Genomic DNA, 144,179 nt, shown 5'->3' on the forward strand with positions numbered 1-144,179 from the left:
GGAATATAAGTATTTGGTATGAATTGCTACCCTTGCTCACAGGATCCAGTTATTGTGGCATTACACTTTTTTTTTTTTTTGGCACCAATGTAATGAAAATGGTACTGATAATAGTGACAAATCCTTCCTTATTTCAGAAAATTTTTGTGCTGGTATTAAAAAAAAAACTAGTTTGTATAAATCTCTTCAAAAAAATATGGCAAACTTTTTGCAGAAAGAAAAGTATGTATCTATAAAATCTCAGAGAGACATTTCTAATGTAAGCATACATTAAAATGTTTGCTTAAACAAGGTCTATCAAAATGAGCTACAAAGCAAAACTTAACTTTGCAAGTAGTTTGATGTAATGTGCTTCTCTCTTTCTGGTCAGGTAGAGACTTAAGCAAGCTAATACATATAGCCTGAAAGTGAACATCACCTGGGTGATGAATTTTTTTTTTTCCTGAAATTTTCTTTGTCTTTTTGGTCAGAGAGAGAGGGAGAGAGAGAATATACCAAGCAGACTCCACCCTAGCAGTGCAGAGCCAGATGAGGGGCCTACCTCATGAACCATAAGGTCATAACCTGAGCTGAAACCAAGAGTCAGATGCTTAACTGACTGAGACACCCAAGGTGTCCTTGGTTATCATTTTTTATGTCAAGAAATTTTACTCTACCCCAAGGTCAATGTGTTAGTTTTCTATTTGCTGCCATAAAGTAAATCACCACAAACTAGTGGCTTAAAACAATAGGAATTATTACCTTAAAGATCTATAGGTCAGAAGTCTGACCAGGTCTCACTGGTCTAAAGTCAAGATGTTGGTAGGCTTCCATTGCTTTCTGGAGACTAGAAGTGAAAAGCCTTTCTATGTCTTTTCCAGCTACAGGAGGCTTCCCCCATTCCTTGACTTGTGGCCCCATTCTTCTGTCTTCAAAGACAACAATGGTAGGTTGAGTCCTTTTCACATCCCATCACTGTGATCTGCTGCCCTCTTCCACTTTTAAGGACTTCTGTTACTATAGTGAACTCACCTAGATATTCCAGAACAATAATCTCCTTATTTAAGGTCAGCTGGTTAGCAATTTGTTTACCTTTGCCAGGTAACCTATTAATAGGTTCCAGGGTTCTTCTGAAGGCCACTATTCTGCTTGTAAATGTATTTTAAAAATATTATCTTCTAACATGTCTTTCTTGCGATACCCATTTTTCATCCATCGGCATGTATTTACTGAGTATCTACCATATATATGGGGCAAAATATCAGGTTATGGGGACAGCTGGGAATAAATAACACATTACACACTCCAATTCTAGTGAGGAGAAACAGGCAAAATGGCAGTTGGTTTATTGCATAATAAACACTTGATAGGTGTTTCATCCACTCTTGTTGGTCATGGAAGATTTGGTGGAGGAGAAGGATGTGTCTAATCTAATATTTGAAAGGCAAAGGGTTTTAATGAATTTAATGAGTGAAGGAAGGAAAGGGGGTTTGAAACAGAAGGAACAGCACATGTACATGCTTAGAGGTGGGAGAGAGTAGGAGATGTTGGCCGCATTATAGGTGATTTGCTATGGCTGGAAGGAAAACTAAGGTAGGATAGTGTTGGAGATGCTTGATATGCACCTGGATAGTTAGGTAGGGGCCAGATGTTAGAGACTCTTGAAAAGGTGGTTGGCGAAATTTAAAGTACAATATATAAAGACACCTGAGAATTTTAAAAGGAGTGTTAGCAAGAACATTTTCTGCAAAAAGGGACTCATTAAGATATGAGAAATTCAAAGATTCTGCCTTAGCAATCAAAAGCATCTTATTGTGTTATGAGTGTTTAGGGGTGCAGTCTGAATGATAGGAACAGAGTGATGCCAGACTATTTGAGAGCTGAAAGCAAATCACTTACACTTAAGCCAAATACAGTTATTGTGCTTAATGACCTGCTAGAGCTCCAAGTTCTAGTAGTAATAAAGGAGTCATAAGTGGCCTTTTCCCATTGCTTATTTACACAGAAGTAACACTTTAGAGATTCATAAAGTCCATTTTAGAAAAGAAGAAATTGTTTTCTGGCTATATTTTCCTTCAAGTTTATCAAGTCAAATTCTTTTCTAAGGGGAACTTGAATATAATAAGCAAAACCTGAGATTGATATGATGCTTTAACAAAAAAAAAGCTATTAGTTGGGGGGCACCTGGGTGGCTCAGTTGGTTAAGCGTCCTACCTCAGCTCAAGTCATGATCTCGCAGTCTGTGAGTTTGAGCCCCGCATCAGGCTCTCTGCTGGCAGTTCAGAGCCTACTTTGGATCCTTTGTCTCTCTCTCTGTCTCTCTACCCCTACCCCACTGGCACACAAGCAGTCTCTTTCTCTCTCTCTCTCTCTCTCTCTCTCTCAAAAAAAAAAAAAGCTATTAGCTGGAAAAACAAATAATTTATGGGTCTACTTCCATCCTACTAAATTTAATCAATTCTTGAATAACTTTCTACTGTTTCTTTAAGTTGCTCTAGTGACTTTTCATACAATGAACTGATCTGCTGTTTGGTCATGGAAGAGATTATTTTGCAGAGTATCCGGGAACTTTGTTTCTCTAGCTTCATAAATTCATTTTAGTCAACAGGTATTTATTGAGCATTTAAATTTTTATTGTTTCTGCTGATTATTTTTCATTTACATAATAAAACACGAACTATGGGCCTGGCTCTCACAGCTCAATTAAGGAATCAGGTATAAACTAGAGGAACGGATAGGGGTCAGAAGGGCATCGGGAATCATCAATACATTCACTTAAGACGCAGACAGCAAGAGAGGAACTACCACAAGCAAGCATTCATTACCAGTCATCTACCATCCATGCTTTGTGATTTACCTATTATATTCATTTATCTCCACTCTTCCTGCCTCTTATTAGGTAATAAGATAATTTCAAGTTTTGCTTTTTTAATCTTTTTTAATCTGCCAAGTTGCTTTCCATTTGTACTTGCGTACTTAGGAAAAACTTTTTTAATGTTTATTTATTTTCGACAGAGAGACAGAGGGAGACAGAGCATGAGTGGGGGAGGGGCAGAGAGAGAGGGAGACAGAATCTGAAGCAGGCTCCAGGCTCTGAGCTGTCAGCACAGAACCCTACGTGGGGCTTGAACTCACAGACCATGAGATCATGACCTGAGCCGAAGTCAGATGCTCAACTGACTGTTGGTGCCCCTTTAAAAAAATTTTTTTTAATGTTTATTTATTTTTGACAGAGAGAGAGAGACAGAGAGGAAAAACCTTTTAAATGATTTTTAAATCAAATCGTGTTCAAAAGTTAATCTTATTGTTTTCTTTATACGTGAAAAACTCCAAATCTGTATATATTTCAAGTTTCAAAATAAAGAGTTCTGTGTTATTACATCTTATGTAACTTATATAGAATACATAAGACTAGCTCAAAGCAGTTTTTCTTATATAAAGTGAATATTTAAATTACTGTGTCATTTTCAGACAGCTTAATTCCACTAATCACAGTCATAGACTAATTTAATCCATTTGCTCAGTTACAGAAGAATGTATGCACATGTAAAATGATGTCACAATTTGCTTTAAATTGCATCATTTATTATTCTACACAATTACATTATTTAGAAACCTGTGAGCCCTAAAACTACCATTTAAAAATATAGTTTTTAAAAGTTTCAGCGTTTAACAATGTTTTAAGTTACATTTTTTCTTTATGATATTGAACAAAGCCTTTCTAAAGTAGGATAGTCAGGAGACCTTTATGTTTACTGAATTTCTTTTCCTTGATATCTCAATACATGAAATTTATAGACCTTTCAAAACAGAAAATAATTGGAAGTATAGTTAAAATTCATGGCTTTTACTTAGCAGGATAATTAATGTTACATCCTCTGTCATGGAATTTATGTGATAACATTGGTAGCACTAAGCTATACTTCTGCAATAAGAATTTTTGTTATGTTATCAAATGACAGTTTGCTTATTGAAGAAAGAGGAAAACCAAGAAACCTGACCCCTAGTATTTGTTCCTTCCTGGGATATTGTGGTGGTCAGCTGAACCTTGAGGAAAAAAAAAAGAATTCTTTGCGACTGCTCTGTCCCATTTACTTCGAGTATAGAGTGTGGGAAGAGGGAGTCTGTCTAGATGTTATCTGTGTATGCAGAAAATACAAAAATGTAAAACATTTTAATCACTATATCTAATTGTAATAGAAAATAAATCACTGAAAGCAACGTGAGAAGTATTTCAAAGCCAATCTAAACTAAAGAATGGTAACAAGAAAACAGGAAACTGGCTGGAACAGGATTTAGTAATAATTCAAGATGTGATTTAGGACCTGTAGGTGCCAGCACTTTCCCTGCATGCGATTTCAGACCATTTAGTGAGGGTTTCTGGGCTCTAGTATTATATACAGAATGTTAATAGTATAGGCTAGTTTCTCTGAGCTCAGTGGAGGCTCTGTACCTCCTCACAGCTGATTCATAAGCAGTATGTTTTAGTGGAGACAAGTTGATTCTACTTGTCATACTTACTCACCTGGCTAGGAAGCACTACAATCAGAACACATACTTCTTTGACCATATAGGAAAAATGGAACTTTTACAGTTCTAAGAGCCTCTTCATATTTTCATGCTCTGAGAGATTTTCTTTATATCCTTAAAACTTTAATTATTAATTGAATAATTCTTCATCCAGAGTGTTTCTTTCCCGAGTCATTATTCAAATAAATATGATATTTAAATTTGCTTATAATTATAAATAGCCATGCTTACTCTGATAGCAGCCATGATTGTAACTGCTATAATGTAGAAAGTCTGGATGGCTAAGAACCAACTCTCCAGAAAGATGGGAATTAGCCATGAAAAGAGCATGATTTCAAGATAAGACCCAATGTCCTTTTTCATGATGGCTTTGCAAATCAGTTCTTACTTTATTTGGTCATGTAAAAAGAAATGAAATTTAAAAATTCTAGGACAACACACAGTAAGAGTCCTTGAATAAGACCTTAGCCACATATCCACTGCGAACTGGTCCATCACATTTGCCTGGTAAAATTTATAAAGAATTGTCTGTAAGGTATGTAGATTATGAGAAGCCTGGTTGGCTCAGTCAGTTAAATGACTGACTCTTGACTTTGGCTCAGGTCATGATCTCACACTTTCGTGAGATGGAGCCCAGCCTTGGGCTTTGTGCTGACAGGGCAGACCCTGCTTGGGATTCTCCCTCCCTCTGTCTCTGCCCCTCGTGTGCTTGTGCCTGCATGTGTGCACTCCTTCCCTCTCTCTCAAAAAAGAATGAACATTAAAAAAAAATGTATGTAGATTATAACATTAGTATCCACTGGTTTTAGTTATAAAAGCATATCAGTATACTAAGATAACTTGAATCTTATGTTTTCAACCTGTTTAATGTACCTGGCAATTAATTTAAAATCTTTTTTTTTGAAGAACATTTTATTATTTTTTTAATGTTTATATACATATATATATATATTTTTTTTTTTTTTGAGAGAGAGAGAGAGAGAGAGAACAAGCAGGTGGGGCAGAGAGAGAGATGGAGACAGAATCTGAAGCAGGCTCCAGGCTCCAAGCTGTCAGCACAGAGCAGGGCTTGAACTCCTGACCTGATATCATGACCTGAGCTGAGGTCGGACCGGTTAACTGAGTCACCCAGGTGCCCCTAATTTCAAATCTTTGTTGGGTACTTACTACAATTCTTACCATATAGCCTTGAACTGTATAAAGCATAATCTCCTTCCTTAGTAAGTTTAGAACACTTTTGGAGAGAGAAAAAATTAAATAACATTGCAAAACATTGTGAAAATAGAAAAGCATTTTGTTTAGTAGGTATCTTCTGTCTTTCCTTATTTATTAAGAATGTTCTTCAGTTTCAGGCCTTCATCCCTGAGAATGGCACAGGGGTTCCCTGGGCATATTTTTAAGTGTATGATTCTTGATGGTTGTTATTCCTTATGACAATTGATATCGTTTTGCCTTTCTTTGGAATATGAGATTTATTACCGTAAAAGTCATATCAAATATTTGAGCTCAATTCTGTTTTGTATTCAACTCATGGAGTAGCAAGATTTAGAAAGTATTATGTGTCAGATCTCCCTAAGAAGATTTGAAATCAAATTCATAGGCATCAGTATAATAGAACAACTAATATTATCCATATTTTAACAACAGCTTAATTTAAAAAATCATATATTATGATACTGTTTGGGGAAGCTTAATAGGCTGTCTTCCCTTAGGTTATTCATAACCAAATTATAAATGAAAAATTTGAAACCTCTTTGATCTTCTATTTACTAACCAGAATAGATTCTTCTAGAATCTAAGTATTTTATAGATAATTATATATAACTTTTCTCATAGTGGTGTGGATTTTAAAATTGTGTCCTTGGAACAACCTCAGGGAATAATGACAAGGAAATTCACTTTCACCAATAAGTTGTTATACACTCTACATTGTAAAATCATCAATGGCATCATTTAATCACTCTCTTCGTAGCAGATTGGCTTTTTCACTTGAGTCAGAGGACTGTCAGATCGGTTTTGCAGTGGTCCTTTGAAACCAGCAAACTGGTAACCAGAACTAGTATGTTTTTCCAGTTCTGTTGGCAACTGTCAGAAGTCCTCTCAAATGTCTCTAATGGCTGCAAGTCTAAAACATTAAAAGGTTTCACTTATTCTTACATAAATATCTGAGGATATTTTTCCTCCCCAGAATATAGAGGAAGTTACAATTTGGTTTAATTTTCAAATAGAATTTCAGGTGATTTATCCATACTTCTAATTAAAAAAAAAAAAAGCAAGAACAGTCTTCCCTTATTTCCAGATTTCTGTGTCAAGGTATATCATACTAGGTTGACCTCATGTGAAGGCATAATTATGTAAGCTTTTCTTTTAGTGTGAAAAAATTCTGTTTAGGAGACCTGCCATAATATTTGTGTTGACATTATTACTTTTAGCAAGTAGAGATTAACAAAGAAATCATACAATTTCTAGGAACAGAGTTTGAGTCTGACAATTATGAGCACTTTTTTTTTTAACTACTGTGAGTTCCAATTGCAGAGACATTCCCTAGATGGTAATGTCCCGTGCTTTCACAGTAACACTATTGAGTTCTCTGTGATAATGTGATGGTGATATAAAGTCACAAAAAAAGGAATTCCTTTAAGGTACCTCTTTTTTATGGTGAATAAATAAAGATGGTACAATTAAAATGTTAACTGGAGTTCTGAGAAAGATTGTTGTAGAATATATAGGCTTTTGTGCTTTCCTCTTCTTAATTACATTTGACTCCCCCATATAACAAATCCAGAGGAAATACAGAGAAGATAGGGATCTGTAAGAAAAAAAAAAATCTCAAAATGTAATCATGTTCTTACTTCCCAGAGCACCAACAAATGGCAACAAGACTTAAAGAGGTTGCATATTCATTGTAAATTAGAGGTTACTTTTGCATGTAGTTCAGGGGAAAAAAAATGTGTGAGAGAAAATGAGACTGTCTTCCTAGTTCCCATTAAAGTCAGAGCACTGAATCTAAACAAACCAAAGTAAAAATTTAAAAATTTTTACCCAGGAGGCACCTGGGTGACTCAGTTGGTTAAGTGTCAGACTTGGTTTCAGCTCAGGTCATGATCTCACAGTTCCCTGTTCTGGCAGTGCAGAGCCTGCTTGGGATTCTCTCACCTTCTCTCGCTGCCCCTCCCCCACTTGCTCTGTCACTCTCAAAATAAAATGAAAATAAACTTAAAAAAAAATAAAAATATGTTCAGAACCTATTTGGCTTCGGTCTTCAAAATCTTTCCCCTCTTCCTCCCTCTCTTCTTTCCTTCCTACCCCCATCCTTCTTTTCCTCCTTCCTCTCCTTTCATGAAACATTCTTCAGGGGCCCATCAAATGCCGGAGAGCAGTATACAAGGACACGAGGACCCAGTCCCTGTCCTCAAGGAGCTTATGTTGGAACTGAACTACGAATACATAAGATGACAATACACAGTGTTGAAAGCTCACATGGGATTGGAGAGACAGAAAGGTGTGGAGAGGATTGGGCAGGAGAGAGTGAGACTGTAGTCTAGACAGTAGGAATAAATTTACACTTAACTTTTAAGCAGATGAGTTTTCAGAAAGCCCTTGTCTACACTAGTTTTCTCATTTTTGAAAAGTAACTGTTTACTCCAAAGAATTTTAGGTATGCCAGAAATCACACGTAATTCTGTGTTTTCAAGATCAAACTAAACTGCCTGCTTGGTTGCAATTATTTTATGCACTTGTGTTAAAATAAATGTCAGGAGGCACTCATTCCCAGCTGGCATTTCACAAGACTGCAAAAGCTCCTTTTCCAGGGACAAACTATCTTGGTCAGGAAAACTTACAGCTATTGGTTCTGTTCCCTGGGTGAATTGATTAGCACCCTGTTGCTTTTATATAACTTGAAAGATGGATCCAATTTCAGCCGCTTAAAACTATAATTACATTGTCATGACTTGCATGTTATATTATCTCAAATAGTGAAGGCCTGGGGAAGAAAAAACCTAGTTCCATTCAGTGTTCTACAGAAAATGCCAGCTTAATATCAGTGTGACTGCAGAATATATAAGATTCTGGAACGGGCTGGCTAAGATTAAGCAGAGATTTCTGTACTTTGATTAGACACAATGAAGGGTGACAAATTTAATAAAAATGTTAACTCTATGGACATGGGCATAGTGATGTGAAAAAAATTAAAAACAAAAGCCCAATATGTCCAGGGTCCTTAGGATTTAAAAAGTTGCTGAAACTTGTTGCATAATTATCTAATCTCCTGACTCTATCCCACCAGGTTACTCCAGTGGTGGTAGTTTTGGAGATTGGACAGTAGGCAAGGAGGTTGAGGAAATAAGGGAATGTAAGTTCTGTCACTGAATCATCCTGTGTTACTTTCTTGTTAGTTATTTAAATTGCCTAAGTTTTCCTCTGATATCTATCTTCTTTCGTCATCTTCTATTTCCTTTCTAGAAACTAACATGTTGTTTATTGTTTATTGTAAATGCCTAAAACCCACAAATCATTCCATGGCTATTCAGACATCTGGGTAGTCTGAACAGAGACTAAGCTGTGCTCCTACAACACTGAATTTCCCCTTCTGTCTCATTTATGTGATTCCGTTATAATTATTCTTTCTGCTAAGGCTAGGTGACATGTGTCTTTCCTTGCTCACTCATGCATCCCAGAGTCTAAAAGAACACTTGGCAATAATGAATTTCTGTTTAGTGAACAAATAATGAGTGAGTGATTAAATATGTTACCAATACACACACACAAAGTCCTAAGAATAAATACAACTTTTAAATGCCTGTTAATTCATTATAATGTTGTCGGAGAAATTGTTTAATATCATTTTTTTAAAATCTAGTGGCTTATACATATAATCTCATAGTTTCTCTTTTATAAAATTTACATTGAATAGATTATACTTTTTCCCTCCAGGGAACATTGTGATTAAAGAGTGTAGCAGATTTGATTTTTTAAAATATCCTATCCCTGTGTTTTGCTTAACAGCATGACATTAACATTTCTCCAATGAGAGGTGAGTTCTGTATTCCCACCACTGAATATGGATTGGCTAGCCTCAGTGACTCACTTCTAAGGGATAGCAGCACTAAAAGTAACTGAGTGTCTTCTGCAAGACTAGGTCATTAAAGGTGAAACCACTTCCACCTGGCTGTCTCTTCTCTATAAGATACTTGATCTTGGAACTTGGCCACCATGCTGTGAGAAAGCCCAGACTATGTGGCCAGGCCATGAGAAAGTGTTCTGGTCAAGACTTTCAGCAAAGGTCTCAGCTCACAGCCAAATATCCACTACCAGACATGTGACCAAAGGTGTCCACAGATGATTTTAGCCCCTTGGAGCCTTCCAACTGAGATTTCAGATGTCACAGAGCAGAGAAAAGCCATCTTGCCCTAGCCTGTTTGAATTCCATGACCGTATTAAATTATTGTTTTTTACCACCACGTTTTGGGGTAATTTCTTTTCTTTTTAAGTTTATTATTTATTTATTTATTTATTTGAGAGAGCAGGAGCAGGGGAGGGGTATAGAGAGAGAATCCCAAGCAGACTCCATGCTCAGCGCAGAGCCTGACCCCGACGTGAGGCTTGATCCCAAGACTGAGATCATGACCTGAGCCAAAATCAAGAGTCAGAAGCCTAACTGACTGAGCCACCCAGGTGCCCCTGAAGTAATTTCTTCATGCAGTCGTAGTAATGGAATGAAGACTTAGCTTTTATTTATTTTTTTACTTGTTGAGATGATTTATTGAGATACAATTCACATATTCTAAAACTCACCATCTTAAAATGTACATTTCAGTGATTTTAGTATATTCAAAAAGTTGTACAACCATCACCAATATCTAATTCCTGAACATTTCCATCACTGTAGAAGAAACTCCATACTTGTTAGCAGCAGTTTTTCCCTTTTCTCCTTCCACACTAGCCTGTGGCAACCATTCATCTACTTTATATCTCTATGGATTTGCCTATTCTGGAAATTTCACATAAATGGAGTCATACAATATGTGGCCTTTTGTGTCTGGTTTCTTTCACTTTGCATAATGTTTTCAAAGTTCATCCATGTCATATGTATCAGCACTTCATTCCTTTGAATAATATTCTGTTATATGAATATACCACATTTGTTTATCCATTCATCAGTTAATGGACATTTGGGTTGTTTCTATTTTTTGGCTGTTGGGAATAATGCTGCCATGAATATACATGTACAGGAAGTTTTTCTTTGAAAATATGTTTTCAGTTCTCTTGGGTATATAGTAGGAATGGTAACTTTCTGTTTAAATTTTTGAGGAGCTGTCAAGTTTTTTCCACAATGGTTATACTAATTTATGTTCCCATCAGCAATGTATACATTTCTCCACATCTTCACCAATACTTATTATTTTCTAATACTGTTATTATTATTTGTTGTTGTTGTTGTTGTTATTCAAGTGTGTGTGACATGGTATCTCATTGTGATTTGTGTTTGCATTTCTCTAATTACTTAATGATCTTCAGCATCTTTTCTTGTACTTCTTAGTTATTTGTCCATCTTCATAGGAGAAATGTCTTTTTATTTTTTATTTGTATATTATATTATATTATATTATATTATATTATATTATATTATTATTTTATTATTTATTTATTTTTTAATCTTTTATTTATTTTTAAGACAGAGAGACAGAGCATGAGTGGGAAGGGGCAGAGAGGGAGATACAGAATCTGAAGCAGGCTCCAGGCTCTGAGCTCTCAGCACAGAGCCTGATGAAGGGCTCGAACTCATGAACTGTGAGATTATGACCTGAGCTGAAGTTGGACGCTTAACCAACTGAGCCACCCAGGTGCCCCTTTTTTATTTATTTTATTTTATTTTATTTTATTTTATTTTATTTTATTTTATTTTATTTTATGTTATGTTAGAGAGAGATAGCACATGCAAGTGGGGAAGAGGGGCAGAGAGGGAGGGAGACAGAATCTAAAACAGGCTCCATGTTCAGCTCAGAGTCTGACATGGGGCTTGATCCCATGACCTTGGAATCATGACCTGAGCCAAAATCAAGAATCAGATGCCCAACTGACTAAGCCATGCAGATGCCCTGAGAAATGTCTTTTTAAATCCTTTGCCCATTTTTAAATTGGGTTGTCTTTTTATTGTTGAGTTGTATAAGTATTTATATATTCTGGATATTAAATCCTTATTCAGATTTGCAATAATTTCTTATTGGATTATCTTTTCACCTTTTGATAGTGTCCTTTTATGTACAAAACTTATTAATTTTTGTAAAGTCTGATGTATCTGTTTTTTCTTTGTTGTTTGGATGTCATATCTAAGAAACCATTCTCTAATCCAGTATCATAAAGCATTTCTGCAATGCTTTTTTCTTTTTTTTTTTAATTTTTTTTTTCAACGTTTATTTATTCTTGGGACAGAGAGAGACAGAGCATGAACGGGGGAGGGGCAGAGAGAGAGGGAGACACAGAATCGGAAACAGGCTCCAGGCTCTGAGCCATCAGCCCAGAGCCCGACGCGGGGCTCGAACTCACAGACCGCAAGATCGTGACCTGGCTGAAGTCGGATGCTTAACCGACTGTGCCACCCAGGCGCCCCTGCAATGCTTTTTTCTAAAAGTTTTATTTCTTACATTTACATCTTTAATTCATTTTGAGTCAATTTTTGTATATAGTGTGAGTTTAGGGTGTCAAAATTCATTCTTTTGCCTGTGGCTATCCAGTGGTCTCAACAACATATGTTGAAAATACTATACTTTCTCCCATTAAATTATCTTGGCATCCTTATTGAAAATCTATCGACTATAGATACTAAGGGTTTATTTCTGGACTCTTTCTATTTTATTGATCTATAGTCTATCTTTATGCCAGTACCTCACTGTATTGATTACTGTAGCTTTATAGTAAGTTTTGATATTGTAAAGTATGAATTCTCCAGTTTTGTTCTTTCTTAAGATTGTTTTGACTATATTGAGACCCTTGTATTTCCTTATAAATTTTAGGATCAGCTTGGCAATTTGTGCAAAAACAGAATTTTTATAAGAATTGCCTTGAATCTGTAGGTCAATTTAGAAAGTATTTCTATCATAACAACATCATCTTCCAATCTATATGCATGGAGTATATTTCTATTTATTCAGGTCTTCTGAAATTTTTTCAACAATATTTTATAGCTCTTAGTGTACAAATCTTGCACTTTATTGGTTAATTTATTCCTAGGTATTTTATTATTTTTGAGGCTTGCAATTGAAATGGATTTATTAATTTCATTTTTGGATAATTTCTATCAGTATATAGAAATGCAACAAATGTTTCTATATTGATATATAACCTACAAACTTGGTGAACCTGATGATTAACTCCAACATTTTCTTTTGTAAATTCCTTAGAATTTTCTATATATAAGACGATGTCATCTGCAAATAGAACTTTTACTTCTTTCATTTTAATCTGGATGCATTTTATTTTATTTTCTTGTCTAATTGCCCTACCTAGAACTTCCAGCATGATGTTGAATAAAAATGATGAAAACAGACATCTCATCTTGTGTTGGATTTTAGGGAGGGAAGGCCTTCAGTTTTTCATCATTAAATGTAATATTAGATGTGGATTTTTCACATATGGCCTTTGTCAAATTGAGGTTCCTTTCTATTCCTAGTTTATTGAGGGCTTATATCATGAGAGAGTGTGGGATTTTGTCTAATACTTTTTCTGTGTCTATTGAGATGATGTGGGGTTTTTTTTCTTTCATTCTATTAATATGGTATATTACAGTAACTGATTTTCCTATGTTGAACCAACCTTGTATTCCTGGAATAAATCCCACTGGGTCATGTGTTTTGTTGAGGCTTTTGTATTTACATTCATAACTTATATCGGTCTCTAGTTTTCTTATAATGTCTTTGTGTGGTTTTGTATTGGGATGATAATGGCCTCACAGCATGACTTGGGAACTGTTTCCTCCTATTTGGGGGAATGTTTGAGAAAGGTTAGAAAATAACATTTGACTCTAGCTGCCTTAAAGCGTTATTAGAAAAAACAAAAACAAAGTGATAACAAATGGCCACCAACTGGGTGGCTTAAAACAACAAAAATGTATTGTCTCACATTTCTGGAGATGAGAAGCCTTAAATCGAGCTGTTGGTGGGGCTGCACTCCCTCTGGAGGACTCTAGGGGAGAATCCATTCCTTGTCTGTTCTAGTGTCTGAGGCCTGTTGGCATTCCTGATTTGGGGCTGTATCACTCCACTCTTTACCTCTGTGGTCACATTGTGTCCTCTTCTGTTTGTCTCAAATCTCCTTCTGCCTTTCTCTTATAAGGACATTTGTCATTGGATTTTGCAATCACCTGAATATTCCAGGATGATATCCTCAAGAACCTTAATTTAATTACATCTACAAAGACTCTTTTTACATAACATTAACAGGTTCCAAGAACTAGGACATGGACATATATTTTGGGAGGACCATTCAGTTCACTACACTATGTGAGAGTATTTTGTGAACTGTAAAATGGTATCTATCTATATTATACATATATATTGTTATAACATATGCGAAGGTTCAAATATGTGAACTTTCTGTTAAAGGAAGATTTCAAAGTAATTAGTATGGATAGTATTGTAAATGTTTCTAAAATGATTCTATTTCATTTTTAATTTTTGTGCCCCTTTCTACTTCCCCTCTCATGTGTTTAGTCCCTCATGATATAGTTGGGAACTCAATCTAATGTTTCACTCCTTATTTTCTTCTTATTCAAATCTATTTTTTAATATTTATTTATTTATTTTTGTAATTCAAGAGCAATACAGTCTAGGTATTAAAAAAAAAAGTGAAGCATTACAGAAGTGTATACAGTAAAAAGCAAAAGTACATCCTTTGACCAGAATGCACATTCCCTTACCCCACTCTGCCCATGATGCCAACTTAGATCTAATGTGTTTAGATTAGATCTTAGATCTAGTGTGTTTCTGGAGGAAACCAGTCTGGTGGATATTCTTCCAAACCTTCACAACTTTGATGACTCTCTATGCCCTTCATTTAAAGGATTATACAGTGTTCCAGAGCATGGATAAACCTATGTTTAAATATTTTATTATAGTAGGCACTTAAATCATATACAATTTAATAAGATCAATCATCCTCAATATAGATTTGGTCAATGTTTTTATTTTTTCTTCTGTGATTGACAGAAGATTGTATGCTTTGTCCAATGTTCTACAGATTTGTTACGTTTTTCTTATTGATGTCTAGGGATACTTTAAATTAGGGATATAACTTTCTCTATAAAGAAATACAGTCTAAGTTTAAATTCTAATTCCATTACTATTTCTGCATGCTGCTTTCCAATTAAATTTGAAAATAAAATAAAAATATATAAGGGCTTTCAACTTACTGTAATTATGACCCCTTTAATTAACTACATGCGACTATGTATGTATATCATTTGTCACCATGATAGATGAAATAACTGAAGAGCCAAGTATTTAAAAATATCTGGATACCTTGATAATTTACATCATCTAGAAAAAATATAGAGGTAGTTCCATGAAGTAATTAATAGCACAGTCTTTGGTAGCAGATGAACTTGAGTATTCTCCTGAGCCCTGTAGTCTTGAGCAAGTTATTGTATCTCTTTAAAATTTTTTATTTTATTGCCTATAAAACGGGTGTAATTACCTATTTCAAGAGGTGGTTATGAAGATTATATGAGATGAACCGTGAATAGAATTTTGCACAGTACACAGCACACAGAATGCATGTAATAAATGGTAGCTACCATAACGTTATTATTGATAAATGATTTAAACATAGTAAAATCTGCATACTTGGCTATAATTTTCAGTTTTCAAAGAGCACAGTTCACAGTTGTCTTTCTCTTCATCTAATCTCAGTAGAAGAGATTGACATGTCTGGAAATTAAAACTTCAAGTTCAGATCAGCTCTATCTTGTGACTGTGGCTTCCTTAAGTTGTATTTGCACCTGAACTGATGAGCCCCTGAAAGAAATACTCTTGTTACTAAGAGTACCAAATTACTAAATTGGTACCAAATCCCACCCTGGTCTTCTGGTTGTGGTGGTCAGACCAAAGCTGTGATCTAGTACCCAACTGGCTAGATAACAATCCCCTGAGCACTACCACAGATAGTCTAGAAGATTTCACTTCCGTACATCAAAGGAAGGGCTTGGGAATCTGTTTTTTTAAAAAGCTCCCTGATTCTGATAGGTAGTTGCTTTTGATAACCACTGTGGTAGAGCAGGCCAAAACTCTCTCCTCCTAGTCTATACTCTTTTCACCTTCCTATTGCAGTACCTGACTGCTAAACTTTATAAAGATTAGTGGAGGTGACCCCAGGAGAGAAAAAAATACTGCCATGGGAGAGAAAAAATAATGCCTGAAGGGAGACCAAGAGAGCACTTGTCCCTATGTGTTGCAGGATTTTTTTTTTTTACTTCAATACCTGGGATTCATTGTCTCACCACTTCAAAGAATGAGACACAAAATGAGCAGCAGGCAAAAGTTTATTAGAATATAAGATTAGAAAGGAAGAGTAGTAGGAAGTCTCTCTTTACAGAGAGGAGACATTCAAAAGTGAATGCCAGACAACTATAGGCAGGGGTCCTTGTTTTATAAGGTTCTGGTCACGCCCACACCTTCCTCACTTCCCCCTTGTTCCTTCTCAGGTTCTACCCTTATGGGCTGGATAACTCTGGGTGTTGGGTTGTCCATTTCTGGTTGTTTCATTTCCATGGTATGAGGGATGGTCTATGGCCACATTTAGGTCTTTCTTCAAATTCCTGAGGGAAATCTGAGGGGGAGTAAGTGGCCTCTGTCACATTCTTAAGAGGAACCTTAAGCCTGAGGGGGTTTGCTGTGGTCAGACACTCCCAGCATTGTTCCAAAATATGTGTTTTTCTCCACCCAGGGACCTCAGTCCTAATCCTTCCCTCTCTGCCTATTTTATCCTATCTGCCTAATTTCCTATTATATATGTACTTTTTATTCTCTTCTCATTAGGATTTGATCCCCTAACAAACTGTGTCCATTAAGTCCTTTCTCATCTCCAAAAATGAAATAACTGTTTTTTTTCTTTGGCACTGGTATGTGTTCAGAATACAAAAGGGAGAAGTGCTTCAAACTCCTTATGGGTTTTGATGAGAAAATTAGGGACTACCTGGTTTAGCAATCTATATAGCCTGGGATCCAATTTCAGCAAAATGAAACAAAAATTAAAGTAGATGAATAAAGTCTTCCTAATTCATCCCTCCCCGTGCACAGAGAAAACAGCCCCCACTCTGCATAGTCCCATCTCTCTGGGCCTGTGAAATCTTAGAAGCTTATCTAAGGCTGACTGATTCTTAGGCTGCTGCCAGGGACTTAGCATTTGGAACCATGATAGGAACCACACCTATGACCACTGTGGGACAAATTGTTGGCAGGAGAATGACACTGGAATTTGTGGCTGATTAATCAGATAAAGCGTTTGAGATAATATAGAGCTTCCTCTGGAGTGCGCACTGATGTAAGGACTTTACATATATTAACTCTTTTAATGCTCAGGATAGCATAGAAAGTAGATAACTGCTTGTCAGGAAATCTGTGAAAGCCATTGGAACTAAGAGAAGAGAGGTATACGAAAAGAATACACAAGTTCATTAAGATCAAATATTTTTAAAACATAATGCATATAATGAAACACATTTGAAAGTTTTCTCATTAGCTTTACAAAATGTACTTAAGTACCTGAGGAGGTTCATCAGTCAGATAAATGAAGCACTTAAAAGAAGAAGTAGAATGCAATTAATTGATAGATACAGATGTGAGGGAGGAAAAATAATTTTCCTTCTACCCTCCTAGGTTCTTGGCAGAGACCCTTTAATAAAAAGACAGATTAACAGGAGAAACACAAGGAAAAATGTTATAGTATGTATGTCTCCTGTTTACATGGGAGATACACCAGAAAAGTAATTAACTACTTGAAATGACCCAAGCTCCAACCTTAGATATAATCTTCAGTTGAAGACCAAAGATGTTGGAGGTGGGTGGGTGGAGGAGGCCAGTTATGGGAGGTTAATCAGAAAAACACAATAAACAACCATAAGGTTGTTATGCAGATTTAAGCCTTAATGCCTTCTACATTGGTAAGAGTTTTTGGAGAATCATTCTTCTTTTGAGGTATGAAGAGGAAGATGCCATTACAAATGGAGATTTCCCTTTTAAATGTAAATGTCTCTTATCAACACTGTGTAATGTAATGTTGTTTCCAAAAAACAACCAGCTTAAAATAATCGTTATGCCAAAGAGGCATACTTTAGGGTGCTGGATTCTGCTCCTCTTCACAGACTTGAAGATGTTTAGTTAATTATGTTTTAATGGAACATAAGCATTGTTTAGAGGCCCCTTAAAATTGTTAAAATTTGCTAAACTGCGAATCGAATGTTTTGTGTAAAAATGTAGTCAGAGCTTTAATTAATTAAGCGACTGCATTTAAAACCAAAGGGAAACCTCTGAATAAATTTGACATCTTATAAGCTACATTCTTGGGCATCCAAAAACTCACATTTAACAAAAACAAAAGTGAGAAAGACATAAAACTGTGATGAAGGATTAAAGCTCCTACCCTCTTTCCCTTAAGGAAATGTTGTAGGAAGAATATGTGTTATGCAATCAGTGAGGAAAAGCAAATAGATGTCACTTACTCATGTGGTGTGTTACAACAGCCCCCCTGCCTTCCACTGAGGTCCTTCCAGACCCAGCTTGAAATGACAGAGTCCCTACTGTTGCTTCTCCAGAACCTAGAGACCTTCTTACCTGGCTGTGTTTTTTGTTATTGGTCTATGGTGGGACTCAAGTCCATCCATTTTTCTCTCCAGCCTAAAAATACTCCTTAGTATTTGGTACTCCAAATCTTACACCAAATGTGCTTAAAACTCACAAATGTGTAATCAAATGTTGTGGTGAAGGTGGCTTATGCAGTTTTTGAAATTTTAGTGCAAAGTTATAAAACGCTTAAGTAACAGAAGTAGGTGTGGTCACAAAGATCTCATTTCCCTTATTTAAAAAAAATGCATGCACATAAGACTAATTTTTAAAACATAAACTGAATATTTTCATTTTTTTATTCATTTGGTCCTCGTGGAGGAAATGATGCTTGTGACTACTAACATAGAAGCTACGGTGTTTGCAAAACATCTTTCACATTTTATATAGGCCAGGTTATGTATTAAATTACAATTTTTTGTAGGAAACATGGTTAAATATAGGCAATTTAAAATGGTTCAATCTACTAATTAAGTAACCTCATGCTTACCAGTGTCTCTAAACAGAAATGTAGTCAAAATTGTTATAATTAGTTTTTAAACGGGATTGGCAGCTCCAGATTACCTTTAGAGAACATTTTGAGATGCCCAAGGTTTATTGTTACACTTGGCAGATTAAAATGGCAAGATGACATCTTTTGGAAGCTTAAATGGCCCAGGAAATTAAATTTAAAGAATTACTCTTCCATTTATTCATTGTAAACTTGTAAGTCTGTCTCTGTATTAATTAGGGCTACATTTAACTGTGAGTGTCAGAAAATCCAAATTAACAGTGGCTTAAACAAAATAGAACTTTATCTCATTCACATAAAATGAGGTACAGGGATAACAGTGTGGGGCTTGTAGAATGGCTCCACCATCATCAGGAACTATGGCTTCTTTTACATCATTGATCTGCCACCCTCTATAGATGGCTACCAACTCATGGGCACAGGAGGCTCCTTGAACTCCAGTCATCAGACTTTTATTACAGACAGCAGAATGGAAGAGGAGGGAAGAAAGGCGTGCCCACTCACTTTACAGAAGATGGCCATCATATTTGTTTACATCCCACTGGCCAGCATTAAGTCATATGCTACACTGTGCTTTAAGCTGGGAAATGTAGTCTCATTCTGGGCAGTCATATAGTCATAGAGGTAAAATGAAAAGTTTCATTAAGGGTGAACATACTATATTGGGGGGATAACAGGCTTTTACTCTGGGTTCATAGATACACTTCATGGAAATTGTCAGTCTCCTACAGTTGGTCAAATTTTGTAGAGAAAAAGATATACAGCTTTTGCCAGATTCCTAAAGTTCTCTGTCATGCAAAAATGTTTAAGAATCAGTGTCTCATATATAAATTTAAATCTCTATTCAGTTTTAAATAAATAACATACAAGTAATGTCTATTTCTCATTATACCTAATGAATTTTGTTACTGTCAATAATATACCTAAGCTCCTATTAGGTACATAAGTATCCTATGAAAGATATAAAACAGAATTAAAAAAAAAATTAAGCCTGGGAAGTGAACAAATATATTTAAACCCCAGAAGAATATGTAAAGATAAGTGAATCACTTGTTTCTTGCTTATCAACTATTGTAAGAGAGTATGTCTGCGTTTTGTCTCTTACAATTTATAACCTAAGTTGGATTTTAACTCAATGTATTTAGCAATCAAAGAAAAGCAAATTAAAAGGGCAAAGCAGTATTTATTTAAGTCAAGAAAATAAATTAAAACAATAACAACTCTAATATTTCATGGCAGAATATAATTGATGTCATTTTGGAAGACAGTTTGAGAATATGGATAACATAGACAAATACTTTGATTAAGATCCTTTGTCCCATGGAATTAAAACAACAACAACAAAAAAAACTAAAAATATATAGATAAATATTTATTGCATTTTTGGCAGCATTTTTAAAAGTTTTATTTATATATTTTGAGAGACAGAGAGACAGAGAGAGAGGGAGAGAGAGAGAGAATAAGTTGGGCAGGGGCAGAGAGTAGAGCCTGAATCCCAAGCAGATTCTGCACCATCAATGCAGAGCCCAACGTAGGGCTCAAACTCGCAAACTTGGTGTCAGGACCTGAGCTGAGATCAAAAGTCAGATGCTTACTGACTACGCTATGCCTTGCAGCATTTTTTAATTAGCAGTTTCAGATGGGAAAGTATGCAAATATCCAACTATAGGAGAATAGTTATGCAAATCATAATCTATCAGCAAAGGAAACACATGAAACTCTTCAAAGTGATAATTATGACACGTCTGTAAATAGCATTGAAAATTATCATGTTATACTAAATTAAAAAGACACAGTAGAGAATTGTATACAGATACCTAAGAGTTGACCTTCGAACAACATGAGAGTTAGGGGCGCTGACACCCCGTGCAGTCACAAATCCATGTATGACTTTTGACTTTCCAAAAACTTAACTACTAAGAGCCTACTGTTGACTGGAAGCCCTACAGATAACATAAACTGTTGATTAACATGTATTTTGTATATTATATGTATTATATACTATATTCTTACAGTAAAGTAAGCTAGAGAAAAGAAAATTTTATAAAAAAACCACAAGGAAGAGAAAATACATTTATAATACTGTTCTGTAAAAAATCTGCCTGGAAATAGAGCTGAAGAGTTCAAGCCCATGTTGTGCCAGGGTCAACTGTATAAACAGTAGCTGTGTCATAATATACAAAACCAAAGGTTGCACTGATTTTTTTTTTTTCCTACATTTTAATTTACTGCAGTGGCTTATCTTTAAAACTGATTGGATTGGATACATATATACTTCCAAATCACTAATGGAGGATCACTAAAGTATGAGATATACTTTCAAGGAATCTTACATAGTTTCATGTAATATCTGTACAACTGCTAAAAAATACATAAAAGGGAGTGTTGGGGCATTCAGAAGACTAGTTGAGCCAGGTTGAAATAATGCCATTAGGCAAATGAACTTCAGCGTTCTACTCTGTTGCAGAAGTTTTAATCCTGTGATATTTTAGGCTGGTGCTCTGGAATTCATCCATGCATAGAATTATCTGTACTCTGACCCTCTCTACCCTTCCCATAATGATATTACTCAAATCAAAAAGTCCATAATGAGTACTTTTAGTCTTATGATTTTTTTAAGGCTTTCAATTTAAATTTCTTAAACAAGAGAAAAAAAAACACAAGAAAAAAAATTTTTTTTTCCCGGGTGTATAGTAACAGTAGCCCTTCCTATGCTTGCCTATCATTCCTACACTCACTTTTCCCCCCATTTTTTTAATCAGGGTAAAATACATATAAACAGACAATCTGTCATCTTAACCATTTTTAAGTGTACAGACCAGTGGTGCCAAGTACCTTCATTTGTATGTACACTTCAAAAAATTGTACTAGAAAGATTTTCTATGACCTTAATGCTTTGATAATTTACTCAGCAACTAGTTTAAATTACAGAAGGGTGTCAAAGAGTTTGGAACTATAAGTTCCCAAATATTAAAATGGTATTTATCTCCTCTTATGTTGAAAATTCGCAAACTTTTTGGAGAGGTTTCTCTGATTCCTTATTGAAACTACTAGGCCAGTCCTCGAAAGGCAGTCATTCTGCTTTTACTGACTCTAGAAGAGCAAAGGTAGAAGTGTATCTTTTTCAGTCATGTCATTTAATAGCATGCCTACAATGTGCCAAACATTGTGTTAAGAACTTTTATACACATAACAAGGGTCCTCTGATGTAGATGGCATCGTTTACATCTTACGGATGAGGAAACCGAATCTCTGAGATTTGAAGAGCCTTGGTAAGGCATGGCGGAACTAGATTACAATCCAAATCTTTGGTCTCCACGTCCAGTGCTGGTCAGCCCAGTACAGCTGTCATCCCACATGCTCGCAGCATCTCTAACAAATCCACACAGGCTGACTCCCAAAATGGCACACAAAGGAGAATGTTCCAGATACAACTATTTATCTTTTCTTCACCACTTTTAATTTGTTGGCATTTGTCACTTAAAAGACATCAACTCTAAGGTTCAAGGTGGTTATATCTTAATTATTATATTTTAGACATAATTCCTTTCCAGATCACACTGTTGGCTATAGTAGGTTTTTTCCCTTGTTTGATTGTGTGTCTGCTCAACCGAAGAGTAAGTATATAGTAAATAGGTATAAGTGTAGCACAGAGAGAATAGGTATCTATATCCATATTTATATATCCATACTGATACAGTCTAGATACAGATATATAGAGTGAGAGTATGTAGAGTATATAGAGGTATATAGTGCTGATACAAGGCCTGGGTGTCCACAATTAGACTGTAGTTCCTCAGGTTCTAAAAAGACCAGTCTCATAGGGCTATAAGGATTCTTTAGGATCTTACATTAGTTGAAGAAAGACTGGCCTTCTCTTTCTTTTTTTATTTTTAATGTTTATTTATTTTTGAGAGACAGAGAGAGACAGAGAGAGAGAGAGAGAGAGAGAGAGAGAGAGAGCGAGCATGAGTGGGGGAAGGGCAGAGAGAGAGGGAGACACAGAATCTGAAGCAGGCTCCAGGCTCTGAGCTGTCAGCACAGAGCCCAACACAGGGCTTGAACTCTCGAATCGTGAGATCATGACCTGAGCCAAAGTTGGACACTTAACTAACTGAGCCACCAGACACTCTGAAAGATTGGAGTTTTCAATAGTTCTCTATATGTGTATACAAACACACACACACACACACACACACACACACACACAGAGAGAGAGAGAGAGAGAGAGAGAGAGAGCGAGCTTTGCTATCAGGGACTCTTAGCATATAGATCATTCAGAATAAAAATCTAGTTAGCTAAAGGTTGGGTCTTTTTTTTTTTAATTTTTTTTTTCAACGTTTATTTATTTTTGGGACAGAGAGAGACAGAGCATGAACGGGCGAGGGGCAGAGAGAGAGGGAGACACAGAATCGGAAACAGGCTCCAGGCTCTGAGCCATCAGCCCAGAGCCCGACGCGGGGCTCGAACTCACGGACCGTGAGATTGTGACCTGGCTGAAGCGACTGCGCCACCCAGGCGCCCCACGGTTGGGTCTTTCTAAAAACAGCCTTTCTTTCTTCCTTTTCCTTTCCTTTCCTTTCCTTTCCTTTCCTTTCCTTTCCTTTCCTTTCCTTTCCTTTCCTTTCCTTTCCTTTCCTGTTTTTTTCTTTTGTTTCTTTTCTTTCTTCCTTCCTCCCTTCCTCCCTCCTTCCCTTCCTTTCTTTCTCTCTCCTTCCTTCCCTTCCTCCCTCCTTCTTTTTTTCTTTTCTTTTCTTTTCTTTTCTTTTCTTTTCTTTTCTTTTCTTCTCTTCTGTTTTGAACAAAGCTTAAAATATGCCACATATTTCCTTGTGTTTTTTTTTAACGTTTATTTATTTTTGAGACAGAGACAGAGCTTGAATGGGGGAGGGGCAGAAAGAAAGGAAGACACAGAATCTGAAGCAGGCTCCAGGCTCTGGGCCATCAGCCCAGAGCCCGATGCGGGGCTCCAACTCACAGACCGCAAGATCATGACCTGAGTCAAAGTCGGACGCTTAACCGACTGAGCCACCCAGGAGCCCCCCTCATGTTTTTTTTAAGCTAACATTTTTCAGAGATTATTATATGTCTGCCACTGAGCTGAACACACCTCCTGCTCTCTCATTTAATTCTCACTCACAACCCATGAGGTAGGTACTATCACCATCATTTTACAAAAGAACCTGAGGCCTAAAGAAGTCAAAAAACTTGGTCAGGTTCTCAGAACTAGTAGGGAGTAGTGAAGCCAGGATTGAAATCCAGGTCCTCTGACCACCTTACCCCAAACTTTTTCAATCTCCTCACTGTACTGTCCCTCAGAATAATTTAAATTTTTGTGATGACTCTGCCTTCTAAAATTAAACATTGAATTCACCTGCATCATGCCAGAGTAAGACCATCTGGACCCAAGAATACAGTCCTACAATAACATAGATAACATATGCATTGTAGTATTGTAGTGTTGAGCCACTGAATAAAGTTACAAAGGGTCATCATGTACATCTATATTCAGTGGTCCAAGACTACAGTGTTTTGGGGGTTCATGACACTTAATTTTCTTCTCTTTTCTGTCCTCTTTCACTGAGTAGGTAGCCTTTTGTGGTCAAAAGCATGTGGTTTACAGAGGTAGGTATATTGAGTTCCAGCTCTGCTCTGACAGACACTAGCAGTGTGATCTCCTTTTCATCTGTAAAACGGGTGTGGCATTGTCTACTCTGGAGAAGATAAAAGGAGACAAAGTAGCTAAGGGTCTAACATGGTGACTGGCGGGCAGTAAGTTCTCAACCAATGGCACACTATTATTACAGCATATCACTGCTGTCAGGTGGCTAACCATAATTTCTCACTGCTATCAGTGTTCCTGTTATATCTGGCTCTTTCACTAATTTGTAGGGTCTAATCTGTTTGGGCTTTGAAAGCAGTTCCTGTATTGGTAACATAGCAAAATGGACTTGTGCAAGATATTGGCACTGACATGAGGGTTCAGAGTCAAGCCAGGAACAAAGCCGGGGTGGAAATGCTGAGAAAACATGGACAACATTCCAAAGCACAGTCCATGTAGTTGAAACAGAATCAGAGACGTGACTGGGGCCAGATACTAGGGTAGCCCAAGAGATACCAATGGGAGAGCCAAAGTCCATGGCTCAGTCTGGGGTCACAAGCTGACAGGAGCTGAGCAGAAGATAAAGCACAGGGGCTCAGAGAAGACAGGCCTGGCGTGGAATGTGTTCATGCTCCTTTAGAAGGCCTGGGGCTTTTCCCCATGGATCCTTGGATCTTTTTATAGGCGCACCTCCCCAAGACGAGCATCTCTTAATTAGATTATAAGCTTTTTTGTTTTAAAGTTAAGGGGCATAGACTCTGAATAAGGATTTAGGGAATATTTCTTTAAATAACAAGCAGGAATTTCAACATGCACATTTTGTTTGACTGACTCAGATCTCTTTTATTTACCAGTAGGCTTTGACTAAGTAATCGATTAATGAATTTTCTTGACCGCATAGGGTTGCCAGGTCAAGTATAGGATACCCAGATACATTTTAATTTCAGATACACAATGAATAGTTTTTTAGAATAAGTATGTCCCAAATATTGCATGGAATATACTTATGCTAAGAAATTATTCACTATTCATGTAGAATTAAAATTGAATTGGGATCTTGTTTGTTTTTGCTCATTCTGGAAACCATGGGTACAACTGACTATAGTACCATGAATGGTAATTAATAATTATTTAGAAGTTCCAGAATCAGTGATATTTTTACTGTACACTATTTGACCTCTTACAACAACTGATAAATTTGATGCAACTGTTGTTCTCCAAACTGTTGATCATCAGAGGAGAAGTGGGTGGGGGGACGGGTGAAATAGGTGATGGGGATTAAGGGATGCACTTGTTGTGATGAGCACCGGGGGTTGTATAGAAGTGTTGAATCACTATATTGTACACCTGAAACTAATATTGCACAGTATGTTAACTGGAATTTAAATAAAACTTAAAAAAATCTATTGTTCTCGTATTTATCAGTCTTGAAAGATTAATTTCTAACAGTTTGCAAATGGCAGAGATAGAAATCAAACTTATATCTATGACCTGAGCCTTAAATAACACATATACCTTTTTATTAATTTAAATCCACACACATAGTCTGAGTCTGTGGCTGAGAAGGCAAATACATGTATACTGGCTTTCCGTGATGTTTAGATATTTGGATTCTGGCTACCATCATTGTTAGTTAGCCCTATGATATATTCATAAAACGCAGCCATTTCCTCTCTGTGTTTTCTTCGATCAAAAAGGAAAACTCATTTCTGACTTTTCAAGCTCAGACACGTATGTTACGGGCTTTCTCAGCAGGTGCTAGTTTTCCTGCACAGTTTGAGATTGCGTTCAGGTGACTCAAGTCTTCTGACCACTCTGTGCTGATGGTCCTGTAATACCTTGTAACAGCAATTTCACTTTCTTAATCCTTTTTGTTACTTCCCTGGCCTTCAAAACACTGCTGGCCAAATATAAATTTAATGTGGGCAGATTGGTCACTTTCCAGGAACTAATTGTTGGCGATGCTCCGTTGCCATTAAATATTAAGTATTACAAGTAGGTAAAGCTAATAAAACAACTTAAGAAAATGGATGTCATGTTATCACACCCACTGATAGATGTCTAAAGCTATGTTGGTGCCCCAAATTTCCATGTGTTTTTGGATTTGGGGATTTTTACCTAATTACCACAAGTAACCTTATTTAAATAGTTACTTAATCACTGGAAACTGAACTGCTACAATCTTCATTGATTTTTGGAGAGTGTATTATCAAGGACCAGAATTAAAAACTATAATTTATATACCCCTGTCACTTCTCCTGTTGTTATTGACTTCTATTGGCAAAACAGTCTGGAGGCATTTGCTATTAACATGACTAAAGCAATTACATAAAAGGCTTTCAAATAATGTCCAGCAAATATACGGTTTATTGCATTTGACATTAAGGATTTATGGCAATTCCAGAGCTCATTTTCATTAAATGAGATATCATTATCCCAGGAGATATCATTGAGAAACATTAATTTTGAAATACTTTTTAAAATGTGTTGTTATCTAATTCCTCTAAAAACAAAAACAATGGAAAAACTTACTTGACTAAAAAAAGTCTATGCTTTTTGTCTGTATGATACATTTATACTCATTCAAGCCCATTCATACTAAAGTCAATCAGTATTCCAGTTATCATTGTATTGCTATTTGCCTATCTTTAAATAGACCACAAAAGAAAAATCAGGGCTCTAGTGTCATATTTAAAAATATATACAACTAAAACATGTTATTTTCAACTAATTAAGTCTTATATAGAAACATTCAAATGATTCACTGGGTTATTCACTTTTTTATCTGGAGGTTTGGGTTTTATGACTGTACAGGCAAGCTTGAATTTACTGAGATAAACTTTGGCAAGATGCACCTGTCTCTCATATGACATCAAAGTGGTCAAAGGGAAATGAGTGTACTGGTTCCTTTGAGGCAAACATTGGACTGGATCTGAAACAGTGATTGTGAAATCTTCAAAATGAGCCACCAAAGTATAGAATCTGGGGTTTCATGATAAAAGAAAAATAATTTCTCAAATTCTTCAAGTAAACAAAAGTATCTGGAAACTTGTAGTCATGTTTATCAGGAGGTTGGAAGTACATGTAGGCTTATTATGATTACCTCAAACACTGTAGAACACTTTACAGGCTTCTCAGAGGGCATCACTTACATTCTTTTTAAGGTGCATATTTAAACTCACAAGACAATGGTGTTTGTACACTGAAGCACATAACATTTAGTTTCATCAGGTTAACTTGACACAATCCACTACAAAGCAACACTTTTTAATGATCAGTGTTTAAAGAGTTTAAAGAAAAACATTTACTAACTGGTGACAGCATCAGGAAATTGAGGGTTTCAATTTCTTCAACAAAAAGGAACACTAGTTAGAAGTCAGTGATAGAATCAGAGTCTTATTAGTGTATTCTGAGAGCTTACTACCTTTTCTAACTTCCCTGCTTTCTATTTTAAACAGTATCATTCTAAAATTTCACATTGAGGTAATGTATCTCCTGCCATGATCTTATTTTTTTTCAATGCAATATTTTTTTCAAGTTTTTATTTAAATTCCAGTTAGCATACAGTGTAACATTAGTTTCAGGGAATGCAATTTTTTTAAAAAAATTTTAAAATATTTATTTATTTTTGAGAGAGAGAGATAAAGTGCAAGCAGGGGAGGGGCAGAGAGAGAGGGAGACACAGATTCTGAAGCAGGCTCCAGGCTCTGAGCTGTCAGCACAGAGCCTGATATGGGACTGGAACTCATAAACTGTGAGATCATGACTTGAGCTGAAGTTGGAAGTCTAACCTACTGAGACACCCAGGCACCCCAGGGAATACAATTTTTGTTTTTAATGACGAGGTTTTAACATACAAAGCATGTTTTATTTCACACTTAATGAATCAACACTCAAGAACTGGGAAGAGGGTAAATATACATACTTAATCCTAAATATCTTTATTGTCTGCTTTCATGCAGTTAGAGTAAATTTTCTCTAAACCAGCCATTAGAAAATCTTAAAAAAAAATCTCTTATTAGGGAAAATTTTAAATATACATAAAAGGAGAGAATTGTATAATGAACCCAATATACTCTTTGTCTAGCTTGACCACGTGGCAATATGTTACTGATCATTTCTTCTGTCAACTATTCATCTTCTCTCCATGTCCATTATGTTGGATCCCTGATATTATATTGTTTCTTCTGTAAATATTTAATTTCTTTAATAATTCTATTATCACTCTATAAAAATAGTATTAATTTGCTGGGATTGTCAAATGTCTAGTTCACATTTATTTTTCCTTTTTCCCCCTAATTTATTTGAAATAGGGCCAATAAAACCTATATACTGTGGTGTGTTAATATGTCTATGTGTTAATATTAAGTTTTCTTAGTGTAATTTCTAGCATAATGATCGTCATGGATGTATTTTCTTATATAGTGATCTTTGCCTTACTCTTACGGTAATTAAAGTAAAATACAATTTTTAATTGATATTTTATCCCTGTAATACCAAGTAAAACAATAAGTAGAACAATCAGTTTTGTGATATCTGAGCCTAAGGATCATTTGCTTAAAAAATTCTGGTTTATTTATTTATTTATTTCATTTTCATTCAAATATTTTCTTATGGTGTATATGTAGGAAAAAACAGTAAATAGAAATTTAAATATTCACATATTTAGAGTTTTGACATTGGTAGATATCTTTAAAAATATAACTTACAGGTTAAAATACTCAAAACCATAATCTATTGCTGTTGATACTTTATATGCCATAATAATTACACATTTTCTCCTACTTTTATCAGGATATTTAATTTGGTTCATAGCTTATCTTGATTATGAATTAAGATTCTTTCTCTGAACCATGGAGACTGAAAATAAAGCTGTCAGAAGATATTCATGTACATCATTTAGGCATAATTTATATAATTAATTGTAATTGGTACTGCAGTTGTTAGAATCAGTTAAAACAAAATAACCCACACTAATTGTTTTATTTACTTTTATTTAAAAAATCATCATTTATCCTTGGTTTTGTTCTAGATATGCATTTGATTTTAAAATGTCTTTTGATTGAGTAGTTTCTACTCACAAGGAATGAGTTGGAATCTTTTTTTGTCCTTGAATTACTTATACCATGGATACAAGTATAAATTTGAAGATGGGATTTAAAAGGTGAATGATTTATATGATCTGAAGAGAAACGAGAGCATTGAAGATGGGATTTAAGAGTACCCTTTACTGTTTTTAATTAAAACAAAAATTTTTTAATGTTCCTTTATCTTTGAGAGAGAGAGAGAATCAGAATCGGAAGCAGGCTCTGAGCTGTCAGCACAGAGCCCAACCCAGGGCTCCAACTCATGAACTGTGAGATCATGACCTGAGCTAAAGTCGGAGGCTTAACTAACTGAGTCACCTAGGTGCCCCAAGAGTACCCTTTGTTAATGATGCCTTCTTATTTGCTAATGAGCATGAAAAGTGTGAATTTCAAGTAGATAATATTACTGCCATTATTGCTGAAAGGGGAACCTAATTTATTTAAACCAATAGAGATTTTGTTTGTTATGTAAAGTGTTAAAGGATGCAAACTATTTTTCTCTTTTCTGAACAAACATAGTCTCTTAAATAATCCTGATTCTCCAAATAAATACATATATTTGCCTTTGTAAAGGAAATGGAATCGCAACATAATATCTTCTGTTGAATTTTCTAATATGCTTGGCAATTGAAGTTGCTTTCCTAAATGTATTTTCTGTTAAAATTCTGAATAGGAAATAATAGAGAAAATAGTGATTCATGCCATCATTATGTCTTCTTTGTCTCTAAACAAAATTCCTGTGGGCAGTGGTAGGTCTTTAGGAACTCAGCTAATACTTATAAGGCATGTAATATGTTCTAGAAATATTTATAAGTACCTAATATACATTAATCTTATCCTTATAATGACAGGAAGTTACGATACTTATAATCTCCATTTTACCAATGAGGAAACTGAGAGATACAAAGTTTGAGTGATTTACAGAGAGTCACAAAACTAGTTCGCACCAAGGCATTCTGGCTCCAGAGATTTACTTTTATACATGACACCATACTGGATAACAAACAGAAAGCCTATCAGTGGTTGCCTGCGATTGGGAAGAGGAATGAGTGCTATACGGAAGGAAGGAGTCAGTTATTTGTATAGTGGAAATATCGCGGACCTTAATTTGTGGTGGTAGCAACATGAGTGTATAGATCAAAACCCATCACACTGTCCATGTAAAATGGATACATTTTACCATATGTAAATTATACCTCAATAAAGTTAGTTTGTAAAAAATCATCAAGACTCACTCTATGGTCCACTATATAGTAAATATTGGCAATTTTTGAGTGTGTTGTTTTCTATATGACCTAATTGATATGTAGAGAAAATACTCCCCTTAAAAGTTACAAGCATATACATCCCTTCGAAATGCAAGAGAATAGGTTAGCACAATTTACCATGCAGTGGATCATAAAGTGGGTCTGTCACTAAACATTAGTTTCAGGTCTTCTATATCCATACTGATTTTCTCTGCTTGTTTTATGACAACAAGGAGAGCTATACCAAACAGATCATGATTTTGTTTGCCATTTTCATTCTGTTTCTTTTGTCCATATATTTTTGCCATTTCTCATTCCATCCATATAGATGTTTTAGCATTATTATATTTGCCACTGGAGTGATCTCTTTATCATTAATAGTCCCTCATGGTTTCTAGTCACGCTTTTTGACTTAAGTCTAAAAATTTATATGCCCACACCATCTTTTCCTAGTTGGTATTTGCATGACATATCTTTTTCTGGCCTTTTGCTTCAACCTTTCAGGGTCCTATATATATATTTTTAAAGTTTTTATTTATTTTGAGAGAGAGAGAGAGAGAGAACATGTGCACACGAGTGGTGGAGGGGTAGAGAGAGAGGAAGAGAGAGAATCTGTGCTGACAGCACAGACCCCAATGCGGGGCTCTATCTCACAACCCTGAAATCATGAGCTGAGCTGAAATCAAGAGTCAAATGCTTAGCCACCCAGGCCCCTCAGTTTCCTATTGTGTGTTCTTATCACGTCGGGGCCACAAATTGTGGGTTCGGCTTTTGGCTTTATCCAGCAAAACCGAGGACAGCAGAAAGGATAACTCAAGACTCAACAAGTCAAGAGAGGTAAGGAGGCTAAGGGAAGTCTACCCAAGGTGATCTCAAGCTCCCACATTTAGTAAGCATACATTATAGGGAAAACATTGTGCAATATGTCCCTTGGTAAATGCCAGTAAGGGCTATAGAAAGCCTTGCAAAAACAAACAAACAAACAAACAAACAAACAAACAAACAACAAAAAAAACAAGGCGTTCCCAAGAATACAAAAGAGCAGATGCTGAAAGCTGGGTGGAGAACAAGATAAGATATTCCTTTGATAACATGATCTAAGGAATTCTTGAGCACACACCAGACCCAACCCCTATATACACATTAACTAGATACTGGTTTACTATGTTTAGCAGGGCCAGAAAGCAGTGTAATGGGTTCCCTAATATCTTCTAACCCAGGACATAGCTATTTGATTTCCCACATCCTATATTTTGTAAGAACATGCACTTATATTTGTTTTTGCTTTTGTTTTATTTTTCATATTCTGGGAATATTCATTAATTTTTATTTAATCACTGATATATTTGAGTTTACATTTACCATCTTCCTATTATTTTTTTTAAATTAGTTCCATCAGTCTTAAGTTCTTTTTTTCCTTTCTTTTATTTTCTTCTTTTTCATTGATCAGTTTCTTTATTATTCCATCTCTACCTCATGTTAGTTTTATACTACATTACTATCATTTTACTGTTTACTTTGGGATTACAATATGCATACTTCAATACAGTCCATTTATAAAATATAACTTTTACCATTCCCCAGTCACACTAGGAATTTAAACCATTTAAATTCCATTTTACCTTTTCTATTTTTTATATGTTATTGTTGTAATTTTAATTCTACATATACATTTGAATCTAAAATAAATTACTATTTTGCTCAGTCAGTATTAATTTATATTTACTTCTTTCCATTGTTCTTTATTCTTCACTCTGAGGTCATTTTGACTCCTCTGGGGTCATTTTTCTTTTGCTAAGGAAATCCCTTCAGTATTTCTATTAGTGAAGGTCTCTGGCAATACATTTTCTAACATTTTGCTTTTCTGCAAAGGTCTTTATTTTGCCTTCATTTTCAATTGATTTGCCCCCAACTGTTGATAGTATTCTAGGTGGGCAGGGTATTTACTCTGGATACTTTAAAGATGTCATACTGTTGCTTTCTGGCTTTCATCATTTCTGTTAAAAATTCACTTGTTGGTCTCATTGTTTGTCTTTTTAATGATGCACTTCCCCCATGCTTCCCCACTCCCCTACATCTCTGGGTACTTTTAAAACTTCCCTTTGTTTTGGGTTTTCAGCAATTTGATTATGATGTGTCTAGGTTTCATCCTGCTCGTATTTATCATAGAAGTGAGCAGAGGTCTTCAGAGATCTGTGGCTTGATGACTTTCATCAACCATGTTCTCTTAAAAAACTGTTTTTCCTTGGTTCTTTCTTCTCTTTTCTTCCAGAACTCCAATAGCATGTCTGACATGTAAACTATTTTTCTTATATACACTTGTGGACTTTTAGTGTTTTTACCCTCTGTGCTTTGGTATGAAAATTTTTGTTGATCTGTATTTCAGTTGACCAATTCACTATTTTTCTCTAATCAGCCACATATCTCATTTATAATTTTAATTGTTGTATTTTACATTTCTAGAAATTTCGTTTGACTTTCTTTTCAAGATTTAGACTCTGGTGAAATTTTTCGCATTTTCATCTATTTTCTTCATCTTTCTTTCTTCTTGAACATGTTAGTCATCTTCTTCTATTTTCTTCATCTTTCTACTTTCTTGAACATGTTAGTCATGATATTGTAATGTCCTTATTTGATAATTCCAATATCTGGATAACCTGTGGATCTCTTTTTATTGATTTTTTTTTCTTGTGGTGTTAAGTTATGTAATCCTGTTTTTTGGTATGCTTGGTATTTTTAAATTTAATGTCTGACATTATATATGAAAAACTGAAGAGCTTTCTTCATATCATCTTCCTCAAAGAGTAAGAGGAGTGGGGGCTGATCCCTTTAGTCCACTCAGAAATTAAATTCCAGGCTGGATTGCACCTTTTCTAAGGCTTCTTTCTGGAGTCTCTCTCACTCTTGTTCCAAGAGTGTAGTTTCCAAGGAATTCCTATTGAGGACTCAGGATGCTCACCTGTGCCCCTATCTTCTGGTCTGCCCAGAACTTGAATGCCTGTCTTCTAGTACAACTGTTAGACAGCCAAATCTTCTCTCTGCTTTTCAAAGACATTCTTCTTGGCTTCTTGGATTCCCGCCCCCCCCCCCCCCCCTCAGCTGCAGAAATCAATGTCATGAGGGGAAATCCAGCAGGAGTGTGGATGTTGTTCTCTGTCCCTACTTTCTGGATGGAATCCTAGCTCCTCAAGTCTCTAATTTGTGCTTCTCCAGCTTCATGGGATGGTCAAAAGTTCTGGTGGGGTTTCTACCTCTTAGCAAGGACATCTACTTGGCCTTTTTCCTGACCCCAGCCACTTGCTACATGCTCAGAACTGGCAAATGCACCAAGAAAGAAACAAAGCAAACAGACAGACAAAAAAAACCCACTGCATCATATCCATTTTCCTCCAGAACTATTTCTGTCCTCTTAGCACCCTGTGCTTTCATGCCCTGGTTACCTACGGCAGCAATCTGATGCCCAGTCTTATTCTTTTGTTCAGCTTTCTATATGTCTTCAGCAGAGGCTTTGTCTCTTTCAAGATGCTCCATAATGCCCCATTATGAATCTTCATATCCCAGGTAAAACAACAGCAAAACCACAAATAACAATTCAACCCTTTTAAGGAGTGATATATGAGAATAGTAATAGTAGGAGGTTTATAACTCACTTCACACAAGAGGCAAATGGGAGAAATAAATGAGATAATGGTGAATCTAAATAACAGAATTAATTAAATAGAACTAATAGATGTACATTTGACTCTATTTAGTAATTACAGAAAATGTTACTCTCTTCAAGTCTCTATGGGTTGTTTCCCAAAATTGTCTAGAAGAGAACAAGGAGAATATCAGTAAATCTTAAAAAGGAGTAACATTATAGACAATATTCTCAGATTATATTGCTGTAAATGTAGAAATTTATAACAGAGATTGAAATAAGAAAATCACAATCTGAAGTTCTAAATTTTTGTTTAACTCTAAGAGGAAATCTAGGCCTAAATTTCATAGCTGGAAAGTAAAAGTAAGACTTTAGATCCAAAAACCTATGGTATGTGAAAAGCTGTGGCTAGAAAAAAAATATGATAGCCAAAATCTTTAATTTTCTTTGAAAGAAGAAAAATTGTTAGCTATTCATATTAATATTTTTAAAAATAGCAAAAATTTAACTTAAGGAAGACGTATTTTTTTCCCCTTCCCTTCCCTCATGGTCTTCTGTTAAGTTTCTCAAATTCCACATATGAGTGAAAACATATGATATCTGTCTTTCTCTGACTGACTTATTTTGCTTAGCATAATACCCTTCACTTCTATCCATGTTGTTGCGAATGGCAAGATTTCATTCTTTCTCATTGCTGAGTAGTGTTCCATTGTGTGTGTGTATGTGTGTATATATATCTATATCTGTATATCTATATCTATATCTATCTATCTATCTATCTATCTATCTACACACCACATCTTCTTTATCCATTCATCAGTTGATGGACATTTGGACTCTTTCCATAATTTGGCTATTGTTGATTGTGTGAAGATCATGGGGGAAGGGAAGGAAAAAAAATAATTACAGAGAGGGACACAAACCAAAAGAGACTCTTGAATACAGAGAACAAACTAAGGGTTGATGGGAGTGTGGGGGTGTGGGGGAGGGGAAAATGGGTGATGGGCACTGAGAAAGGCACTTATTGGGATGAGCACTGGGTGTTGTTATGTAAGTGATGAATCATGGGACTCTATTTCCGAAACCAAGAGCACACTGTATACACTGTATGTTAGCTAATTGAAAATTATATTTAAAAAAATAAATAAAACATCCTCCTGCTAAATAAATAAATAAATAAATAAATAAATAAATAAAGGGAGAAATAAGAAAGGTCAAAAATTAAATGTAATAAAAGAGAAAAACATTAGAAAGAAAAATACATTTTATAACTGATTCTTTGAGAAACAATAACAATAAAATAGAAAACCTATTAGGCTAACTCTCAAAGAGAGCTGGACAAGGCACAAAAACACAAAATTAGAAATGAAGAGGACATAAGAATAATGTAAATTATAAGAACGGCCAGTATTTTGCTGGAAAAAACTATATTCTCATATTTCTGTATTTCTCATACTATTTTCCACATACTATTTTCTGATGCATCAGTAAATCTACCTGTCCAACCTTCTAAATACAACCCAAATCTGACCACTTTTCCTCACCTTTCCCGGTACCTCTTTTCAGCCTCCACCATCTCACCTCTACCATTTTCCTACACAGTCTGCATTTAACACCTTGCTTATTAATTCTTTCTCCACAGAGAGAGAGAGAGATCTTTTTAAATAATAGTTAAATCATGCCATTTTCACTCACAGATTTCAACTTTGGGTTCTCATGTCTCCCAGAATAAAATGCAAAACCCATAAAATGCTATATGGTCCTTCTTGCTATGGCTCTTACCTACTTACTGCCTTCAGCCCCTGGTCTCTTGAGCATAATTCTCACTCAGGTCCTTTCCATTTACTATTCCTTTTTCCCTCCTCACACCAGATATTGAAATAACTCACTCTCCTTTCATTCAGGCCAGAATTTACTGACTGCCCAATTTAAAATAACTACTTTATACCCCTATAATTTTCTATTCTCTTATATAATTTATTTCCTCTTAGTATTTATAATCACCTAACATATTGTATATTAAATTATTATCCTGTTCTTCTTCTTAGAACATAAGTTCCAGAAGAGTAAGGTATTTGTCTGTTTTGATCACTGCTTTTTGTTTAGTGTTCTCATTAATACTTGGCACATATTAGTGCTTGATAACTATTTATTGAATACGTTGATGAATGGTCTGATTAATTACTAGAAAGCTTCTGGAAGATCCACTGAAAAGCTTTTGCAAACAGTAAGAGAATTTGGCAAGGCAAATGGTTCAAAGTTAATATAACAATAAGAAAAAAGACAAAATAGCTAAAAATAAGTTTAACTATTAATGTGTAGGATTCTACTGATGGACATAAAGAGTTAAAAGAGTAGAGAAAAATACCTTACTCTGTGATAAAAAGCATCAATATTGTGAAAAGGTTCACTTCCCTTGATACGTGGAATTAAAATACCAGTAGGTATATTTTGGGGTAAATGGACAAAGGTTTTTTTTCTTTCTTTTTTTTTTTTTTTTTTTTTTCTGACGAGCAATCAGTTGACAATAATTAGAAACATTCTGGAAAGAAAAAGAGTAGTGAGCTAGACCATGTTTTATCAGATATTAAACTTGAAGTTCAGTTATCATAACCTAAAGGATATGAGACTGGTGAAATGGAGAATTGTGGATTAGCTTTAAGAAGCAAGGTATGGATCTAGATTCATGTAGAGATTTAGTAGATGATGATGGTAGCATTTCGGATCAGTGAGGAAAAGTCAATAAAGGAGGAAACACTTGCCTAACAATTTAAAGTTTAAAAGGACAGTAAGTTTGTGACCTGCCTCATTCTTGTATCAAATAAATTTCAGATGGGTCCAAGATTTAAATGAAATTCAGAAATCAGCAAATACACAGTCATCTCTGTGTATCATGAAATAACCAGGGAAGGAAAAGATGGAAGATACATTGACTATTTACAAATTTTAAACTTTTGTATTTCAAAAATCACAATAAACAAAGTCAAAGAAAAATGAAAAAAAAATGGGAAAATTATGTGCAACACATATAGCAAACAAAAAGCTAATTTTTCTTACTTTTACACAGAAATGGAAAAAAATTAATAATCTCACATAAAATGGGCAAAGTGACTCAATGGATATTTCATCCAAAAAGAAAAGAGAGAAAAAAGTACTAACATCCAGCAAACACATGAAAAGACCCTTTCATTCTTGATTTTAAAATGCTAATTAAGAAGATAGTGTGATGTACATTTGCATGTTACATAAAATGACCTAACTTTTTAGAGACTAGCTTAGAAAAATCACTCAAAATTAAAGACACATATTATTTGACCCAGGGAATTCCGTTCTAAGAGTTTCATAAATACTCCTATAAGTTTGCGAAGATAAATGTACCAAGATTTAGATTGCAGGGCCATATGCAAGAACAAACAAAGAGAAGCAATTTAAATATCTACCAATACAAGCCTGATTAATAAATACTAGTATATTTGACACATGCTACAACATGGCTGAAACTTGAAAACATAAAGCTAAGTGAAAGGTTGCATATTGTATGATTCCATTTATAGGAGATATCCAGAACAGGCAAGTCTTTAGAGACAGAAAGTAGATTAGTGATTGACAAAAGCTGATGTAGGAAAGAGGAACTGAGAGATGATGGCTAAGAGTATGAGGTTTCTTTTGGGGGTAGGAAAAATGTTCTAAAATTGTGATGATGGATGCCCAACTCTATAAACATACTAAAAAACCACCAAGTTTTCTACTTTAAATGAATGAATTATATGAGCTGTGAATTCTATCTTAATAAAACTTGGTAAAAATCATACCACCAAAAATTTTTTTTTTTAAAAAAGTAAGTAACAGTATATTGATGCAATGGAATATCATGCCGTCAATAAAAGGCATGGGAAATGCATTGTTGAGGGAAAATGACAAAGATAGATTGTTAATAAAAAAAAAAAAGCATCTGTTAGCTTTCTTTCCAGCGGGCTGTGAGTGATGGGCATCCCTTGGGACAACTGGGCAAGACCAGGGGCAAAAGAAAGCCTTTCCACAAGGAGCAGAAGTTTGAGCTGGGACACACTCTGCTGCACTAAGATTGGCCTCTGCTGTATACACACAGTCTGACTTTGGGGAGGCAACAGTAATTACCGTGCCTGGAGGCTGGATCTGGGGAATCTCTCCTGGACCTCCAAGTGTTCTATGTACAAAGCAAGGATCATCGATGTTGTCTGCAAATGCATCTATCAATGAACTGCTTCACCAAGATTCTGTGAAGAACTATATGATGATGACAGCACACCTCCCAACCATGGATGAATCCCACTATGTACTGTCCCTGGATCGGGAGGAGGCCCAGCTGACTCCTGAGGAGGAAGAGATTAAAAAAAAAAAAAAAGATCAAAGAAAATGAAGAAGAAATATGAGGAAAGGTCAAAGAATCCCCAAATCAGCTTCTGGAGGAGGGTTCCAGCAGGGCAAGTTTCTTGTGTGTATCACAAGAAAAGCAGGCCAGTGTGACAGGGCAGATGGCCTTGTGCTAGAGGACAGGGAACTGGAGTTCTGTCTATCTGAGGAAAATCAAGGCCTGGAAAGGCAAACGAATCCTCTGTCCTCCCATCTTCATTCATGTAATAAAGGTGCTTATTTTTAGAAAAAAAAAAAGGGAGTGTATATAGGAGTGTATTTTTTTCTTTTTCTTGGTAACAAGAATAAGCAAACCTAAGCTTATTCATTCATAGATAATTTCTGGAAACAAACACAAGAAGTTATTAGCAATGTTTGCTTCTGGAGACAGGACTGACATTCAATGATGGAGGAATATATTCTTTTTACTTTGTATTCCTCTATACCTTTTGTGTTTTTTTTTTTTATGAACACTTTGATTAAATTTTTCAAATTATCTTAAAATTATGTGACAATGCTAAAGTTCAAGTTCGCTCTAATATTAATTGATCATTTGTTTCCTTCATCATTATTCATTCTTTAGGAAGAAATTTCACCTAATTAGAAAATTTCACCTTTTAGGAAGAAAGTGCACCTCCTGTGTGTGAAAGAAGCCTGATTTAAAGATTAAAAGTTAGATGATGTAAATGGAGAGATATATTTCAAATTGTAGACTAAAGACTTTAACGTAAGACCTGACACTGTGTGAAACTCCTAGAAGAAAACAGGAGAAAAAGCTCCGTGACATAGGTCTTGACAATGATTTTTTTGGATGTGATACCTAAAGCACAAGCAACAAAATGAAAAATAAACAAGTAGGACTACATGAAATTAAAAAGCACCTGCCCTGCAAAAGAAATCATCAACAAAGTACAAAGACAGCCTAAGGAATGGGACAAATATTTGTAAACTGTACATCTGAGAAGGGGTTAATATCCAAAATATATAAAGAACTCATACAGCTCAATGGAAAAAATCAAATAACCAATTCAAAAATGGGCAAAAGGTCTGGATAGACATTTCTCCAAAGAAAATATATGAAAGGCTAACAGGTCCCAGGACAGAGGTTCAACATCACTGGTCATTAGGGAAATGCAAATCAAAACCACAATGAGATATCACCTCAAGTCTGTTAGATTGGTCATTATGAAAAAGAAAAGAAATAAACTCTGGCAAAGATGTGGAGAAAAGGAAAACCTTTGCACTGTTGATGGGATTGTAAACTGGCACAGCCACTATGAAAAACAGAATGCAAGATCCTCAAAAAATTAAATATAGGATGATCATATGATCTGGTTATTCCGCTTCTGGGTATATATGTCCAGAGGAATGAAACACTAACTTGAAAAGATATCTGTACCTCTGTGTTTATAGCAGCATTATTTACAATAACTAAGACATGGAAACAACCTAAGTGTCCACTAATGGATGAATGGATAAAAAAGCTGTGGTATGTGTATACACCCACCCACCCCACACACACAAAATTAAATATTATTCAGCCATAAAAAATGACAAAAACATCTGCCATTTGCAGCAACATGGATAGACATTGAGGACATTACGCTAAATGAAATAGGTCAGAAAGAGAAAGGCAAATATCGTATCATTTCATTTACCTGTGAAATCTAAAAATAAACAAACAAAAACAAAAAGCCAAAGTCATAGAAAAAAGATCAGATTTGTGTTTCTCAGAGGCAGGGAGTAAGGGGAAGGAGAATCGGAGGAAGGTGGTCAAAAGATGTAAACTTCTAGTTATCAGGTAAGTAAGTACTAGGGATGGAATGTATAGCATGATGACTATGGTTAACATCTATATGATATATGTATATGAAGGTTATAAAGAGTAAATTCTGAGTTATCACAAGGAAAATTTTTTGCCTTTTTTTTTTGCTTTCTCTCTTTTCTTATTTTTTAATTTATTACATTTTTAAGTAAACTCTATACCAATTGTGGGGCTTGAACCCAAGATACTGAGATCAAGAGTCGCATGCTCCACCAACTGAGCCAGCCAGGTGCCCCCCTTTTAATTTATATTATTTTTAAATAAATGCTTTCTCTTTTTATAAACGCTAACTAAATTATTGTAGTAATCATTTCACAATGTGTATGAATCAAACCATCAGGCTATACACCTTAAACGTACACAGTGATGTATGTTAATTATATCTCAATACAACTGGAACAAATTAAAATTAAAACATTGCGATGGGGAGAGAATGAGATCTGTTGCTCTTGTTCAAGTTTACACACATTGCTAGATGGTTTCAAAAGACTGGGTGTTCCCTAGGGCTTGTCCATTATTGTTATGCATGAAAGCAAGTTCTGAATGCTGAGCATTAGCAAACTAAGATCTTTCATGGACTCAAGGTCCAGTAAAGATAGCTATTGTTTTTATTGGAGTCAATAGCTGTGAGAGAAAGTTTTCCCCTTAATCGTTTGTTCTTTCATTCAACCAATATATATTGAGTGCTTGCTTTTACAATGTACTGGACCAGGCACTGGGTATATAGTGGTGACTAATAATAATCATACTTAAATTTATTGAGCCATTAACCAGAGCATGGTTCTGAGCATGTTACAGAGATGATCTCATTTTCCTCACAAGAATGCTGGGATATGGATACTACTATTACACTTTTGAACAGAAGAGGAAATTAGAGTTTAGAGAGGTTGAGTAGGTTACTCAAGATTACATAGCTAATAATAAGCAATGACCTTAGGGTTTGAACCTACGGAATCTGATTACAGAACATTTACTTCTTTTTTTCTTTTTTAATGTTTTTATTTATTTATTTTGAGAGAGAGAGAGAGAGAGGGAGAGAGAGCGAGCAGAGAGCATGGAAGAGCAGGGGGAGCTGCAGAGAGAGAGGGATAGACAGAATCCCAAACGGGCTCTGTGCTGTCAGTGTGGAGCCCTACATGGGGCTGGATCTCATGACCATGAGATCATGACCTCAGTCGAAGTCAAGAGTTGGACGCTTAAGTGATTGAGCCACCTAGGCACTCCAGAACATTTACTTCTAAACATTATATACTGCCTTTAAAAGCACCATTAATTTCATCGTGGGAGAAGGGAATCTTGCCATTCTATCACTCCTGCATGATAGAAAGGAATAGTTATCAATATTACTAGCAAGGAAGAACAAGACAGACATTTTTCCTGCACTCACTCAATTATTCAACAGAATTTTTTTTTTTTTTTAATTAAGTACTGGGGCACCTGGGTGGCTCAGTCAGATAAGCATCAGACTTCGGCTCAGGTCATGATCTTACAGTTCAGAGGTTTGAGCCACATGTCGGGCTCTGTGCTGACAGCTCAGAGCCTGGAGCCAGCTTCAGATTCTGTGTCTCCCTCTCTCACTGCCTCTCCCCTGCTCCTACTCTGTCTCTCTTTCAAAAAGAAATAAAACATTAAAAAAAAAAATCTACCCTATGCTTAGTACTGCTCTAAGTCCTGTGGCTATAACGGTGAAAAGACTGGTAAGATCTCTGCCCACAAGGTATTTACATTCTAGTAGATGAGAAAGTCTAAACAAGTAAAATACAAAAAATAACCACAAATTGAGGTGAGAGAGAAATTGATTACAAGAGTAGAGTAAAATAGAAGTGAGCTATTTGCGATTAAGGGTCAGAGAGAAACTCTCTGAGTAAGGCGACAGTGGCCAAGATGGTAACATGTACTCAAAACCATTTACTTTGCCTTCTGGGCACAGAGCTAAACAGCATTTCCCAGGCTCTTTCACAAATTGATGGAGCCAGTGGAATCTGGGCAAAATTGGCAGACTCCTCTTTGAGGCCTGGTGCTAAACCTCTGCTGTGATGCTCCACACATTCTTCCTTTGTCTTCTTGCTGGGCACAGACAGTCCAGTGAAGGACTCTGAGGCCTTAGAAAGTGATAAAGCCACCTACTGAGGAGGGACCCTGAATCCTCATTAGGAAAGCTGGCTGTAGGAACCTGACATGAGCTGATTAGACTGTGTCATGACTGAGGGATAAACCTTTTTTTTTTTTTTTAACAAGCCACTGAGATTTGGGGGTTGTTATGGCAATTAGCACATCCTGATACATTAAGCGCTATTGAAGCTAAATCTTGAGAGATGAGAATGATGTAGTGTGGGAAAGAGTGTTGCAGAGAAAGGAAATAGCATGTGCAAAGGGTCTGAGGCATGTGCAAAGGGAAGGAACTGCTGTGGACAACAATCTGAAAGGTGCCAGTATGCCTGCAGCCTCAGTGAGTGAGGGTGTTGAAGTGGGGAAGCGACACCTGCAGCCCAAGAAGGCAGGTCTTTGCAGACCTTGATGTGAGGGCTTGATTCTCAATGCAATGAAAAGCCATAAATGTGTGTCAACCAAGGGGGTGGCATGATTCATGTGATAAAAATAACGTGAGTTGTTAGTGTAGAGCAAATTAGAACACGCAAGACTACATTTAGGACCAGGACAAGGTTACATAATTTGTGGGGCCCAGTGCAGAATGAAAATGTGAGGCCCCTGATAAAAAATTATTTAAAATTTTGGGGCGCCTGGGTGGCGCAGTCAGTTAAGCGTCCGACTTCAGCCAGGTCACGATCTCCCGGTCCGGGAGTTCGAGCCCCGCGTCAGGCTCTGGGCTGATGGCTCAGAGCCTGGAGCCATTTTCCGATTCTGTGTCTCCCTCTCTCTCTGACCCTCCCCCGTTCATGCTCTGTCTCTCTCTGTCCCAAAAATAAATAAAAACGTTGAAAAAAATTAAAAAAAAAATTATTTAAAATTTCAACACTGCAACAGCAGAGCATTAAACAAAATACAGGGATGACTCCCAGGTCATCGCAGCGGGAACGGGGGGCATTGGGTGTTTTCTCCAAGTGACGGGAAACCGGAAGAAGCATGGGTTATCCCCATGAAGTGATCATGTGGAAATGGCAACGGTGGATGGTAACTACCTACACCACTTAGGAGAAAAGAACAACCTTCACCTGAAAGGGCTGCAGGGGGAGCTGAGCCTGTGATGAGATGCAGATTTTAATTAAAGCAAGGTAAAGATTTGTTTATTAATCAAAGTATGGGAACTTTAGAGGGCACAGTGTGGTGGCAGAGAGTGTGGCTGACCAAAGTGGCTAATGAAGGATGATATTCAGTTCCAGTCCTTCCTTCCTTCACTATCAGTGATGTGCATGGTGATGAGAATAGCAAAGAACATGTCCTATCAGATTACTCTCAGTTCTGTTCCTAATTAGAGCCCAATAAAGTGGCTTATAATAACTAAAACAGAGGAAACACTTTATTTAGGGGGTCAGATTATTGCCAGAATCCTAGATGATGAGCTTACTTAAGGCAACATGGGATCTCCCATAGTGTCTGAGTCTTTCATATTATCAGCCTTTCTCAGTGCTTTGGTGGTAAGTGTCTCCTAGACCTCCAAGGAGTCTGTGGTTTATCCAAAATCTACTTTCAAATCTATTCTTAAAATGATTCCAAGCAGCCCAAGTTATTAATTTATAATCTAAAAGAAACAAAACAAAATAAACTAGATTATTTTTTTGAGCTAGCATACACCTTTGCTAATAAACTAACTCACAGTAAGGAGACAAACACATACCAACCCAAAGCAAAATTAAATATACAGATAAAATGCTGGTAAAATGCTGTTTTGCATAGATTTAAATATTGTAATTTGCTGGGTTTGTGAGGCAGGCGGATGCAGTTCATTCTGAAGTAGCTTTTGGGTCTTTTCACATGATTTGGCTATTCTTAGATTTCTGAGTCATTCTGTCCTCCATGCTAGTCGTTTTCAATTCCATATTCTCTATTCATGAGGGAGATACAACATTAACCAGTCCAAATTTGGCTATGTGGCTTAATACTCTGAACAAACAGGCTATATATTCATTCCTATTCTTAGCAATACCTTGGGACAAGTTGAATGTAAATAAAATATTTGGGCAATGCACTCTCACACTGTAGAATTTCTGGTAAGAGGTGCCAGGAAACCTTGGCATGCACATTATTGCATAATTGTTTTGATTCAATTTGGTTGTCTTCTTAATGACTAAAATCCCCAAGCAGTAGGAATACTTAGGAAAGAACAGAAATGTGGATAACATGGGATGAGCCAAAAGACCCTGCCAATGTTTTATCCAACAGAAGCATCATATCCTAAACACTAATGCAGAGATACATTGATATCTGGAAATGAAATTCCTTTGACAAATGTAAGATAGTAATAAATTCTTTATCCAAGGTGTCATCATGGGAGCTAGGAAGTGTGAGTATAAATAGACTGTAAGGGGACTGGGAATTGAAATTTGAAATTCCATTTACATGGGTTTGTGAATACAGCAGAGGAAGAGGGAGAGAATCCACCAGATAAATTAAGGATTCCCAATGTTTTACTGTATTTTTTATGCCCACCTGATGAAAGTGTCAGCTAGATTGTTGCTCCTTGAGGATAAAAACCATAGCTCTTCATCCTCATATCTCCATTGCCCCAAATAAGGCCTGGGACATAATGGACACTTGATGACTATTTGTTGAACTATAAGAAACTTCAGTGGCAGGGTAAAGCAGGCCCACACTTATTCTTCCACCATATTGTTCTAGGGGAGCCACTGTGTGTTAGAACCACCTCCTTACCCTCCAACTAGCTTTTAGCCCATAGTCTCATCAACCACTCTGAAAATTTCAGTGGAAGCAAAGTATTGACTCTGTCCTACTTTTTACCTCATCCTCCATTTTCCCCCATTTTTTCCATCAGGAAGGTTTAGGGAACCATATATGCCTCAACGGCAGTAGAATCCCTCCCAGGTGGAGAAGTATTAGCTCTGATATGACTTGTCTGGTAAGGGCTATCAATCTAACTTAGGCCCCAGACCATCTTCTTTGTCTTCAAAAATTACAACCAACTTGAGATAATTCTTGGCTCCCTCATTGAACAAGTAGATATTAAAGACCAAAAGGTAGCATGTGTATGTAGTTTTGTGTCACTTTGTACCAATATGTGGTACTCCTAAGAAGTTAGATATTATAAGTCACATGCAGATTCATATTCCATGCTTTTATGCGTGTTTGAGATCAATTTCTTTAGTACTCAATTCCACCGTTTCCTAAAAGGAAGCCAGAAGAAAGAAGTACCATACACATCATAGGAAAGAATTCCAGGAAAAAAAAGGAATGGTCTACAGAGGCTTAGGGCACAAAAGTTGAACTAAAATAAATTCAGAAGAGTATCCATTGGAGCTAGTAATTAGGTCAATGACATTCTTAGTAGAAGCAAGTTCAATATGCTGCTCAGAACAGAAGCCAGTATTCTGAGGGTTGTGAGGTAAAGAAGTAGAAGCTGAAGGAGCTTGACCAAAAGAAGGAAGGAGAGAGAAGGATTAAGTCTATAGAAGAATTTAGGGTAAGTAATGAAAATGTTTTTAAATAGGGCAGACCTGAATGTGTGTAAAAGCTGTAAGAGAAGATTCAGTTTTGGCTAACTCCATATGTGGATAAATAGAGGCCAGCTAAGGCCAGGCCATGAAGTGGGTACAAGAACCAGGAAGCAGTCAGCTGGGTAAGGGATGGACAGGGCTGGCCTCTGGGCTGCAGAACAAAGGGAAAGAGTCCTCTGAGAGGAGAGATAAAATCAAAGGCAGGCCAACTTTTCAACTTTAATGAATCTAAAGGGAGACTCCTGATTTAAGGCAGTAAGATAAAAACAGAGTAAATAAAGCTGTCGTGAAAGTCATTGAAGCAAACTGTAGGAAGTAGATCCTGGAGAAACTGCCTATGCATTGGGAACATAGCCACCACTCTTGTAGAGCTCTGGTTGCCCTGCAGAGAAGGAAAAATTTAGGGTGCCAACCTGGCTGGGTAAATAAAGATGTCAAAGATACTGGAGAAAGAGTTTGTAACAGATAGAACAAGGTCCCTGAGGTCATGAAGTGTGTTGGCATCCTGACCATAGGTTGAGTAATTAACTTCATTAACATGCAAACCATACATGAGTTTCTGAGCCAAGAGGGAGAGTCAGCTTGAAGGCATTTTTTATGGGCTTAGATACCTGGGATCTAGAGCGGAAATTTCACTTGTGTTTAGACTCTGAGGGAAAAATACATATGCGTATTAAAAAGTTTGCATATTGTGTTTTTACAATCCCCAGTATTCTTAAACATTCCAAAAACTATGGCCAAAGAGACGTCATAAAATATTTGTGTTTAAATAACCTTTAGTAGTTTTTGCATGGTTATTATTCTTTCCATTTGAAAGGATATTTCTTAACCTAGTTTTCTCTGTACCAGTCCTCCAAAGTACTCCTCTTAATTTCCATTTAATGAAAATCTCTACATTTATGGGTTTGTATTTTCTTTGGATTTAAGTTAATCCTTCAAGAGGAGCGTTAACTCTCTCAAGCTACTGGAACTCTGCTTTCTGGAACTGTTAACATTTACTACTGGGGAGTGACTATGGCACCAGGGAGGAGTTGGCTCAGTACATTTTTTCAACCAAATTGCTAACATAATAATTTTTGAATCAGAATATTGGAACTAAAAATCTAGATTTAGAAAATTATTCACTATTTAAAGACAAAATAACTATGTCATGATTTATATTTTGTTATTTCCAAGTGTTTCTCTGAGAAGTCCTTGTGCTTTATTGTGTCTGTTTATAGTCCCTCATTCTATGAAATCCAGTATTATTTGACATTAAAAATCTAGGATAATGATGAAACTATCTGGTTTGTTGAAATTTAATATCTAGATTCAGAAAGAAAATAAACAGGAGAGGGAGGACAAAACTCACACTAAGGATTATTTATTTTTCATGTCTTTCTTTTTGGATTAAAAATATTTTTAAAAAAGAAGGAACTTTTTCTTAAACAGCATCAATTTCAATGAATACCTGGTTATTAGATGCTCATGTACCTCAATTATTCATTTTTGGGAATTATTAGTTTACTAAGTGAAGCTCATAATCCAAAAGAGCTAATCAGACCTTGAAATCAGGTCTCCAAAATCATAAATGTTGAGTCTCAGTTTTTATTGGAAACTTCTAGGTGTCTTCCATATTTACCAATGCTGTTCTACTTCTTGTCTCTCTAGAATTGCATAGCAGATTTTCCCTTACTTTGTAATCTTTGACATACACATGTATATAAAATAAGTTATTTATTTATTTTATTCTTTTTCCAACAATATTTTTATTATTTTGCCTTAAATTTTCAATTAAAGGTCTGGAAGAGGTAAATAATTAATAATTTGGATTTTTTAAAATAATGCTGCCCTTTGCATAAATCTGAGATCTTGACATCTGCTAATTACATTGATAACTTGGAAAGTGAGTGGAGAATTCTTATTTATTCATGCACTTAATGAATGATATTGGATGTATGTTTCCTTCTGGCTCAACACTTCAAGGTCGTGCACTGATCCCCACATATGTTGTATCAATGTCGAGATATCACACTGTCTTATAATAATAACAATAAAAGAATAATTTATAAGGACATTTTAGAACTTATCAGCAGGCTATAAAATCTATTTGATTGAACAACATTGTAAACTATGGTTATTGTGCCACTGAATTAATCAAAGCACCAAAAAAATTATAGATCAAGAACTGCTGAGCCTGATTCTCTATTTCCAGCCAGAATGGAGCTAAGAATATGCTTTCATGGATGTGAACTATGCAAGAACTCTCCCTCTCCCTCTCTCATATCCTCTTTTCCATTTGTCTCCAAGCAGTAAATTATCCAGTAGGTACCAGTAATAGTGTTTAGAGAAAGATTTATGCCTATTGACTTCGAAAGGATTGGAGGTAAAACCTTGCTCTGGAGGGGAGAAAAAGCTGAACGTGTAAAGGGTACGAACTCTGTCTGGGTGGACTTATTGGCTCAGTCAAGAAATTAAAGTGACCTATTTGGTATCTACTATACATTTAACTGTGTGAAGTGTGGCAGTGTAAATACGAATCATAAGCTAATTTACTGAACATGCTGCAATTTATTTGGAGAGATGAATGTGATAGGATGATGTACAAATAATTAATATATTTCCCATTCTTCCTCCACCCTCATTTGTATACTTTGGGGCTGCGATGCAACCCCATTTTATCTGGGTAGGCATTGTCCAAAAGGAGATTCTCACTCATTAGCTGTAAATCGGAAAAAAATGGGAGAAGAACTGATTGGACAGAAGCAGCTGCCCACCCTAGTAGCATATGAACTATGATTGCTAAACTATGCAGGCAGGGAGGGTTGGAGGGGATGAAAGAGAGAAACAGAGGTCTTAGAAAATATTGAAAAGGGGATTATGATAGAATCTTACTATACTTAAGAATGTAAGGCTGAGAATAGAGAGGTTGAATGCCTCTGTCTAGTGGAATGCTGGAAAGTAGCAGTGTCACAGATGTGTCCTTGCCATATAAATGCCAATAATTAGTAAAGAGGGCTGTTTGGAGAATCTCAATGGCAGAACAGGCTAAGATAGCTGGGATAAGCTAGGCATTTCTGCTACTATCACCGGGGCTTAGTTTTGCAGCAGTCACCTTATGGCTTGATGGGGGATGAGAGGGTGTCTAAGGTAGCCTCCCTCACATGTCCGGAGACCTAGTGTTGACTATTGCCCATGATCAATGATCTGTGAGATCTCTCATGTTTCAGTAGTTGCTTCCAGGCCTCCTCCAATGGCAAGGATATTTTCCAAGAGTGTGAAGAAAAAACTAAAGCCTTCTTGAAAATTAGGTTCTGGAACTCCTACAACAGCACTTTTCTTACATTTCATTAGAGCAAGTCAAAAGGTGAGAGCTTAGCTTCAAAGAGTGGAAAAATAGATTCCACTATTTAATGGGAGGAACTGCAAAGTATTTGTGGTCATATTCAGTCTACCACAGTCTGCCCTCTGGCTATGCAAAATCTGCTCATCCCTCCAAAAAAGCCTCATCTCTTGGAGTGCTGAGACCTTGTGGTAAGCAATGCTTTGAGCATATGCCACACGTGGCTATTGAACAATTGAAATGTGTGTATTGCAAATTGAGATGTGCTGATATTTAAAATACACATAGGATTTCAAAGACTTAGTAGGAAGAATATAAAATATCTCCGTAATACTTTTTTATAGTGATTCTATTTTTCCCAGCTTTCAAGGGTATAATAGACATATAACATTGTGTAAGTTCAAGGTATACAACATGGTAATTCCATATAGGTATATACTGTGAAATGATTACCATACTAGGATTAATTAACACATCCATCACCTCACGTAGTTACCCTTTGTGTATGTGTGTGTGTGTGTTTCAGAGCTTCTAAGATCTACTCTTTCAGCAACTTTCAATTATACAATATAGTAGTGTTAACTATAGTCACCATGCTGTTCATTATATACCCGGAACATACTCATCTTGTAACTGGAAGTTTGTACCCTGTGGCCACCTTGGCCCATTTCTCTCTACCACTGCCCCCCCCCCCCCACCAAAGCCACCCCTGCCAATCTGTTGTTTCTGAGTTTAGTGTTTTATTTCCACAATGAGGTGAGATCATACGGTATTGTCTTTGTCTGACATTTCATTTACATTAATGACCTCAAGGTTCATTTATATTGTCAGAAATGCCAAAATTTCCTTCTTTTTTATAGTTGAGTAATATTAATCTTGGATTGTGACTAACTTGTTCTGTGAGTGTTCTACAAGATGAGCAAACATTTCTAATAAGTTTTAACTTGATAAATGAGTGATGTCTTGCAATACAAGTAGTATGTGACACTGAATGTCACATGATCACAACTGAGCCAAGGTTCCTCTCTCTCTCTCTGTCTCTCTGTCTCTCTGTCTCTCTCTCTGTCTCTCTCTCTCACTGCAGGATTGTGGGTGATAATCTCCCATGCTTGGCTACTTGGTCTCAGGCCATGGTGTTTGGCAGAAATCAGAAAATCTGATTTCTGAAAATCAGAAATGTTTTTCAGATTTCTGGCACTAGTGTATTTTTTGTCACATCAAAGCACCTATGGATAGTCCTCTGCTTTTTCATGCAGGAGTAAGCTTAGGAATGCTTTGATGCAATCTAGGTCAGGCTGCCTGCAGATATAGAACCTTTCCTCTGCTGCCTCATTGCCAGTTACACAGTGTATGACAAGAGGCTATTAATACTATACTGTAATCAACGCCTGTGTGAGCGTATATAATGGTCCCCATGCAGAAAAAGTTGAAAAGGAGGTAAGAAGGTGATGATTACAGTGGAAGTTAAGAAGGAGATCATTGGAAATATGAATGAAGTATGCAAGTGGCTGAAATTGCAAGATTTTATAAGAAGTCTATGTTTGCATCTTGTCTGCAGAGGAGGAAGAGAAAAAGGTGAAGGAATCCCTCACTTCAAATGAGATTAGGGAGATGTGTCAAATGTGGGAAACTGCAAAATTCTGTAGAAAAGCACCATCCAAATAAGGCTGTAGCAGAGCGAGCAATGAATCTGTTTAACGACGATGCAATGTCACATTTCTGCAAAATCCTCAAAAGGAGGCGTGTCATTGGATAGTTTTCTTGCTAAAGTTACATGAAATAAAAAGAATCCATTGAGCCAATGGATAGCAGTGATTCTGTTAGTGATAGTGAAAGTTGTCCTACACAATAACTCTCTTCCCTTGTCTCCCTCACACCAGCCACAAAGGTTTTCAAAGGTAATTGCAGGTTAATTTGTTTATTTTTCTTTATATTTTGTATTTTCTTTATTAGTTTGTATTATAGTACTGTAATCATTTTTATATGAATATTTTTGGGTTGTGGAACGAATCATCTGAGTTTCCATTATTTCTTCTGGGGAAATTTGCTTTGATATGCAAATGTTTTGGATTAAAAGCATGTTTGTGGAATGAATTATGCTCTCAAACCAAGGTTTTACTGTACACACACACACACACACACACGCATTTTCTTTATTCATCTGTTGATGGACACTTAGGTCATTTCTATGTCTTGGCTATTGTAAAAATTCTTTAATGAACATGGGGTACAGATATCTTTTCAAAATAGCATTTTCATTTCCTTCAGATATATACCCAGAAGTGGGATTGCTATATCATATAGTAATTCTGTTTTTAGTTTTTTGAGGAACCTCCATTCTGTTTTCCATAGTGACTGTACCAATTTATATTTCCACCAATGGTACACTTTTCTCCACATCCTTGCCAGCACTTGTTACATGTTATCTTTTGATACTAGCCATTCTAACAGGTGTGAGGTGGTATCTTGTGGTTTTGATTTGCATTTCTGTGATGATTAATGTTAAGCATATTTTCATGTGCCTGTTGGTCATTTGAATATCTTCTTTGGAAAAATGTCTTTTCAAGCCCTTTGCCCACTTTTATTTATATTATTTATATTTATATTTATATTTATTTATTTTTTATTGATTTCAGGAGTAGAATTTAGTGATTCATCACTTACATATAACATCCAGTGCCCTCCTTAATGCCCATCACCCATTTAGCCCAGCCTGCCAACCACCTCCCCTCCAGCAACCCTCAGTTTGTTCTCTGTATTTAAGAGTCTCTTATGGTTTACCTCCCTCTCTGTTTTTATCTTATTTTTCCTCCCATCCCTTATGTACATCTGTTTTGTTTCTTAAATTCCACATATAAGTGAAATCATGATATTTATCTTTCTCTGACTGACTTATTTCACTTAGCATAATACACTCTAGCTCCAGCCACATCATTGCAAATCCTTTGCCTGCTTTTAAATCAGTTATTTGTTTCTATATTTTTGCAGTTGAGTTGAATTCTTTATATATTTTGGATATTAACTCCTTATCAGATATATGGTTTATGAATATTTTCTCCCATATCTTAGGTTGCCTTTTCCATTTTGTTGATGATTTCTTTTGCCTTGTAGAAGCTTTTTAGTTTAGTTTAGTTTAGTGTAGTTTAGTCTCACTTGTTTATTTTTGCTTTTGTGGCTTGTGCTTTTGGTGTCATGTCCTAAACATTATTGCCAAGGACAATGCCAAGGAAATTTCCTCTGTTTTCTCCTAGGAGTTTTATGATTTCAGGTCTTATATTTAAGTTTTTATTCCATTTCAAGTTAATTTTTATGAGCAGTGTAAGATAGGAGTTCAGTTTCATTCTTTTGCATGTGAATATCTAGTTTATTGAGTATCTTTTCTCCATTGGGTATTCTTGGCTCTCTTATCAAATATTAGTTAACCGTATATGCATGCAGTTTTCTGGGCTTTTGATTCTATAGTGGTCTATGTGTCTATTTATATGCTGATAACATACTTTTTTGATTTACTATAGCTTTGTAATATAGTTTGAAATCGGGAAATATGATGTTTCCAGCATCATTCCTCTTTCTCAGGATTGCTTTGGCTATTCTGAGTTGCATGTGGTTCCATATGAATTTTAGGATTGTGGTTTCTTCCTCTGCAAAAAAAAAAAAGTCCATTGGAACCTTAATAGGGATTGCATTGAATCTATAAATAGCTTTGTTTAGCATGGACATTTTAATAGTATCAATTCTTCCAATCTATGAACATGACTTATATTTTCTATTTATTTGTATCTTCTTTAATTTCTTTCATCAAAGTTTTATAGTTTTCAGTGTAGATTTTTCACCTCCCTACTTATATTTACTCCTAAATATTTTATTGTTTTGATGTTATTGTAAATGGATTTTTTTCTTTATACCTTTTTCAGTAATTCATTGTTAGTGTATAGAAACACAACTGATTTGGGGCCCAGTTGTGCATGGGTGGCCCAGTTGGTTAAGTGTCTGACTCTTGATCTCAGCTCAGGTCTTGGTCTTAGGGTTGTGAGTTCAAGCCCTGCATTGCGTTCTGTGCTGGGCATGAAGCCTAGAAAGAAAGAAGGAAAGAAAAAGAAAGAAAGAAAGAAAGAAAGAAAGAAGAAAGAAAGAAAGAAAGAAAGAAAGAAAGAAAGAAAGAAAGAAAGAAAGAGGGAGGGAGGGAGGGAGGGAGGGAGGGAGGGAGGGAGGGAGGGAGGAAGGAAGGAAGGAAGGAAGGAAGGAAGGAAGACATGACTGATTTTTGATTTTGAGTCCTCCAGTATTACTGGGTTTATTAGTTCCTACAGTTTTTTGGTGTAGTCTTTATAATTCTATATGTAGAATTATATATATATGAAGAGAGAGAGAGAAGATAATGTCATCTGCAATAAAAATACTTTACTTTTTTCTTTCAATTTTGATACCACTTATTTCTTTGTTTTGCCTAATTGCTCTGGTTAGGTCTTCCAGTATTATGGTGAATACAAGTATTGAGAGCAGGCACCTTTGTCTTATTCTTGAAAGTTTCAACCTTTCATCATTGAGTATGATGTTAGCTGTGGGCTTATCATATAGGAACTTTTGTTAAGGTACATTCCTTCTACACCCAATCTGTTAAGGTATTTGTTATGAATAGATGTTGAATTTTGCCAAATTCATTTCCCACATTTATTAAGATAATTATATGATTTTTATTGTTCATTCTGTTAGTGTGATGTATCACATTTATTGATTTGCACATGTTAAATCATCCTTCCATCCCAGGTATGAATCCCACTTGATCATGGCATATGATCTCTTTAATGTGCTATTGAATGTGGTTTGATAGTTTGAGGTTTTTTTTTTTTTTTGAGAATTTTTGCATTAGTATTCACTAGGGATATTGGTTTATAGTTTTCTTATAGTGTTCTTATCTGGCTTTGGTATCAGCGTAGTGCTGACTTCATAAAATGAATTTGGGAGTGCTCCCTCTTCAACTGTTTGGAAGAATTTGAGAAGAATTAGCATTGATTCTTTAAATGTTTAGCAAAATTCACCAGTGAAACCATCTGATCCTTTGACTTTTTTTATTACTGGGTGGGGAGGTTGCTTACTTTTCCAATTGTTTTATACATTATTGATCTGTTTAGATTTTCAGTTTCTCTCTGATTCATCAATAGGTTGTATGTTTCTAGAAATTTGTCCATTTCTTCTAGTTTGTGCCATTTGTTGTTGTGTGCAGTTGTTCATAGTAGCCTCCTATGAGTCATTGTATTTCTGTGCTTTCAGTTTCAACATCTCCCCTTACATTTATAACTTTATAAATTATTAATAAAATATAATTTCATGTGAGTTTTCTCTCCCTTTTTCTTGACTCTCTTTTTCTTTTTCTCTCCTCTTTCTAGCTAAAGTGTTGTCTATTTGATTTCTCTTTTCAAAAACCCAACTCTTAGTTTTGTTAGCCTCTTTTATTGTGTTCCTGTCCTCTATTTCATTTATTTCTGTTCTAATTTTATTATTTTCTGCCTTCTGCTAATTTTGGGCTTAGTTTGTTTTTCTTTCTCTAGTGTCCTGTGGTATAAAGTTAGGTTGTTTATTTGAGATCTTTTCTTTTTTTCTTGATGTGTGCATGTGTTAATTGGTATAAAGTCTTTCACTTTGACAATTTGATCATAATGTGTCTTGGTATAGCCCTTTTGGGGTTCGACTTATTTGGGATCCTTTGGGCCTCATGAATCTGGACGTTCCTCTCTCTCCCCAAGTTTGGAAAGTTTTCCGCCATTATTGCTTTAAATACACTTTCTGTCCCTTTCTCTTTCTTTTCTCCTTCTGGAATTCCCATAATGGATATATTGCTTTTAAAGTGGTATCCCAAAAGAGTATCAGAGACTTTCTTCACACTTTTATTCTTTTTGCTTCTCTCTGGATAATTTAAAATGACCTATTTCCTGGTTAATTATTTGTTTGTTCTTCTGTTTGGTTGATTCTGCTGTTGAAGCTGTCTATTGAATTCTTTCATGCAGCATTTATATTCTTCAGCCCTAAGATTTCTGTTTTTTGTTTGATTTGTGGCTCCTGTTTCTTTGTTGAACTTCTCATATTATTTGTGCATTTTCCTTCTTAATTTTATTTAGTTGTCTGTGTTTTTACTGAACTTCTTTTAGAGGACTGTTCTGAAGTCTTAGACATTTTATAGATCTTTGTTTTTTTAGGGTCTATTATTGGAGCTTTATTACTTTTCTTTGGTGATATCATGTTTACCTGATGCTATGTGATCCTTAATTTCTTGCCTTGGTATCTGCTTATTTGAGTAACTTGTCTCTGCTTCCAGACTTTACTGGTTCACTTTGGTGGGGAAAGGCCTTCACCAGTGAGCTCAGCTTGGAGTATTGAATAGGTCAGCTGGTACTATCCTTGGGCAGGCAGGGCTTGCTATTAGGGTCTTTATTTGGATAAGGCTACTGGCCATGTTCTGAGGTTGGGGTGGGAGTGCAACAGGCTGGACTCTATGTTTAAGCAATGCCACTGAGTGGGATCCCTCACTGGGCAGGGCTGCTGGCTATACTCTGTAGTCAGGTGGGGCTGCCAGCAGGATTCCTCAATCACTTCTGATCATGTGAGGTCACAGCCTGTGTTCCCTAACATACTAGTGTCCCTGGTTGGACTCCACAATTGGCCAGGTCTATGGGGTGGGCTTAACAATTGCTCCTGGTCATGTGGGTTTTCATGCTACGTTCCCCAACCAGCTGGTGCTATTGGCTAGACTCCGTGTTCAGGCAGGGCCTCAGGCAGAGCTTCACAATTGGATGAAGCCTCGGGTTGTGCCCTGTGATCAGGCAGGGCTCTAAGTTGTGTCCTGAAGTTGGGCAGGGGCACAAATTGAACTTTTCTCCCAGGTAAGCCACTAGCAAGTCTCCACTGTATGGCAAGGTTCTTAGGTTCTTAGGTTCTTAGGTCAAGTGGGGGCTCCAGATGTGTCCCACAGTTGGATGGGGATAGAGACTGTGCTCTGTGGTTGGGTAGAGTTGTTTTCCATGTTCCTTATCAGTGGGGCTGCAGGCTATACTATGCAATTGGGCAAGGTCACCAGCTGAGCTCCCTGCATTGGTGAGCCTACTGGCTATGTTCAGCAATCAGTCAGGGCCACACATTGGGTTCTGCAGCTTGCCAGGGTCATTGTTTAGGCTCCTTGGTTATGCAAGGCCAGAGACTATACTTAGCAGTTGGATAGGGCTGCTGCCTTGGGTCCCCACCCAAGCATGGCTGAATATGGCTCCATGGTTGCCTGGGTTCTTTGGTTGAGCTTCCTGGTCAGGCAGGACTGAAGGCAGTGGGGTATGCCTTCTAATTTGCTTCCTTGCCAGGCTGGGTCATAGAATGGGCTCTACTGCCCATACAGCTCATTGGCTGGGGACTCAAATTAGGCAGAACAGCCAACTGAGCTCCCTGACAGCATGGGGCAAAGCCCCTAGCTAGGATCAGCTCAGGCTCCACTGTAAGCAAAAATGTGTTCCACCATGATCTGAGTGTTGGTTGCTGTAAGCTCTGGCCAGCTTTTCTGTGTCTGTCTGATCCCCAGTGGTCAAGCCCCACAAACTCTCCCAGTGATCCCCTTGAGGCAAGATTCAAGTGGGCCTCACAGGATGTGTCCGAGAATGCTGGGGGGATTTGATGTCCACCTTGTACTCTTTTTACTCACTAGATAAATTGAAGGCCAGGGCATCCTCTCAGTAAGGCACTGTGCTGGCCTTGGGGAGGGGTGATGTGGTCCATGGTGAGTACTTTATTTTTTTATTTTTTATGTTTTCTCAGGGTGGGTGCTTTGTCTCATCTCCCAATTCTGGGATTTTCACAGTGGTATCTTGTTTATGGATAGATGCTAGTTGTTCTTGTGAAGGGGACTGAAGTCGGGAACAACCTATGTTGCCATCTTATTGATATTACTCCCTGATTCTATGTTGAAATGATATTTTGAAAAATTGGTTAAATAAAATATTTTATTAAGATTAACTTCACTTGTTTTTACTTGTTTTAAAGTCTTTTTTTTCTTTTTATTTTTTAAATGTGGCCACTAGAGAAATTTAAATAACATATGTGTTGAACATTTTATTTTTATTGGACAGCACAAATTTAGAGCAGTAGTTGGCAAACCTTTTCTGTAAAAGGGCCAGATGAATGTTTTAGGCTTTGTGGGCTATAGGATCTCTGTTGTAACTACTCAACTCTCTCTGCAGTGTAAAGCAGGCAGAAATAAGATAAAAATAAAAGAGCATGGCTTTGTTCCAAAACAACCTTGTTTATAAAAACTAGTGTCAGGCTGGATTTGGCCTGCAGGCTAAATTTTGTGATACCCTGTTTAGATCATTAACATTTAATGTAATTATTGGTATGGTTGGATTTCAGTGTACCTTTTATTTTGGTATGTGTTTGTTCTTTCAGGGTTTTGTTCCTTTTCTCCTTTTTTTTTTTTTTTTTGCCTTTTCTTGGATTATTTGAATTTTTTGTTTAATATTCCATTTTAATTTATATCTTGGGTTTTTGGTTCTAATTTTATGTTATTTTTCAGTGGTTGTTATAAAGATTACAATACACATATTTAAACTTTCAAACACAGCTAGAGTTAAAAAAACTTATCTTAGATCATTTGATGCTGTCCCATAAGTACTTGAGGTTCTGTTATTTTTTTTAATCTTTTTTTTCCCTCTCTGTTCTTCGTTTGGATAATTTTTATTGGTATGTTTGCAAGTTCACTGACTTCTTTGTAAACTTCATTCTGCTCTTGAAGCCATCCATCAGAATTTTTATTTCAAGTATTTTATTTTTAAGTTCCTAAATTTTCCCTTTTTCCCTTTTTTATAGGGTGTATTTCTTTGTTGTGATTTTCTATCTTTTCCTGCATTTTGTATTTTCCTATACTACATCGGACATAGTTATTAGAGCTGCTTTTCCTTGTTAATGGGTCTTTGTATGTCAAGTAATTTGGATATTATCTGGAACATTGTGAATATGATATGTGCATATTCTAGGTGCTGTCATACTCCTCTGGAGAATGTTGCTTTTCTTTTAGCGGGCAATCTTCCCAAGTAGTTGCACACTGTCAGCTTTGGCTCATCTTTTGTGACAAGCGTTTTCAACTCTGTTCAGTTTTCTAAGGCTTTGCTTGGGTCTATGTGCAGATGTGGTTCAAAATATAGGGTAAGATTTGTGTGGATTTATACACAGTATTAGGAGAAACCCTTCTGTGGCTCTGTCTCTTCTATTCTCCTGACTGCTGGGGCTTCTTTTTAGGAGCTCCTTTTTGCAAAAAGAGATGTTGGGATTTCTTTTCAAAAAAATTTTTGTTTTAATGTTTATTTTTGAGAGAGAGAGAGAAGGGGGGAGAGAGAGAGAGAGAGAGAGGGAGAGAGAGTCAGAGCACGAGCGGGGGGGGGGGGGTGGCAGAGGGAGATGGAGACACAGAATCTGAAGCAGGCTCCAGGCTCCAGGTTCTGAGCTGTCTGCCCAGAGCCTGATGCAGGGCTCGAACTCATGAATGGCAAGATCATGACGAGCTGAAGTCAGACACTTAACCAACTGAGCCACACAAGTACTCCAAGATGTTGGGGTTTCTGAGTTTTAGAGGTCTGCACTGTGCTACTCTCCAACAGGGGCCCAACCTTAGAGCAAAGAAATAAGACAAAAATTAAGTGAAATTTACCCCAGTGTGGATTGCCTCTCCAAGTGTTGACTCCCCTGCCTTTATGTTTGAGAGTCCTTAAATAGTTTATTTTTTTCCAGAGTTTTTAGTCGTAATCAGTAAAAGGGATGGGCTGTAAGACACTTGCACTGCCATCATAGAACCTACATCTCCTTTCTTACGATTGTTTGGTTTTCTTCCCTTTTGTTTTATCAATCTTTATGTATTTCCATGTCATAGATGTCCTTTTGCGAAAAACAAACTGTTGTTTAGATTTACTTGGAAAGTTTTGTCACTTAGCTATAGAACTAAGTCTGTTTACCTTTAATGTAATTATGTGTTTGAATTTACATCTACCATTTTACTTTCTACTTTTTACTCTTCTAAACTGTTCTTGATTCTTTACTTTCTTTTAGATTGATTGATTTTTATATTTCCATTTCCCTCCTAATTCAGAAATTATTTATTCAGTTTCTATTCATTTAACATTACACATGGAGTTATAAGAGTATATTTAAATATTAAATCTACTATTAACTGGTACTTTTACTATCCTTTTGGACAATACAAATAATTTTAAGTCCCCATTTTTATTGGTTTATAAAATTCATATACCTGTATTTTATTTATACCTTTTCTTTTTCTCTGTAATCTTTTATGCATCCTGATTTTTCATCAGAAATAATTTTTATTGTGAATGAAGAACATTGATTGGGATTTTCTATGGGTGGCAAACTCCATTTTTTCTTGTCTTATAACTTCCCTTATTTCTTTTTTTTTTTTAATTTTTTAATGTTTATTATTTTTGAGAGAGACAGAGTGCACATGGGGGAAGTCAGAGAAGAAGAGAAACACAGTCCAAAGCAGGCTCCAGGTTCCGTGCTATCAGCACAGAGCCCAACATAGGGCTTAAACCCATGAATCGTGAGTTCATGACCTGAGCCAAAGTTAAACCCTCAACCAACTGAGCCACCCAGGCGCCCTGTCCCTTCTTTTTTATCTTTAAAGTATCCTTTTCCTAAGTATACAATTCAAGGTTGGAAATTATTTTCTTCATCTCATTAACAATGTCATTGTAGCTTCCTCTGTTGCCATTGAGAAGTCAGCTGTGAGTCTTTCTGTGGCCTTTTTGAAAGCAGTCTATCTTTATTTCTTCTGACTCCATTTAATATCTTCTTCTTATTTTGATTTTTAAATTCCACATGAAGGTATGTAAATATAGACTTATCTTTAATTATTGTTTGGCATTCACTGAGCTTTTTGAATGTGTGGATTTATATCTTTAATATTTCATGTGTAATTTGATTTACTATTTAATGAAATAAATAGTATTTCATAGCTAATTGCTATTTCCAATCCACAAAATTTCATGTTATGTTTTTCAGTTAATGAATTCTTATTCAGTTTTTTTCTCATATCTGCCATGTCACAGTTTATACTTTCTATTCCCCTACAAAAAACTGTAAATTTTTGTTGACTTTTGCAGGCATTTTAAATACAATTATTTTATCATTTGAGGTTGATGATTCCAATAAGTCATATTTTTGGTTTTGCTTCTTTTTTGGGTGGTGTCTAATTGTTTATTTTGTCTGTTGGCTTTCATTCATGGTCTTATCTTTCCTTGTGTTCCTGATTTTATTTGACTTTGTGATATTATATTAAAATTGTTTTACTAATCATAAGGAAATACAGTTCAAAACCACAAGGAGGCCTCCCCTCATACTTGTTAGAATCGTCACTATCAAGAAGATAAGCAATAGCAAGTGTTGGTGAAGATGTGGATAAAAAGGGAACATTTGTGCGCCATTGGTTGGAATGTAAATTGTTTCAACCGCTATGGAAAACTGGAGGCTGCTCAACAATTTAAAACTAAAAATACCATATGAACCAGCAATCCTACTACTGGATATTTATCTGAAGAAAATGAAGACACTAATTTAAAAAGATATATGCACCCCCATGTTTATTGTAGCATTATTTACAAAAGCCAAAACACGGAAATAACAAATGTACATTGATGGGTGAATGGATAAAGAAGCTGGTATTTTCATAACAATGGAACATTATTCAGCTATAAAATAATGAAATCTGGCCATTTGCAACAACATGGATAGAACTTGAGGACTTTATGCCAAATGAAATAAATCAGATAGAATAAGATAAATACTGTATGATCTCACATATGGAGTCTAAAAAAAAAAAAAAGAAAAAAATGAACTGATAGATACAGAGGACAGATTTGTGGTTGCCTGAGGTGGGGTGTGAGGGAATGAGTAAAGGGGGTCAAAATATACAAATTTCCAATTATAAAATGGGTAAATCATGGGATGTATAGTAATGTACAGTATAGTGATGACACTTAATACTCCACTGCATATTTGAAAGTAGCTAGGTGAGTGGATTTTGAAACTTCTTATCACAAGAAAAAAATTATAAAAAAACATTATGTGGAAAATATTTCTTATGTCTTTTATATATCATCTTTCATAGAGGATTTTCTGTTGCTTTTTCTAGGCATATGGGGTCCTGCCAGTCCAGAACCACTTTAAATGAAGTTTGAGATTTCAGCATCCCTACAGATGGTGCAATGTTGAGCCACATGTTCAAAAGAGGGCTTGCTAACCTCCAGCTTATCTTCTAGGTATAGCTCTTTGTAGTAGGTTAATTATTTAAAAAAAATTATTAATGTTTATTGTGAGAGAGAGAGACAGACAGAAAGACAGAGCATGAACAGGGGGAGGTGCTGAGAGAAAGGGAGACACAGAATCAGAAGCAGACTCCAGGCTCTGAGCTGTCAGTGCAGAGCCCGACACCAGGCTTGAACCCATGAACCGTGAGATCATGACCTGAGCCAAAGTCAGAAGCTTAACCAACTGAGCCACCCAGGTGCCCCTGCAGTGGGTAAATTATTAATGTTTCTTCTCCTAAAAAGTTCCTGATTTTGAGTTCTATTTCTCCAGTCCCACAAGACCACCAAAAGCACTGCTAAGCCTTTCAACTACTCCTGCAGGAATGGTCTATAATACTCTTAGGGTAAGTATGCTTTGAGTACCTTAGCTTATATGTCTGACTACTTGTTTTCTACCGTATCTTGTTCCAACAAATTCTGGAGTATCTTGTGAGCAATTTAATATCTTTGAGAAGAATCTTGTCTGTAGTCTTATGTTTATCATCCATACTCAGGTTTACATATCACTTCATTTGGCTACGTTTTTTCTTCATCTTCAAATTAAGAATTACATTAATAACTCTAAAACATGTGACAAAACTGAGAGTGTTAAGGAAATATGGTGATAGTGGTATCAGTATCCAAGTTCACAAGACTTTTTTAATTACAAAGCTTCACAAACATCTTAATCATGCACATCTGTTTCCCATAAGAATCATGAGATTTCCTCCTAGGAATTATTGAACATGTCAATCATAATTTAGAACTTATGCAAAAAAACCCAAAAAAACAAAAAAAACAACACTGAGATACCGAAATGTGAAGTTGCTTAAGGAAAGCAGTGAGTAAATATTTGCACTACACGATCACATATAGTTATCAGTATCTACATTTGGGATTTTAGGCATTCTTGTGAGCTCTTCGTGAAAGTTTTTAGATCGTTGCACGGTATAGTTTTAGACATTTGAATGAATTCTCATTTTGTTTTGTTTTTAAATGTTTATTTATGTTGAGAAAGAGGTAGAGAGCAAATAGGGGAGAGGCAGAGAGAGAGAGGAGCAGGCTCCACGCTGTCAGCACAGAGCCTGATGCAGGGCTTGAACTCGCAAACTGCGAGATCATGACTTGAGCTGAAACCAAGAGTCAGACACTTAATTGACTGAGCCACCCAGAGCTCCTGAGTTCTCTTTTTGAATTAAATGTATTCTTCCATTCAAAAACAGCTCAAATATAAGATTTTATCCTATATTTTAAATAAATTTAAATTTTTGTCATAGTAGCTACAGATGAAGTAAATGGAATTTTGAGAGAAATGTCTACTATCTACTTCTACTGGGCAAAATACTATGGTGCTACCTGGACAAAGAAAACCAGGAGGCTGCTTACCATAATAACAAGTCAGGATCAAGGTAAGAGATTAAACCTACCACTGTTCTTGAATATCACATATGATAAACTCCAAAGGTGCTGTCTCTTTTAGCAATGCCTTAGCACAAGATTGTCTCACATGGAAGTATATTGTAAATGTTACATGATTCCCAATATAGCACCAGGCTGCAGTCCTGGAAAAGCTTCTATTTATATCTCTTAGAAACAGCTTTTATCAGGAAGTGTTTTGCCCTCCTGACCAGCCCTCTCATAACCTTCCCGAGAGTGCCTTCTCTGAAGTGACACAGGGACCTAGGGTTTACTTTGTTAAAGTAAAATGCATGATAGAATGATTAAAAAATAGAGAGAGAGGACATAAGGATAAGATGGTATGATTGTCAGCCATCATAGAATCCTAAACTGAGAAATCTGAACCAAGATACCACATTCATTTAAAATAAATCTTATGCAGGGGTGCCTAGTTGGCTCAGTTGGTTGAGTGTCTGACTTGGGCTCGGGTCATGATCTCGCAGTTTGTGAGTTCAAGCCCTGTGTCGGGGTCTGTGCTGACAGCTTAGACCCTGGGGCCTGTTTCTGATTCTGTGTCTCCCCCCTGGGCCCCCCCTCCCCATTCATGCTCTGTCTCTCTCTCAAAAATAAACATTAATTTTCTTTTTTTAAATAAATCTTACACTGCAGTGGGCTCTTGAGAGTATTGAGTCTTGAGTTTTTCTTGCTTGGTGTTGGTCAGCTCCTTTAAATTTGCCTCTTGATTCTCTTAAATGAAACTAAGTCAGCTGCTTATAAGGATACTTTAGTTCCAAATAAGGCATGTCTTGACTTAACCCCAGTAAGAAAAGGAAAAAACAAAACAAAACACACCACACTGCACTTTTATAACATTTAGTTGGCCCTATTGGGCTTAAATAGAATAAGAGCTATCAATCAAAACCTGCTGGTTCCTGATAACCATAATTTTACAAGGGGCGTAAGCAGAACTTATTTAAGAGATGCAGTCACACCAATATTTGTTCCTGACTTTTTTTCTTTGTACTGGTCTGTATTTTCCTTTTCTTTGAGAATGAATGGTTTAAGAATCACGAGTCTCTTTGATTTGGGGATGACTTAAATGGGGTGTGATGGAGTATCTAAAGTCTTGGAATTTTTGTTTCATCAAAAATGTTTGAGATGGAGCATTTAAAATATATTAAAAGGCAAACATGAAACACAGAATAGAAATATCCCTGCAGGTTTTTATTAACTCAGCATGATTAAACACTAAGCAAGGAAAAAGATACCAAGGGAATGAAGAGTTAAATTCTGAGTCTAGTTGGAATTGGATGTGCACGTGCTAGAGATTTCCAGGGAAACATGTGTGCCTTATGCATGAAAAACAGTTGGGAAGAGGGGCTCAATAAGAGAAACCACTTGGGAAGAAAGGTTACATGATGTATGAGCTAGTGAAATTTCAGCATGTAGAAAGTGCATAGCCATTCTTAATAATCAAGTAAAATTATCCTCAGGTCAAAGTAAACTCTCTAAGGTCTAGAGAGAGTGGATCAGTGTGACACCTTTATTTTTTACTCCCTGTTCATCATTCTGCCTTAGTTATCTAATTTGACTATAACCATAGTATTTAACATTGAATTAAGAACTTCCCATGTTTCTGGCATGCTTTAATGTATCAACTCTTTAAATCTTCTTAACAAACCTATGAAGCAGAAAACTATTTTACAGATGAGGAAACTAAAACATATGAGAGGTGAGGTTCTTTGAGCAAGATCAAACGGCTGTAAGTGGTAACCTAGCTACAGTGTCTGTTCCTTCACCACTTACATCAGACTCCTGGCTACATACCTTACTTAACCCAGTGACTGTGAGACCATGTAGGGTCACTTGTAACATTTGTATAATTGCTCAGAATCTCTAGGACACTTAAGATTCAGAGACTGTTTTGGCCTTAGTGAGCTGAATCTCACGTGCCTTTATGTTTTCTGATGTAAAAAATAACAAAGACTCCCTTCATGTTCCATTTTAAGGGAAAAAAAAAACATTTTGTAGACAACTATAAAACATTTCATATACTGCTATGTTCCTGGTACTATTTGAAACATTTGACATTTACTCCTTGGAGGTATTTGTTGTTAGTAATATTATTTCTATGTTAATAAAATTCAGTGCAGACCTGGTATTTAAATCTAGTTTGTTTTTTATTTCAAAGCAAGCATTCTCTTGCAAATTGTTACAAAGAAAATTTAAGGTTATTTTGGTTATAAATGACAGGATGTTTTTAATTTTGAATACCTCTAGGAGAATCTATCCAAATAAATCTATATCCGGAGGTGGAATCTGACTACTGGCCAGTCTGAGGAAATTCCCAGCTGATAGGCTGATGAGCCACTTATGTAAAGATGGAAGAACTATCATGAGGTTCTTATAGGAATGCTATTCCCATATCTTGCTCTATCCTAAGAAAAAACCCAAGAGGGTAGACCAGCCTGCATTTAAACTCAAAAGGTAAGGAACTTCTGCCTTCTGGTATTGGTGGCATTTCTGATAATATTATTCTCTCCGTGAGAGGAATCTCATAGGAGACCATAGTGGCAATCTTAATTTTGCTCAGAAATGTACAATAATACACACAGAAGCACTAAGATAGCAAGAAAAGAATACCTCAGGTGGTTTTCAGAGAATAACTCAGGTGGTTTTCAGAAGAAGATTATTTGAAAACAGAAGTCAATGCACTTGACCTCTAAGCATGCTGTTCTCTGGAAATTGGTTGGACAGAAATGAGGAACAACTCTGTGATGAAAGAGAGTGGTATGAATTGTATCGGGTTGATTTAGTGGCAGCCGCTCAACTCTTACACAAATGGAGCAAAAATGGAAGTAAAAATAGAGTTGCTAGAGCCCTGAAGGCAAAACTGATTATGAGGCAAAACTGTTGGCTTGCTTCATATCCTATTTGTTGCCAAGCTCATAGTTAGAGACTTTCTGGATGGGCGACTGGCCCTATCTATCAACAGATTCCTAGCATTACGTTGGGATCACAGGCCAAGTTGTGATTGAGCCACTGTGTTCTTGCCTTCTCAGCAGATAAAGAGGTGCAAAGGCAGTAGGGAAATCTTAGAACTAATTGTATTTTGTCTCTTCAATATAAGTGGCATCATCAGAAGACAAGGACAGTAGCAGTTACCATACAGTACCGTCTACCTCATGAAGTTCCCCAAGGTCCCTAGGTGTGCCATGTGGTAGGCATTTTAGTGTGTGTGAAAATGTTGATTGTTGAAACGTTTCATGATGGTGTGACTAGTTGTAAACAAATTGATGTTTTTCTACATTTCCTGTTAACTGTAATCAATAAAATCCAAACCAACAAGGTCCATTTTTATCCTATTTTCTGCCAGCTTGGTTAGGACAGAGCCAGGAGCCTAGAAGAAACTTTAATGTATATGTTAAAAGGCTATAAATCAGTAACAACATGACCTTCTGCAGACTGCTACATTGGAATGATTGTTTATATTCCAAGTTACCTTTCATTGAACAGGCATATTGATTAGGTACCATGAAGCAGTAATTGTGCTGGGATTATTAATAAATGATTAAGACTCACAATCTTTCAGGAAGCTGTGTTCTAGTGGAACAGATAAAAACAAGTAACTTGGACACAAGTTCTAAGGCAGCACAGAGTTGGTGAACTCAGTCCAGGCTGGATATCAAGGAAGGAAAAGACATCTGAACATGTCTTGAAGAATGCTAGGCTGACAGTGAAGGGGAAAATGGTATTCAAGGTACAAGGAAGAGGTGAGAAAATGTACAAAGTTTGAAAGAGCCTGATGTATACAGGGAATCTTAAGCAGTTTGGTATTTCTTTATTACAAAATACAAAAGCAGAAACAGGTGAAAATATTGTAGTCAGAGAGAGATGTGAAGAATATGCATTGGACGACAGTTTTGCCATACTAAAAAGTTTAAATTTCAGTTTTTTGAAGTCATAAGAAACCATTAAAGGCTTTTAAATACTGTGGCCAACATTTCAAGGTTTGTGATTTCAATTTGTGGGCCTCTCTAGTTGCCTTGGAGAACGTATTTGAGAGGACAAGACTCTGACTAAGCAAGAAATAGAAAAACAAAGCAGCTCAGAACTCTAAATGGTATATTGGCTAATATGACACAGAACTCCCCATACCAAGTGGCTCATCTTAAGATGATAGCTAGCATTCCATCTTTTATGTGTTTGAGGTTTGAGCATTGCCCAAAGATTACTGTCAGCTTCCTGAATTACTCATGAATCCTATCTGCTTTTCATTAGTTGGCACATATAAATGGCCAGCGATAAGGTGCTAGAACTTAGCCAGTCTGCTGAAAGAAATGGTGGCCACACCAAACTGTTATTTGGTCCCCATTCATGTGAGTATCTATGTCTCTGCTCACACTGCTTTCTCTACCTGAGTGTTCTTTCTCCATTGCCTGCTTACTAAACTACACTAACATTCCACATCTAAACCTTTTGTGACATTCCTTCCCTTAAGCTTTCATCTTCCTCCCTCAACAATTCTCTTCCTTGTGCCACATGTCTACCTGTAAGTATTAATTTAAGTTGTAATGTTACCTCTTAATGATTCCTCGTTAAGGGTCAGGCGCAATGCAAAATACTTTTCACAGACATCTGATCTTATAATAACCCTACAATTTACCCCAGATAACAGATGGAAGGATTGAGAATTTCACAGACATAATGTAACTTGCTCAAGATCTGGTTAGAAAGTGGTTAGAAAGTGAAGACCAAGGTTTGAATCTTGGTACGTCGACCTTTGACATTTATATGGTTTCATTAATGCCAAACTGTTCTATTTCTCTCTCATCTTCTATAATGCAAGAAATTTCATCTGCCCCCATGATGCCTGGAAAGTAAATAGTGGGTGTTCAAAAACTAATGTTTAAATGAATGATGGGGCGCCTGGGTGGCGCAGTCGGTTAAGCGTCCGACTTCAGCCAGGTCACGATCTCACACTCCGTGAGTTCGAGCCCCGCGTCGGGCTCTGGGCTGATGGCTCAGAGCCTGGAGCCTGTTTCCGATTCTGTGTCTCCCTCTCTCTCTGCCCCTCCCCCGTTCATGCTCTGTCTCTCTCTGTCCCAAAAATAAATAAACGTTAAATGAATGAATATTTAGAACAATACCACAGTGCCAGATAAGTTCTTCAGTACCTAGAATTCCCATAAATGAAATGGGGCAACACAGTGTCAAATCAGCTCTTTTAAGAATATACTGAAGTGTAATGTCTTCTAAGTCCATTAGTGTTGTTACAAATGGCAAGATTTCTTTCTTTTGTAAGGCTAACTAATACATTATTGTATATGTATGTTGTCACATTTTCTTTATCCATTTATCTGTCAGTGGACATTTGGGTTGTTTTCATATCTTGGCTATTGTGAATAATGCTACAATCAATATGGAAGTGCAGATATCTCTTTGAGATCACAATTTAAATTCTTTTGAATATTTGCTCAGAAGTAGAATTGCTGTATCAGAAGGTGGTTCAATTTTTACGTTTTTTTTTAATTAATGTTTATTTATTTTTAAGAGAGAGAAAGAGCGCATATAGGAGAGGGGCAGAGAGAGAAGGAGACACAGAATCCGAGGCAGGCTCCAGGCTCTGAGTTGTTAGCACAGAGCCTGACGTGGGGCTTGAACTCGTGAATCACAAGATCATGACTTGAGCTGAAGTTGGATGCTTAACCAACTGAACCACCCAGGCACCCCTCTATTTTTAACTGAGGATTCTCCATACTGTTTTCTGCAGTGGCTGCAACATTTTGCAATTCAACCAATAGTATACAGGGTTATAATTTAACATGCTAAGAGAAATAAGTCAGTCAGAGCAGGACAAACAATACATGATTGCATAACATGAGATGTTTAAAATAGTCAAACTTATAGAACCAAAATGTTAAACGGTGGTTGCCAGGATATGAGGGGGAGAGGAAAATGGGCAGTTCTTACTCAGAGTATAAAGTTATAGTTATGCAAGATAAGTACGTTCTAGAGGTCAGCTGTTCAATATAGTACCCAAAGTTAATGATACAGTATTTTGCACTTAAAAATTTGTTAATAGTACGCTCATGTTCAGATATCATGTTGAATGTTGTTACTACACAAAAACAAAACAAAACAAAACAATAAAGCAAAACAAAAACAAAGGGACACAAGGTGATAGACATGTTTATTACCTTGATTGTAGTGATGGGTATATGGTTATGTCTACACTCATAAAATTGCCTATATTAAATATGTAAATATGTATGCAGTTTTAAAAATATATCAATTATACCTCAATAAAGCTGTAAAAAATACACTAAAGCAAATATTATTTAAATTTGATTTAAGACTTTGGTTAAAAATTGATTTAAAAAATTTGACTTAGGTATATAATTTCATGAAAGCAGTAAACAGTATAATGACATATGATAGAGATCTTTTTAAGGACAGGGCTATCTGAAAGATGATAAGTTTATCACAAGCACTCAAGAATATGAAAATTTTGGATAAAGTGCAATATTAAAACACCAACTATGGTATTAGTGTAGCGAAAATTAATTATGCTGAAGAATGTTAAAAAATTAACTCATATCTTTGCATGAATTAATATATAAATACTGCTTTTCAGATATCAATTTACTATGTGCTCATTCAAGGGCCTACTATATAGCAATTGCAAGTATGATTGAGTCTTCTACATGGTAGTCTATTATATGACAAATATAAATATAATTCTGCTTAGTAAATGACAGAGCCTCCCATATAAACAATTGAACATATGATTGTGCCTAAGAATTGCAAATGACCACTTACAAAGCTGAATGTGATAGATTTCTTGCCATTAAAGAAATCAAAACTTTGTAAAAGATGTCAATCTTGTAAACAGGGGAACTAAATTTGGCATTAGTGTCATACCCCATCCTGAGGCCACATAAAACAGGGGAATGAGATTATCTTTATTTAAGCCAATAATTCGGGGTGAGATTCTTGGTAGGAGGTCAATAATGTCCCCATAGGAGAGACTCAGAAAAGGCTTCACAGAGGAAGCAGTATTTGACCTGAAGAGATTGAAGGGAGCAAAGCACATTCAGATAATTGGAGAAGTTGAACACAGTTGCAGAAACATAAAAATGTTTAATGTATTGAGGGAAGAATGAGTGGTTTAACATGACTCCAGAGTAAAGTATAGGGTGTGGTATGTCAGGAAGGGCTAGAGGGAGATAGGCAGGGATTGGATCACAGAGAACAACATAGGACATACTAATGGATTTGAACTTGATTTGGTTAGATGTCACTCAAAAATTTTATGATGGTAGTAATGGTGGTGGTGTGTGCAAAGTTAGTTTTTCCTTATAGAAAATGTGTCTGTGACATGGAGATTTGATAGTGGAGGGTAGGGGAGAGATGGAAGAAAACTTTAACTTGAAAAAGATAAGGAATTTATCTAAGACAGGAGAAATAGAAATGGAAATGAAAGTTCAGGTACCAGGAATGTTAAAAAAAGTAAACCCTACTGATCTTAAGGACTAATTATAAAAGGTGTCTGAGGAAGAGGAAGCAGTCTTAGATGGCTTCTGGATTTCTGACCTGGGGGCCTTGGTAGATTCCGTTGCTATTCACTCATGAATGAAACACAGGAAAAGAAGCAGGTTGTGGGTGGAGGTTAGGAACAAGGCATTGATATAATTCTGCCTAGTGTGAAAAGTACAAGCTCTTTGGTTATATGAGCCTACTTCTAAATTGTTGTTTGCTGTGGGACCTTGGGCAAATTGTTGAAGAAATCAAGTCAAATTGAGACAGATATCAATTGAGCTTCTTCAGGAATAGATCTCGTAACAAATGGTGTATGTATGTGGTACCCAAATTCATAGAGAAAGGGAGTAAAGTGGTGGTTGCCAGGCATTAGGAGGAGGAGGGAATGGGCAATGGGTGTTTCATGGGTACAGAGTTTCAGTTCAGAGAGATGAAAAGCTTTAGAGATGCATAGCAGTGATGGTTGTATAATGGGAATATACTTAATGCCACTGAACCGTGCACCTACAAATGGCTAAACAGGTACAATTTGCATTATTTCTATTTTATTACAATAAAAAAAGCAGAGGGGGAAAAAAGGAATAGATCTTGTAATCAAGTTACCTAATAAAACACTGAATAACTGAAGAAGAATTAAGGGTAATAATATTCTTTTAGTGAGCCTTAAACACTAGTTAGTATATGTCCACAATCTAATTGCACAAGCTATCTCTGCAGACTAATCTTTAGAGAAATCCAATTCTACCGTGTCAATCTTATGAAACCCTAATGAATTAGCTGTTTGGCACATTATAAAATCACTACTATCTATGTTAATATTATTAGATTGGTGTAATATAACATGTCTAAATAAACGTATGTAATCTCCAAGAGAATAGTAAACAAATGAAGTGTGATTTGAAAAGATATTTCAATTGTAGTGCAGTGTAAAACTGTAAATATCACCCCTTGCCCTGAAGGGAAATTTGGGCAGACCACCACCACCACCAACAACAACAAAAACCCAGATACCTGCAGGGAACAACAACCACACACACACACACACACACACACACACAAAACCCTAGAAAATTACATTCTTAAAATTATTGCCCCCTCTTCTAGTAGATCATAGTAGAATAATTGAAAAGAAATAAGACTATCATTTAAAGTATTTGTACAAAAATCATTACAAAGTCAACATTTAAAATAGCAAAATGTAGGAATTTGTCCTGAAAGCATAGTTGATTAGGAGAGAGCAGGTAGTGGAGTTCTCATTAAGTACATTGTGGCTAGAAAAATAGAGCTTTACGGGAGACTAGATTCATTTTAATTGGAACAGGCCCCTGTGGAAAACGAAGTACGTCACTAGAGTTGTTCTCTACATTATCCGTGGCTTTGAGGCTAGACTACTCAATGAAGCAATTGTTTACTTATTTCATTAATTCTTCTGAAAAATAAGCTTACTCTGTATTCTCTGGAAACAGAAACTGTAAAAATTGCGTTTTCAAGGGGAAGTGAATGCATATGCTCTGAATTAATTTGTCTGGAAGTCTGGAAAACATTACTGAATGTGGTGAACATTTATCAACTTCAACAACAACAACGAAAAAGAGCACAAGATTTGCAGTGAATGAGACAAAGTCTCTTAGAGAGGGATTAGATTTCAGCACCTCTTTGTCACCGTTAGATTGCCATAAACAGAATAATCCATTCGGCACATAGTAGGACTTCACATATTCATTGAATGATGCAATATTTTGGAAAACAAGTAAAATATTACATTAAAATAAGCTAAACAGGTGGTATTTAACTATTTTTTTTTACTCCACGGGAGTCTTTTCTTTGGCTGTCTTCCCATTTCTTCAGTCATGATTTTTATGTAGCCATTAGTCATTATTTGATCTCATATTTCAGAACTTACAGCATACCTGATATAATATATTAGAAAGATACCTTGCATTTATAATCATGAATTTTTGTCAGAAATGTATGATTAACTTATGAAATACCAAAAGTGGCATGTCCTTTTCCTGTTGTTTCAATGTCAAGCTTTTTTCCTTGCTCCAAATTCTACGAACTATAAATTTGGTGTGGTGTATGTGTATATGAATGGAATGTGTGTGTGTGTGTGTGTGTGTGTGTGTGTGTTCTCTAGGTTAAACAAGTTCATGTAATTCTCTATATTGAAAGATTCCTCTGGGCTTTTAAAGAAGGAACATTCTATGTAATCATTTTCCAAGAGGCAAAAAATAAGGTTTTTGTCTCTCCTATACATAGTTGATAAATTATGTTTCATTGAATAATTTTAACTACAATGACTGTACTGCTGGAGTTAGAACTTTAAAATATTTTATCATCCCCACACTGAATGTTCTCAGTATTAAAAATGAAACTTAATGAGATCATGTATAAGTTTCTAGCATGGTAACTATATAGCAGGCATTCTCGTTGTTTCTGATAGAACAGCCTTATTCCCCATGACTCGTGTATTCCTACTTCACTCATTCATTCCGGTTTATATTCCTTTCAGGCTACATTATTCTTTCCTGTCAAAAGCCTAGGCAAAATAAAAGCAAACGGTGACCTAATTTCATCTGAGCATGATTCTTATATCAGAAAGCATGAGAGACATTTAAATGAGGAAGGGAAAAAATTCAACCTTGATCTGAAAGTTGTTTGATGAAATAGGGAAGTGAATTTAAGAGTTCAGGGGGCCTTGAAATAGTAGTCATGTATTATTGTTCCCAGCTTCTCAAAATTTTATTTCTCAGAACCAGGAGTTAATGATAAACTTATCAAAGCAGGTGGTCCTTGTTCTGTAGTCTGTTGATTTTACAAAGTAAGTAGATGAAACTTAAACCCCAGAATGCCCCCAGTATTTCAGTTCTGCAACCATTAAGATGCTCTCCAACGCTGAGATTCTGTGACTTCATGGTGGAAATCTGAAATTGATCTGGGAGAGGAGATATAGTTATGTCTTATATATGATATATCAAGGTAACAGTAACTTGTTGTTTGACAAGGGGACATATTTGACCACGATTATGTCTACAGGTTAGACATAACCTGTGACAACCAAGGTTATCCTGGGATTCCAGTATATCTGTCTTGGAATTAAAAAGTAATGTGACTGGTAGATGTATACATTTGCAGTTCTTATAGATATACATCATAGACCCTCTTCAGTACAACTTGAGGAGGAAAAGTAACTAACCTGAATAGTTTGGGAAATTATTTGTGAATAATTTGATTATTTTAATAATTATTGTGAATAATTTGTGGAGTGAAAGAGGCAAGATGAAACTGCAATATTCCCTTACCCCACCCTCATGATACTGCAGTATAATGAGAAATGCATATGTGATCTTTCCCTCTGGTTCCTGGTACAGAGCTCCTAAAACCCTAGGAATTCCCGGAGTCAAAATTATGGAGTGTCTTTGTTATTCATAACAAACCCCTTTCAACCACACCTAAGTATGTTAGGGAGGTGACCCTGGGTGGGCTTCTAGATAGTTTCAGGATGAGGGAAAGTTGGCGGAGGAAGTGACCATGTGATTGGTGGCTTGGAATATTCAATTCCTCTTCACCCAACCTCCAGGAGAGGAGAGGGCCTGGGGATTGAGCTAATCACCAATGGCTAATGGTGCAGTCATGATTAAACCATTAAACCATAAACTGGTTTAATCAGTCCAGTTTATGGTAGTGGAATTTCCATAAACATCCTAAACAGTGGGGTTCAGAGAGCTCTGGTCTGGTGAAGACATCGTGGTGCTGAGAAGGTGGAGTGTTCAGAAAAGGCCGGAAGCTCTGTGTTCTTTCCCCCAAGCTTGCCTGGGCATCTCTTCTGTTTGGCTGTTCCTGAGTTGTATCCTTTCTAATAATCTGGTAATAGTAAGTAAACTGCTTTCCTGAGTTCTGTGAGCTGTCATAGCAAGTTATCTAACACAGGGAAGGGATTGTGGGAACCCCTGATTTATCACTGGCCAGTCAGAAGGTTTAGAGGCCTGGTCTTGTGACTGGTGTCTGAAGTGGGAGTTAGTCTTGGGATTGAATCCCGTGGTGCCTGCACTAACTCTGGGTTGTAAGTGTCAGAATTCAATTATATGACACCTGGTTCAGAGAGCTGGAGAATTGGTTGGTGTGGGACGCCCTCCCCCCACATATTTCATGTCAGAAGTGTTGTGTGTAGTTCCCCTCCACCATTGTACACACTTCACTAATAACCAAGTTCTGCCAATACTTCCTAGACATTTCAGAAACCTGGCTTTTCTTTCTCTTTTCCATCCCCACAGTCACTGTCCTGGTTCAGTTTGTTACCACCTCTGCACAGTCAATATAAATTCACACATCTCGTAAGTTATCTCTTTTTCCTAGAACACTTCTTTCCTCCAAATTAACCTTATCCTGTGTCTGGTTAATCCTTTGGATCCTATACATCCCAGTTCAGGAGATTCCTGTGAGTCTTAATGTCATTTTTTTTTTTTTTCTGGAAAGACTGCCTATGTCCCTGGGAAGGTCAGAAGCCCTTCTGTTCTCAACATTATGAGTACAGCCCCCTCACTGTACTGACAACGTTGCTTTTTTGAGAAGTGGAAAGCTTATCTTCGTTGTCTCTACATTCTCAGAACATAACAGAGTACCTGCTCTATAACAGTTGCTCCATAAAATATTTCTTGAGGGCCTGAAGCTTGCTCTAAATGCCCCCTCGATAGCATCAGTAGAGTCAGCTGTGTTTCCACATATACTTCTTACCTTTGCTCAAGACATGAGCTACTCAAGAAAATCTCTTCCCTTCAGGTTTCATTCTCATTCAGTTCTACACATCTTTCTAAAATATGTATCTTACCATATCATTTCTCTCCTTTCTTTATCTTCCCATAATTCCCAAGGAAAGTTCAGGGTGAACCAAATATTCTGGTTTACCCTTTAATATCTTTGGATTTGCGCTTTGTCTATTTTGCTCAACCCCCTTCACTTTTCTATGTATATCTTTGGCACAGATTTATAGAACAACTGGTATTCTTCATAATTATCATGCGTTTCAAGTTTTTATGACTGCACACACACTTTCTCTTTTGCCTTAAACACCTTCCTCCTAATGCCTTCTCCTTTCTTCTAAATCCTGTCCCTCTGTTAAAGTGTCAGCTCTCTTGGGAAAGACTTCTCTGAGCCACCTCCGTCCACGTCATGTGCCCACATCTGAGTCACTGTTCTCATTACACTGCATGTTTCCTCCATGATGTACCCATCACAATTCACTATCACTGTCAATTTATGCCTCTCTTTCCTCTAGGTGAGTACAAACTCCTTGAGGGAAGGACCTCTGTCTTCTTGCACCTGCATTTTCAGCATTGAGTGCAGTATTTGACACATAGTATGAGATCAAATGCAAAGGAAAGAAGGAGAAGGGAGAAAAATAAAGAGAAGCAAAGAGAAGAAAGGGCAGTGGCCATATACTAATTTCCAGATATTTAAAACCATTCCAAATAGTAACTTCTTTAAACATAAGGGTCCCGGTAGCTGAACGATTGCTGTCCTCTCTGTTTCTACAGTACCTTAGAAAACAAACCTTAGTTTTACAATCATAATTTATTTGATCATTGCAAATGAATAGATTTTGGTAATCTTGCCATTTTTAAAGCTGTAGAAAAAGAACCACAAGAAATTCATGAAACTAGGAAGTAAGAAAATCAGGATGTGAATCAGTCTGATCAACACAAATCGGGATATTCTGATACCATACCCAGGAATGGCTACACAATTTGTGGAAAATAAAAGTGCAAAATAAAAATGTGGGGCATCTTGCTCAGAATTACTGAGAATTTAAGGCAATGAAAGTAGAGCATTAAACCAAGCTCAGACCTCTTCTAAGGTGGGGTGTGTGCAACTATACAGGTTGTACGGCCGTGAAGCTGGCCTTTACTGTACATTCCCATAATTCTATGGGGCTCTCATTTGAGTGCTAGGAATGGGATTGGCAGCACATTGATCAAAGGCAAACTCTGTCTTGTCAAACTAAGGATAGCGAGAATTAGCATTAAGCACCAAGCACTGGGGTAAGTGTTTTTGGTGTCATCTCATTAATCCTCACAATAGCCTTGTATCTTCTAAGATGACTTTCTCCCCACATCTTCATCAGCCAGCTCAGTCCTATGCCTTTTGAAGCATCAACTCTTCTGGGAAAGACTTCTTTAACCCCATTCCTCTACATGGTACGAATCATTGCCTTCCTACATGGTCTAAGTATACCCTTTACTGGTTCCAGTGTGTCACCTGTGTTGATTTTATTTTCTTACCTGATACAAAAACAAACTGAGACTGAGTCATAGCTAGGAAATAAATGTTGTTGAGAAGATTTAGGTTTACAGCTCCTTTCATTGCTAGCTCAGCATTCCGTTATGCTATTTTCACCTCTTTGAGGCCACTTAACCACCTAAAGTGTTCAGCATTGGCCACCTTTGTCATCACTTTGCTTTTATGCCCACAAAAGTAGTATACTGAGGGTTGAGGAAGGAGGTGATACCTGGTTTTCTTGGTGAAAGATAACATACCAGAACATATATAGGTCTTACCTAGGCTTTGTGACTTGTTGAAGGTATGACTCAGTGTATATGAGGGTAAGTGTATGCACCTTTCTCTCCAAAGCTGGGATTAAAAAAATAAGCCAAGAAGAATCATTTATCTAAGAATAATACCTAACAAGCTATCACTTGCATCTGAAAAAGAGAGGCTAAATCCCTTTGCATTCCAGGAAGCTTGAAGACAATATTAGCATTTCTTACAGGATTTGGTTTCCTAAAATGCTAAATGATCTTAGTGTCATGTTGGAACTGCTCCATTGGCAAAATAAACATTTTACCGTGATGTAATATAAAATTTTTAAGAGCTTGACTTTGCAATTTAAATTTTAAAATATATTTTAAGATGTAATGTATATGCCTCTACCTTTAAATATGAGAATTAACATATAGAACCACAAAGTAGAGCTTAATGTTCTGCATATAACAGAAGACACATGGAAGCCAAAAATCAGCTTCTTGAAGTACAGTAACTGCTGAGATATGACCAAGATGAACATTTTTCTATGGTACACTTGGCTTAATTAATTGAAGATGAGGTCATTGATTTTTAGAAGGTGTTTAAAAAGTGCGGTTAGAGATTGACATTTTCTAAGGCGAATTCATGAATCTTTGATAATCCTCAAACAGAATAAGGAAGTACTGGTACAAAGGAGTCTTCTGTCCATCATATAAGCCCATGTGAAGTTAAATCAGTGAGGTTGTTGTTTTGTAAGTGGATGTTAACTCTCCACAAATAGTAGTAAAGCTCATAGTAATACAGAACCTAATGTGGAATTAATTTAAAAATTTTTTTAGAAAGTAACTTATTTGTAGACATTCTTCCAGGATTTTGGGAGGAAACTGTAAAGAAGTGCAGGAGATCCTCCTGGGCACATCCCAGAAAATCTCACTAATTGTTAAATAGCCTCTCTCTTGATTTCTGAGCACTTCCCCCCACTGTGGCTGGGGGAGGAATAGATGTACCCAAACTATTAAGTCAAGTGTGCAGCTGGGACTGACAGATCTAAAATGGACAGATTCACTGTGTCTGCCAACCTCAGCTTAGCAAGGGCTTTAGTCCAGATAACATCATTTTTTAACATTGTTTGATGGGCTTCCTTTCAGATATGTAGAAGTATTGCCTATCCCTTTAGCTCAATCACTCAGCTTTTCGTTTAAAAAAATTTACGTTTATTTGTTTTTGAAAGAGAGAGAGTAAGTGGGGCAGGGGCACAGAGAGAAGGAAACACAGAATCTGAAACAGGCTCCAGGCTCTGAGTTGTCAGCACAGAGCTTGATGTGGGACTCAAACCCACCAATCTTGAAATCATGACCTGAGCAGAAGGCAGACGCTTAACGACTGAGACACTCAGGAGCCCTCCCCGCCCCCCGCCTTTTTTTTTTTTTTTTTTTTTTACTGTTGGGAAGGAGGTGATACAATGAAAGTTCAAATACGCTTTCTTTTCTAGCTTTTCAAGTATATGACATTTATTCTAGTTGGCCCCAAAATTCATCAAACCTGGAGAAGATTAAGACATGTTATTGCAAGAAGGATGATGTAATAGCTTCTGACATGGAAAACAAGATTTTTCAAATTCCTTAAGTTTCCTTTCAGTGTATCAAGAACACTGGTGGATGAAGAAAAGGAAGAAGTTAAAATTCAGCCAGAAATGTATGTTCTTTTTTTTTTTTTTTTTTTTTTTTTTATCGTGGGCTGCTGCTCAAAGACAAAACGAGTAAGTAAATGAGAGCAAATGAGACCAGTATTGGACTTTTGTGCCCACTTCTCATTTGAGACTCTGAGCCCTATAAGCTACCCCTTTAAGCTACTTATCTTATGAAGTAAATATTATTCTTCTCATTTTAAAAATTGACGGGGCGCCTGGGTGGCTCAGTTGGCTGAGCGTCCGACTTCAGCTCAGGTCACGATCTCGCAGTTCGTGGGTTTGAGCCCCGCGTCAGGCTCTGTGCTGACAGCTCAGAGCCTGGAGCCTGTTTTGGATTCTGTGTCTCCCTCTCTCTCTGACCCTCCCCCATTCATGCTCTATCTCTCTCTGTCTCAAAAATAAATAAACGTTAAAAAAATTAAAAAAAAATGAGGCAAGTGGAGAGGAACAAGTTGCTCAAGGTTATTCAGATGGCATAGAACCTGGATTTGAACTCAGGACAGTCTGACTAACCACTCTTAACCATAATACCCTATATACTGCCTTTCTGTACTGCATTGTGAACAGAGCTATGGGGGGAAAAAGTTAATTAAAGTGGTGAAGACTGAAATAAAGTCAGCAAAATTTTAATATTTTGCAGTTATAGAATAAATGAGTTTCTAATTATATTGTTATTGGATATGATATGTCATTTGCCATGCTAGTGTTGTAGTCTTTTAAAATTTCCTAAGATTTTGAGTAGAAATGGAAATTTAATATATAGCTTGAACTTCTATGTTGGCTTGTTTAAAAAAAGTACAGCCTATTTAAATTGTGTTTTTGTTCAGTTGCATCCAAACTAAAAGTATATCTTTTTATTTGAATGTCTTCAGTGATTTTGTTATTATTGATAATTATGAAAAATAATATAATTTCTGTTCTTGACTTATGAAGGATCATAAACTTCTATAATAGATTTGTAATTTCCTCAGAGTTTCAGAAAATAAATTAAACGCAACAATAAAGATGCTCTTTGAAGCTCTTTTTAATAGGGTGCTTTGTTAATATTCCAGTCATTCCCTTAGAGATGGTGGAAATATTTAATAATTGTTTTGGGAACCAGACTTTTGTATAAAATAATATTTTGGGTCTTCATGTTATTTAATCCCATCATCCAACAGAATATAAACTACCTCCTGTCTAGATGTTATTTCCACTTTTAGGTTGTTGGCTCTTTATTTACATGTTTTAAAGGATTATTTCATAGCAGTTTATTTGAACTAAATGAGACATTTCTGACATCAACTTTTAAAACATGATGGTTTTGTTCTCTTTATTTAGTGTTTTGTAGATTTGCTGTCTCTAGCGCAAGGCTTGCTTTTGCTTGTAAACCTATAGTGTTACCAATTAAGTGATGTGGCAATTCCAGTAATGTTAACTATCCTGAATTAAAATGCTCTCGGACAGTAAAGCAGCAGTTGAAAATCATTGGAATTTGAAAAAAAAATGTGTCATACGATCAACATATGACACATGCTGCATGATTTTTAATGTACAAGGTCTTAGCTGGAAAATGAAGGTGAGCCTGCTACATAATTTCATGCATGACATAGCATCAAGTGGAAGGGAAGAAGAAACCTGGAGCAAATGGGAATCCTGGCTTCCCAGAATAGTGAGGGAACCAAACGCGACTGAGAAAAGTGATAAGTAAATGGTCTAAAAAGCGTTGGAGTTATCAACCAGCCAACTGGTTGATTAGATTATATTAGATTAGAATGAGAGACAAAGAAATATTTCAACGTATGATTTATAAGTAGTTTTCTACAAAAGGGAAAACCTTCAATGCTAAGTGAAAAAAAGTAAGAATATCATCAAACATAGTAAATGAGATCAGTTTCTTCTCAGCTTACTCAGTAACACATTATGAGAAAACTGTGCAGGAAAAATGTAGGTGGGACCCAATGAAAATGTCAAAATCTATCCTGATCGAAAAGAAACTCCTACATTTCATCAAAGTGGGAAAGATAACTGGGAACAACTTATGTAAGTGTGTCAAAACTTCTCTGCAACAAGTTGCAATAAAATGTGTGGCCTAGCCTGCAACAAAATCAAAATTGTGGGAATTTTAACGAAGTACCTGTGGAATTGAAAGAAGAAAACATAATGCATTTATCATCATGCCTGTTTGAATTTACAAGTGATATTGTTTGGTGAATACGTAAAAAAGTTGTGAAAAGTTCTCAATTCTATCATGTCTTCATATGATACCACTCACGAACGTGCAGAAAGGTGAACACTTCTTAAAAATGGGTCACCAGAACAAAGATATTATACATGAGCTATGAAAGTTGCAAAACAGAGCTTGACGTATATTTCATCTTACATATTGGTGTAATAAAGATGCATATGGAGATGAATGAATCCTCAGATAAGCAGATGACTGGTGAATCGAGTGTTTGGCTGACAGATTCCAAATTTAAAATTATAATTTCCTTAAAACGTTTTTTTTTTTTAATATCCTGTGCTGTTCTTAGAATTCTTTCTCATAAGCAATAAATTAAATTATATTACAGACCCTTTTTCTTTGCTTTCAAAAAATTAGCATTATTCCTTTTTGTTCTTTTTTTTTTTTGTCAGAGAGAGATAATAAATATTTTAAATCCATTTGGGAAGAAGTGAAAACATATATCACAAAGTAACCTCTGAAGCTTTCAAAGTACCCATGCCCTCTCTTCAAAGGAGGCACAATGTCAACGCATAATGGATTTTTCTTATTTCATGGAATGAACTCTCATATAAAGCAACATGAGGATGTTCACTAAGAGCAAAATTTTGTCTGTTTTGTTCACTCTACTCCCTGCACCTGGAACAGGACCTAGCACATGGTAGATGCCCAATAAATATTTTATGTAGAACTGATTGAATAAATGAATAAATAAGTGAATGAATAATTATAGGCATATATAACCCTAGAATTCTAATTCGCTGAAATTCTGCAAATCCTAACTTCATCCATGAGTGTATCAACATAATCAGTATGGGCATTTGATGTATTTAATGTGGTATTCATAATGACGCTCACTCAAACCTGGCAATGTTTTGAGTTGGCCAATTGCTACAGCAAGGCACGTGATTTATTTCCATTCCATTTCATCCTTAAAATTACTTTAAAATTACCGTGAAAATAGAAAAATAATACTAGTGGCTGGCATTGATGGATATCAGGAAATAATTGATATTCAAATTGATGGAGTCAGAAGGGCTTAGTGGCCCTGGGAAAAGATTTGCCACATCAACAGAGAGAAAGTGATGCTTCACTAATGACACCCCTAAGAGCCTATTACTGCAATTTTATATGTTCTCATTATTCACATTTTGGATTTTAGCCTCTCACTTCTAACAAACACTGCTTTGGTTATAGTTCAATGTGATGTCTGTTTAATTGCTAACAATAGCATTAGGGAAGTTAACATTATTTTATTAAAAGCTTCTACTTTTGGGGCACCTGGGTGGCTCAGTCTGTTGAGAGCCTGACTCTTGATTTTGGCGCAGGTCATGATCCCAAGGTCACGGGACCAAGCCCTTTTCTGGGCTCTGTGCTGAACATGGAGCCTGCTTACAATAGTGTCTCTCTCTCTCCCTATGCCCCTGTCCCCCACTTGCACACTCCCTCTGTCTCTAAAATAAAATAAAAAATCTCCTATTATTAAAATTAATGACCCAGTTGAAAGATTGCTCTCAAATTTCCCATTTAGCATTCATTTTGTTTTATTTAAAGTCCTTACCTAGAGTACCCAGCACTACCAATTCCTGGGAATCACATCCATTTCATAGACCTATCTGAATTATAAGTATTAGCATTCAGCCCATTAGGCATCTTGAGAGTAGGAATATAGTCCATGTTTTTAACTGATTAGGGAGTTAAAGTTATATAATAGGACTGAACGGCCAGTTTCTAAAATGCAGCTCTCCAGTTGACCTCCAAGGAAACCCAAGAGGATTAAACTGTTTTCCCTAGGTTTACCAGTGGATGCTTTGCCAATTGTCCTCACTTCCAATAGTTTATAATGTCTCTGTTCATTTAATAGTATTGCACTTCCATTCTTGTATTTTGTGTTCTTCCTTCAAGCCCTTTAGTCTGGCTGCTTTATTTTTATCCCTTGGTTTTGGAACTTCTATGTTTTAAGTGGTATTTGTTGACATTCAGTTCCGGCTCCCTGTATGTCATTTTGGGGTTTGGAGTATTCGTTTCCTTACTTGGTTTCATCTCCCATGTGTGCATATGACTCTACATACATGTATCTAGGATTCATGAGCCCCTTCTGCTCCTAGTGTGGCAAGCGTCACACCCTGGACAGGAGGGGTTAACATGTCACACCCCCTCTGGTCACAGCTCTAAAATGCACATCTTCTCATGTCATGCTCTTTCTTACAATCCTTTAATACCTCCCTGGGATGATGCTGACATTCCTTAACAGTTCCTGTGAGACTTTCCATGATACGGTCCAGGCTCACCTCTCCAAGGCCACATTTCATCATTTAATCTCTGGCAATATTGAAATGTTCTCAGTTCTCCAAATCTGTTCTCTCTCCTTTCACATGCTTCTTCCTGTGCTAACAACACATACCTCCCTAATGCCATTTACCCTCAGGACTCAGGTTATGTACCCTGTCCCTTGGAAGACCTTCACTACCACCTTGCAGATTATACATAGTCAAGCCACCTGCTCCCTGGCCCCTTGTACTATCAGAGAACAACTGATCCCCTAGATTTTGATTACCTATTTACTTTATTCCCTACTGACTTTAAAGTTCTTGAAGACAAGACCTGTGACTTGTTCACTATTTTATGTGTAGAAAAATACTGAGCGCAAATTAACCAGGCAATATTCTTTCATAAACAGAAAGGTAGGTGTTTTGTCTTATTCAGCATTGTATTCTAAAGACTCAAAATCATGAATGTTTTCTTCCTGATTCCTCTAGATTTCTATGAATTTTTCCAAATATTTGAATTTAAGCTTATGTAATAAAAAACTATTCATTTTTTGCTGTTTTAAATTATGATTTAAAAATTTTAAATTACCTTTGAGCATTGCCTTGGCTAGTTCCTGTAAATTTTGGCTATAATTTAGTCATCATCATTAATTCCTGAATACTTTATAATTATAGATTTATAGTTTTGGTCTAATATTTAAAAGACTTCTTGTATAATTTTTTTAATGTTTATTTTTGAGAGAGAGAGAGAGAGAGACAGAATGCAAGTGGGGGAGGGCAGAGAGAAAAGGGAAACAGAGAATCTGAAGCAGGCTCCAGGCTCTGAGCTGTTAGCACAGAGCCCGACGTGGGACTTGAACCCATGAACTGTGAGATCATGACCTGAGCCGAAGTCGGATGCTTAACTGATTGAGCCACCCAGCTGCCCCTTTAAAAGACTTTTTGAATTGTTAAATGATTGGGATCCTTCTTTAATATTTCTTCTATAAATATCTAGTTTCACTCTTTTGCAAAGTAAATATAGATAGCAATTTTTGGACACTTGGAATTTGTGTAGGTTTTTTTGGCAAAATATATCTTTGCTATATATAGATATGTTTTAAGGGTCATGTATACTAGTTAACTGTTTAAAGCCTTACAAAATCTGAAATATATACAATTCTGAATTTATTAGTCTTCATTATATATATTTTATATAATTGATTAAGGGCTAAGAAATGTGTATTTAGTTGTGCCTATGCCTTATTATCATTAAATGCCAAGAAATTTTCTTTATGTATTTTGACACATTTTACAAGTTTTATTTTTTATTATTTTAAATATCCTCTTTCATCCATGTTAAAAAAATCTACCATCTGTTCTACTTTGTTGAAACTAATAAGGTTATTTGTCTCATTTTTCTTAATAATGCCTAACTCACTGCCACCCACTGTTTTATGTGTTACCTTTCCTTGCTGGTTTGCTTAAGTTCTGTCTTTTTAAGTAAAGCTCATTTGATTTTGGAGTGCTGTGAAATGTCCCTTCTGTCTCCCCTCAAGCCAAATGAGAGGGGATTCAAGGAAGCCCCTTAAAGAGGTTGCCTTGTGTGCTGGGGTTTGGGGCACAGTTTGTTGCCCCAAGAGCTACAAGACTCACTGCCTTAGGAAAAACTTGCATCGCCAGAGGTCTGTGGAAAAAAGAATTCATGAATGCTTTCTGGCAACTCCTGAGGGCCACATGGAAGAGAGAGACATAACTGCAGCCCCCTTTCAGGGGTGATAAGCTCTTGAGAAAATGTAATGGGCCTCAGAAAATCAGGCTGAAGTCCTGAATGTCCAGGCAAAGGAGACCTCACTTGTGTTATGAATGCAATAATGGGAGACCCTGTGCCCAGTGACAGTTCCATAGAAATTACAAAGATGCTCCATGAGAAAGAATCAGCCTTAAATCCCTGCCAAGCCCAGAGGAAAACAATGCCAGATTACACTGGTGCCTGTCAAATAAGAACTTTCTTGGAGTTTACAGCTCTCTAACACCTCTGTGAAATCTAGAAGATCAGGATCCAGGCTGTCGACAAAGAGGAGAAACAGTGAAATAAAGGAGGTAACTGGAGCCCTCCCCACACTGCAGGCTTACAACCCATTCCTTAACCTGAGCAGGAAGGGAAGAAGTTGTTGTTGTTTTTTTTAATAACAATTATTGTGGGTCTTGTTTGGCAGCCATATATATTACTGACATATAGTTGACACACAATGTTACATTAGTTTCATGGTAATTGGACAAGATTATGCCTTATGCTATGTTCACCACAGATGTAGCTACCATCTGTCTCCATACGAGGACCGCTATTACAATACCATTGACTATATTCCCTATGTTGTACCTTTCATGGCCGTGACTTACTCATTCCATAATTGGAAGCTTTTATCTCTCACTCCCCTTCACCCATTTTCCCCATCTCTTCACCCCTCCTCTCTGGCAACCATCAGTTAGTTCTTTGTATTTATGGGTCTATTTCTGCTTTTTGTTTGTCTATTCATTTGTTTTTTAGATTCCACATGTAAATGAAATGATATAATATTTGTCTTTCTCTGTCTGACTTATTTCACTTAGCAGAATACCCTTTAGGTCCATCTATGTTGTTACAAATGGCAAGATCTCATTCTTTTTTACGGATGATTAATATTCCTCTGCGTGTGTGTGTGTGTGTGTGTGTGTGTATGGTACATATCCAGTGTATACCACATTTTCTCTATTAATCTATCTATGGGCACTTGGGTTTCTTCCATATCTTGGCTATTGTAAATACTGCTGCAATAGTCATAGAGCTGCATATACCTTTTTGAATTAGTATTTTCGGGGTTTTTTTTGTTGTTGTTGTTAAATATCCAGCAGTGGAATCACTGAGTCATATGGTATTTCTATTTTTAATTTTTAAGGAACTTTCATACTGTTTTCCACAGTGGCTGCACCAATTTACATTCCTACCAACAGTGCACAAGTTTCTTTTTTCTCTATATCCTTGCAAAAACTTGGGGAATGGAGGAAGTTTTAAATGCAGTTGGGAGTCTTGACCATTACTTGGGAATGATCATTTAAAGACTAAAATTAAATGTTTTATGACTAAAAGTGACCAGAGGACTTTTTGTTTTCTGAGAATGATCAGAAAAGCCTTGGGATCTGCTTAGACTTCATTGAAGGGGCACAGGATTAGTCTCACAGAACAGATTTGAATGAGCAGTGAGGGAAGAGAACAGAATTTTCTGTTTAATTCTAGGGAAACTGTTTCAGTGACAGTATACTTTTCCCTCTGTGTGTTTTCCTGGATCAGTGGTTCTTACATGTTGATGCAAATCAGAACACCTGGAGAACTCAGAAAGAACACTGAAGAGTAGGCTCATTGAAGAGAATAAGCCTGAGCTTCTGGAGTTATACCAACTTCCCAGGTGATTCTGATTCCATCTAAGGTTTGAGAACCACTGTCTTGTCGGTGGAAAAATGGATAAGGCTGTGTCATGAGCTGCTTGCTAAATGCAAATTAAATCAGAATCCCTTCTGGAAGTTATCTGTAACTGGACTCAGTCCTGTTTTTCAAATTGCTTATTCTTCCTGTCTGTGTTTCAACCTTATTCCTTTGTCTCATTTATTTATATCCTAAAGAACTAATGTCCTAACCACTCCATAACCATTCTACCTTATCTTGTATCTAATTACCATAATTAGGGTGCTTCATATTCTATTTTAATTTTATGCATCATCAGGTTGTGTGCTGAAGGCCCAGGAAAGGACTTTGGCCTTGATACAGTGAGGTCTTAATTAAGGAAGATTCTTCCCCCATTTCTCTAGATTTATTATTTTGGTATAACATCCTTTTATGTTAACATGATTTAGTTTACAAATCTACACATTGGACAATTAAGCTTTTTATTTTAATTTTCCCCTTCAGTTAATCATCAGTATTTAAAAAAAATCCATTTTGCTGTATTGATGAATGTATCAATGACTTGTATATTAGTTTCCTCTGGTTGCTGTAACAAATTACCACGCATTTCAGTGGCATAAAATATATTTTCTCACAATTCTGGAAGCCAGAAGTCCAAAAGCAGTTTCACTAGGCAAATCAGGTGCTGGCATGGCTGCACTGAGCGCTCCAGAGGCTCTCGGGGAAAAATCTGTTCCTTGCTTCCTTCAGCTTCTGTGGCTGCTAGCATTCCTTCATTTGTGGCCACATCACCAGCATCTTCAGATCTCTCTGTCTGCTGCATCTTCACACTGTTTTCTCTCTTCTACGTGTGTGTCCGTCTCATAATTCCTTCTGTTTCTCTTGTATAAGGAGACATGTAATTCCATTTAGGGCCAACCAGGTTAACAAGGATAAGCTCTTCATCTCAAGGGCCTTAACTTGACCACCTATTTTGCCATATAAGGTAATAATCACAGGTTCTGGGGATAAGGAAGTGAGTATTTGGGGGGGGGACCCAGTTTTTCAGCCTACCACAAATTATATTGCTGTGACATTATGACCTCTGTGTAATATTTCACTGTGTAAATACACCAGTTTATTTATATCAATGGGTCCCTGGGTAGTTTTCAACTCTCTGCTATTTTAACTGGTGCTGTTAGAAGATTCTTGCCCATGTCTCCTGTTGTACGGATGCATGAGCTTTTGTAGCATGTATGCCTAGGACTAAAAATTCTGGTCATGGAGTGTGTGAATGTTCAAGTTTTGGAGGCAAGGTCCAACTGTTTTCCACAATGGTTTCACTACCTTTACAATGGTAACATACAAGAAATCTTGGGAGTCTACAACCTCCCTGATACTTGGCATTTTCGCATTTCTAAAGTTGTGCAAACTTAATGGCTGTAAAATGGTATCTCATTATGGTCTTAATTTCCCTGCACTAATCATTAATAATATTTAATATATTTATTTTTTAAGTTTATTTATTTTGAGAGAGAAAGAGAGAGAAGAAGGGAGGAGGGCGGGATAAAGAGAGAGAAGGAGAAAGAGAATCCCAAGCAGGCTCCTCACCAGCAGCACAGAACCCAATGTGGGGTTCCAACTCACAAACTGCGAGATCTTGACCTGAGCCAAAACCAAGAGTCAGATGCTTAACCGACTGAGCCACCCAAGTGCCCCTATTATCATATATTTATTGTCAATATGCATTTTACCTACAGTTAAATGTCTGTGTCTTTTTATCCATATACTTTCTGCTTTTCTTATTGATTTTTAAGGAGTTTTAAAAGATATATTCTTTATAGCAGTCTTCTGTTGTTGCAAATGTGCAAATGTTTTCCTTCATCATAACCCTTCCCCAACCCCACCTGTTTCCTTAAGGTGTTTTGTATGAACAAAATTTCTTACTTTTGATACAGTACTGTTTATTTTTTGTTTTGGTTTTTGGTTTTTGTAAATAAGAAATCTTTACGTAGTAAAGATTTACCTTACTTAAAGGTAAGACCTTACCATTAAGGTCTTAAAAATATTCATCTATATTTTCTTCTAGATGTTTTATATTTCCATTTTTGCATTTAAAATCCCTATTTCACTTACAATTATTTTATTATTAAATATTATTATTATTATAAGCAGTAGGGATCAAATTTGACCTTTTTCTGTAATAGATAACTTTTTTCCCAACTCCAGTTATTAAACAGTTCCTTTTTTCCCATCTCTGCATATATCAAATTTCCACCCTGAAGTAGCCCTATTTTGGGAGTTCTTTATCTACTCTGCTGGTCACTTGGTCTCTATTACTATGGCAGCCATTGTCTTAATTATCCTGGTGTCATCATAAGCTCCAATTGTTTAAATTTCCTTAAGTAATATCTTAGGTTAAAAAATGATCTCTATGGATGAAATATATTTTGCATGTGGTATTATCCATTGTAAACATTTTTTTTGAAAATATACATTTTTGAAAGGAGTGGAATTAGGTAATTCTGAAACCAGACATTTATTAAATATTCTAGTATGGAAGAAATAAAAATGTCTTCTTCGTATTGGTATATTTGGGATTTTATTTGTAGAGTCAGCATATTATAAACTAAAGAACCACAAGTTTTAAGTTCAAGGTTAGTGTTCACCAAAGATACTTATGGGTTGCTACTTGTTTTTCCAAGTATAAAATGGGCCTGATGCAGCTTACACCTCAAAGTGAATTTTTTGGTGATAAAAATGACAGATTTCACATTTTCTAATTAAGTGAGGCTTAGTCTTTGCATGTGCTTGAGATTTTAGTCTATTTTAGACAATCAAGTTTCAGCACATTGGAAACATGCACTTTAACTTAGGGGGTACATTCAAAGTAGTTTCTGGTAAGTTGATTTGCTTGGAGAAGATTGAGGGGGCAAGTCACTGTAACTTGCTGACTGCACTTTCATAGATCTGGTGTCACCTGAGGGGAGGCTAACTGGCTTGAGGATGCACACTGAAGTATGACTCCAGGTCCTCTAGTCTGCCCTATATTCTAGAGCAGCTTAAAAAACATACACAGATTTTTTTTATACTTAATGGGCACCAACTCTGAGCTAAAACTAATTGCTGGGAACCGGCCCCACTGAGTCCACTGTTGAGTGAGAATTTTTGAGAGGTCAGTTGCTAAGCATAATCCTGATATGAAACATCATACCCTAAGTCCCTTCTCTGGATTTTCTCAGTTCTTCCATATAAAGTTGAAGTAGATATCATTAACAACCAACTGGATCGTCATAGCAACATCTTGATCAATGCAGTCAGTGCCGGGCGCCTAGGTGGCTCAGTCGGTTAAGCGTCTGACTTTGGCTCAGGTCATGATCTCACGGTTTGTGAGTTCGAGCCCCGTGTCAGGCTCTGTGCTGACAGCTCAGAGCCTGGAGCCTGCTTCAGTTTCTGTGTCTCCCTCTGTCTCTGACCCTCTCCATTCAGGCTCTGTCTCTGTCTCAAAAATAAATAAACATTAAAAAAAATTTTTTTAAGTGCAGTAAGCACCATTTGGTAGGAATCACCAAATAGCAGCACCACTGCAACTCCCACTGACAGAATGAGTTCCATCCTCTTTGCCTATTTTACTCAATACAAGTTCAGAGTCTAACATGGAAGCGTCCATTTGGAGATGCCAATACCCTAAGTGCTGGGAGTGGGAGACAAATACAGGAGTGGGTTTTGCTCTTTTCAGCTTCTATGGTGGGAGATAGTTCAACAAAGACATATGATGGGGAATTCTCCAGATACACAAAGGTATTTCAGATTCTAGGCAGCCAAAGAAACACAAGTGTAATTTGCCCCAAATCACTGAGCTAAGTGAAAGAGTCCAACTGCAAATCTTTCTACTCTAAGACTCATGGTAGATACTGTGTATGATTAGGTAAACAGTGATAATATTTTGGATTTATAGCATTTCTCAGCAAGTAAACAAACCCTGAACCACTTTGACACTTGTTTGCACTTAAAAAATTTAGCAGTTTGAATAATTTATTACTTTATGTAACAGATGACCAACCTGAGAGAAAGAGACACTAAATGGCTTCCCCATGCAAATAGTCGATAGTAGATTTACCATTATTTGTTTTTCCTGACTCTGTTTCAACTTACTACTGTCCATTACCTGCCCTTGGAAAAGAAAAGGATATGGCTACAAATGAAACACTTTGAAGCTGAGTGATGTGTTTTCCTCCCCCAGGCTTTTTGTATGATGCAGGAGGTTAGTAACAGGAAAACTGAAATTTAGGAGATACAGAAAATAATGGATTTGGTCCGACTGGACTATGAGAGGATTAGAGCTGAGTTAAATTATCATAGCTTTAAATAATGCAAAGTCCAGCTTAAATGGAAAGGTACTCTCAAAACTTCTTGGCATATTTCCACTTTAATAATCCAACACCATCTGTGAAAACAAAATGAGTATTATAGGTCTCCACTAAATGGATTATATGTTTCTTAGCAGACACCTGTTCAGAGCACTTAGGTATTAGGTGACTCAGGGATCTAAAACACATCCATATCTATTGATTGAGCCTAGATATCGAATCTAAATGTCGGGAAATACAGTGGCAGTTTTAGAGAAGAAATATCATGGGAAAAATATTATATATACAGTTTAAGCTCTTTGAATTTGAGATTATCAAAGGCATAGTCTTATTCATTTGCACAGAATGGCTAATTTATGAAATGTGTTCACAGTGCAGACACACTGTCAAACATTGGCTACTACTAGGGCAGTGCAGGTGTGTGGTCATATATTATGGGATATAAGTTGGGGAGTTAGGGAGGCCTGTCCATCCACTGACAACCTAGGGTTTCTCTATAATGTTAGGTGTGTCTGGCCAATCTGGCTGAATGTGGTGGCCCTGGATTTGTCACTAAAATTTGGGTCGGCTTAGTCCAGATTTTCTTTCTTTTATCTTGTGTTCTTCAGGACCTGGTAAAAAAGCTATAATAAAGATGAGTATAGACTTGAATTTTGTTACAATTTAATTTGTGCTGTAGAAATACACTGAACTTTGAAAAGCAAGCACAGTGATTCAAGAAAAAGCAAAAATTAAATAGGAGGGGATACACATTGCAAGTAAATGTAGCCCACACTCCAATAATACTTTAGAATTAAAAGAAATAAGAATCACCCAGGACTCTGATATATAGGAGAATGAATGCTTTTCAAACTTGAGTTTTTGTGCATGTATGCACAAGGACCTAGGAACAGTTCGATACCTTTTGAAAAATAATATGTTTCGTGATAAAACTCAGTCTGAAATAAGAAATAACATAACTCATTATGTTTCTTGAATGTAGGGGCTAAAGTATGCATATTCCAGTGGATATTGCTGTGGAGAAATGCATGAAGATAAATGAAAATAGGCTTAGACAGATATAGCTATTATTCTGTTCTTCAGGACTGGAGGAAAGGAAACGGGTAAGGTAGGACGGCCCAAAAGAAAAAAAAAAGATAGATAGAAGTTTGTCCTAGAAGTTTCTTTTCCACCTACTTTACTGGGAGTCCTGCTACCCAATACATAGACTTATAAAAAATGGGAAAAATGACTTTAAGCTAACTGATGATGCTGTGTAGTAAATGCATCCTCCATTTAGGTAATACATTTGTGACTTGGAGTGCTGTTGTGGAACATATTTGGGGATAGACACATCAGCACACTTAGGCTTAATTAAAAAAAAAAAAGTAGGAGAAAGTAGAAATTGCTCTTGGTCCTGGAAGATAATTGTTTTTCTTATTAATCAAATCTCATTCATAGGTTAGCAAAGAGAAGAGATAATAGAAGTAAGTCTTTAAAACAGAAGGATGTTTGAAAATGGCTATTTTAAGATTTTTTACTCTAGGACAGTGTGTCCTGACCTTTAGTGCTTATAAGCATCACCAGAAGTAGCAAAAAAAAAAAGTAAAAAAGGTAGATTCATATGCTCCATCAGCAGAAATTCTGATTTGGTGGGTCTAGGGGAGCTCAGGTATTTTAATTCTTAAAAAGCTTCTAGGAGATTCTGAAGCAGATGGTCTTGAGAGAATGTGATGATCTCAGGTCCACAATGAACAGTATTCCTGTTCAGTTCATCAGGAGCAAGGCTCTTACCTGTGTGTAATACAGCTCCAGAGTCTAAAATTTAAGATAGAGAATTGTAAGTGAAGAACTGGAAAGGAATTGCAAGGAGCTGAATGAAAATATTTGTTTGTATTGTGAGAGCTGAGAGGAGGACTTTTTTTTGAATTGAAAAAAAATGAAGTACAACAAGATAAAGGTTATGTTCTTTATTTCTAGCAGATTGGTTTTAAGGGATTGTTTATATTTTGTCTCCCTTAATCATATCATTAGCAGTAACAGTTGGTTAAGGGATTTTAGAGGCTTTTTTTTTTTTGTCAATTACAAGTGTTAGAATACACAGAAATAGATAAAACTCTGAGTAATATAAACAAACATCCACCCAAACAGGCAGTATTTGAATATGTCATTGTAATAGAATATATAAATGTGAAGATATTTCTGTATCTGCATTTACAAGACATATCTATTTCTACTATAGATTCTCTGAGGAAAATGTTTGATATTTTTTTTTTTTTTACTATTTGCTTATAGTTCATAAAACAAAAGTGTTGCTTCTTAGGAGGTTGAAAACAGTAACTAAATATAAAGTTACCACATAGCTTTCTGGATACTAATCATCAAAGAAGAGTTCTGGAGCTAGTACTCGTCTATGGACTGGAATTTATTGACTTAATTATAACATTGCTAAGTATGAAAAAAAATCAATGTACCAAAAAAAAAATACATAGAAAACACTTATACTGGGACTTTTTCATTATGGGTAAGAAAACAGGACAAGAGTTTTGAAGAATGTTATTATATATACCACTAAAATTGCTTCCAATGGAAATTCAAAGGAATAGAATGGTGTGATCATGAAATAAAAAAATGTTAAAGACTAAAGCAGAACATGGCCTAACATAATATGCTGCAGGGGGGGATGTAATGTGTGTTGAAAGACAAACAAAATAAATATAAGAAATTAGGCCAATTAAAGACAAAAAACTTATGACAATAACCTTCTGAGTTTCCCCAGAGAGGTTAAGAATGCTCTCTGAAGATGGGAACCCATGAGGCAAATGGGCCCAGATGATTCTAAGGAAGAAGAAAAAGGGAAGCAATGATCATGAAATTACAGATCTGGGAGGGATTTGAAAGATTAGTCACATGCCATCTGCAGCAGTCCTTCAAGTTGATGGCCCTACTGCCACAAACATCACATAGAATGGCCTCTCTAGTCTCCATTCATGATTCATAGAATACATATTTAATAGTCTCCCTTGACTCATTTTTTTATATCTAGTAACCTGTCCTACCCTATGTCCTGCTCTTAAACTTCTTTTTTTACTAAACTATTTTTACCTCTGTCTTATACTCTGAACTTGACAGTTATATTAAGGCTTTGGCTGTGACCATACTCTGCTCTCCACATTCAACCAGTCATTGTTGGTACTCTCATATCCTGACACATCCTCAGATCTTCACCACCACCCCTCCACCCACCCCAGTTTGCTCTTTTTTGCCCTGCGACCAAGACTTACTTAAATCCAACCTCTTAATTGGAAAGCTAAATAAATGAAGTTCTACAGAAGTTATGTAGCTTACAAAAGACATTCGGATAATCAGTAGACATAATCCTGGTCTGTTTACAACCATCCCAGTTTTATTTCTACCTAGAGTTCTCTTTTTAGTACTAGTATCAATGGGTAGATACATACATTTTAACTCAGGTCCTCCTCCTAGTAATTTTTTTCTTCAGCTCACTCAGCAGCAGGTTGTCCAGAAAGGGATGCTGACACAAGTTCCTGTGCTCCACTCATCGTTGTTGTAGCGTGATTCCTTAGACACCCGGCACGCCTTGACCCTCAAGGTGTTGCGTGACTTGCTGTACACAGCACGGTCCACACTCCAGCAGCAACAACACTGCCTGGAGTTTGTGAGAAATGCAGAATCCCAGACCTGCTCCACCCACTAGCATCAGAATCCACATGTAATCTTTATCCTGATGAGAGGAAGGGAGACTGAAGCTACAGAAGCAAAACTCCTTGTTTTGAATTTTGTTAGCAATTATGTTGGGACAGTCATTTACACTCTACTCTTTTTACTTTAAAAAATATTTCATGACTATTTTTAATGACTAGTTTTTTTTAAGAGCAGTTTTAGATTCACAGCAAAATCAAGAGGACAGTACAGAGCTTCTCCACATCACCCTCTGTCCCCACACATGCACAGCTTTCTCTTTTGTCAACAACATCCCTCATCAGAGGGGTGCGTTTGCTGCAATTGACGAACCTCCACTGACACATCATGATCACCCAAAGTCCATTGTTTTATATTAGGATTCACTCTTGCTGCTGTACATTCCGTGGGTTTGGACAAATGTATAATGACATGTATTATTATTATTATAGGATCATTCATTCATTATCATTATAGGATCATTCCGAGCATTTTCGCTTCCCTAAAAATCTTCTGTGCTCTGCATATTCATCCTTCCCTTTTTCCCCATCCCTGACAATCACTAATCTTTTTAATGTCTCCATTTTCAGTATGGCATATAGTTGGAGTCATGCATAGGTAGCTTTTTCATATTGACTTATTTCACTTAATCACATATGCTTAAGGTTCCTCCATGTCTTTTCATAGCTTTATTGCTCATTTATTTTTAGTGCTGAATAATATTCCATTGTCTGATGTACCACAGATGTTAACCTACTGAAGAATAAGTTGGTTACTTCCAAGTTTTGGCCATTATGAATAAAGCTGATACAAACATCTATGTGCAGGTGTTTGTGTGGATATGAATTTTCAACACCTTTGGGTAAATATCAAGGAGCATGATTGCTGGATTATATAGTAAGAATATGTTCCCTTTGGAAGAAATCACCAAACTGTCTTCCAAAGTAGCTATACTATTTTGCATTCTCACCAGCAATCAATGAGAGTTCCTGTTATTCCACATAATCACCAGCATTTCATGATGTTGGTGTTCCAAATCCTGGCCATTTTAATAGGTAAATAGTGGTATCTCATTATTGTTTTACTTTCATTTTCTTGATGACATACGGAATATCTTTTCATGTGTTTATTTGCTGTCTGTATATCTTTAGTATCTTCTTTGGTAAGATGTCTGTCAAGGTCTTTGGCCCATATTTTAATCAGATTGTTTCTTTTCTTAGTGTTGAGTTTGAGTTCTTTGTATATTTTGCACAATAGTCCCTTATCAGCTGTGTTTTTAGTAAATATTTTCTTCTAGTGTGTGGTTTGTTTTCTCATTCTCTCTCTGTTGTCTTTCATAGAACAGAAGCTTTTAATTTTAATGAAGACCAATTTATTATTCTTTCCTTCATGGATTGTGCCTTTGATATTGTATCTAACAAGTCATTGCCATACCCAAGTTCATCTAGATTTTCTCCTATGTTATCTTCTAGGCGTTTCATAATTTTGCATTTTACATTTACTATCAACATTTTTTAAAGATTTCTTTTATCACTTGCAATACCTAAAAACATGTTGGCCTTTCTTGCTTGTGATAATAAGGGTTGCTTGAGTGAAATTTATGTTCATTCCTTCTCTTATTTAGGAACTTCTTGCTGTGATTCATACCACAGCAGGATCTAAAGGCATTCTGACTCATTTAAGAGAGAAGTTTAGAATGTGTCAAATAGGTTGCATTTTTTAAAGCCCCATGATGCTATAGTGTGTAAACATGCTTTGTATAAACAGTCCACAAAGCCTGGTATTCCTGCTTTGTTCAGCAGTAGCTAGGCTTTTAAAACTGTGGGATACACAATCCTAGAGCCAGAAACTTAAGAAGAAGTTGGTAACTTGGAAGAATTTGCAAGGAACTGAATAAACATGGCACCTACATTATGTGGGCTGACAGAAATTGTCCATTTCAGTGATCTTCTACACCATATCTCACATTTTATAAGGACGATATGGGTTCACATTTAGCCATCATCTTATAAAGTGGAGTTGTCTTACAAATGAGCTGTGTCTATTTGGGCATTTGAGAAAACATGAAGAGCTGAGAAAGTGTGACGATTCCTGACTCAGGCCATGTTACCTTGATATGCATGTTTTGGATAGAAAGTCATGGCTTCTAATGTCTGCTTGAGGGAACTTGGGTGTCTGGGGTAATAGAAACAAAGTGGAAAGCATGGATGGAGTACCTTTGATATTTACATCCAAGGTTTTGAAATTCTGGGCAAACTATCAAAATGCAATTCTATACATAATCCCAAAGAAAGCATAAACAGAGTATTTCCTTTTTATTACCGTTTCCCTTTGTTTTCCCCAAACTATAAATGCTAATATTTTTCTAGCTTCAAAGTTTATAAAATTAAATGTCCTAGATACTCGCAGTATAACTAACCTCTAATGGAATCCTAGAAGCCTAATTTAAATCCTCAGGAATCTATTTTAGGTTCTAGTAATATAAAATATAAAGTTCCCAATAAACTTTAGAGATTGACATTTTGTGTACCGGAGGTATAAGAATCTTTGCCTTTTATGCACAGGTTCAGTTTTCACTTGCTTTAGCTCATCTCTGGAATTTTGGAAAGAATGACTGGTTTCACAAAAAACGCTTCTTGACTTAGAAGGTTTGACTAATGGAGGGGAAACAGCCATGGGCAGGATGAATGGGGGGAAAACTTCCTGAAAACTAGAGAAATGAGAGAAGCCAAGGGAGAAATCATCCTGTATTCTTTGGCCATCACTGCTATATTTGTTCTACTTTTGCAGTTTATAACTGTAGAAATGTCATGAACATAAATATGAGAAAGTGTCACTCAAAGTGACAACTTCAGCCACATGTGCTTAAGTTATTTCAGCAGGACCATGCACTCAAAATCAGCCTTGAGTGAACAAATTAACCAAAAATTTGAACATAAAGGTTTGCCCCTAAAGAGTTTTTGGCCAGCTGCGAATAGGTGATGTGGACCCAAGATCACAGGCATGTCATGAGGGATAACTATAAAGCATGTTTTATCAAGGCGGTGACTACCTGATTTATCCAGAAATAGACATTTCCAAGCCCACACCTTGATTTTTCACTGCACGTTTATTATTTTCCAAACCCAATTCTTTACTGACACTAAATTCCAATTCTGAAAATATTATGTTACAGTGGCAGTCCTGAAGGTAGGTTCTAGATAAACATAATGCCACACTACTTCTGTGCATTTCTTTTTTTCTTTTCTGTACTTCATCATCTTAACCTGTTGATAGTGTCCAAACTGAGGTCTCAGTTTTACAGCTGGAAGTGTTAGCAGTAGGAAAAAGGGGAAGAGACATTGTCAAGATTTAGAGAAGTACCAAGGATCAATAATAGAATGACAAGATTTTAAGGACAGCAGACGGTAGCAAACTGTCAGCATTTGGTCAATATTTCCACATTCAGGTGTGATAGGGTGATAAAGAGTCCAGAGAGGGACGAACAACCAGGAAATCAACAGGCATGATCATGATGATGATGATAATACTATGGCACATTTATCTGTTGCTGCGAATTCACTGGCTACTTTCACACAGAGGGAATTAACAATGTCTCACAGTTTATCTGCACCTAGGGAAGTGTATTTATGGGGTAGAGTGTCTGGTCTTAATTGTACTAAACTTTTTTCAAATTGACAAATGGTTCTAATGGATTTCTGCAAAAAAAAGACAAACAGACAAACAAAAATCCGTAGACTGAAAAATTTGTAATGCAAGAGCAAGCAGAGAAGACAATGGAAGAACTGCCATTTCTACCCCTAGTCACATTATAAAGTAAAATAAGGATCACTAATCACAGCAATATATTTATCATATTGCTCTCACTGAAGTTTTTGTACATAAAAAATGAAATAATGTGAACTTATGTCATTTTATTTCCTCTTTAGGTTTAGAATTAATTCCTTAGAGGGAAGCCTGACAGGGGATGAGATAAAACATCTCACATTGGGATGGTCCCACGGGATGTGGCAGTCTTGGAGGCAGATTTCAGGAATCAATGTCCTTGGTCCAGCAAGTGGGGTAAGTGGCGGAAGTGGCCAGTGAAGAGCAAGAAGGCAGGACACATGGCATTTCTCATATGGGGTGAGCCGAGGTGCTAGGCAATGGTCCTCGGCTGTGCATGTTGTGGGTCAGTGCTTCATAGAGGGTCAGCAGTGGATTGTATGAGAAGTTTGGGTTTCTATTTGTTGGGTGAGATGAATTGCTTACTTTGTTTTCCCCTTCCCTAGTCTTTGGAAGGTGGAAGGAAGGTATACTAGATTGACTCGTGTTAACCCTTTCAACCAAAAGGTATGTGCAAATCATAACCCCTAGTACCTGCAAATGTGACATGATTTAGAAATAGGGTCTTTGCAGATGTAATTGAGTTAAGATGAGGTCATACTGGATTAGGGTGAGCCCTAATCAAATGAGTGGTGTCCTTAAAGAACAGGAAAATTTAGGCTTTTTTTCCCAGCTTTACTGTGCTATAATTGACATATAACATTTTGTAACTTTAAGGTGTACAAGTATTGATTTGATACACATATATTTCAAAACTATTTCCACCACAGTGTTAGCTCACACCTTCATCATGTAACATAATTCTCTTTTTTGTGGAGGAGTGGTAAGGACATTTAAGATCTACTTTCTTGGCAACTTTCAAGGACATAATAAAGCATTATTAGCTATAATCACCATGCTGTCATTAAATCCTTTAAACATATTCACCTTACACCTGGAAGTATGTATCCTATAACCAACATCTCCCCATTTCCCACACCCCCCAGCTCCTAGTAACTGCCATGCTATTCTCGCGTTCTGGGAGTTCAGCTTTTTTAGAGTCCACACATAAGTGATATCATACAGATTTGGTTTCTGTGCGACTTATTTTGCTTAGCATAATGTCATTAAGGTCCACCTATGTTGTCCCAAATGGCAAGATTTCAAGAGGAAAATTTGGAAACAAAAATAGGTGAGGGAGAGAGCCACAGAATGTGGAGACAGAGATTGGAGTGATACATCTATGACCCAAGGAAGGTCAAGGGTTGCCAGAAGAGTACTCCCCAGAAGCTGGGAGAGAGGGGTATAACATTCTCTCTCAGGGCATCCAGAAGTAGCCAGCCCTGCTCAGAAACCTAGATTTCAGGTTCTAGCCTCCACAACCATGAGAGAATGAATTTCTGTTGTTTTAGGCCACTTACTTTGCGCTAATTTGTTATGGCAGCCCTAGGAAATTAGTGCAGAACAGTAGAGATTAGCTCTCTATTTTGGGAGGAAGTTAATTGATTTGCCCATTACACATCATTATTAAAAGCAGAATCAAGGCTAGCTATATGAATGTGGGCACATTACTGGGCTTCAATTTCATCTGGAAAAATAATGTGAGAACCTAGAGGCAATTTAAAGTTTCTTTAAACTTTTTAAAGTCAAAAAAATATATGTCCTCTCCACCTTTCTTCCCTCCTTAATAATGAAGCAATTATTATACACTACTGTGTTTGGTGCAGGAGTTAAAACAACGTCATTAAATTCATACATTCTAGAGCAGTGGTTCTCAATTCCTAGTGCACATCAGAATCAGCTGGAGGACTTAAGAAAGCCAGAATGCCGGGTCCTAATCGCAGGAGTTTCTATTTCAGTAGGTCTGGGAATTTGCATTTGTAGCAAGTTCCGAGGTGATGCTGATGTTGCTGGTCTGCTAACCACACTTTGAAAAATGCTGCTGTAGTGCATGTTTCCTAAGCATCTTCCCAATTGTGATTTTGACTTAGGACACAGTGATGTTGTTGTATGGTAATACAGTTTTACCTGGTAGCAAGACAGGGCTTTAACTGTTGCAGCTGCAGAATGTTGGTAAATTGGATGGGAGAAGCTGAGGCTGTTAGCTTCTGATGGCTTCTATTATCCTAGTAAAATAGGGGGCCATCAGCTGAGAGTGAGGTGGGCAGGGGGAAGTGTGGGATATTTGAAAGTAGAGCAATAGCTGTGAAACTGTTATCAGGGAGAGGGGGACCCTCAACTAATGAGAAAATGTGGTAAGTTTTCTGGGCTTTTGTGAAGGCTCGTGGTTAGTGGTTTAAGTGAGATGGGTTAGTAATCTGGCTGGTTTGTAGTCAACCATATGAGCCTCTCATGTGTAAACATGAAGTATACAGGGATTGAGCCTCACTAGATTCGGGGTTTTGTCCAGTAATGCAATGGATGATGGATGTCAACGAGTTGACATTATACACAAGGACACGAAGATAGTGACAATGAGATGCAAGGTCTGAGTAGGCAGTGAAAAGGTTTCCAAGATAATGGATTTTATTCAAGGTTGGGATGAACAATTCTTGGAATTGGGATCTGGGAAATATAGGAGTTGGTGGTTACTTAGATTGAGATTTTGTAGATGGCTGAGTAGTATCAATAAATGAATCATTTAGTACCATTAATAATCTCAGACTGGCTACATGAGTGTTTGATTTTTTCACTTATCAAGAAGTCCCAGGTAGACAATCCAAGGCTGGTGCAATTATGCATTGTTGCCTTTAGGACTCAGCTTTTGTATGTGCGTGTCTCTCTCTCTCTCATATAGTAATAGATGCAGTTTGGTTACATATTTATTTTATTTATTTTTAAGATCTTGGGGTCTGTGTTCATGAGAATGGTTGAACAACACCTATCCCATTTCTTTTAATATCCTTCTAAGGTTTTGATTTAATATTTAATATTATGTTGACCTCATCAAAGAAATTGAAAAGTTTTTTTTAATTTTTGTTTTGTTTTGTTTTGTTTTTTCTTTCCTATTGTCTGGAAGGCTTTATGGGAGATTGGTATAATTTTTTCCTTAAGTGGATGGGAGAATTCACTGGTGAAGCCATTGGAGTCTGAAGTTTGCTTTGTGTAAACTTTCTTAATTAAAGATTCAAAATTTTAAATAGATAAGAAACCATTCAGATTTTGTATCTGTATCTGTTCTTGTGCTAATTTCAGTAAACTTTTTCTAAAAACATATTTATTTATAAAATTAATTGTCATGAATGTTCATAGAGTATCTTGGTAGAAGTTGTAGTTCCTGGACCAGCAGCCATTGTTAGAAATGCCTATTGTCTCCCCCTCCCGTGCTTACTGAATCAGAAGTTCTAGAGTGGGGGACCCAGCAGCCTGTGGTTTAAGAAGTCCACCAGGTGATTCGGATGCATGCTGATGCCAGGTGATTCGGATGCATGCTGATGTTTGAGAGCCACTGCTTTAAGTTAAGCTCTAGCAGCATCCTACAACTTTGGGATGTTGTTTTCTGTTACCAGTATTTTCTAAGTTTCTTCTTTTAATTTTAATCTTTCACTGGGATTTCTTCTCTGACATAAGTGTTATTTTGGTGAGTTTTGCTTAATTTTTAAATATTTGGGTTCTGTTTTGCCTAGGTTTCTAATTTAGTTTCACTATGGTCAGAAGATGTGTCCTTTATGACGTTAGCCTTTTGAAATTTGTCTTAACTTGGCCTAGTGTACATCTGGTTTGGTAACATTTTCACATAAACTAGAAAAGAATGTATATTCTATCATTGTGTATAGTGTTCTATATATGTTAATTAGGTCATTTGTTAAGCATGTCCAAATCCTTTTTTTTTTTTTTTTAAGAGAGAGCAAGCATGAGAGGGGGTGGGGGGTGGGCGGGTAGGGGTAGAGGGAGAGAGAATCTCAAGCAAACTCCATGCTGAGCATGGAGCCTGAAGTGGGGCTCTACCCCACAACTCAGGGATCATGACCTGAGCCAAAATCAAGAGTTGGACTTCCAACTGACTGAGCCACCCTGGCTCCATGCATGTTCAAATCTTATATGTGCTTACCATCTGCTTGTTTTATCTTTCTCTGAGGTAGTTATGTTAAAATCTCCCATTATGATTATGGGTATGTCTTTCTGATTTTAATTCTGTTAAATTTACTTACTTTTAAACTATACTACTCAATGCATAAAAATTTAGAATTGTTTTATCTTCCTGGTTGGTTGACAAATTTTATCATTTAAATGGCCCTCTTTATCTTGAAGCATTCATTTGCCTTACTTTCTACTTCACCTGATGTTAATGTAGCAAAGGCAGTTTCATTGTACAGTGTTTGAGTGGTTTATCTTTTATAAATTCGGTTTCTTTTACATTCAATGTGTCATTATAATTAAAGTGTGTCTCTTGAAAGCAGAATGTAATTAGGTTTTGGTTTTTTTCAGGTTTGAAAATTGTGTCTTTTAATTGAAGCATTTATTTCATGTTCATAAATCTATGATTTTATATTTCTTTTCTGTTAACTCCACCTGCCCTATGTAACTTTCTTTCCCCCCTTTTGTCTATTATGGATTGCTTGTTTTTTTTTTCTAATTCTATTCCTTCTGTTCTATTAGCTTATTAGTTTTGCATTTTTAAAAACTCTTTTAGTGGTTAACCTATTGCAGCATGAATTCTTGACTTACTAGAATCTTCCTTATATTGACACTCAAGCAATTTAAGAAAATGCAAAGACTTTAAGTACTATAATTCCACTTACCCATTCAAAAATATTTGCATTATTCTTGTAATTTAATTCTACCCACATTTTATGCTCTATAAAGCATTCATATTTTATATAGTATTTATTTTGATATGCTGTATATTTTTTTTAATTTTTAAAAATCTTTTTTATTTTTGAGAGAGAGAATATGAGCAGGGGAGTAGCAGAGAGAGAGGTAGACACAGAATCTGAAGCAGGCTCCAGGCTCTGAGCTGTCAGCACAGAGCCCAACCTGGGGCTTGAACTCACAAACCGCAAGATCATTACCTGAGTCAAAGTCGCATACTCAACTGACTGAGCCACCTGGGCACCCCTAGATATACTGTATATTAACTCTTTCTATTAATATCTAGCTTTCTATCTATCTATCTATGCCTTTCATAAGCATCCCCCTTAGTGTTTTCCACAGAGCAGTTCTGTGGGGGACAAATTCTACAATTTTTCTTTATATACAAATTTTAAAGATTTAAAAGATCAGTTTTTTTAGAGATAGTTTTGCTGGATATAAGTTTCTTGGTTGGCAATTAATATCTTCAATCATTTGAGATACGTTATACATTTCTCTTTTGGTTTCCATTGTTTCTTTCTTTTTTTGAGATCTAATTGACACATGATACTATATTAGTTTCAAGCGTGCAACATAATGATTTGGTTTTGTATATATTGCAAAATGACCACCACAATAAGTCTACCTAACATATATTGCCACACAGAGTTATACATGTTTTCTTTCTTGGGATGAGAACTTTTAAGATCTACTCTGTTAGCAACTTTCAAATATACAATACAGTATTATTAACTATAGTCACTATGCTGTACATTACATCATAGGATTTATGTATGGTTAGAAGTTTGTACTCTCTAACCACCTTCACTCATTTCATCCCTCGTCCCATCCCTTCCTTTGGTAACCACCAATCTGTTCTCTGTATCTATGTTTGCTTTTATTTTTGCTTTTAGTTTCCACATATAATTGAGATCATGTGGTATTTGTCTTTCTCTGACTTATTTCACTTAGCATTATGCCCTCAAGGTCCATCCATGTTTTTGCAGTTGGCGAGATTTCATTTTTTATGCCTGAACAATATCCCATTGTGTGTGTGTGTGTGTGTGTACATATATTCATATACACATACACCACAATTCCTTTATACATTCATTGATCAATGGACATTTACATTGTTTCCATATCTTGGCTATTGTAAATAATGCTGTAGTGTATGTGGTTGTGCATATATATTGTTCTGAGTTCTTGTTTTTATTTCCTTTGGATAAATACCAGAAGTGGAATTGCTAGATAATATGGCAGTTTAATTTTTAACTTTCTGAGGAACCTCCATTCTGTTTTTTTTAAGGTTATTTATTTATTTTGAGAGAGAGCACAAGCAAGGGAGAAGCAGAGAGAGGGAGAGAGAGAGAATCCAAAGCAGGCTCCACACTGTCAGTGTAGAGTCCAAGGTGGGGCTCAATCTCATGAACCATGAGATCATGACCTGACCCAAAATCCAGAGTCAGATGCTTAACCGACTGAGCCAGGCACTCCCTTCCATACTGTTTTTTATAGTGGCTTCACCAACTTACATTCCTACCAACAGTACACAAGGGTTCCCTTTTTTCCACATTTTCATGAACACTTATTTTTTTGGTCTTTTTGATAATAGCCATTTTAACAGTTGTGAGATGATATTTCATTGTGGTTTTGATTTGCATCTCCCTGATGATTAGTGATGTTGAGCACCTTTTCACATACCTGTTAGCCATTTGTTTGTCTTCTTTGGGAAAATGTCTCCCTATCTTTTAATCAGATTGTGTTTTTCTCTTGTTTCTTTAGAGAAATTAGCTTTCATTCTTTTTGTTGCTTCTTTGAAGGTGGTATGTTTAATTTCACTGATTTTAAGATTTTTCTTTTTGCACTTGGTTTTGGGTAATTTTTTTATGATGTGTCTCAATGTGGTTTTCTTTCTATTTATCATACTTGAGAATATAGTATTTCTTACATTGGTGGCTTCTATTTTTCCAGAGATATTGACTCCTCAATTTTTTTCTTCCAGTCTTTTTTCCTGAAAGACTTAGTCATTTTCTTATCCTGAAAGACTTAGTCATTTTCTATGCTTCACTACATCACTCTCAGTATATTGGCTTTGAGCCTTAGATCCTTATACTTCCCAACTTATGGCTTCTAGTTGGTGGCTATACCTCTAGGCCACATGTCTGTTCTAAGAAAGAAGAAAGCTCAAGTGAAAGCAGCAGTACATTTATTTATATTTCATGTGACTACCATGTAGGATCCTGAAGAAAAGTGTTTAGCTTTTGCCTTCTATACTGTAGATTCAGGCTAGAGAGGGTTGGAAATAATCCTGGTTAGCTAACCATCAGTGTCTGCTACAGCAGTTATTGGTGATAACAATATCTAGGTTTTGATGATGAAAGTGGATGACAGAGGTGAGATAGCAGATAAGGTCACTGAAGGTAAGAAAGTCAAGGAACTAAAAGGCTAGGGTCTAAATTGGACATTGTAGATGGATATTGAAATCATTAAGAATCAGTAGTAGGGAAAAAAAACAACAACCCAGTGATTTGGAGTCAATTCCTTCAATACTTATGATGGTAGATGACCTGAAAAAGAAGAGTAAGGGATGACATTAGAGAAATAAGGCACCTACCATATATTTCTACTTGAAGACACTGCTTCTCATGCAGCTCTCCTCAGTGGAGACCCCCACACCCCCCAATCCAAATGGTGTTGAAACAGCATAGATTCACTTTTTCTTTTTAACTGCATCTTGTGTCTCCTTCTTACCCTAGAAGTCATTACCTTTAAATCCATCAACTAAACCACATTCTATCTCACCCTGTTGGAGACACCTGGAGAACTCCTAAGTCACTCTTCCTCATTTTATCAAGGCCTAAATTTCAGGCACAAGAGCACTGTCTCCAACATTGCTTTCTCATCTTTCATAATGATATCAATATCTATATAGATAATCCTTCAAATATACTGGCTCAATTCCTCAATTCCAAAATCTTCTTTCCCCTCATGATCTTATCCCACAGTTTGCCTCCATCCTCTGCTATACTCTTTATGACTAGAACGGAGATATCATCATCACCAACAATGTAAACTTCCATAATCTCAATTCCTAGTGTTCTGTTTTCTGGCCACAACATTCTATCATTCTAATTTACTTCCACAATTACTTAAACTGTAAAAATTACTCTGCTCCAACTCAATCTGCCACCATCTTACTGTCCCTTACTTTCCTCAAGTTCTCATTTTTCTCATCCAGTATGAATTCAGTTGTCATTCTCTATAATAAATAATTCCCTTATTTTTCTGTGCCTTTGTGGTGCTTACCAGGCATCATCCTCTGCTCTCTGCTTGGTCAGCATGTGTCCAGGTGAATGCAGCTGGGAAAAATACAAAACCATGTTGACTGCTCTCACTTTAAATTCATGACTTCAGAGCCCCATGTATATTTAGAGCTGCCCACAATCTTAAAACATTTCTCTAAACCATTCATTGCTTACTATGCTAGATTTCTATTTCCTATCTTTCTCTCCTCAAATTTCCTCTCCCACCTCACTTTCAGCTGATGACCTTGCTTTCTATTTCACTGAGAAAATAGAAGCCATTAGAAGAGAGCCTCTACTCGTAGAACCACATTTACCAATATGGGCCTGTGCACATTACTCCTTTTCTCCTGTTAACTATGAAAGGATTGTGAGTGCACCTATCAGAGGCTGACATTTCTACCTGAGCACTAAACCTCCCCCCGCCTTGCTCAAGGACTTTATTACAACAAGTTTTCCCTCTTTATTTATGAGCATTACATTCAGCATAAAATATGCCAAACTTAAAAAAAATTAAAAAAAGAAAAAAAGAAAATTTCTTGACATCACATCCCTTCTGTCAGTGAACTTTTACTGCACAACAAATTACCGAAGATGTAGTGACTTAAAACCACATTCTCCATTGAACTTCCCCCACTCCAGATTTGCCTACCACTCCGTATGTATCTTTTGCTACAATCATCAATGACCTCCATGCAAGTAAATCTCTTGATAGATTTTGAGTCCTTTTCTTATTTAACCCTTCACAGTTGATTACACTTTCATTTTTGAACTGTCTTCATTTAGTAGACAGGAGATCACATTCTACAGATTTTCTTCCTATCACTGAACACTCCTAAATTTTCTTTTGATGGGGACTCTTCCTCAATTTCCAGTTATGGCAGTGACCCAGGATTCAGCTCTTGGACATTTTTCCTATGCACACTATTTTTATGATATTGTTCAGTTCGATTGCTTAATCTATATTCTGTAGACTCCCACGTTTATATATCTGGACTGGGTTTTTGCCCAAATTCTAGAATCTTTTTCAAAGTGTTTACTTTCATATGTCTGACAGGCACTACAAATGTAACATGTATAAAACAAAATTTCTGATTTTCTTCCAAACCTACTCCTCCAGAGTAATCCCCTTCTGTTAGCTAATCCTATTGGACCTCCTTTCACAAATACTCAGAATCCAACCTTTTATTAACAACTAAATTCATGCCGCCATCATCTGTTTCCCAGATTATTACAGTATTCTCCCAGTGGGTTTCTGCACTTACCCTCTTTTGGTTTATTCCCAACAAATCAGAGTCGTGCTTTTAAAAACTAAGTTATATCTCACTAACAATCTCGTCAAAACCCAACAAATATTTGTGAAGTGAATGAATGAATAGCAGGAAGGTTGAGTGGATTTCTAAATTTATTGGACATTTGGATTGGCACTTGTTAGAATTGCAAATCCATATCCATGCCTAATTACAAAAAAATTTTTGCAAAAGTTTTTTGGTGTTATTAACTCTTTTTTGAAAAAATTTTAAATGTTTATTTATTTTTGAGAGAAAAGGAGACAGAGCGTTAGCTGGGGAGGGGCAGAAAGAGGGAGACACAGAATCCGAAGCAGGCTCCAGGCTCTGAGCTCTCAGCACAGAGCCCAATGAGGTGCTTGAACTCACAGACCATGAGATCATGACCTGAGCTGAAGTTGGATGCTCAGCCAACTGAGCCACCCAGATGCCCCTAGTCTTATTAACTTGTTATCTTTAACAAACATTACAAGTATATTTCCCAAACTATGGTTTGTCTATTGACTTTTTAATGATTTTTTAAAAAATGCATAGGGGTGCCTGGGTGGCGCAGTCGGTTAAGCATCCGACTTCAGCCAGGTCAAGATCTCGCGGTCCGGGAGTTCGAGCCCCGCATCAGGCTCTGGGCTGATGGCTCAGAGCCTGGAGCCTGTTTCTGATTCTGTGTCTCCCTCTCTCTCTGCCCCTCCCCCGTTCATGCTCTGTCTCTCTCTGTCCCCAAAATAAATAAACGTTGAAAAAAAATTTTTTTTAAATGCATAGTGTTAAAAATATATTAATCAAATATGTCTATCTTTTTTTTTTTTTGCTTCAGAGTTTCTAATCTTGATTTTAAAGTGCCATCCAACTCCTAGATTATGAATACAAATTTTCTCCTATTTTAGGTTTTGTGTTATTTTTTATTTCATTTGGAATTTTTCTTATATATGGTGTAAGGTAAGGAAAAGTGTAAAGATAGCCAACTGTGGGACACCTGGGTGTCTCAGTTGGTTAAGCATCCATCTTTGGCTCAGGTCATGATTTCACTGTTCATGAGTTTGAGCCCAGCATTGGGCTTCACTGGAAGTGTGGAACCTGTTTGGAATTCTCTCTCCCCTGTCTCTCTGCCCCTCCCCAACTTGCGTGCGTACTCTCTCTCTCTCTCTCTTTCTCAAAATAAATAAATAAACTTAAAAAAATAAAGATAGCCAACTGTGCCATCACCATTTATTATATAAATTTTTTTTTCACATCTAAGTTTTCATGTTCATTTCTGATTGTATTGGCTTTGTTTTTAACTGGTATGGCAAGTTACTCTTCAGTAGTCTTAGAGTTGATTTTTTTGTTTGTTTCTTTTAAAATTTATTCTTTATAGGGGTGCCAGGGTGGCTCAGTCAGTTAAGTGTCCAACTTCAGCTCAGGTCATGATCTTGAGGTTCACGAGTTCAAGTCCCACGTCAGTCTCTGTTCTGATGGCTCAGAGCCTGGAGCCTGCTTCAGATTCTGTGTCTCCCTCTTCTCTGCCCCTCCCCTGCTCATGCTCTGTCTCTCTCTCAAAAATAAGCAAACATTAAAAATAAAATAAAATTTATTCTTTATAGAAACCTTAAGATAATTTTATCTAACTTTTTTCCCATCCCCCTTCCAAAACAAGTCAGTTGGGATTGAAATTAGAAGGACATTACAGTTTTATATTAATTTGGGGACAATTGATATTTTCTTTCCAAGAACATCTTTTCTTTCATTCTGGTCACATTTCATGACCTACAATGAAAGTTATATTTTTGTTATGGCACTATTATATTGGAATACTTTTTACTATTTGTGTTATTTTATATAGGTATTGCTAATATGAAAAAAAACTGTTGTATATACCTTGTATCCAAACACTTTACCAAACTCTTTCATTCAAAATACACGATTTATTAGATTTTTAAATATGCAATCATATCATCAGCAAAATAGATCATTGTATCTCATTAGTCTAATATTTATATTAATTACATTATGCTGATTATCACATTTATAGAACCTCCCTAAAGGTTTAGATAATGATGATAATAGCAAGCATATCTGTTTTTTTTTCTTTCCTGCATCTGATGAATATGGTATGTTAGTGTATCTTTTTTTAGACTGATGGTTGCTTTATTTTTCACTTGGTTTTTCTCCTATTTAATTCCTTCTATTTATATTTAGTTTATAATATTTTAGTAAGAACTGCTGCTTATCTTAAGTTTTAGCAGTAGTAGTCCCAGGTAGGACTACTTTAATTTTAATGTGATTATATTGATAACCTTCTTGATATTAAACTATTCTTTAATCCTCAAAATCACATCATTTTATAATAGGATATTTTTTCCCACAATGCAGAATTCTATCATCTAATATTTTGCTTAGGATTTCTGCTTCTATTTTTATTAATGATCTTGGTTTATAGTGTTCTTTTTCCCTCTTCCTTTTTTTTTTTAATGTTTATTTACTTTTTGAGAGAGAAAGAGAAACAGAACGTGAGCAGGGGAGGGGCAGAGAGAGAGACACACACACAGAATCCAAAGCAGGCTCCAGGCTCTGCACTATCAGCACAGAGCCTGATGCGGGGCTCCAACCCACAAACCGTGAGATCATGACCTGAGCTGAAGCCAGATGCTTAACCGACTGAGCCACCCAGGCGCCCTCATTTTCCTTTATTTCTTCTTTTTCTTCTTCTTCTTCTTTTTTTTTTTTTTTTTTTTTGGTTATCTACTTATAAAAAGAATTGAAGATTTTTACCTCTTTTTCTATGGTCTGAATATTTTGTTGTAATATATGCTTAAGTAATGACTACATTTGTCCCCTTAAACTACGTCAATTTATTGAGTAGTTTAGTTCTTCACTGGTGGACCTCCTATTTAACGAACAGCTTCAGAAGGACAACAGAGAAAATTGGTAAAGAACAGAGACTTTACCTGAGTCAGGTGGCCTCAGAATCTCAGCTCTCTGTCATTTCTTTCAAGCCAACATGAGCAACAGATTTCAACCTCCCTGGCCTAATTCTTAAAAATATGTTGTATCCTTTGGCCTTGCTGTCAATTGCCCATTTCCTATGCTTATGTAAAAACACTTTTGCAACTTTTGCAGAACTTTTGCAGAATTTACAATATTGCTCCATTCTCCCCTTTTCAGAATAATTTAATATTAAATGGGGTTTAGGCAATTAAATTCTCTTTCAATGTTAACTTTAATTTTAAAAATACTATTAATCATACTTACAGAAGGGTCACGGAGGCTTTTAAGAAATAAAATTCTCATTTTCCACTGAAAGTGTACTCAGAATTCTCATAAAGTTAAAAATGGAACTACTCTGTGACCTAGCAATTGCACTATTAGGTATTTACCCAAAGGATACAAAAATACTGATTCAAAGGGGCACATGCACCTCAATTTTATAGCAATGCTATCAACAATACCAAATTATGGAAAGAGCCCAAATTTTTATCTACTGTTGAATGGATAAAGATGTGGTGTGTGTGTATGTATGTATGTGTGTGCACACAATGAATATTACTCAGTCATCAAAAAGAATGAAATCTTGCCATTTGCAATGACATGGATGGAACTATAATACATTATGCGAAGTGAAATAAGTCATCAAAACTCTTATCATAAAGTTTCTGGTTACTAATTCAAAAGGATATTCTTATCCTACTTGAAATGTCTTCACTGTTAGACACTCTGAACCACTCTCTCCTCCAGAATGCTTTCCTTTTTGTCTGAGTTTCCTGTCCCTCTTATTTCTCTGTGCTGTGGAGTGTCAGATATTCAGCCTTTCCATGGCACTTAACTGTTTGTGTTCTTTACTTTTATTCTAAGCAATCTCCTCTCCAAATGTTCTTCATATTAAGTTATCCACATTCATATCCCCATTCATTAGCTCTATGCTTCTGCTAAGTCCCAATGGGTATCTCTGGCTTAGAGAAGCAAACCTATGTGTCAACCTGCATATTGAACATTAGGACTTAGTTTACAGGAACCACAAACTCAATATGTACAAAACAGAATTCATCTTATTTTTCAACTACCTCAGTGGATTACACAACCATCTAGCTATTTGCTGAAGCCAGAAACATAAATGTCAACCGTGTTACTACCTTTTCTGTCAATTACACTGGACTGTCAAATCATTCACTTGTTTCCCACTACCACTGCAATTACCTTACTTCATGCCAGCATGATCTTTCACCTGACAAAAGGCAATACACTCCTACCAATTCTCCATGCTTCCGATCAATTTTCCTCCCGAACAGAGAGACCCTTCTAAAATTTAAAACTGGTCCTGCAACTTCCCTGCTAATATTGTCCCCCCAACCTTTGGATAAAGTCCAGAGTCCTTAGTGTGATTTAAATACCCTTCCTGGCCAGCTCCTTCCTAACTATGCAGTCCCATTTCTCATCATTCCTCCCAACTTCACCACCACTCAATATATTGTCTTTGCTTCAATCACACCTACTTTTTTACTTTGTCTTAGCTGTGCTTCCCTGGTTTCTATCTCTTTTGCCTCTCAATTCCTTTACCCCTGTTCCTCTTACTCTTTTCATCTGTAACTGTCTTTGGTATTCCAAAATCACTCGATTTAATTAACAACTCTATATAATCAATACAAACTATTATAATTAATTAGAATCAATAGGGTCATTACCAGTCCTTACTCCCAAACTCAACTCCCAGCTCATTTTGTATGTTCCAGATGAGCAAAATGGCCAGCTGATGAAAAAGCCTTCTCTTGGTGATCATAAGTCCCTTTGAAAAGCAGATATAGTTTAGCGTTTTTTTTCTTGGTTAACTTAAATTGTCTAGCAGTGTGCCTTATACATGGTAGGTACACAATAAATAGTCATTTCTCTCTTCCTTTTTTTTTTTTTTTAAGGACAAACACCTCTAGGTTCTCCTAACTATTCTTTCTCCAACATGACTTGAAGCTGATATGTTGGGCTATTTTGTGCATTTGTTCCAATTACTCATTGTCTCTCTTAAAATGTCATGTCTAGGACTAAACTCAGAGCTCCAGATGTGATGTGACCAGTAAGATTACTGTCACCTCTATATAAATATTAAAAAGCTCTTAAGGAAGCCTAAGATTATCTCATTTTGTGTCTTTAGCGATCACATTTTACTACTGCCATATATTAATGAATCTACCCTGTTCTTTTTCACCTGAAGTGCTATTGTGGTGACTTTTCTACACAGTGGTTAAAAGTAGTATCTATGGGGTCAGTTTTTATGAGTTCAAATTTGGGCTTTTCCAATTCCAAGATGTTTGATTTTCAATAAGTTATTTAATAGCTGTAGTTGTATCATTTGAAAAATGGGAATACTTGTAGTACCAACAGTCTAGAGACATGAACAGTAGTCTTATAGATATAGATGGAGATCTAGAAGAACACATGAAAAACCTTAGCATAGTTTGGGATGTATTAAGCTTTAAATAAATATTAGCAACAGCAGCATTATTATTATTGCCATCATCATGTTTTCAACTCATTGCTTGTGCAATTTTTTTTTCTTAAAACCACAATCTTGCATGTGCACATTCTGAATTTCATTGTCTAGTAGCTATCAAGACATTTCTGAAAATGTGGTCAACTTTTTGCTTAAGGTCATGTTAAAGTTCTAACGTCAACAGTTTTTCATAGTAAGAGAGGAAACTATTTTCTCTTTTACAGTTACTATTATCAGTAAAATGTTTCAGATCTTTCTAAAATATTGGTGTAGGTAAGAGAATTAAGCTGATAATCAATACTAACAATTATTCCAGTGCTCACATTGTATCAAGCATTTGAAATTAAGGTTTGTCCATTTATTTTATATTGGTGATAGTTCTGCTAAGTATCAGCCAGAGTAGACTTGCTGTGTTAAAATAAATACTTATCTTTACACCTGGAATGTAAGCTCTCCATTATGCTACTAGTCAGAAAATGTAACTTATTTAAGTAATTGGATTCTTAAAATGATTTAGCATCAGCCTGTTTTCTTCCCTATGTAACACTTAATTATATAGTCTGTATAAGAAAGGAATCCCTTCAAGGTGGAAAAAGAAAATGATACAAATTTTGGAGTTTATGTTTTTGTTAATATATTCATGTCCCAACCAAAGAAGGAAAAGTGAAGCAGGAGGATTCTACTTGATGATTTGTTTAAAAAGGGAAGGAAAGAAGTGCCCAGGATGAGACTGGCATGTCAAACAATTTCTAAGAGCAATGCTTTTGTTTGCCCAATAGTGTGTATGTAGACGAGGATATTTTTAAATGCATACTTTGAACAATAACAATCCTCAGGAAATATCTTCAAACTCATTCCCAACATAACTTTTCTGTCTTTGTTAATATACTATTTGCTTAAAATTACTCCTTTTCTTTTCTGGCTACCATCTACTTCCCAGCTTCACCTTGATTTCTTCAATGCCTTGGGAAAGTACTAATACAATTTAAATCCTTATTCTTCATGACTCTAATCATAAGACCTGTTTATTCCCTCTTTCTTACAGATGAAATCATACATTTTGCTGATGTTTTGAACTATTCTTATAAATTCTGCTGTCGTAGAGTAGTAACCCTCCTGGCAAATTACCCCTTTAGGAGTCGAAGTATATTTTATTGAATCAATTATGCTGACAAATCACATAATTGAACTTTTCAGTTTTTATGGATAAACATTTTTACTTGGAATCACTCTGTTGCTCACAATGTTCATGACTGAAGCAAGACTTGATCTCATCATTAATATTATATGGAGAGAAGAACATACTTCAGGAATTTTAAAAATGATATCTCTATACAGGTTCTTTGACTCATTATTTAATATTATATACACATTCAAAGTAAAAATTGACAAAAGAAAATTGGTTGGAAAGGTTTAAAGTAATCACAAAAAGTGAGGGATTGCCTGTGAGAAATATGGATAGGAATGTATCTTAACTAAAGTCTAGGAATAATCTTTATGTCCCAACTGCTTTTTAAGCTTACTGGCAACATCTTCTATTATTCAGAATTACTTATTTTACAATGGTATTAGAAAACTCCCAATGTGGATTGAGATGCCAAAGGATGCTGCCAGCATAAAACAGAGATGTGAACTGATAAAACAGTATCGCCAAAGAAAGAAGGGAAATTAAATTAGGCATGTTAGACAATTAAATTAGACAATTAAATTTTACATTTTTGCAACGTAAACTAGACAAATACAAAGTTAACTAGCTAAGAGGGCGATGATCAGTTTTTTGTTGCTATTGTTTCATTTTTATGGCTGTTTTAGAACAGTCACAATTGTGGGTCCTTGATATCCACCTCTAGTACAATTTTATGTGATAGAAATCTATAACAAAAGAGGCTGTATCAACACCAAGGGGGTGACTCTTAAAAAAGAAGGTAAACATTTCAAAGAATCAAGTAATTTAGAGAAAATACTCAAAGTGAGTCTGTGATTTTTTTTTTTTAACTTTCCACTCAAATTTTGTCTGGAGAGTTAGGCATTATCTGTATTTTTTAACTTTTTCAATAGGACCTGCCACAGACCACATAACTGAATCTGGAAAGAGACTTAAAAGAGGATACAATTCAAGTCATTTTTTTAAGTGAGAAGAGAGAACTAGAGAGATTAACGACTTACCCAAAATCACACAGCAGTTATTTGCAGATAAGTTTTGTTTTGTTTTGTTTTGTTTTGTTTTATTTTATTTTATTTTATTTTATTTTATTTTATTTTATTTTATTTTATTTATTATTTTGAGAGAGAGCAAGAGAGAGAAAGAGATCACAAGCAGCGGAGGGGCAAAGAGAAGGAGAGAGAGAGAATCCCAAGCAGGCTCCATGATGTCAGCTCAGAGACCTATGTGGGGCTTGATCCCACAAACCATGAGATCATGACCTGAGCCAAAATCAGGAGTCAGATGCTTAACTGACTCCTGAGCCACCCAGGTGTCTGAATATCCAGTGCAATGCTCTCTCTGCATTCCCTGGTAGGAATTGCATGTTACTAGGTTTTGTTTTGTATTATCTAGATTGTATTCAACAAAATTCTGGAACTTAGCAGCCATCCAATAAATTCTTATTGGATGTATAAGTGAAAAATGGGCCCGTAGCATAGGCCAATACTCCATTTTGTTGTCATAGCTTTCATTAAACAAATCCTGTGATTATTCCTGGTATCCATTACACACTATAAATAAAACGTGTATAGCAAATATAATGTTTTTTAACCTTTCCCATCCAAATTGATATTGAACGTTCCTCTGCTTGTTCAACAATTCTGGTGCAGGCTTTAAAAAAAATTCTAAGTTAGGGGCACCTGGGTGGCTCAGTTGGGTAAGTGTCTGACTCCAGCTCAGGAGCTTGTGAGCTCGAGCCCCACGTCGACCTCTGTGCTGACAGCTTGGAGCCTGGAGCCTGCTTTGGATTCTATGTCTCCCTCTCTCTCTGCCCCTCCCTGCCCCTCACTTTCTCTCTCTCTCTCTCTCTCTCAAAAATAAATAAAAATTTTTTAAAAATTAAAAAAAATTTTTTAAGTTATATTTTGGAGTTAGAGGCTTCAACCAAGGACAGAAAATTGAAATAATAGTAATGTATACAGTTCAAGGATATGTAATTCTGGGAGTTTAGAAGTAAATCATAGCTCCTGTTCTCAGGAGCTCTGCAAACAAAGATACCAAAGAAATGGCAGATTGCCTCTCAATCCAGGGAGGAACAAGGAACAATGACCCATTGATTGCTTATTTATGAAAATTATTTCCTTCCTGGTATGTAGTTGGAAGATCAACTCAGCCATATGACTGGCACATGAGATTGAAATCAAGGTGGGATGCTATGTCACGGTAGAGCAAGGGTTTTAAAAAGCAAAGTAGAATCAAAGCAATATGTAGGCAAGTTGTTGGTGTTGCAGAAGAGTATGAGCTCTAAAATGTAAGGAGGTCTAAACACGAAATACCTCTTTGCTTACCAACTTGGATAATTCGTCCTGAGGAGCCTCATAGGCTTCCTGTATAACCCGAAGTGAAGACAGTTGCCCTGTAGGGTTACTGTGAGAAACAAGTAGGATATTGGGAAGGCACTGGCCTTTATACACATTCTCTGTGTCTGGGCTGTTTGTCTCAGAAACATTTTTAATGTTTTCAATGTTAGTATGTATGTGTGTGTGTCCATTACTACATTGGACAATTTGACCCCAAGTTGCTGACAAATGACATTCTAGAGGTACTGCAAAAATATCGAGAAAGCTTAACCTTCTAGATGTTAAAGTAAAACTTTTGCAGTGGTTCTATTTACCTTCAGTGGAAATTGTTGAAGAAGAAAAAATCATCAGGGAGTTAGAAAAGATTAAACTACTGCACTTTGAAATGATGAAGTAAAGAAGGCAGCTTGGAAAAAGTCATGTCCAGAGACAGGTCAGTACTTGAAGAGAAAAAAAACACATTTGCCATGTAGCATACTGGACAGACTAGTGGACTGTGTCCAAAATAGTAGAGCACACCGAGGCATCCAGTATAGTTATCGCCCTCCTTCTCTCTCTCTCTCTCTCCCTTCTCCCCCATTCTCCCCCTCCCCTTTGTCTCCCCCCTCTCCTCCCCCTCTTTTCTCTCACCTTCATTTCTTCTTCCTCCAGTTTCCCTGCCACCCCCCTTACTCACTCACCTACAGATGTGATAAAGTCTCTGCCTCATTTAACAAAGGATACGACTATTGAGCTAAAACCCGTGGCCTCAGAGAGCAGACACAAAGGCAGCATGCCTTGATAGAGCTTCTTGAGGCCTGCCTGGATCTTTAATGTGGGAATGCAGTGGACAGGAAGATTCCTTTAGTAAGGCATGGTCTCATTAATCTGGGAAGATTAATTTACAGCTGTGCCATGGTTCTTTTTCACTTGAGGCTTAGGGTATTCGTCAAGACAGCATGTAGACTTAATATTTTTTTAAAGGACATGTTTGTAGGCAAAGAGAGCCTACAGGTTCTCAAGTGAACCCCAGCATCCATGTTTTTATCCTATAAACAGCAAAATTAGTGTTCAGTCATCCCTAGTTGGTTTCTCTCATTATGTCCAGATACATGCTACATGATCCATTCCCCACAGTGATAATCTAACTCTGATATTTGGAGTATCTTTTTATGGAATGGATAAGTTCCATAATGGATTAGGTCTCAGGACCACAATTTTTAATCCACTTCAGACTTTTAGAGTCAATAACCATTTACACAAGTGCTTTTAAAAAGGTTTCCCTGCCTATGAAAACGAAGTCACCTTGGGCTTATCACTTGCTGGAATAAAATAATTGAGTACACAAATAACCTAATTTGTATTGGTCAACATACAATGTGTTAATATATATATTTCTTTTAGCAAACTTTGCACTGCATTCTCCTTTTTAATATCATCCTTTGTTTTCCTTTATGATTATTAAATAATCACTAATTGGATTCCACCAGCCATCTCTTCATGCTGGCTTTTTTTTTTTTTTTTTTTTTTTTGGTCCTTTTGTTTTTTCCCATAAGTCTCTTAAATTTTCTTTCCTCCCTCTCTCCCTTTTCCCTTTCCTTCTCCTCTTTCTTCCTTATTTAACATGCTTCAAAAATAAAAAATATAAAAGTTATTTAATGAAAATTTGCCTTCCTATGAATCCTTTATTTGCTCAGTAAATATTTTACCTCTCCCATGCCTAAGGTAATCACTATTACTAATTTTCTGTTTATCGTTTCAAAGAATTTGTAAGTATAAGCCAATAAAATTGTAGATTTTGTCCCCTCTTTTAAAAATACAAGTGGTAGCACACTTTCATTTAACAACAGGTTATTTTCAATCTTATGCTATTAAAAAAGTTGCAAAGAATAACCACATAAATGCATCATTTTCCACACATGCAATTATACCTTAGGATAAATTCCTAGAAGTAATTTTGATATTATGAAAATGCTTTCCAAAGGGCTCTACCAGTTTATATTCCCATCAACAACAGATGAAAGTCTCTATTTCCCCAAATTCTTACCAATCACATGTATCCTGAACTTTTGGGTTTTCACTAGTCTGAAAGGAGTGGGGAGCACAATGTTTCCCAGTGCTGTTTATATTTGTATTTCTCTAATATGAATAAGGTTTTATTTTAAATGTTATTGAAATTTTTAAAATTTATTTAAATTTTTAAAATACTTAAAAAACCGTTTGTACTTGCTTTCTTGTGAGTGTTTCTTTTCATATTATTTACCTATTTTTTTTCTATTGGGTTATTGCTGATTTTCTTACCAATTGATAGCTCTTTATATGCCAATGACATTAACTCTTTGTGACATAAATTTGGACTATATACTTTTTAGAATGTCATTTGATTTCTTGACTATGCTTATGATATTTTATTTTTTTGCCATGCAATAGATTTAATTTTTATGTAGTCCAATGTATCCATTTTCTCTTACAGTTCCTAAATATTGTATTATAATTAGGAAGATATTTTTCCCAGTCTTATCTTATAAAAATAATTCTTCCATGTTTTCTTTTATAGTTTTGTATCTCATATTAAGATATTTAATCCATTTAGAATTTTTTTTTCTGGTATATAGTATACATTATGTGGAACTTATCCAACTTTATTTTTCTATTTGGCTCCCCAGGTAAACCTATTCCTTGGTATTACTACAAAGCCCATATTTTGGAGACTTCCACTCTTGGGAAGAAGAGATAGATGTATTTTTTTCTATTCCTCTCCCTAAGGACAGCTGGAAACTCTGGGCGTTGTATGTAAAACACATATGAGAAGACTCTGAAAACTGAAAAGAAAACCACTAAGGATCTTGAGACCCAAAGAGCAACTCAGTGGTGAGTTCCTTGGGTTTTATTTTGAGCTTATATAACCCAGACTTGGAACTGAAAAATCAGGAAACTGAAAAATGTCAATAGGCACAGACAAAAAAAATAACCCCGACAAAATCCAACTCTTTATAGCCAAATGACCAGGAAAGGGCAGCCTAGCAAGACACAAAATGTTTAGACAATAATCTCTCTACTCTAGCCAAAAACCACAGAAAAAATGTGGCCTTACCTTCACCTATACCACCAAAGTCTGAGGCTCCCCCACCTACCCCTTCCCCATGACCCATGGTATCAGAGAAGGCTCAATAGAGAATCAGGAATCTCATTCCCACCCAGCATTGAAGAATCTACCAGTCATCTGTGGTGTGGCATTACTACAAAAGTAGTAATGAGGCACTTCTACCCCTCCCATCTAGAGTGGTATCAGCAGAACTTACTGCAACCCAAGACTTTCACTAACACCTCCGATAACAATGACCCCCAACCTCGCCCTTCCGGTGTCAGCAGAGACTGAATGAGAACCTGGTTTTGACCTGTACCTGCTGAGGTGACTCCTCCTTTTCCCCTGCCAGAATTCTGTCAGAGGAAGCTAACTAAAAATGGAAGGTTTAAATAAGATCTAGAGTCTCATAACATAAGTCTCCTAAACGTCCAGGTTTCAATAGAAAGTTACTTGCCATATGAAAAACTAGGAAAATCTCAACTCAGATGAAAAAGACCATCAGTAGATGCCAACACTGAGATGACAGAGATGTTAGAATTACCTGACAAATATTTTAGAGTAGCCATCATAAAAATGTTTCAACAAGTAATTATGAACATGCTTAAAACAAATTAAAAAATAGAAAATCTCAGCTAAGAAATAGAACATTACAACAAAGAAATAGGAGCTATAAAGAAAAGCTAAATGGAAATTTTAGAATTGAAAAAATGTAAAGGTAAGAGCTCAGTGGGTAGGCTCAATAGCAAAAAGGAGTGGGGAAGAAAGAATATGCAAAGTTGAATATAGAACAACAGAAATTACTCTGAACAATAGAAAGATAATAGATGGGGTTAAAAATTAACAGAGCCTCTGGAGACCTCTGAGGCTATTGTAAAAAGAGATCTAACATTTATGTTACCAGACTCCTGGAATGAGTGGGGGGAAAAAGGGAAGGCTGAAAAATACTTTAGAAATAATAGCTGAAAACGTCCAAAATTTGTCAAAAGACGTAAGCCTACAGAATCAGAAAGCTATGTGAAATCCAAATAGGATAAACACAAAGAAGTCCACAGCAAGATGCATAAATCAAACTTGTGAAAACTAAAGGTATAGAAAAAAAGTCTTGAAAATAGCAAAATAATACTTCACCTATAGGGGGGAAATAATTTCAATGAGGGTAAATTTCTTATCAGAAACCATGAAAGCTGGAGGGGGTGGCACAATGTTTTCCCCAGAATTCCATATCCAGCAAATATATAATGCAAAGTATTTAATATATTTAAGAAAAATTTTATCAGGGCACCTGGATGGCTCAGTCAGTTAAGCTTCTGAATCAGCTTGGCTCATGATCTCACAGTTTGAAGCCCTAACCCGGGCTCTCTGCTGACAGCACAGATCTGCTTCAGATCCTTTGGCCCCCTCTCTCTCTGCCTCTCCCTCTTACTCTCTGTCTCTCTCTCAAAAGTAAATAAACATTTATTAAAAAAACATTTTATCATATTAAGGTGAGTCCATTTAATCTTGCATTTTAAAGGATTGTTTCCAAGATAAACTTTTAATTATCAAAGTATATAATACACTTTAATGCAGTGGTTCTCAACTTTTTCTTAGGAACTGTTTACAGTTTTAAAATTCATTGAGAACCCCAAAAGGTATGTTTATGTGAGCTCTACCTATCAATATTTCCTATATGAGAAATTAGAGCTGAGATATTTTAAAAATATTTATTGTATTTCAGAATAATGGTAATAACCCCATTACATGTTAACATAAATATCATATATTTAAAAGTATAATTATCTTCAAAACAAAATTTGCTTATGAGAAGGTTGGCATTGTTTTGCAAATCATTTCAATATCTGGCTTAATAGAACACAGCTGGAGTCTCACATGCTTCTGCATTCAATCTGTTAGGGTATATTGTTTTGGTTGAAGTGCATGTGGAAAATCTGGTTTCACACAGATATATAGTTGGCGAACACTGAGTATTTTAATAGATTTCTGAGAAAATTGTCAATATCCTTTGACATTTTATCAAAGTTCAGCAAATACATCCTAGTTTTTAAAATAGTAGCCACAATGTAGATTCTTAAACCATATCAATGGAGTCTTGGTATTCTGTTGCATTAAAATCTATTTTGCTCTTCAAATGGGTCTTTCATCTGTATCACTTTTGTAAAATCATGCATTGGTCATTTGGAAAATACTGGTTCAGGGACTTATACAGGCCTTCCAAATATTGACCCATTTTATCAAATAGTATAAGAGACACTTTTCTCAGCAGCATTGCAGTTCTCATCCCCAAAACTCTTTTAAGTATTAGAAAGCTGTCAAGCTCAGAGTAGCAGATATAATTTTTCCAGGATTCTAATTTTTTGCTTTTCAGTGGTTTTTCCTTGAACTAATATGCTTACTTTGTTCATTTTCAAAAACATGTCTGCTAAATACCAAAATCAGATTAGACGTAGATTGTCAATTATTCTTTCATGTGAAAATGGTTTCATGAAAAAAAAAAAAGCAGCTGGTTCCACTCACAGCTGAAACAATTTCACAAGCGCTTTCACTGAAACAATCATCACTCTTTGGTGTAGAACAGGAGTGTTCTTTGACCTTCTATTTTGTCATGTTTTTGTCAGTTTTTTTTAAAACATATCATCTAGGGCTGAGGTATAATAAATTAAGATTTTTTTTTTTTTACCACTTCAACAAGGACATACTTAAGTAAAGCCGGAAATTTGTCTGTTTTTGCAAGTGTCTGACACAAGAAAGCAATGGCTGCTATTACAGTTAGGTGTCACTGCACTGATTTCTAATTTTGCCCATTATTATTTGGCAGCACCAATGTAAATGTCTACGCAGTGAAATGAGCATATAATATTTTAGTAGTATTATGAAAGTATATTTGATCACCTGAACCTTCTCAAAGTGTTACCAGGGCCCTTCAATGTCCACAGATGACACTCTGAAAACAACTGGTTCAATGTTTAGCCAGTTTCTATTAGTTGTCTCCTGTAAGCAAGGGTACATTTAACATATTTTAACTTTTCTCTCTCTTTCTCCATCAACTGACATTGGTCAATAGTGCTATCTTTCTTCATATTTACTTTTGTACTGTTAAGTATGCTTAAACCTCTATTAATTGATCTGCCAGCATTAAATGATATCCTTTGACTCCAGAGATTACAAATGAGGTAATGAGCAAACCTACTTTACCTTCAACCTCCCCTCTCTTTCCTGGCAAATTTTTATTGGTTCCATCATTTCTGCATTTTCAGAGTACAGTTACCTTTTGTTTTGTCACTGCAGTCCCTATACCTGTCTTAGCCTTTGTGATCATTGCCAATTTCTCAGCCACAGTTTCTCTATTTGTCTGACTGCCTGAAGTATTTCTCAAGAAGTGCTTACAGAAATGTTTCCCAAGTTTTTGTAGGCATCTTTTGAAAGATAATTTGGCTATATATTAAAACCTTTGTGTAAGCCTTCTTTTCTTGAGTGTGTGCATCTTGTACTCAAGATAGTTGTTACCCTGTAGCCTTCTGCTGTTAAATATTATGCAGGAGAAACGTTAGGCCAGCCTGCTTTTCCCTTTACAAGTGACATAGTGTCCTTGTCTGGCTTCCATAAGGATCCTTTGTTCATTTTTGAAGTCTAGTATCTTTGAAAGAATATCTTTGTGTTGATCATTCTGTTCAACTTTTCCTGGTACTCAGGGTGTTCTTCCATTACCTACGTTAACATCTTTACTTAATGAAGTTTTTATTATAAATTAAATTTTTTTCCTGGTCCATTACTTTGTATGTCCTTGAATCTCAGTTGTATACAGATCTTCCTCCACCTAGGAGGGGTTATATCCTAAAAACCCCATTGTAGGTTGAAAATATCGGGGTGTTGAAAATGAATTTAATACACTTAACCAACTTAAATGTGCTCACAACCTTTGTATTAATGAGCCGATAGTTGGGCAAAATCATCCAACACAAAGCCTATTGAGTAATAGTGTGTTAAATATCTCATACAATATATTGAATACAGTGCTGACCGTGAAAAGGGAAATGATTATCAGGTACCGAAAGGCTATTAAGTGTTGGGATTCTTTACCCTTGCGATCATGTGGCGGCCCAGGAGCTGTGGCTCAATGCTACTGCCCAACATCACAAGAGAGGAGGGTGCCACAGGCTAACCTGGGAGACGATCCAAATTCAAGGCTCAAAGTTTAGTTTCTATTGAATGAGCATTGCTTTCACACCATTGTAAAGTGGAAAAAATCTTAAATGGAACCATCATAAGTCAGGGAATGTCTATATTGGAACTCCTTTACTTTTATCTTCTTATTCTATCATTTCTCTCCAAAACTTTTACAGTTTTTTATTTCTTCTTTTTAAACTTGCAATCTCTATTTGCTATGTCCCATGCTGTGTTTTTCATGAAGAACTTAGAGGAAACTATGCACTTTATTTTCAGGCAAAATGTGTGTTGTTATACAGATCTTTCTTTTCTTAAGTCAAGCTCAACAAAAGCATAAAACTACATATGCTTCTTGGAACAAGCAGTCAGTGCTCAGTAGTGTCGGATATCTCAGAAAACTTAGTTCCTAACTGATATTGAAAGATCTCATCTCCAGGAATGTAGAGCAAATCTGAAAGTTTATCTTTCTCTGCCCCCAATATTGATAGTAACAGTGTTAGTAATGGTGGGGATATGTTTGAAGCCACGATTCTGGTAGGTCTCTCAGCTTTGCAAATGTAACTCTCATTTGTGTATGAAATTCAAAGATCTAGTTCTCTTACCATAGATCCAAACTCTGGTCTCCAATCCAGCTTTCCTATGATAAAGCTAGTGTTTGGATCTGTTGGACTCACATTTCTCAGTTGTTTCTGACTTTATGTGGATTTGAGGGGCAAGGTAAGATTGATATGTCTGGCCTTCAAAACTTCTACCCCCTCTAATTTCTTCCACTCAAGCCTCTGTTCTGTCAGGTGTAAAGGGGATTTAAAATACATCTATATATATCTCCCATCCCAATACCTAGCACATGATATTTGCTTAACAAATATTGACAGCTCCCTCTTCCTCCATCCAAATATATACTATACTTTCTCTAAAAGAAAAGAGATAGGTCCTTTAGATCAGCTGTGGTTTCAGAAGTTGACTTGTAGAACTTTTTACACAGATATTTGCTGAATATTATATTCAGACACTATGATTGATTTTTAGAATTCAGAAAGAGAAGATATTGTCCTTTCCCTCAAAAAGCTCAAAGTGAGGGTATGTGAGTAAAACATGACTAAGAAATTACTATGCAGTGTAATAAGTGTTTTCACTAAAGTATATCCAGAAGGCTAGGAAAAAGAAGAGCATCTAACAGCCTGGAAGAAGTGAAGAAGGTTTCTCAGAAAAGGTAACATTTCAGCTACAGAAGGAAAATATTATAGAATGATATGAGGGTGTCAAACCACTCAAATAACTGTAAGTAATTCAATATGAGAGGAGAGGAGGTTGGGCATAAAGAGAGAGGATGCTGGAAAAGTAGGCAAAAGTAGTTACCACGGGGTCTACTATGATGTGATTAAGCCATTTGGACTCCATGCTGAAGGCACAGGGGAGTCAGTAAGGATTTTAAACAGTTAAAAAAAAATGGTTGCAACATGACACAGTGGACTAAAGTGGGGGAAAAAACAGAAGCTGGAACATTAGAAGTCTATTAAGGAGTTTGATGAAAAATATTGGACTAAAGCAGTGAGAATGAAGAAGTAGAAATGAGTTTATTAATTATTAAGGAAGAATAATTGACCAAATTTAGTGATTATTTAAATGAGCAGGATGAAGGAAGGAGAGAGATTCAAAAATACATCTAGGTTTCTGACATAGATGGCTCACTTGATGATGAGGGAAAGGTTTTTGGTGAAAGATAATATTTTAGTGTTGGACGTGATGCGTTTTACATTGTTAATAAGCTTTTTATTTAAAATAGACTTAATTTTACAGATTATATATATATACATATATAGTGTATTATAGGTTTAAATTTATGAAAAATTATAAAGATAGTACAGAGAGTTCCAATATACACATCTAGTTTTATTAATATCATTCAGTAATCTGGTACATTTGTCACAAATAATAAACTAATAATAAACTATTATTAAGTACATATGTTTTTAGATTTCCTTAGTTTTTACTTACTGTCCTTTTCCTGTTTAGGAATTCTATCCAGGATACCACATTACATTTCGTCAGTATTTCTTTTTAGGCAACTCCCGGCTGTGACAGTTTCTCAGACTTTTCTTGTTTTTGATGACCTTGAGAGTTTTGAAAAGTGCTGGTCAGGTATTTTGTAGAACATCTCTCTCCTAGGGTTTGTCTAATATCCTTTTTCTCATGATTTTTTTTCCTCATGATTCTCTCATGTGATTTTTTTCTATGCACATATTGCACATTCCAGTCTTTTCTACTTTATTCAAGTCCCTACTCATGACCCATTTATTCAAGCTGATATCTTCCTAATTTTCTAGAAATAACTACCATAATGACTTGCATGGCTCTGTGTTTATTTACATTGTTACCTTCTTCCATCTTTTTCCAGAATGAATCACTTCTACTTCTTCTGATTTCCATCCCTTCAAATATGTCTCAGTAATTTTAATTTTCTCTTTTTCTCTTGATTCTTCTCATTGACCTATAAACATGTTGTGGAAGTGTTTCATCTGAAAAGAATACTTCTTTCTATAATCTTTCTTTCCTCTGTTAACACTATGTTTTCTCTTCGTCTTGAAAAGATGATCTGAATTTCCTAATGCCCCTAAAAGAGAGAGAATTCTGACAACAATGTGCAGATGGGATGAGTTATTGACAATAGTTGCCCTGGTTTTCTGTCACGCATTATTAAATCTCCGGCAATCTGGCTTTCATTCCTGTAACATTGTTGAAACTGGACTCTTGATTGTTTTCATTAATCTCCTAATTTGCAAATATAATGATGAGAAGATAATCTTGTTTTGCTATTGTATGCTTATTTTTCATATCCTTACAGGTTCATGTCTGGACATAGAGTGTAATCACATATGGCAATGATAGAATACTGTGTGCCTAGCAGGGTAGAGAATTAAATACTGCTGCACTTGACTTTTTTGTGATAGTCATTTTAACATGCCTTCTTCTCAGAACAGGGGACCATGGACCTAAGGGCTCATATTAGGGTTCTCCAGAGAAGTAGAACCAGTATGAGCTATATGATATATACTATATAATATTTATATTTACATATATATATATATATGATTTATTATGAGCAAATTGATCACATGATTTTGGAGGCTGACAAGTTCTGTGATCTGCCTTCTAAAAGCTAGAAACCCAGGACAGCTGATGGTGTAAGTTCCAGTTCAAGTGCAGAAAACCAATATCCTAGCTCAAAAACAGTCAGAACAAATTACTTTTTACTCTTTTATTCTACAAACAAATTGGATGAAGCCCACCCACATTCGGAAGGGCAATCTGACTGAGTCTACCAAATAAAATGTTAATCTCATCCAAGAACACTAGCACAGTCACAGACACACCCAGAATAATGTTTAACCAGATTATCTGGCCATCCCATTCCCTAGTCAAATTGACTCTTCAAATTGACCATCACAGGGTAAGACAGACCTAAGCTTTGTCACTAACTACTCTTGACTTCAGCAAGCTTTCCTTAGCTTCAGTTTTCTCATCTGTAAAATGTTCATAGCATGCTTTCCCAGAGTGGCTGTGGATATTAAATAAGTGCGTAGAAACTCTTTTTTCACAGAGTGGGCACTGAGCAGAACTTGCTTCCCTTTTTATCTCTTGTTCTTACCTCTCCCTTTAAAAAGGATTTGTTTCCCATGATGTGTCTTATCATATTTTGTCCACTGTACTTTTTAAGTAAACAGTGAGTGACCAGTGAAGGGGATTCTACCATTTCCCCTGAGATAATGTTTCACAGATTAAGAGATCTCACTGCCATGGAATGTTTCCTGATCTTTGCCCGAAAGTAAATAGCCTCACCAGTACCATATATAGAAAATTATGATGAGCATGGTTTGTGACTTGATACTTCTCCGTCAACCCTGGAAAAAGAAAAGTTAGGTTTCATTTTAAATTAGTGTCTTGGATCATAACAGTCCAATTTTTTTTTACTAGTTATTTTATTTTCTTAATCAGCTTGTGCTTCCCTAGGTGAATTTTAACTTCACATGTGAATTTTTAATCATTCTAAGTAAAGTTTTAAAATGCCTCTTTCTTCTGATCTTTGTAGTACCCTCTAGAGTATGTCATATATTATTAACCCTTTATTTATGATCTTCAGTAAAGCTCTACATTATGAGCATGATTCTAAGGACTAACAGAAGCCATTTCATAATTTTATGGTGTAAAGTTAGTAAGGTTTTGGTAGGAAATGTTATATTTTGACTACCATTTCTTGTTCAGTATGCACTGAATATGTATTAGGTCGCTTATCCCCATTAATCTAACCTACACTTTAAACAATCTGACTTTATGGAAGTGTTCTTTCATATATATATATATATATATATATATATATATATATATTTTTTTTTTTTTTTTTTTTTTTTTTTTTGAGAGAGAGAGAAAGAGAGAACGAGTGGAGCAGAGGGGGGGGAGGATGGGAGAGAGAATTTTAAGCATGCTTCATGCCCCACACGGAGCCCAATATGGGTTCAACGCTGGGCTCGATCCCACAACCCTGGGATCATGACCTGAGCTGAAATCAAGAATCAGAAGGTCAACCAACTGAGCCACCCAGACACCCCTGTCCTTTCACTTTAAATAAGGGAAGCTCAGCAGACAGCTCTCTGCTATGTCAGTTTTTATGTAGTTTCACCATATTTCCTTTTCTTTATGTCGTAAGATAAAATCTGTCATGAACTTACAAGTAATCAGGCAAAGTGAAATGAGGTAATTATTTTGTGACTTTGATCAATGGAAATAAACACCCTGGATAATTCAAGCCCCATTTCCCACTTTTTCTTTAATAACATTTACTGAAAAGTCACAGCAGATTTTTAGGTAATTGTCTCAATCTTCTTCCCTGGGCCTGAGTAAACACAGCTAATGGGTCTGTTTTACATAATGAAATGTTATGGAAAATTCAAAACATAAGCCTGGCAGGGACTTTCAGAGGTCATCTGGAGCATCTCACTTCCTCTAGGCAGGCTTCTTGTAAATCTCTCTTTAAAAGAAAATGTCTGTGTCTAGGTTAAGATTTGCAGATGACACAAGACTGACTGATCTAGTAAATATGATTATGATTTAAAACAATATCCAAAAAATGGGGATGCTTTGAAATTAACAAAAAGAAATTCTTATTTACCTAAAATTTCAATTGCATAGGTAGAAGTTGTAGAACAGGAGCGGGGAGCAATAACAAGATATAGTCAAGAAAGATGGTGACTGGATCAAATGTTATACAGTGGCCATGTTCAGCATATTAACAGATGTGCTGGGTTCTACTTGACCTGAGGCAGTGCTTGTGCTCCCAATCTGGCAGAGAAATGGATGATCATCTACTGCTTTAGAGACCGACAGTCCACTGGGGAGAACAAAGCTGCCATCTCATATACTTAGCTGATATGTTGAAATGACATTGACAGGCAAGCAGGTCTTTTCTGTTACATTCTCTCTTCACACATAAAAGATTCTCTCAGCTGCAGAGAAGCAGAAGAGTTCAGGGAGAAAAAAATTAGTTAGGACTAGAAGCATTATGCAGACCTAGGAGTGAGAGGTTCCCTGTGAAGTCCAGAGGATAGATAAAATATTGGTGCTCTGATTATCCCCTTGGAAGCTGAGTATAGTTGAGATGGTATTATATTGTTCTTCGTGCTATCTTAACTGTAAGTCAAGCATCATCCTCCCCACACCCCCATGTAACATTTGGGAAGGAATTGGGAGATTATCTAAATCTATCCTTAATTGCTATTCTGAATTATGTGTTCTATTCACCTCACTCCCACTCTTGTGGGACCAGACCACTATTGATTTTATTCCTGATCTTTTCCTAAAGTAATGGGGCCCCTAGTTACAGCTGTTTCTATGTTGCTACCTTCATGAGGTCATCTACACAACAGGAGTGATCGTGGGGTAGTCTTCTCTTTTTTAAAAAAAATTAATATTTATTTATTTTTGAGAGAGAGAGACAGAACATGAGTAGGGGAGGGGCAGAGAGAGAGGGGGACAGAATCAGAAGCAGGTTTCAGGCTCCGAACTGTCAGCACAGAGCCCCATGCGGGGCTCAAACTCACAAACCATGAGATCATGATCTGAGCCGAAGTCGGACACTTAACCGACTGAGCCACCCAGGTGCCTCTTCTTCTCTTCTCTTAATGGTCCTGCCATCTACTTCTTTTTATAACACCATTAAGCAAAGTTGTATGGTTATATCAGACTTGGCTGAATGGATGAGTTAAACAAAAGAGGATGTTTTAGATTTCATTTTTGCATTTCCACAGATTTGCTTTGACACATTGTCCCCAGGTTCTAGTCACTTGCTCTGTAGAGAGCTCCAACTACTTTCCTATTTGCCTCATCTACTAATGGTGCCATCTGTGTCATCCTCTCTGGGTGAAGTTTGAATTCCGGTACAGTTGCCATCATGCTTATCAAGGTAGGAGAGCCATAGTGGCTTTCGCACCTGAGTCTAACCTAATTGGACCCAAAGAGACCCTGCCTCTTCACACCACTTTCCAATTCAGATAAAGTACATCAATGCTGGGAATGGGATCTGATTTCCCAGATTGGCCAGGTACACAGGTGAGAGTCAAGATCTGCTTGAGTTTTGACTTCTGTAAGGTTTTCAATTTCAAGCTCTGGAACAATCAAAATACTGTCTAATACTAGAGAAATATATGGAAAGTACTGTGCCAGGGTTGGTAGAAAAATGACTCTGAGGCATGATTAGAGCCTGTTGTTAAAATGGATTAGGGATGTTATATCCTCAGCCAAAGATGCCTCTTGGTTATTACCCATGGGGACAGTTCTACAAAGTGTGTTTTATCTGCCATCAGGGCTCCTCACTGTCAGCCAGGTGATGAACAATCGGCTCCCAAGTCCCATTTCATTGATTGCTTGTTGGACCATTGCTAATACTAATGATTACAGGTTGGGTTTCTGGAAGCAGAACTGAGTGGAGTTCAAAAGGCAAGTTGTTTATTAGGAATTAACACCTGTGAAGGGAAGGGGGAGGAAGTCAAGTCTGGCAAAGGAAAGAAGTTAAATTGCAAGGGAGAGTTCACACAATCTTACCAACTCTGCAGGGAAAACTTAGTGAGCACAGTCCATCAGAGTATACCATATTTGGGCTAAAATGGCTGGCCTTTTAGTCTTCCCTCGCTCAGTTAGCAACCTGCCTCCAAGAAAAGTGTGACTTTAGACAAGGGGATGCTCTTCAGTTTTGGCCAGCCAGGAAGGAGCTGACAGCTATAGATGGTGGGTCACCACACTGCCTTCAGCTGATCAGTAAGCTCTTTTTTGAGGGGGATCCAGTATGCATGCATGTTTCTGTCACAGTTGCTGGGCAGAGAAACGTTTCTGTTGAGAAAAGGAAGAGAAGGTAATGTTTGGTGAAGATAGGAATTTTTTTTTCACGAATTTAATTGAAGAGGATAAAATTAAGAATCTAGGAAAAGTAATGGAGTGGAAATTTGGGTCAGGAAAAAGGAAGTCTAGAAGGCAATGGGTATTAGAACATAGGAGAAGATAGAGATTTACAGTTTAGAAAGTAATGAGGAAAATAGGAATAAGAAATATTGTCAACCCCCCACCCTGTCTCTAAGCCATCTGGTCTTACTGATTTTAGTTGCGGTGTTATAGAGTGGTTTGTAGTTGTCTGTGGAGTAGTACCTTCTAGTTCCTCCTGACGGCGGGGCAGGGCGGGGGGTTGTGGAGAGAGGCAAAAAGTAAATGGTAGCAGTAAGCAGCTGTGAATGAGCCAATGATTCCTGGTCTTGCATGATATTTAAACTCAGGGCTGGGTGCTAATGTTTCTGTGTCCATATTTTAATCCTCTTAGCTGACTTGGAAAGATTTGAGTCTGAGACTTCACAGAGCCTGTCAGAGCTGATGGGATAATGTAGAAAAAGGTTTGCTATTCTCACGTACAAGATAGGCCAGTTCTCTAGAGTCTTAATTTTAACACAGAGCTTAACATCTTTTAGGTCAGCAACTAATTCATCAGAATTAAGAGGAATAAACAGGTGCAATCTTCTTTGTAGTTAAATTAATAAAACTGTTACCATGCACTGTAAGCAGAAAACTGAGACCACTGGGGTATTTGCCATGAAGCTTATAGCTTGGAAAGGTGTTTTCCTTGCTGCGTTCGATTCTTAGGGTACCAAATATCATACATACATATGTATATACTTCTTTTCTTTTCTTTTCTTTTCTTTTCTTTTCTTTTCTTTTCTTTTCTTTTCTTTTCTTTTTCTTTTCTTATGAAAGAGAGACAGAATGCGAGTGAGGGAGGGGCAGAGAGAGAGGGGGACACAGAATCTGAAGCTGGCTCCAGGCTATGAGCTGTCAGCACAGAGCCCCACACGGGGCTTAAACTCAGGAACCATGAGATAATGACCTGAGCTGAAACCAAGAGTTGGACACTTAACCAACTGAGCCACCCAGGTGCCCCTATGCTTCTCAGAAAATAGTATAGTGTTTTATAAATTTCCATTATTAGTTAATATATATTTTATATATTCTTGTATTAATAAATATGTCTAAATTATCACTAATTTTTATTAACTTTTTTTATTTATTTGAGAGAGAGAGAGAGAGAGCGAGTGAGCATGAGTGGGGGAGGAGCAGAGAGAGAGGGGGACCAAGAATCTGAAGCAGGCTCCAGGCTCTGAGCTGTCAGCACAGAGCCTGAACCCAGGAACCGTGATATCATGACCTGAGCCGAAGTCCAATGCTTTACTGACTGAGCTACCCAGGCTCTCCTAAATTATCACTTTTAATGACTACTTGTATTCTACTTACTATATGTTTTTGTCATAATTTAACAGATCCTCTGCTTTGGGGCACTTATTATATATTTTTATTCTATTTTTTTTTTTTTTTAAGAAAAAGGGTTTTAGTGAAGCTTCTGGTCCTTTTATGCCTATAGACTTACTCAATTATATCTTTATATTAAATTCCTAGAAGTAGAGTAGTGAGTCAGAGAGTCTATATTTTAAGTTTTAAGTTACTAAATTGTTCTCCAGGAAAGCAATGTAAATTTATATCTAAGTTAAAAACACATAAGGATATTCTATACCCTCACCATTATTGTATTTAGTCATTTATTTATCTCTGTTAATCTCACAGTTGAAAATTATATTCCCTTTTAAAATGAAGTTGACTATTTTGCTATGTGTTTATTACAGATTTGTTTTCTTTTCCCTTCCTCCCTTCTTCCCTCCCACCCCACCCTCTTTATCTTCTTTCTTTCTTTCTTTCTTTCTTTCTTTCTTTCTTTCTTCCTTTCTTCTTTGTTTTTGTAAAATTGCCCTCTCATGTTCTTACCCATTTCTGTATATGCATTTTGGTCCTTTTTAAGAAATATATTATTTTTATATATCAATATCTAGTCTTTGTCCTAGTTGATGTGTGTTACCTTTCTTTTTTGCAATTTTTTTTCATGTACAAAAATACAAATGTTTAAAATTTTTTTTAATTTGAATTTTTCAAATTCAAGTTTATTTTCCTTTCTTAGTTCCACCTGTAGCCTCATGGCTTGCCACATGCTCACGTGAGTAACCAGATAAATTTCTTTCTAGTACTTTTATATTCACTTTTCATAGATACAACTTTTAATACATTTGAAATTTATTATAGTGCCAGATGTCAAGATACCTGAGCATACTTATTTCCAATTAGAGGAGCGTTTGACCTAGTAACATTTTTTAAAGAATTTATCCTTTCTCATTGATACATAGTTGGTATGATTCTGGCTTTGAATACTCTTACATTAATCTGGGTCTATATTACATCCTTAGAATCCTACTGCTTTAATTATTGTAACTATATGATAATTCATACCTTAGAGGAAGAATGGTTATTAATATACTTTTGTCTTTCATATTGTTTTTTATTAATTTTGCAGAAGTTTTCCAATTTGTAAAAATTTTAACTCAAACTAGCTTAAGCAAAAGGCTTAAACTCTTAGAATCCAAGAAAGTTTTTGCAGCTTTGCTTTAAGAAAAATAAGGGAGCAAGGCAGTTCTCTTTTAACCAGGGAAACTAGAGAGAAATGCCTTTCCTTCCCACTATGGCTCTGCCTCCCTTGACACATCAGGATTCTGTCGCCATTGTTATTCTCATGGTGAGAAGTACAGCTGCTGGCAGCCCAGGACTTTTGTGTTAGGGCCTCAGCCACCAGATTGAAACTAATCTCAATTTTTGGCTTTCGGTTAGTGGAATTTTCTGACAAGAGACACATTAGCTCAGCTTGGGTTAGGCAGCCACCATTTTACATGGTTCATTCTGAAAAGTGCCTTGAAGACTATTATACTCTTGGCAGGAAATTTTGTAATAATTTCTGTAATGCAGTAGTAGGTTTCTGAATTATAAATAAATTGTTTTGAAGGTATCGTCAGAATTGTTTTTGGTGAACTATTTTGACACAGGAAATGCAAAATGAGAATGGTTTTGTCTTCTCATGTTTCAATGGTATAGGGAACATTGCTATTGAGTTTGCTGTTTGAAAAGTGGATCCGCATGAATGGTTTAAATGTTTGAAATGCATGCTTAGTATTCATTATAAAAGAATGTTTCTGAACTGTGTAGATTTGGTTTAAAACCCAGCAGCTTTTTATGACTGTGGGCAGCCATGGCTTGGCCACATCAGTCAGGCATCCAGATTCTACCTGTAGTAGACAAAACACTCCTTACACATAAAACTGAAAGATAGAAGGAGGAAATAAAGAAGTGGTCCTTTTAATAACTTCATTTATTATTATTACCATGTGATATAATCAAGAAAATCCAGTTTTGTTTAAATTAAGCCAAAGGTGTGCTTTCATCAGGATTGCATTTTTACTATCCATTCCATGATTCCTTTGCCTTCAGCAAGTCCTTTTATGTAGCCATCATAGCCTTAACTTATGGTCTGTTTTATTTTATCCTTTTTCTTAAATTGTTGATCACACTGCCTAACCTGTCAGCTTCATTAGAGCATGGACTTTCTTATTTCTCTTTAAGTACTTAGAAGCTAAGTAGCGTGTTTAAATATAAGTTGGTACTCCATAAGTGTGTTTTATAAATATGAAATAAAGAGAGAGTAGAAATACCAGAAATCAGGGTGGAATAGAAACTAGGTAACTTATTTTTGTATGCCCAAATATTTTACGTAATTAAACTTCATGTTAACTTTACTTAGGCCTTAACTGTTTTCTTTACTGTAGTTCTACCCATTACTCATATTCTAGGCATCTTGTAGATAGTATAACTCATATTTTCTTTTTCTATTCAACTAAGCCATTTGATTCTCCTTGAGGTAGTTTTAGTGAATTGGAACACTAAACATTGCTCATGAATTAATAGGTGTTATATACAGGAAATTATTTCATAGTGTAAGAAGAGTTCACTAAGACAAAATATATAATATTGCTAACTTGACTACAAATCGAATGAGTAAACAAACTTAGGCATCTAAAAGCCTTTAGCCGTCTTATATACTCTGCAAAAACAAATGTCCTCAAGATCAACACTCTATGAATTTGAAATTTAGGTTCAGCTCCTAGAGTGAAAATAGATCATCAAAAACATACCTGTATTTATTTATCTCTTTAATAGTTTGATTGAAGTATCATTGATATACAACGAACTGCATATGGGTACGATTTGGTAAATTTTGACATGTGTACACATCTGTGAAACCATCTGTCACCTCTAAAGTTTCCTCATGCCCCTTTATAATCCTTCCTTTCTGTCCTTCCCATGCCCTTTTCACAGGCAGCCACTTACTTGCTTTCTGTCACCGTTGGTTAGTTTTCATTTTACACAGTTTTATATAAATAGTATCTTGCAGCATGCATACTCTTTTATTTGGTCTGGCCTCTTTCACTCAGAGTTATTATTTTGAGATTCACCATTGCTTTCCATGTATCATTTGTCCCTTTTTTCTTATATCTGGGTTTTATTTCATTGTATGGGTATGCCATCATTTGTTTATCCATTTGCTTCTTCACTTGATCTTAGCCAAAAGGCCGAGAAGCGATCCATTTGCTTCTTTATGGCCATTTGGGTCACTGCCAGTTTTTACCTATTACAAATTAAGTTGCTATAAACATTCACATGCAAGTCATTGTATGAAGGTTTACTTTCTTTTCTCTTGACTGAATACCTAGGTTTGGAATGACTGGATCATATGGTGCATGTTTATGAACTTTTTAAGAAACTGCTAAACTGTTTTCCAAAGTGGTGGTACCATTTCACATCCCCACCACTGGTGTGTAAGCTCTAGTTCCTTCACGTTCTCACCAACACTTGTTATGGTTGGTTTATTAATTATTTTCCTCATGATTAATGATGTTGGGCATCTTTTCAGGTGCTTTTATGCCATCTATATTAGTTTCCTATTGCTGCTGTAATATATTATTATGAACTTGTTGGCTTGAAACAGAAGGTTATTCTCTCACAGTTATGGAGGCTAGATGTCTGAAATCAGTTTTACTTAGACAAAACCAAGGTATTAGCCAAAATCCTGTTCCTTGCCCTTTGCAGCATCTAGAACTGTACTCCTTGAATTCTTTGGCTCATGGCCCCTTCCTGTCTTCCATCTTCAAAGCCAGTGGTGTAACATCTTCTCTCTCTGACTCTGCTTCCCTCTGCTTTCATCACATGGCCTTCCTCTCTTCTATGGTCAAAACTTCCTCTGCCTTCCTCTTAATAAAGAAAATGTGATTGCATTTAGGGTCCACCCAGGTAGTCCAGGACAATCTCATCTCAAAATCCTTAGTTTCCTTAATTTACTTACATCTACAAAGTCTTTTTTTCTTTTTTTTAGCTAGAGATTAGCACATGGATAAATTTTGGGAAGCCATGATTCACCTGCCATATCATTCATTATTTCTTTTTTGGTGAAGTATATGTTCAATCTTTGGCCTCTTTTTTTTTTTTTTTTCCTCTTTTAATTCAGGTGTTGTTGTTGTTGTTTTAGAGAAGGAGAGACAGAGTGTGAGCAAGGGAGGAACAGAGAGAGAGAGGGAGACAAAGAATCCAAAGCAGGCTCCAGTTTCTGAGCTGTCAGCACAGAGTCCCATGCGGGGCTCAAAGCCATTAACTGCAAGGTCATGACCTGAGCTGAAGTCACACACTTAACTGACTGAGCCACCCAGGCACCTCTAATTCAGTTTTGAGAGTCTTTTATATAGGTCTTTTATGAATGCTTTGCAAATATTTTCCTCCAATGTGGCTTATCTGTTTGTTATCCTAACAGTATCTTTTGAAAAACAGAAGTTCCTAATTTTGAGTCCAGTGTATCATTTTTTTCTTCTATGGATCATGCTTTTGGTGTTCTAAGAAATCTTTGACAACCCAAGGTCACAAAGGTCTTCTCTTACGTTTTATCCTAGAACCTTTACAGTTTTAGATTTTACATTCAAGTCTATGGTCCATTTTGAGTAATTTTCTTACATGGTACTCGATATGAATGTAACTTCATTTTCTTGCATGCGGATTTCCAAATGTCTGAGCACCTTTTGTTGAAAAGCCTATTCTTTCTGCATTGAATTGCCTTTGCACCTTTGTCAAAAACCATTTGTTTATGTGCGTGTGGGCCTATTTTTGGACAGTTTATTCTGCTCCATTGATATATTTATCTATTTTGATGCCAATGCCACACTGTCTTACATTACCATAGCTTTATAACATGTTTTGAAATCAGGTCGTATAAGCCCTCCAATTTTGTTGTTTTTGAAGCTTTTTGACTATTTATGTTCTTTGTATATCCACGTGAATTTTAAATGTCAAGTCCTAGCCAAAAATAAAAACAAAAGGAAAATCCTGTTGTGATTTTGATAGGATTTTGTGGAATGCTAGATCAATTTGAGCAAAAGTGACAGGCTTCCTGTCAAGGCTTCATGTCAAGCTTCCTGATCCATGAACTAGGCATATCTTTCTAATTATTTAAGGTTTCTTTGCTTTCCCTCAGCATTTTTTTTTAAATTTTTGTAATTCAGGCATTTATTCCTCTATATTCTTTTAAAAACTTTAATTTTTTTTTTTTTTTTTTTTTTTTTTTTTTTACTTTTGAGACAGAGACAGTGTGTGAATGGGGGAGGGGCGGAGAGAGAGAGAGGGAGACACAGAATCTGAAGCAGACTCCAGGCTGCTGTCAGCACAGAGTCTGATGAGTGGCTCCAACTTATGAACTGCAAGATCATGACCTGAGCTGAAGTCAGGTGCCTAACCGGCTGAGCCACCGAGGCACCCTTATTCCTCTGTATTCTTTATCTGTACCATACACCATTAAAGAAAATAAGGTCGTGACGCCAATATCAAAACCTTAAACTTTCTTCCATATTTCTCTGAAAATATATTTTATTTGCTTAATATGTAAACTCCATCTTTTTGGAGATATTTCTATTGTTTCAAAAGTAGTTTTGTCAGTATGTCCTTGTCCAAATAAATATTTTCTTATCCTTGATTTCCACAGCATTTTACAGTTTCTTATGAGAATCTCAACACACTTAATCTATATTTATAATTTATCTTTACATCACATAATTAAGTGATGAAGTTCAAGAATCTGGCAGTTCAAGAATCTGGTAGTTACAGGATTTACCAACTTCAGGTTCATAGCTAGTTGTCAACAAAGACATGTAGAAGTCAGATAACTATCTTTGAATTATAGGACCCCTGATTATATTCTGGTAAAAAAGCTTTGATTTTTTTTTTTCTTTGTTTTAAGGACTGTGAAATAGGGCTTTAAACAATTTTCTATGTACAAATCGTGATTATTTTAGAAGATATAACAAAATGTCCAGATATTGTATCAATATTTAAAGCATAATTTTTCAAAAGGCACAGAGGCTAAACATCCGTGCCTTTGTTGTCCAAACCCCGGAGCACTTAAACCAGGGGGCTCTATTTGCATTCCATCACTATAACAAGTGGAGTGCATTTCTGTATCTGTTCTGCAGTTCTAGCAGCAGAAAGTAAAACTCTGTCTTCTCACGGATTCTCAGAAGTTATCACACAAAAAGCATGTAAGAATTACCATGTTGCTTATCAAAGGGCAAAGCCCATGGTTACAGCCCTGTTGACTGGTAGGTGGTGTGGAAGAGCTCGATATGAGCTGTGTAATCATCCCTCCAGCTTTATTACAACGTTGGTTTTTTCCAAAGACATAATATACATGGGTACTAATGGCTAATTAGTTTAAATTAGTTCAATAGTATGCATTTTGACTGATTTCAACAAATATTTGTAACATATAGCTCTTTCAGAGGGACACTTTTAACAATCAAGCAGAGTTGAATATTTCAACATGCCTCCAGTTTCTAACATGATGTCAGGAGGCATTTGAAAAGATTAACTCCTTTTCACCAGAAATGCCTTCTATTTGATAAATTTCAAGGTAAATACCATCTTAGCTTGCCATGTCTTCCGATCTTTACAATGATGTTGATTTCATTTTTAATGCAGAAAATGACTATCACTGTGAGTTGACTCAGCTTTTTGTGGTTGAAGGTTATTACTATTTTTACACCACTCCATGTGCCAGTAAAATGTTTCTCACTTCATTATCATGCCCAGGCCTTTATGGTATCACTTAATACAGGATGAAAATATTTGTCCATTTTGTGTTTGGATGTTGGTGAGCATGGATGATTGTGGGGATTCAAATGGAGTCGTGAAAAGGGTTTTTACTGATGAATAACAAAAATCTTTCAGAGCTATGGGTACATGTATTTTTAATAGGTGCATTTATTTGATTACCAGCAGCCACTTGTAGTGAGTTCCAGTTGCTCCCCATTAACGGACGTAAAAAAATAGTTATTAAGCTGAGATTTCTCAGATTTTCTGAGCAAGAGTGACTTCTATTTAAGTATGAATTCAAATTTATAAAGTATTTTAAAAATGCTGAATGATATTTTCAGCCTTCGGCTTATTTTGGAGTTCAGGAGTGACTACCTCGGGTGACTTGTTATGCTGCTTTTTACCAACTTAGAAATACACGGGTGTTTTAAATACACGTCAGAAGACTGACCTCAGGGGAACCTAGATGGCCTATTATTAAAGAGACTTAGTTTTTGATAATTAGACATTGCATTTGTTTACATGTATACTCAGAGTGCCTCTGAGAAACTAAATTCCCACATTTTTAGCTCCCTACAAACAGTGATAGACTTGTTCTAACCAGCTTTACCTGAGTTTATTTCTAAGTGGTTTTTAGGGCAAATGACTTGAATCACCGTGTTGTTCAGGTTGATATTATATGATGATTTAACCCTCAGAACTCTTGTGCTGTGTACTTTGGCTTTACTCCAAGTCACCATGAGATACGCATAGGGCACGCTTTGTCTTTGCTGAAATCACGAAAACACTGCAATTTCAGAATATGTGGTACCTGTTCCAAGATCATAAAGTGGCCTATCTATTGCCTTCACTCGTGAGCCCATAAAGTACTCCCCATGGTTCCTTTAAAACTAAATTGGGAAGGTGTCCTGTTGCTGGATGTTCATTTCTGTGAATATTTCACATTAATGTGTGGATTCATGTGCTGTCATTACGTTTGTTTTAGAGGTGGATTTTGACAGGAAACTAGCAAGGTTTCAATGTGAAATTTAGCTACAATTTCACATAGATAATTCTTCCTGTCTCTACTTTTTCTTTGAGCACGTAAAATTGAACACATGATTACTTATTTGTACTCAAAGTTACTAAGTAGAGTTTCAAGCCAGGAGCTTCCAGTGGAAGGCAGTCTCTTTTGTTAGTGTTTGATGCAAAATGCATGAAAAGTAAATTTAAGATTAACTGTGTTGGGGGGGCACCTGGGTGGCTCAGTCGGTTGAGTGTCTGACTTTGGCTCAGGTCATGATCTCACAGCTCATGGGTTCCAGTCCCAAGTCAGGCTCTGTGCTGACAGCTTGGAGCCTGGAGCCTGCTTCAGACTCTCTGTCTCCCTCTCTCTGCCCCTCCCCTGCTCATGCTCTGTCTCTCTTTCTCTCCTAAAAATAAATAAACATTAAAAAAATTAAAAAAAAAAAAGTTTAACTGTGTTTGGAAGCACTTTTAAAAGAAAACTCACAGCTATGTTGTACAACTATTGGTGTTCAGTCAAAGGACTTGTTCTGGTGGAGGAGATAGATCTGAGAGATAAGAACATGTAAAGTCTCAGTGGTAAATCAGTTGGGCATGAATAAGGCTTCAAAGTGTTTAAATCCACTTCCACTTTCAGTCTACAGAATACCAAATAGTCTGTTCAATGAATTATTTCATGATATTCCTCCAATGTTTGGTGAGAAAACTAGTGAATGAAAAACATTACTTTTGAAATTAAGAAAATTGAGTTGAGTATATATTAGCAATTTGAACCAAAAAAAGCTAAATATTTCTCTTTTTTTTTTTTTAAGTTTTAAGAGTTTAAGCAAACATTGATTTGAATGGGGCAGTGACAAACTGGAAGTGATTAGAACTGCTCCCAAGATAAGTATTTCTAATTTTCTATTTTGAATCATTTATGCATAATCAATATTTTAAGTTATAATTTCTGATGTATTGTGGATGCTATATTTTAAAACTATCCTAAAATCATTTGGGCATATACAGCTATTTGTGTGCATGTATACACACATATGTATAGTATATAACATATATATATTTTGGTCATTTTGAAAATTGATTCAGAAAACTTAAGTTTTAACTATGTGTTTTGATGAATACTATAGGTCCATAAATAACAATTTAGGTATTTATATATGTGTTTAAGTATGTGTAATATATATGGTTTGTCTCAGAGGGTTTCCTTTTAAAGGTATATAGAAATATATAAAACTAACATAAATTGGCTTCTAAGGAGCATCATGTTTTTAAAATTTAAATAATGTTAAAAATAATATAACAAACTATCATTCAATTTATTGAATATGTATTAGGTTCACTTTCAAGTGAGACAACAGTGAACTTATATGGCTTCCTCATGATCTCTCATCCAAAGAAAAAAGAATAAAAGAGGGAATAAGCATTTTGTGCAGTGCTCTGGTTTTCATTCCCCAAATATCTGGGTGACCTTCTGGTGTTGTAGGGTTCAGTATCTGAGTAGGGGGCTCTACTTCCTTGTGAAACCATCCAAAAGAATTGATCTTATCCTTCATCTCTCTGGTCTCTGAGATTCTGAGCCTTGCATCAATGGTCGAATTAAATTCTTCAGTCCAGAAGAATAGACTCAGTCTTCCCAGGTATCCCTCAACAATCTTGGGCAGTCATCAACCAAGAAAGTAGCATCACACATGCTAAAAGAGAAAAGATTTTCTAGAAAAAAATAAAGAATTCAGTAGTGTCTACTAGATGCAGGAACAAAATATACATTGAAGAAATAGTAAAGCAATTAGTATCGACTTTAAGACAGGAAGTATTTTTTATGTTTCCATTTGTTTCTCATTAAGAACCACGTCAACTTATTGGTGCATATGTAACAAAAATAACTCACTCATTTATTTATTTATTTATTTATTTATTTATTTATGCATGCATGCATGCACACAGAGTAAAAATGCAGACTTTTGGGATTTTATTCCCCAGCCATTATCAATGGGTTTTTAAGCTAGCTAAAGGAAAGGCAATTCCTGGGAGAATTAAAATCTTGTAAGTGAAGACTCAAGACCAAATTAATCCATGGGTATATATACTTTACTATATTGCAACAAACACTCTTGCTGGCAAAAGCAATTTTGATATAGACCAGTCTTCTCTCCTTTATTCGATTAGAAATTTTTCTCTGTAGGGATTTGAATCTCAAAGGCCTGAAACAAAAGTGAAAGTCAACTTAATTCTTTGTGTTTCTGTCTTTTCTTTCTTCCTTCTTTTCATCCCAACCACCAAAGATTTATGTTCTGTGCCCTGGGCTAGGTACCAGGGAATAAGAGATAAATAAGACACAGTCCCTGCTGATAAGGGCTTTATCATCTAGTGGGAAAGATAAAAATAAAAAAATACAAGAAATAAAGTATTGTAGGCTTTTTGATAAAAGGATGTACCTCTAGGGAAAGGGAAAGAAGCAGTTAGTTACTTGTAGGGGATCTGACAAGGCTTCGTGGATAAAATGATGATTGCGATGATGATTATGACCTTGTAGTCACCAGTGGACAAAGTGAGAAGAGTATTTCAGATAAAAGCAGCACACAAGAAAAGTAAAGAGACTTGAAGTGGTAGGTACGTGCAGAATGGTTTGAATAGTTTTGGTATGGCTGGAATAGAAGATGTGCATGTGAGAATAAGAAAAAGAAAGGCACCAAAAAGGTGAACTAAGAGTGTTGAACAGCTCTGTCATTTTAGAAGTCTGGAGTTTGTACTACAGAAAAGAGAGACCTGTAGGAGAACTTGTTGTTTTGTTTTGCTTTAGTAATATCATTGTTGCAGCCATGTGGAAGGTGGTTTGCACAGAGGCCCATGCAGACAGAAGTGGGGAAGGAGAGAGAATGTTTTCACAATCCAGGCTGATGCAGATCTAGAGAGCAGAGCAGTTACAACAGCAATAAAGATAGAGCAAAGCACACAAAAGGAAGGTAATTCAAGGGGCTGCCAAGGATTGTTTTTTCTATCTCCACCAAGATTAGAAGGCAAGTGGCCAAAGCGCTCTATGTCCTTATAATAATTGGTTGTGTAGCATTGATCACTTAATTATGTAAAAGATAAGAAAAGAGTTTCTCTGTAGTTCCTGTGTATGGCAGAATGTCTTTAGGCAGCATTTCTTTTCTTCTCTTCCCTTCCCTTCTCTTCTCTGTCTCTGTCTCTCTCTGTCTCTCTGTCT

At 36.3% G+C, this 144,179-nt stretch overlaps 1 pseudogene; it reads left to right on the forward strand.

Moving 5' to 3' along the window:
* The first annotated feature begins 38,415 nt into the window (after window positions 1-38,415).
* LOC122473590 lies at window positions 38,416-95,015 on the forward strand (annotated as a pseudogene).
* The last annotated feature ends 49,164 nt before the right edge of the window (window positions 95,016-144,179 follow it).

The sequence above is a fragment of the Prionailurus bengalensis genome, chromosome B4 (genome assembly GCF_016509475.1).
Source record: "Prionailurus bengalensis isolate Pbe53 chromosome B4, Fcat_Pben_1.1_paternal_pri, whole genome shotgun sequence".
NCBI lineage: Eukaryota > Metazoa > Chordata > Mammalia > Carnivora > Felidae > Prionailurus > Prionailurus bengalensis.